We start from the raw sequence: 144,179 nt of genomic DNA on the forward strand, positions 1-144,179 counted from the left end.
ATTTGTACAAATCAATTTGTTTGAAGAAAAATATAATTAGTGTTGGTTAATCTTTAGTAGCTCATGTCAATTATTGTCAGAGAAGTAACAAAATAACGTCGTTTAGCTCTATAATTCTGATATTTCACGAAAGAACAGAAGTGTATACTCTGAGTGCACTAACTAGCAAAATGTAATGTATGACTTAATAATACATAGACGAGTGGCATACGACTGTTTATGCTCGACGATAATTATAACTGTATTTTTTAAACATTCATAAATTTCTGTCGAGATGTCGCTTGACAGAGCGCAGAGCGCATGCGCTGGGTTATTGATTTTCCGTGAGTGGATCAGAGACCTTGACAATGTCTTAAGTTATGTTTCCAAAGCTTTGATAGAAGGTTATCATAACCTAGCTTTATTTCAAATAAAATTGTTTATTTTACACGTTGTGAAGTGAATTTGCAGGAATGTGCCGTGTGGTTGTGGAATATTGGAAGTAGAAGGTGCATTGGTGTTAATATGCGTGTCCGACATGTTTGATTTTGGAAACAAGTGCGAAGCTAGTGCGTTGAGCGCCGGTGCGGTGCTATCCTCACCTAATTGGTCAAACCGTTGTATCATATTGAAAATCTAAACTCTGCTTGGTGGAGAAACTGTATCACACTGAAAATATGAGCTCTGATTGGTGGAGAACCTGTATCATAATCAGCCTCATTAAGGTTCACTTTTCTGGCATATAATATTTATATTTCGTCATCGTCGAGCAAAACATTATTTTATTGAACTAATTTTGAAATACCTTATACAAAATTAGGGTGTGTTATTTTAGATGTACGATTATTATTTGGCTTAGAAAGAATTTCCCTTTGCATGTTTTGATTTTCACTACCCTGTGGCAAATAGCAATTCATAACGTAGCACTTTGAAATGTATTTATTCAAAGTTGAAAAGGTGCCATACTCACGTAACCAACCCCTCCCATGGCACTACAGCCCTTGCAGGGCCTTGGCCTACCAAGCGACCGTTGCTCAACCCGAAGGCCTGCAGATTACGAGGTGTCGTGTGGTCAGCACGACGAATCCCCTCGGCCGTTATCCTTGGTTTTCAATTTTAATGACGTAGGCTGAGTGGACCTCGAACCAGACCACAGGTCCAGGTAAAATCCCTGACCTGGCCGGGAATTGAACCCGGGGCCTCCAGATAAGAGGCACACACGCTACCCCTACACCACAGGGTCGGCATGCTCACGTAACAGTATCCATCAAACCTGTTACGTGTAATAGCTACGTATTAACATTTAAGATGTGTAACACAATCTGAAGTGTATGTAAATAAGCGTATAAAAATATAAATATGTGACTCGGAGGCGTGAACAGTCTTATGGGGAATAGTGGATAGGAAGACCATGGCCACATTCATAGTTTTGGCATAGGAGCGACGTTTTATGACAGAAGTGCCTGGATTGGCTATGCAGAATGATAATTTCGTCTTTAGAAATGTGTGACTAGAACAGTGATGGACATGCAGTCACAGTCAACGTTGTTAATTGAATGTCGGATCATATAAAGCTGCAAAATATGGCCTCCTCACCGCCTGAACTACATATTAAATGAGCAAACATCTGCTGAGTTCTTATTCTCGAACTGTGGACTTCGAATGAATGCTTCTGCTCATCAAAACGGGAGGAACGGGTGGGGTGACGAATGTAGAGGGTTGCCCCAGGCCTCGACTTGACACATTTGCTATTCCACGAGCACTAATACTGCCTGCATTCGGGCCACCTCATCACTCACTGGGAGGACAGGAGGCAGGTGCAGATATGGGCGGCAGCTAATCCCGGTACAAATAGGTGGGCAAACTTGGTCCCCTGTAAGACCAACTCGAGTTCCAGTAGAAACGTGTAATTCATTCATTCATTCATTCATTCATTCATTCTTGAGTGACAATTACGTGGGAACGGGTATACAGTTCAGCTCTCGTGTTGTGACCGGACATATACATTTCGCATGCAGGAGTTGCAATAGTTACTCCCACAGGTAACGCTGAATGACGTACATCACACGAGTCTAAACGTTATTCAAGTTTCTGGCCAGAAATAACACACGACTTCCCAAGCTCATTCCAGAAAATGGCTTTATCTAAATTGTGATAACCTCTTTTCTATAACTTTAATGAGATAAAAATGATTTTCTTTTTTAATATCTAGTTCAAGAACGATTCTTTCTATCAGTAAGGGACTTCGAATCAATGGGCATCGAGTTTGATTTCCGACCGGGCTTGGAATTTTAATCTTATAAATTAAATATCTTTCTGTTTTCGGGGACTGCGTATGTATGTTATTCCTTACAACTCTGAAACTCATACACCGCACACAACACTGTTTTAAACCACAGTAACACGCAGTTTTATACACACGCCAGATACCGCTCACCATTTTTGGGGAGGGCCTGCCTTACAAGGGCTGTAACAAGCTAGCAATAGCCAAAACCAAACCCCACAACGCAACAGTCCCGAAGGGCCATGTCCTACCAAGCGACCACAGTTCAGCCCGAAGCCAAGCAGATTACGAAGTGCCGTGTGTGCGCCGAGACGAATCCTCTTCTCCCGTTATTCTTCACTTTCTAGACTGGAGCCGCTTTCTCACCGTCAGATAATGAAAATTCCTGACCTGGCCGGGAATCTGATCCACGGCCTCCGGATGTATGCTAGCAATAACCACATTGAATTATTATTATTATTATTATTATTATTATTATTATTATTATTATTATTATTATTCCACTGCTTTTCCTCACATCTGTGGGATCACTGGTGCGAACTGCGTCGCACATGTGGATTTGGCCCTGTTTTACGGTCGGACACCCTTTCTAAAGCCAACCCAATGTGGAAGGATGAAATTATTATTGCGAGTTTCTGTGGCGTTTGTTAGTGTGGTGTGTTGTCTGAATTTGACAAGGAGAGTGTTGGGACAAACACAAACAGCCAGTTCCCGAGCCAGAAGAGTTAATCAGATGCGATTAAAATCTCAGATCCGGCCGGGAATCGAACGCGGGACCCTCTGAACCAAAGGACTCAATGCTGACCGTTCACTCAAGGAGTCGGACATTTATTATTATTACTACTATTATTATGATTATTATTATTATTATTATTATTATTATTATTATTATTATTATTATTATTATTATTATTATGGAACAGATTTTGTTGTGCTGTGCGTATGAACAAATTTCGCTCGTGGGATTCTGCGAGGTGTATTAAGAAGTTTGGGTTATCAACGAATAAAGAATATATTCGGCCACAGAGAGTTTAAGATTTAGGGAAAGACCCTGTGAATAGTGTTCCGTGGAAATTGGTGCAACCAAGAATATTCCAACGCTGGTCACAAATATGGCATTATGATGATGCGCAGTCATAGAAGCTCATTATGTATAGTCGCTCCAAAAATAATGAGTGCGTGGTACTGTACTTCATGTTCTTTTCATACCGGGCGAGTTGGCTGTGTGGTTAGGGTCACGCAGCTGTGAGCTTGCATCTGGGAGATGGTGAGTTGGAACACCATTTTCGGCAGCCCTGAATATGGTTTTCCGTGGTTTCCCATTTTCACACCAGGCAAATGCTGGGGCTGTACCTTAATTAAGGCCACGGCTGCTTCCTTCCCACTCCTAGGCCTTTCCTGTCCCATCGTCGCCATAAGACCTATCTGTGTCGGTGCGACGTAAAGCAAATAGTAAACAAAACGTTCTTTTCATTAAATTATTTAACAGGCGTATCTTTACTTATTATCAAAATACTGCATTATTCACCTCCCCTGTAGATACAAACTCTGTGGATACCCACTAAAAACATTATAACTATAGGTACAATTGTTTCCGAGGAAAGTGTACCTGTGAGGAAATTATGTGCTCGCTCATTTGTTGAGGGACTGTACATACATACCGAATATATCGGGGTGAGTGGCTGAGAAAGTAAAAGCCTTAGCCTTTTGAGCCCAAGTTGGACTGGTCGAACACTTCTTAGCCCAGTGGTAATTGAAGGTGCTCAAATAAGCCAACCTCGTATCGGTAAATTTACTGACACGTAAATGAACTTCTGAGGGACAAAATTCCAGTATTTCGGAATCTGAAAAAACCATAATAGTAGTTCATGTGGCGTAAAGGCAGGTAATATAATAACTTCATATATACATACAAAAATACGTAATACATTTTTAGCAAAAACCGTTAACTCTTTCATGCACAAGTGTTTGTGGGTGGACTTAGAGCCTCCGTAATCGTCAAATCGAAATACGTCATTCATCCATTTCTATACCCCTTACCAAAAGCCATTAAACATCATACCTAACGTATGTCCGGTAGGTCTTCTTGTCGTACTCTTACCCTCAGTGTCGAAACGCTTAGGTCTTTGGTAACCTGCTTTATTAATTCCACCTGCTCGTATTAACAGCCATTCTCATTACTTGCATGCCCTTTGTCTTCACGTAATGTGAGAATTAATAGTTAAGAAAGCATATTAGTCTTCTCTTCTTCTTCAGCCCCTTAACCTAGTTCAGCGTTCGGCTGTAGTAATGAGTCTCCTTCATTTCTCCATGTCCCTTACGTTTTCCTCCCGAAATCCTTTCTCCCTTAGATCCTTTCCGATCCTATCCTCTCATCGAAAATTCAGACTTCCTCTTCACCTCTTCCCTCATAGTTATTTTTTGTACGCCACTTAAATGGCATAATGCTCAACACGATCTCAGTTTATAATTTATGAAGAGTGTATAGGTTTTTAATTCTGTACCTTATTTCGTCTTTGAATGTCACATACATACGTACGGTACTGTGCAGTTTACAATAAAAGAATACCAACAACATGCCATAGCTTAATTAAAAAACTACACCACGTATCTAACAATGCTCTTCCTATACACTATTCTCCTTCAGACTGGTCACGACTCTTAGCCACATTTGGATATACCAAAACCAAACCAAACCCCATGGCACTACAGCCCTTGAAGGGCCTTGGCCTACCAAGCGACCGCTGCTCAGCCCGAGGGCCTGCAGATTACGAGGTGTCATGTGGTCAGCACGAGGAATCCTCTCGGCCGTTATTCTTGGCTTTCTAGACCGGGGCCGCTATCTCACCGTCAGATAGCTCCTCAATTCTAATCACGTAGGCTGAGTGGACCTCGAACCAGCCCTCAGGTCCAGGTAAAAATCCCTGACCTGGACGGGAATCGAACCCGGGGCCTCCGGATAAGACACAGGCACGCTACCCCTACGCCACGGGGCCGGCATTTGGATATACAGTCCATCAAAAAACTTTCGTTGTGTTCATTTTCCTATGCGTATGTATAAAAAAGAGATCCTTACCATACCGTACTGTAGGAACGTATGTTTGCATGACGTATTTACGCATTCCTACAGTATAATGTATTTAGAGTTAATTTTCCTTTACGCACACGCAGAGAAAAATGAACACAACTAAAATAGTTCTGAAGACCTGCATATCCATATGTGGCTGGAAGGCGTGGCCAGTTTTAAGGAAAATAGTAGATAGGATGATTATTGTCAGATACGAGGTATTGTTTCTTAAGGGACGATAGGGTAGGGGGCCAATATCCAGTCAGCTCCTATTTTCGGACACTGGTAACGTCCATGTGGTTTACATTTGAAATAAGCGTCAAATATGTTTTCGAAATATGTAAGTAGATGACAGCACCCTCTTGCGGTAGAGTCAAGGTCTATCTAGGGAGGTCTGGTCACGATACCACAATCCTTTGCGGTGGCGGCCATATTGGGTCTCAAATATCGTGTTATCGTAAGTATTATTAAAGTCTTTGGGCATGCCCGATGTAATGATGTGAGTTATTACTTGTATTTTGAAGGAAAATGGGATACTGCGCCGCACTAAATTGTCAAAATAAGGCCTCTGACGGAATTAAAGTGTTTTGTTTCCCGAGAGATAAGCAAAGGAGAGCTCAGTGGGTACAAAACTCTAGGCGTGACAAATGGCAACCTACAGATAATTCCGTCTTGTGCGAGGTTAGTGAAGTTATACATTCGAATTATTCCTGAAGAATAGTATGTTTATATGAACGATGTTTTATATATTTCTTAGGTCTTATGTATTTTACCGGGCGAGTTGGCCGTGCAAGTAGAGGCGCGCGGCTGTGAGCTTGCATCCGGGAGATAATAGGTTCGAATCCCACTATCGGCAGCTCTGAAGATGGTTTTCCGTGGTTTCCCATTTTCACACCAGGCAAATGCTGGGGCTGTACCTTAATTAAGGCCACGGCCGCTTCCTTCCAACTCCTAGGCCTTTCCTATCCCATCGTCGCCATAAGACCTATCTGTGTCGGTGCGACGTAAAGCCCCTAGCAAAAAAATATATATATTATGTATTTTCTTCTAGCATAACTTTGAAGAATCGCAATTTGAACTAAAAAGGACGGATGGACGGAAACTACTCAAGTGGAATATCATCCCAACAATTTTCAACGTCCCTAATCCACCCATGTCTTTGACATATAATAGGAAACCTCCCAAAGAAAGAGAATTGTCTTTCAAAATAGCAAGAAAAGTAACAGGAAGTGCGTAATAGTAACACTGATGTTTATGAACATTTCCTTTTCATGTGTCCGGCTCCACGGCTAAATGGTTAGCGTGCTGGCCTTTGGTCACAGGGGTCCCGGGTTCGATTCCTGGCAGGTTCAGAAATTTTCACCATAGGCCCTAATTGGTCAATTTCGCTGGCACGGGGGCTGGGTTTATGTGTCGTCTTCATCATCATTTCATCCTCATCACGACGCGCAGGTCGCCTACGGGAGTCGAATCAAAAGACCTGCACCTGGTGAGCCGAACTTGTCCTCAGACGCTCCCGGCACTAAAAGCGATACGCCATTTCTTTCCATTCCTTTTCATGTAAAACTACATACAGTAATCTTTCTAACTCTACATGCAACGTAGAAATGTTTCACAGATAAGCTATATGAAATGCTTGTTCCTGTTCATTTACCAATTACAATCACAACAAACAATAGGCCTATCACTTCAATCCAACAATTTATGTCCAGCTTGTCATCATTAGAACAATTTTATTGATAATAGAAGTCTTCTACTGTACTGTAGTTATTAATTACAGCTAAATTTCATTCATCTTAAATACTCTGTAAAGTACATTATATGGCTGGACAAATATTTAAAGATCACAACACTCGCTTCTATCGCACTAACCAACTACTGTAATTTAATATCGTAGCCTAACATAATATCCTAATGTAATCCCTAAAATAGCCTAACCTAGGTTAACTCAACTTAATAGTGACTGAATTACTATTTCTTATGGAATCGTGTCTACCAATGGCTTTAATTTCCTTAAACATTCTTCTTCTTCTTCTTCTTCTTCTTCTTATTATTATTATTATTATTATTATTATTATTATTATTATTATTATTATTATTATTATTATTATATGCGTGAAAATTAGGACTCAGCTAAGAGCCCCGTGCTCGCCAACCCACGTTCCCTAGTTAGGAGCTCCTGACGCCCCTTTCAGTCGCCTCTTATGACAGGAAGGGGATACCGTGGGTGTTGTTCTATTGCCCCCACCCACAGGGGGAAATCTATTTTGGATTGTGACCACGAGGCCCTTAGCTGAGTCTTGACATTGCTTTCACTATTCTAGCCCATCCGAACTCCCCTGGTCAACACTTGTTCTTTTCCGACCGCGACGGCATTAGAGCATTCGAGGCCGAGGAAGTTTTTTATTTCCACACACTTTGTTGTCTCCATCTTTCTTTTGCCGATACCTTCATTTTTCGAAGTGTTGGACCCCTTCCATTTTTTTCCTTCTGATTAGTGTTTATAGAGGGTGGTTGTCCAGTTGTACCTCCTCTTAAAACAATAATCACCACCACCACTTTGTACTATATAGCTGCATGGGTTATCAATAAAACAGTTAAGAGTAGCTAAGAACATCACTCTTGTTGCATATGTGCAGAATATTTTTGCCTTAGAGCCCAAATAAATACCACATAACAAGAGTAGGCCTAACCATACATAATTTAATGCACTCAACTCAAGAGGCATTCAGTGTTTGTCAACGTACTGGGGTAACCTTTTAGAAACGCAGTATCGGTAATTACTTTCTTAATAAGGAAAACGCTGAAGGTAATTTATTACAACTATATTTTAGTACTTTAATTACAGTACTTCAAATTCAGTATTTCATGTACCGGTATCATAATATGACACAGGTACTGCACAGATTTCTATGTTTCTGTCAATAAGATTACGTATTTGACAGATGATATTAATAAGAAACACAGTAAGACAAAGTTGTAAGGAAGTAAAAGAGGAGAACATGACCTTTTCTGTTGATTCTTGTTTCTCAAAAAAAAAAGAAAAAAAATCAGGCTCTGTTAATTATCTTCCTATTCAAATAGCTGTGAATGTATTCATATGATTTAAGTGTTACACAGTTATATATACATGACCAGTAGATGCCCAGTTAATTTCTTTATGAAAAATAGTTGGTATTTTGTTTTTCTTTCAATGTATGGTACCGAAATCCTCTAAATTCGAACACACTTGCCTTTGGTTACGCTCGCTTAAAGACCCAATATGGCGGCTCCATAAGTAGCATTCGTGACTTGACCTCCCTAGACAGACCTTGGTAGTGTGAAACGGTAGTGAATGGTAGGAGTCGCGCGGTTCATGCTCCGGACAATATCAAAGGAAACGCGGTAAAACGCGCCTTCTATACTTTTCCTTGACTGTATACTAGTACTGAAGATTAAAGTTTTAACCAGGCAATGTGTGGGTGGTAATATGCAGGTCACGGCAGGTGTGATCATGGCGCGAAATTTCAATGATGGCCAGGCGTGTTCCTATTTCCGGAGGGCCGATGGCCTTCTATGTTAGGCCTCTTAAAACAGCAAGCGAGCAACCTATTTTCGGACGCTCGATTGTTCCCAATTCCGGACACCAATATATACCGACGTTATATTCAAAGCTGTTAAATTGTACAGATTAAAGAGACCACCGACATGTATAAAGACAATTATTAAATATTATTACTCTTTTACGTTTGATAACTTTCTTTCCCAAACTATCAGCTCAACTTAGAGGGTTTCCCAAGATGAAGGGGTATGACATTTTTTTCTTCACATATTTGTACAGTAGTGCTGTAGATACATTCTGAGATGATGAAATTATTCAGTGAACGCAAGATACTATCTGCGTCTGGCGGGAAGTCGCGGCAGCATGTAAGTACGGAAGGAGTAACAGATACTGTACTCATTAAATAAATCAGATCCATTTACATTATTAAGCTGTTGATTATGCAGTACTTATAGTAAATGTATAACTATGGCACAATTGTACTACCTTATAAAACTTCAAATTCGCAAGAGTCACCTCGGACGGAACAGATGTTTATTGTCAGACCTTGAGACTTGAGATAGACACATGCATGGCTGCGATGCAAACCTCTCGCACTCGCTGCCCCGCAAACATACGACTTCTCTCACTTGATTTTTTATCCGAATGCCAGGTGACAAAAATAAGATACTGTTACAGGGAAAAGGCACCCTCCAAAACTGTTTCTGTAAGCCCATTGTTTATTGAGTTCATGACAACTGAACCCTTATCAGATACTCTTATCGGGCAATTTAGCTATTTTAACAGGACTGGCTTGATAAGACCCTCAGGGCTGACGAGCTTTGATTATAGAGGGGTGTCCAATATAGAGGGAAATGAGGGTCTGCCTCAACCCCGTCCTGAAAAGTTAAGAAATGATAAGGGCAATGCATGTTGATGTGTTTTTGTAGTATTGACTACTTCAGTGACGTTTCTGCACGAATGGGATCATGGATTCAGTGCGGCCTGTGCCAGAAATGGTTTCACGAAGTTTGTGTGGGAACAGCATGAAAGCGTGATTTTTTGTGTGGAAAATGTGTTGCGAAACAATATGAAATATAAATAGTAATGTACCAGTCCGGCTCTTTGGCTAAATGGTTAGCATGCTGGCCTTTGGCCACAGGAGTGCCGGGTTCGATTCCCGGCGTGGTCGAGAATTTTAACCATAGTTGGTTAATTTCGCTGACACGGGGGCTGGGTGTATGTGTCGCTTTCATCATCATTTCATCCTCATCACGACGCGCAGGTTGCCTACGGGAGTCAAATCAATAGACCTGCACCTGGCGAGCCGAACTTGTCCTCTGACACTCCCGGCACTAAAAGCCATACGCCATTTCATTTTTTTTTCAGTAATGTACCGTGCATGTGTTAATTTGAATAGTAGGGAACGAAACCGTCGTAACTGGCAAAAATGTGATGTTCGGAGAATGGCACGCTATATTTCAGTGATGTCCGGATTTAATAATGTTATTTGCTTTACGCCCCACTAACTACTTTTTAGGTTTTCGGGGAATGTCCGGATTTAAGAGCATCAGTTCCTATTATCGGACGTTTTCAATTAATTTTTAAAATATTGATTTTGTGTATGTCATATTATCTAAATATTATTAAACCCACTAATATCATTAAAGCATATTATATGAAAATGTATAGCCTATATTTCAGAGGTAGAAATATTCTCTGCTGTATGCTATATCCAAAAAACATCTGAATCGTCCGGATATAGGGCACCCTAACCTATGTTCTGTCAGCCTTCCTAGGATGTAATTCTAGTTTGCAGTGAGATCAAAGAGAATAAAGGCTTCACGATTTTAGCCTAGAGCAGAAATACACAAGAAGAGCTTGGTTTCTTCTCTCGAGAGCATTGTTATTCCTGTGAGGACAGAATAATGGAGATTTACTCAAGGAAGAAGGTTGAAACGCAAGGTCATAGTCCTACAAAGCACGCAGTACAAGCTTTCACGCCAAGATTCGCTTTATTATCTATGCTACCGTTTAAGGACATTTAGCAGAAATGATTATAGCAAACTCTTTAGTGTATACACATGTAGAGTAGCTGCGCATTCTCCATGTTTGTTAACATGTAACACAATTTTTCACGTCTTCATTTTCAGTAAATATGGAGACATTTTTCTCCCTGTAATACAATACCTCCACGTTAGAATACGCTTGAAATGTGGGTCTATCTTAAGCGTAGCCCATCATTAACTTCGCGTTCATTTGTGTCCTGCAAGTTTGGTTTTCAATAATGGGTAATAAAATCGATGGAATATTAAAGAACGCTTCCCATTCCTCTCTCTTTACTTGAGGGAAGTCTTTGTGTCCCTTACAAGCAGGGCAGACGTGTATTGTCTCCAAACCCTACTTCATCCAGGCCAGTCCTACAATCCACCGAGCAAACTGAAAATGAATGGGGCGTTGTGAAAACTGACAGGGAGCCAATACGCCTGTCTTACACTAGACTTACCGTCGTTTTGTTCGTCATGTTTGAACCCAATAACGAGCAAGTCTAAAAGAAAAACAGCTGGGGTAATCATGGAATATGATCCTCCAATAAGCTCCTACTTGTGGCTCTTAGCATTCATTGCGCTTTCGCTTACAACCCCCACTCCCTTTCCCATTATGAAGCATAAAAAATCTGTCGGCACATTGAATAAGATCTGAAAGGTACTTCGTTCTCCATATTGTTATGGAAAAGAAGTCCGAAATGATTTCCACATGAAGTTTGAATACAGAAGAGAGAGTGAGTTAATTTATGTTCTAAACAGCTACTGTATTGTAAAATGTATCCATTTTACCAGACAAAGAATCTTGAGATGAAATGGATTTTACATCCTATGTCAATGGCTTACTTCTGAAACCTCGTATGTCCCAGTGGTCTTCCTATCCATTATATTCCTTAAGACTGGTCACGCCTTCCAGCCTCATGCTGTTCATCGGAATAACTTTCCTTGTGTTCATTTTCCTGTGCGAAGGTGTGAAGGAGAATAGAATAGGCTTTACCGTACCGTATTGTAGGGATGTTGTTTGAAAGCCAAAATACGCACTCCTACAGTATAATATATGTAAGGTTCATTTTCCGTTACACACCCCCATAGGAAAACAAACCCAACGAAAATTGTGCTGATGGGCTGCATATTCATACTGTATATGCCTGGGAGGCGTGGCCATTCTTAAGGATTTCATACTTCCTGTACTTTCATCACCGATCCCTAATCCATCACGTTCCCCTGAATTTACCTACTACAACTGTTGTAAACAAACCCCAAAACTTATAGGCCCTATGCACCAATTCGGGCCGGGCTGAGTGGCACGGAGCGTTGAGGCGCTGGCCGCCTGACCGTGACCATCGAAAGAGAAGGCCTCAGTATTGCCTGGCGAGCTATAAGTGACGTCATCATAAGTGGTAACACTATCACCGTACGCGAGGAATCTTGGGTTTTCTGTGAGTATGGAATGTAATGGTATTGTCATAGTTGTGCCAAGTTACGTTGCATTTACATGAGTGATATTTGTGCTTTTTGTCAATTCCGTATTACATTCCGTAAAATAAATCAACTCGAACATGGCACACTGCTGCTCGGTGCCCAGATGTTATGAAAATTACAGGAATGTGCGGAAAGTACCGGTAACTGCATTCAGCTTCCCAAAGGTACCACAGTTACTACAGAAGGGGATACGTGCAATTCAACGAAATTTTCTGGTTCGTGGTGTGAGTTACTGTAGTCACGTCCTAGTTCGTGAACCGCGGGCAACATCTGAGTGGGCTAGAAAGCGGTGCTGAGAGTCGGGATACCAGTTGCTACTGAATGGGAGTGAGCATCTCGGACATATTCTGAGTCATGACCCTCCTTGTGCTCAGGAGGCTAGGACTATACAATCCACCGGCGGTCCTTAACTCGTTAGAGGAGAGATCTCCACTTGGTCTATGAGTAAGTAGGGTAGCATCGTGCTTCATGAATTTACCGAGAGCCAGGCTGAGTGGCTCAGACGGTTAAGGCGCTGGCCTTCTAACCCCAACTTGGCAGGTTCGATCCTGGCTCAGTCTGGTGGTATTTGAAGGTGCTCAAATACGACAGCCCCGTGTCGGTAGATTTACTGGGACGTAAAAGAACTCCTGCGGGACTAAATTCCGGCACCTCGGCGTCTCCGAAGACCTTAAAAAAGTAGTTAGTGGGACGTAAAACAAATAACATTATTATTATTAATTTACCGAGCTCAGAACATTTTAAGCAAGAATCAGACCTACGGGAGTAACTAAGTCCCGCTCCCATTTGACGGGCGAGGGACTCCTTGGAAACAACTTGGCGAACGAAATGGAATTCGATGGTGAGCTATCAATATCAATGGAGCTTATGGATGAGTCAACAAAAGGATGCATCTGGATGTACTAGGACTAAGTAATATTCGAGTAGGGTAGATAACGAGGAAAAATATGAGATTATAAAAAGTACTTGACGGTGTTAAGAAGGGAAGGGCAGGGCATGGGGTAGGACTGCTCACAGGAATAGGCTACTATTGCACGCAACATAGTTTCTGCTGGCAAGTAAATGAGCGAATGATGTGGCTAGATTTGGCAGATGGGGGAATAGGGACGAGAATGGTCTCAGTGTATTCACAATGAGAGGGTGCAGATGAGGATGAATTTGACAAGTTTTATGAAGCATTGAGTGACATCGTAGTCAGGGTCAATAGAAAGTATAGGATAGTGCTAATGGTTGATTTCAATGCGAGTGTTAGAAATAGGGCTCAAGGATACGAAAGGGTTATTGGTAAATGTGGGGAAGATATGGAAAATAATGAGAATGGAAAGCGTTTGCTGGACTTCTGTGCTAGTATTGATTTAGCAGTTACGAATACATTCTTCAAGCATAACACTATTCACCGCTACACATCGGAGGCTAGGGATACCAAACCCATAATAGACTATATCTCAACCGAGTTCGAATTCAGGAAGTCTGTTAGGAATGTACGGCCTTTTCGGGGATTTTTTGATAATACAGAACACTATCTGATCTGTTGTGAACTAAGTATCTCTAGGCCTAGGACAGAGAAAGTGAAATCTGTCTGCAAACGAATAAGGGTAGAAAATCTCCAGGACGAGGAAATTAGACAGAAGTACATAGATAAGATTAGTGAAAAGTTTCGAACAGTGGAGAGTAAGCAGGTTCAGGATATAGATATAGAATGGGTGGCATACAGTGATGCTGTAGTAGAAACAGCAAGGGAGTGCCTAGGAACGACTGTGCGTAAAGATGGGAAAAAGCGAACATCTTGGTGGAATGACGAAGTAAGACCTGCTTGTAAACTTAAAAAGAAGACTTATCAGAAATGGCTCCAAATAAACGCCAATGCACACAGGGAATTGTACATAGATGAAAGAAACAGTGCAAGGCAGTTGTTGAATCCAGAAAGAATTCGTGGGAAGATTTTGGTAATAACCTGGAAAGTCTAGGTCAAGCAGCGGGGGAAACTTCTCTGAACAGTAACAAAGAATCTTAGGAATGGAGGGAAAATGGAAATGAACAGTGTTTTGGGCAATTAAGGTGAACTCATAATAGATCCCAGGAAATCACTGGAGAGTTGGAGGGAATATTTTGGAAACTTCTCGACGTAAAAGGAAGTCTTCCGGGTGGTGTCTTGAACAACCAAGCGCATGGGGAGAGGAAGAAAATAATGTTGGCGAAATTACGTTTGAGGAAGTGGAAAGGATGGTAAGTAAACTCCATTTTCATAAAACAGAAGGAATAGATGAAATTAGACCTGAAATTGTGAAGTATAATGGGAAGGCAGGGATGAAATGGCTTCATAAAATAGTAAGATTAGCATGGAGTGTTGGTAAGTTACCTTCAGATTGGACAAAACAGTAAATGCACCTGTCTATAAGCAAGGGAACAGGAAGGATTGCAAGAACTATCGACGTATCTCATTGATTAGTATACCAGGCAAAGTATCCAATGGCATCTTGCAAGGGTGGATGCTTTCAGTGGTTGAGAGGAAGTTCGATGAAAATCAGTGCGGTTTCAGACCACAGAGGGGCTGACAGGATCAGATGTTCAGTGTGTGTGTGTTTAGTCATCAGCCCGAAGGCTGGTTGGATCCTCAATAGCTCCGCCATCAGCTGTCATAGATGGCCTAGGCATCACTAAAGAGGCGTACTAGGGAAATGAGGAGTGAGGTAATCACCCGTTGCTTTCCTCACTGAACCAGAAGTTGCCATTACATATCAGTCTGCCAAGCACACTGAAATGCATGCACGAAAAGACCCTATGAGCAATAGTTTCACATCATTCATAGCAGGGACTGGTTGCATAAGGAATGGCATTACTAGCACCGCTCATACCTCAGTCACTTTCATATAGTCAAAGCCAAGTATAAGACAGAGACAGATCAATGAAAGTAACAAAATTGCTCTAGCCTATACCAGAAGACATAGTGCACTGTAAATACTAGCTCCCGCCAGCAAAGGCACAGATGTTCAGTATGCGCCAGGTAATTGAATAATGTTACGAGAGGAATGGGCAGTTGTGTTTATGTTTCGTATATCTAGAGATAGCATATGACAGGTTCGGAGTGAAAAGGCGTTCGCCATACTGGGGGATTATGGAATTAATGTTAGACTATTACAATCAATTAAAGACATTAGTTTGACAATTGGGCTGCAGTGAGAATTGATGGTAGAATGAGTTGTTGCTTCAAAGTACATACAGGGGTCAGACAAGGCTGTAATCATTCACCTTTGCTGTTCCTAGTTTACATGGATCATCTGCTGAAAGGTTTAAAGTTGCAGGGAGGGATTCAGTTTGGTGGAAATGAAATAAGCACTCTGGTCTATGCTGACGACTTGGTCTTATTGGCAGATTGTGCCGAAAGCCTGCAATTGAAATTAGGAAATTGAAAATAGGTGCAATGACTATGGTGTGAAAGTTAGCCTCTCGAAGGCTAAATTGATATCAGTAGGTAAGAATGCCAACAGAACTGAATGTCAGATTGGTGATACAAAGCTGTAAGAGGTAGATGATTTTAGGTATTTAGATTTGTGTTCTTCCAGGATGGTAATATAGTAAGTGAGATTGAATCAAGGTGTAGTAAAGCTATGCAGTGAGCTCGCAGTTGCGATCAACAGTGTTCTGTAAGAAGGAATTCAACTCCTGCACAAAACTGTTTTATACATCGGTCTGTTTTCAGACCTACTTCGCTTTACGGGAGTGAAAGCTGGGTGGACTCAGGATATCTTATTCATAAGATAGAAGTAACAGACATGAAAGTCGCGAGAATGATAGCTGGTAAAAACAGGTTTTAACAATGGCAGGATGGTACTCGGAAACAGGAGATAAGTGCTAACAAGTGAACGAATTTCGTATTAAAATTCTAGTCTGGTTAAAATTTAGTACAAAGTACTCCTACAAATATGTACAATATCATCAGTTCTTTTATATATAAGTATCCTGATATAATTTTTGCTATTTGTTTTACCTCGCACCGACACAGATAGGTCTTATGGCGACGATGGGATAGGAAAGGCCTAGGAATAGGAGGTAGGAGCTGGTAGCCTTAATAAAGGTACAGCCCCGGCATTTGCCTGGTGTGAAAATGGGAAACCACGGAAAACCATCTTCAGAGCTACCGACAGTGGGGTTCGAATCCACTCTCTCCCGGATTCAAGCTCACACCTGCGTGCACCTAACCGCACGGCCAACTCGCCCGGTATATCCTTATAAAAAGTATTTAACACCTTTATCACCTCTCTCCACCTCCTTAAGAGGATTTTCTGGAAATAAAGAGGTACGTGTTTGTTTATTTTTCAAGGAAATTCCAAATACCAATTTTGACGCCTGTAAAATGTCAGGTTTTTGAGGTATAGATATACTTATTTAAACAATTCACCCCCTTTTTACACCCTTAGCGACGGAATATCCAAAAATCCTCCCTCGATAGCTGCAGTCGCTTAATTGCGGCCAGTATCCAGTAATCGGGAGATAGTGGGTTCGAGCCCCACTGTCGGCAGCCCTGAAAATGGTTTTCCGTGGTTTCCCATTTTCACACCAGGCAAATGCCGGGGCTGTACCTTAATTAAGGCCACGGCCGCTTCCTCCCACTTCCTAGGCCTTTCCTATCCCATCGTCGCCAAAAGACCTATCTGTGTCGGTGCGACTTAAAACAAATAGCGTTCTGGGATATCCCGGCACTAAAAGCCAGCCCTTAGTGAGAACTACACTGTAATATAAATATCAACCAACCCCACGGCACTTAACGCCCTCTGAAGTGCTCTGGCCTGCCCAGCGACTGCTGCTCAGCCTGAAGGCCTGCAGATTACGAGGGGCCGTGTCGTCAGCACGACACATCCTCTCGGTCGTTATTCTGGGCTTTCGGGACCGCGGCCGCGATCTGACCGTCAGATAGCTCCTCAATTGTAATAAGGTAGGCTGAGTTGACCTCGAACCAGCCCTCAGGTCGAGAGAAAAGTCCCTGACCTGGCCGGGAATCGAACCCGGGGCCTCCGGCGAAAGGCAGGCACTCTACCCCACGAGGCCGGCACTGCAATATAAATGTGTTCCCAAAATTTCATTTCGGTCTCTCCAGTAGTTTTAGCTCGGCGATGATGAGTCAGTCAGTCAGTCAGTCAGTCAGTCAGTCAGTCAGTACACAAGAGAAATGGACGGTCACGTTTGAAACTTTCAATAAATTTAGTAAGTACTACAGAAATAACTGCTTCCATCAGAAAAGTGAAAAAACACAAATCATTAATGACGTTTGGATAATTGGAAAAAATAAAAGCAAAGCAGGTTTAATTACTTCTTGTTTGATACTTCCAAAGCCCAAAACACGAGTTGCTGCAGCAAAACTAAATAAGAACCCTTTAACTAGCAATATCAAGTACGCTTTGGTGACCAACTTTATCACGTTTGTAAAAGTATTTGTATACAATTGCTTCAGGTGTCACCTTTAATAATTTCGTGTGGCTTTTTCTAGCCGAGTACAGCCCTTGTAAGGCAGACCCTCCGAGGAGGATGGACGGCATCTTCCATGTGTAGGTAACTGCGTGTTATTGTGGTGGAGGATAGTGTTATGTGTGGTGTGCGAGTTGCAGGGATGTTGGGGACAGCACAAACACCCAGCCCCCGGGCCATTGGAATTAACCAATGAAGGTTAAAAATCCCCGACCCGGCCGGGTATCGAACCCGGAACCCTCTGAACGGAAGGCCAGTACGCTGACCATTCAGCCAACAAGTCGGACATGTGTCACCTAGGAGAGTAAGAATCATTCTGTCGAAAATGGTAGGGAACATAAACTGAGTGGCCAAAAGTCATGGGATGACACTGAATGTGATGTTAATAACGAGTTGTTCCTCTGCGAGCCCTCAAAACGGCAGCAATAAGGCGAGGTCTCGACTCTACAAGGTGTTGGAATTTTTCTGGAGGGATCTGGACCCACAAATCTTACACTGCTACCCGCAACGTTGTCTAGTTGGTGCGAGGTTCATTGAGCGTACACCAGCATCAACAGCATCCCATAACTGCTTGACTGGATTACGATTATGATTGGGAGTATCTAAAGGGTCATCCATGGTCTTAACGTCATTGGAGTATCCTCCAACCAACTCCGTCACACCACAGAGCAGTGATATGGCACATTCTCCTGTTGAAACATGGAATCACCATTAGGGTACTCTAGGGCCAGAAAGGGATGCAGTTGGTCTGAAAGAATTTCCACATAACGTGGACCTGTCAACGCTCCCTAGAGCCGGACAATGGGGCCTAATTGCGACGATGAGAAAGCCGCTTAGACCAGAAGTGAGCAACCGGACCCTGGACACAACCTTGTTGATACAGAGGATCCATAGCTTCATGGGGAATACGCCACACTCTCACACGCCTATCAGCTCGATACGACTGGAATCGGGATTCATCGGAACACACCACACGCCGCCACTATTCCATGGTCCACTGCCGTTGTTCGTGGGCCCATGCACGTCGGTGAGATGTCAGCAAAGGGATACGAGTTGGTCGTTGGTTGGTGAAGCTATGCAGTGCAGTTGCCTACTTACATGCCTGGTAGAAATGGGTTTCTGACTCCCAACATTCAACTGAGCGGTGGTCTGACTTACAGTAGCACATCGAGCGCCCAGTTTGGTTCTTCGGAGGAGATGTGATGTCCGTTCGTTAAACTCCTGTGCTCTTCCCGTGCGTCGGTTTACGCGGGTGGTAACATTCCCTCTGCGATATTAATGATCCACCCTCGATACTGTTGACCTCGGAAACCCAAATTCGCGTGTTATCTCTGCAGTGCTATGACCCATGCGCGTACGATGATGATCATACCACGTTCAAAGTCGGTTAACGCGCAGCGTGTTGCCATCTTCACGACACTGGTGTCTGTCACAGACTAATCAGCTCCGCCGCAGCTACCTGCAGCATTCAGCGGTCGTACACGGCACATGGGACACCTCTTCCCGTGAATTTCGGCCACTCGGTGTATATCATCACAGGACAAATAGAATCAATCATAACTCATGAAGAAAGTTGTTGAATGCCCAACCATTCTCCTTCTGCCTACGGGGTCGTATATGAAGTGAGATGAATCTTCGTAGCGAGTTTTTACGACCGGATGCTTTCCTGACATCAGCCTCATCAGAGGAGCTTATAAGATGAATTGGATGACGTGATATATGGTATTGGGAAGGGAGAGGGTGGGAACACGGTACAAGTAAGTACACAGTACAGCCTTCCCCTGTCAAATAGCACCACGGTTCCTCCTCAATGCTTTAGGTCCCCATCCGACGGATGAATCACCATCAACAGCGTCTCATATCACTCCGTATGAACAATGCAGAGAGGTTTAGAACTCAATCCAGTTTTTTGGCACGCAATCTAGTGATTAGTATTTTTATACTACCAGATCCCCTTCCTGTAGCCGGCCCCATGGTGTAGGGGTAGCGTGCTTGCCTCTTACCCGGAGGGCCCGGGTTCGATTCCCGACCAGGTCAGGGATTTTTACCTGGTCCTCAGGGCTGGTTCGAGGTCCACTCAGCCTACGTGATTAGAATTCAGGAGCTATCTGACGGTGAGATAGCGGCCCCGGTCTAGAAAGCCAAAAATAACGTCCGAGAGGATTCGTCGTGCTGGCCTCATGACACCTCATAATCTGCAGGCCTTTGGGCTGAGCAGCGGTCACTTAGTAGGCCGAGGCGCGGGGCCCTTCAAGGGCTGTAATGCCACGGGGTTTGGTTTGGTTTTACATCCCCTACCCTGCCAGTCAACATTCTGAAGGTGAGCATTTCTTCGACCACCGGGACACGAACCGGGTAACCACGGTGTCAGATCATTCATAGGTTTCGCCCCTTAACTATCATAGCCACCAGGCGGTACGGAGGTCAAAATCGTCCGATCAAAATCCTTGAAAATAGACTGGACTCCCATTAACACTCAGAGGAAATTCATCGTTGTATCAGCTATTATTGTGCGGAGAAAATTAAGCGTCAATAGTTTGATCACCGTTATTGGACTTCAAAAGTCTTGTTTGAAATGTCTGGGTACTTTTTCAAGTATCAGTCTAATAATGAATTGAAAATTAACTACTCACCACTTTTCAAGTGCTACCGAAAAAGCTTGTCAGTCCATATGGCATTAGGCAGCGAAAGGTTGTCGTATAAGTTTTTGTTTGGGATCTACGACTTGGCTAAAAAATAATCCTAACACGTCTAAGATGGTAGCATAAATCACCATGTGACTAGATTAAAGGGACATAGCGAAATAAGAAAAAGTCAGACACTTGTAGGCCTGACAATTCACAGAACTTGTTGATGCAAAGAATGTCTCGAAATGCAGAAGGCCAGGATGACATTCCAAAACCGGGGTACTCTGTACAAAATGTGGTATGTACCTTTGAGTTCTAAAAAACAACATGGTTCTGGCATTATCACACCATGTAATGAGTAGAATTACTTGTGTACTGAATAATTATTAAATGATGTATATATTTAGTTTCTATGTTATGATGAGAGTGTTTTAAAATAAGTTTTGGTTATTTTAAGTTAGTAATACATAGTTCCCATGTTATGATAGTCCGACTCGTTGGCTGAAAGGTCAGCGTACTGGCCTTCGGTTCAGAGGAACCCGGGTTCGATTCCCGGCCGGGTCGGAGATTTTAACCTTAATTGGTTAATTCCAATGGCCCGGGGGCTGGGTGTTTGTGATGTCTCCAACATCCCTGCAACTCACACGCCACACATAACACTATCCTCCACCACAATATCATGCAGTTACCTATACATGGCAGATGCCGCCCACCCTCATCGGAGGGTCTGCCTTACAAGGGCTGCAATCGGCTAGTAATAGCCACACGAAATTATATTATTATGTTATGATAATGCTTTAACCCTTTATAGGGCATAAGGTCCTCTGGCAACTTATAATTTTGTTTGCGTTTTCGCTACTTGATACAATGCATGCTGTTAGTAGACCTCTATTTTACAATTACTTATGACCATTTGATCAGTCAAGGTGGGTGGTACATCATTGTACCAGTGCCTGATAACGATCATGTAAAATTTAAAGTGGACATGGTACAATAATGTACCACCTCATTGTCCTGAAAAATATTACAGTAGATTATGAGTCTTTTATCACTTATATGATAAATGAACTCAAGAAATAAATCATGAATCATTACTATGTCATTTTATTGAAATATATCAAACTATACTTTCAAGCAGAATTCACTTGAATGCATTGATGTTTTACTTTATATGACATACCGTATCCACTTTTGGATCATAATATTGTTGAAACTGGGCATTTTAAAATTCATAAGGCGTTTTGCACAATTCGGTCCAATGATATTGATCCGCTGGCATATGATGATCATCCTTCTCTGATTCAGATCACGACTCAGGTATGGTAGTTCCTGCTGGCTTAGTTGTGTAACAAACAGTTTGCATGAAGTTTGTATCCACAGTAGAATCATCTGATGAAAAATCATTAGAATCCTCCAATACTGCAGACAAGAATTAAAAGTTAGAACATTATTAACTAGTACTGTAAATTAATAAATTAACATTATAAATCTAAGCCTGTTTGCAGACAAAAAAAGGTCAGGAATGAAACAGTGCCTCATCTAGCTCTGAGTTATTGAACTGGGCTGATTGTAGAGGCCTGGATATTCGGTTTCAATTTCAATCAAATTCAGCCCATAATCAGTTACTTCATTCATTCATTTATTCCCTTACTTATAGTCTGGAGAAAAAAAGCCTGACCTTCACTTTTTCAAGAAAAACTTCACATGGACCGATCAAGACTCGAACGCAGAAAAGACAGTGAAAGTCCAACATCTAATCATCCAGGTCACAAGGGGGCTCAATGAACCAAGTAATAATATTCGACAGACTAGGGCAGTGGTACAAATTATTTAGAAAAATTCCATGTTTACCTTCCACATTAAGACCGGTGACCTCGGTGTTTTTCTGCCTCTTATATCATGAATGGGATGGTGTTACTGGAATACCATCTTTAGCAACGTCATCTTCTCCATAATCCGACTCAAAGGTTTGGTTTCTGGAGATAGAGATCAAAAGATCTTCTATTTCATCTTTAGACAACCCTTCATGACCTACCAAAGAAAAACTCCATGACATAACTTGACTGAATTCAATGTATTATCTTATGGCTATCAATTTCAGAAGGTATTTATGAGTAGATCTATCGGTAAAGGTCTGATTTCACTATTATACTATAAATTATGTTACTATCTCTCCCAATTTTTTCGTGAGAATACGTAATATCATAAAGTTAAAATTTGAGGTTAAGTACGTCTCCGTATTTATATTGCAATACTTCAGTTTTCGTAAGTAATATAATATTATATTATATACGTGTGTATATTTATCTATCTTAACAAAAAGATACATACCTTGGAACTGTAATAAATATTTTATTTCTTTCGAAATTCAGTTGTAAAGCGAAGATGAACACAAGCATAAGCTCACAGGTAGACCTCCAAACGGGCGCGGTACAAATGTGTACCACCTCACAATCACGTCACAGGAGAGAGAACAGTGGGTTCCTAGACCTCAAACTAGCAGGAAGCACAATCCACAAATGCTGGTACAACCTCCCATGCATTTAGTACACACTTGTACCACGACACAAGGATGATATCGTTAATATGAAAAAGTGGTACATTATTTTACCAGGCCCTATAAAGGGATATTTTGGTTATATCAAGTAACTAAAGTACATAAGTGGAACGAAAACGCCTATTGTTTAAAAAATAATCTGCTAAATCAAGAGAATTGCAATCCATAATCTGTTAAAGAAGACATAAGGCCCGCATATGAGGACCCTCAGTTATGCCCTTTGACACGTTACGAAACAAAATTTTATTGCAGTGTTTGCTTATAGTGACCCATATCCTCAGAAATGACATATATAAAAATTCTATTTCGAGAGTATTAAGTCCGGGATTGAAGAGGTTAATTTTGAAGTTGACAAATTTGTCCTAATCCGTAGTCATACTTTAAACCAATGTAATCGTAAGTTTTGATTGTATGGCCAACATCTACAAAGGGGAGAAAAAAACCTGAAAATGTCAGTGCCCCCGCGGAAATATTCCAGAGTTGTAGAAAGAATCCCGAACCTTTTAATTTGGTGAATGGTGCGCTATTAGTAAAAATGTGGTTAGTTATTTAAAGAGTGAAAATTCTCCAAAAGTAAACTCCAAAGGAAAATATGTTCAGGTTCTATATACTCTAAATTTGGCAATATCAAGATTTCTGAAACATATACACACAAGCGTAGACAACCAACCACGTGCTGTTAAGTTGAAAATAATCTCGGAGGCTCTGGTTGAAGAAGAGGAGACAAGATTAAACCACGCAAACAGCAGATTTAGCAAGTAAGCAATCATTGGGAAATAATCAGTTAATGACTTTCAGAGCGAATTACGTACGGAAATATTTCGCATTGAACTTTGTAAAATAAAATCATTTGAAACTTTGATTTAAGTCCCTGTTGTGTTAATGAGACATTTCAGCTGGAGTTCTTTGTTTTTAGGACTTAGTTTTCAGTATATTAAAATGTATAACCAAATTTAACTAGTTCACCTGTGTTTTTCTCTGAAATCCATTTAAATTATACTTGACTGTTTAATTATTTGCCTGGATGCTCAGTAATTTTCATTTACGAAAACAAGGCACATTTATGTTTTCTGATTTTTAGTAATGCAATTATATTATAAACATTTCTTGTGATGTACTTACTATAAATATTTAAATATCTTTTCTATACTCCTATTGAATAATAAAGAAATTACAATAGAACTCTGCCCTTTTTCCATCCATGTTTTGAAATGTGGAATCCATGCTAAGTACTCTGTGATCGTATTTAATGAGTATCATTTTAGGGCATGAACCTTGTTGATTTAACCACTGAATTATCCCAATAATTCTTGGAGAAAATTTCAAAATCTATAACAGACAAATTGCATATTTATTATTGCCCCATTTCCTATTTCAGAAGTGATCGTCCATAGTTCCCAAATTTATGTTAGACAATCTGATATAATTATCAGAATTTGTAATATGGTATGTTGATTTAAATCGAAGTAGAATTCGAACGATTAACATAGAGATACGGCTATCCTATATATATATATACCTATGTTAGCTTTTCTCTTCTCTTTATGAATTTCCTACTCAAATTGTACTTCTTTGTTCGTAGCAGCAATCGTTCTCACTATTTTCATATTCGTTAACTCCCGATACTGTAGCTTGAATCTTCCTATTTTTCAAGACGGGTGGGAAGACAGAGTGTTGTGACGATATTTCAAAAATAATGTTATACACGCTGTTTAGATGGCTACTGACCTATCTTATAGAATAGTGACCTAAATCGCCACTGTAGAATGTTGTAAGAAATATGTTCATCGCTGGACGATTTTATTATTCTTTCCGATAATGTAATGAGTGCAATTCGGTATTCACTTCAGGAACGGATGTGGTGAGTGCTTCACGTCTCCCTTAAACATGAAGAATCCATTTTCCATTCTCTTTTGTGTGAGTAATGTAGTATACCACAAAAAGGTCTTCTTCCAAAACGCCCAGTCCTCTTTCGTCTTATTCAATTATAGCTCAAATATTTTGTCACATCTCGTACAGAGTACACTCTAAATATTTCCCTTAAGCATGAACGTTAACATGATAAAACTTAGCTACGAGTTCTTAAGTTATAAGCCAAAAGTTGTTTGAAACCCCTTACGTAAGTATTCTGAGCCAGATTCTTCGTTCCTAATATCAGAGTTGCTTGCAGTGACCGGTGCCTGTCAAGTGTTTTATATTGACAGAAAAATTGTACGAGAGAGATACCACTAGTCTGCTTGTTTCTTTCAGAATAAATTAAGGTGATAGCCTGATGAAAACTTTACACACTCAGTTCCACTCAGTCCCTAACACAGAAAGAGATCTGCTGCAAATTCCTAAGTCTTCCAGTATAAGGACGACCGAAATGGGGGAGAAAAGTTTTAAGGAGGTTTCATTGGCAAATGGTGTAATGTCGTACCAGTTCAGACAGACCTTTTGGCGGCGATGGGATACGAAATGTCTAGAACTGATAAGGTTGCCTTAATTAAGGTGTGAAAACGGGAAACCAAGTAAAATCGTCTTCAGGACTGCCGAAAGTGGGGTTCGAACCGACTATCTTCCTAAAAAAGCTAAACAGCCCGAACTGCCTAGCCATCTCGTTCGGTCACAGAGATCTCGTGATAAGTTAACTCCCGGAGATTTATCTACACTTTGGTAACATGAACACTACTTGTTACTTTCCTAACATAACAGAACTGCGCAATATTATTGACAAAGTGAGTATAGATGAAATTTCCCATGAGGTGGTTAGTGTTTCCAGCTTCTTCATGCAAAAGGTGTCACAAACATACGTGGTGAAACTTCGCTAACTCCTATGCCAAAACCACTAATTTGACAATACTCTTCCTACCCGTTACTCTCATTAAGACTGGTCACGCCCCCCCCCCCAGCCACATATTGATATGCAGTCTATCAGAACAAATTTCGTTGAGTTCATTTTCCTATGCAAACGTCTAAAGGAAAATGAACCTTACTGTACCGTACTGTAGGAATGTATGTTTGCATGACATATTTACCCGCTACTAAAGTATGTTGTATTTAATGTCTACCTTTCTTTACACACTCGCATAGGAAAATGGACTCAACGAAAATTTGTCTGATGAACTGCATATCAATATGTGAATTGGAGACGTGACCACTCTTAAGCGAAATAGTGCACAGGGAAAACATTGTCACATTCGCGGTTTTGGTATAGCAGTGACAATGTGTCTTGAATAGAGAAGATTGATGGGTTACAGCAAAATGCGTCTGAACAGTCGTAATTTATGTGTTTCTTCTTTGTTCATTTGGAAAACGTTCTTGAACTGCGTCCCTTATTTCTGCTACAGCCTGTACAAGCATAAATTTTAACTCCAACTTCAATGAAAAACTGTATGTGTATCACGCAGGACTTTTACCGCTGGGTTCCGTTGTTCAAATCCCGGTCACTCCATGTGAGATTTGTGCTGGACAAAGCGGAGGCTGAACAGACTTTTCTGCGGGTACTCCACTTTTCCCTGTCATCTTTCATTCAATCAGCACTCTCCAATATCACTTCATTTCATCTGTCAGTCATTAATCGTTGCTCCAGAGGAGTGCGACGGGCTTCGGCAGACGGCACAATTCCTATCCTCGCCGCTAGAGAGGGCCTCCTTCCTTCCACTCCCGACGCGGTCGATTGACTGGAAACAGGTTGTGGATTTTTATTTTCATTATAATCTGGAACTAGTTATAACAAATATGTCGAATAGGGATCCTTCATGTAAAGCTTTACCCTCTGTCCTAGTAGCCTATGCATAATTTAAATTGTCGCCCAACTGTATCTTACTCTTCTACCATTTTTCCCAAACCTGTGGGGTAGTGGGTGCGAACTGTTTCGCACATGTTGATTTGGCCATGTTGTACGGCTGGATGCCGTTCCTGGCTCCAACCATATATGGAAGGAAGTAATCAATATTGCGTGTTTCTGCGGTGGTTGGTAGTTTAGTGTGTTTTCTGAATATGAAGAGGGAAGTGTTGGAACAATCACAACCACGAAGTCCCCGGGCTAGAAGAATTATCAAACACGATGAAAATCCCCGAACCGGCCTGACTCGAACCCGGGACCCTTTGAACCGAAGGCCTCAACGCTGATCATTCAGCCAATGAGTCAGACTGTCGCCCAAGTGTATCAAGTATTCTCAATTCAGATAAATCTCTTACGAAAAGGGAGCAGTAGAATAAGACATTCAGATGTGTCTGGAATATCTCTGAACATTTCTTTTTATGTTCTGCTTACAGAAAATTTATTTGGTATAGTTTATATTTGATAGGCAACAAGAATATATATTTTCTATAATGTCAACGTTGAGGTTTCTTAAGATTCTTGTGAGAGAGTTCGTTATCACAGTCGTAATATCCTAGACCTAACTACCCTTATGTAGAAATGCTAGGTACAGTGCAGGTGAGTACATGTCCACAAACGAGTGGATCAACTAACCAACGCAGTACACATTCAACGTGCTTCTGAAGACATAAATAAAAACAAAATGTAGTCTAAAGGCCATCGAGGGAAAACAGGTAACTTGCCGCAAGACACGACCTATACTAAGACACTCACGGTAGGTAAACAGGCTAGTCAATAAGAAGTTTTGGCCACCGCGAACGGACACAAATGCACAAGAAGTATGTCGTAGACTGAGTTTAGGACAGCTCTTGGGGTATGGAGGCTCACTCGTGCACCAGAACCACCTGAAATTCATGGATGGTTGGCGAATGTACCAACGCCTCACAGCAGGCCGCTCGACTGCAATTCAAACATGCTCGGAGGACCAAGCTAATAATATCCACAAAGGCAAAATCATCATTCATTAATCATCCCAGGTGCGTGTGTGAAGAGAGTGGAACCGTTATTGCTCTAGGCCTAATATCGTTGCTGTTCGGGGAAAAGCTCCAAATCTCCCAATGCTCTTCCTATCCATTATTTTCCTTAAGACTGGTCACGACTCCTAGCCACATATGGTTATTTAGTCCATCAGAACAATATTAGTTGTATTCACTTTTCTATGCTTACCGGTACGTGTAAAGGAAAATGAAACTTACCCTACCGCCCTCTACGAATGTGTGTTTGCATGGTATTTACGCACTCCTACAGTATAATGCTTTAAAAGTTCATTTTCCTTTACACCTTCGCACACGAAAATGAACACAACGAAAATTGTTCTGATGGACTGCATATCCATATCTGTCTGGGAGGCGTGACCTACCTTAAGAAAAATAATGGCTAGGAAGAGCATTGTTAGATATCGATGGCTTAATTCTAAAACGTCGTATGTCCCAATGTTCTTATCCATTATATTCCTTAAGACTAGTCATGTCTCATATTTATATGCAATCCATCGGAATAATTTTCGTTGGGTTCGTTTTCCTGTGCTGACGTGTAAAGGAAAATAGACTTTACCGAACAGTATTGTAGGGATATTGTTTGAAAGCGAAATTACTCACTCCTACAGTACAATGCATTTAAGGTTCATTTTCCTTTACTCACTACCATAGGAAAATGAACGCAACGAAAAATGTTATGATGTGCTGCATATTCATATGTGGCTGGGAGGCGTGACCAGTCTTAAGGAATATAATAGATAGGAAGAACAATGTTACATACGAGGTTTTAGAAGTAAGCCGTTGATATGACCTTTTGGCCGAACACCGATGATATATACCAGTATCATTTTGTGTATTGTGATTTGATTTGGTCATGAATATCAGAAATAGATTAGAAAAATATATCGCTGTAATTCAACTGGGGGGTGTGTATCAAAAAATTCTAAAAAATAACTACATGGAATGGATGCTGAAAATCACCGTGGCGTGGGATTGGATTGAACAGTGGCCATTGCACTAAAGTTCTGAAGTGGTAAGTCACGTCCCTGTGGTACGGATTCCACGTGAAATTAGTGGTTTCATGGCTATGATCGTTATATTAACAGTCACTAAAAACTGTAATCTTGCATGCTTGCTTACGTGGGATTGAATCACTGAGTTTCGACTTGCGTGCTCTCAAATGGAAACTTCTCTAACGCACACATTTATGGCAGCTAACCTGGTTATCTGGGTGCATGTGTACAAGTGACACCGGATCTGGACGCTTGATCTATATGTTACTTCTGGCTAATCCTCCAAATTCCGGAGCTCCATTCATTCAGGGAGCGAACAAAGGCCAGAGCCTTCCTAATTGTGATCGTCCGTCAACTTCGGTATACACGTCAATCATATTTTAAAACTCTTTTAACCCACCCTACCCTTCTCCCCTTCCGCTACCCCCGATATCATGTTATTGGTTGCCGCCTCTAATCTCATAACAATATAAAATATAAATGCTACATAATGCGTAAGTCCAAGAACATACGCCTTCTAGATTTGATTGCGCTATGGAAATAAATTCCCTTTTTATATTCTGACTTAGTTAAAATGGAATTAACCGACTAAGCTCCCTGGGGAGACGAGACTGCACCCTACTTCCACTAGTTAGTATTCTTTCATCTCAGTGTAATACGAAAACAAAACTCGACGTTTTGAAATTTTAAGCCCTGTACTGTCCATCATAGGCAGTAGAATGGCATAGCAAACAGGCCTGGCGCGAGGATGGATATTCCTCGTACACTCACTACAACCCTTACTCTCTGTCTCTTTCTATCTATCTCTCTCACTCTCTCTTTATTCGCCTATCTCCATACTTATCCTTTATCTCTTTCCTTTCTAGCAAAATTTCATATCTACGTGAACAATCTAAGCTCTCCCAAGTCCGTACAAACCAGCAAACCGGGCCGGCATGCGGCTTACATAGGCCTAATTATTCAGAGCAAGAGGTCGCGCTGGGGTAATCTCACAACTAAAACCCAGAAGTGTGAGAAGAGCACCACTCAAGGAGAATCCGGAGAATGATCCAAGCAACCTTCGCTTCAGACATCCACTACATTCGTATTTTAGTCTATTTCAAATTATCAGTACAATTTCTATAGCAGCGGTGAAATGACTTATTGTCGATCTTCAAGTTAAGGTAGAGTTTTGCTTAGTGATATTACCTAATATGTTTTATATATCGATGGCTTACTTCTGAAACCTCGTATCTCCTAATGCACATCCTATCCATTTTCTTCCTTAAGACTTGTCACGCTTCCCAGCCACATATAGATGTACAGTCCATCAGAACAATTTTCGTAGTGTTCATTTTCCTATGGTTATGTGTAAAGGAAAATTAATCTTAAATACGTTAAACTATCGGAGTTCTTAAATTCGCGATGAAAACAACAGCCCTACGATACTGTATGTTAAAGTCCATTTTCCTTTAACGCTTGCACAGGTAAATGAACACTACGAAAAAGGTTCTGATGGATTGCACATAAATATGTGGCTGCGAGGCGTAACAAGTGTTAAGGAATATAATGGGTAGGAAGAACATTGTAACATACGAGGTTTTAGAAGTAAGCCGACGATATATTGTTAGTGGTTTAACGTCGCACTAACACATTCAAGAATTTCGGCGACGCAAATTTGGGAAAGGACTAGGGTTGGGAAGCAAGCAGGCATAGCAATAATTAAGGTACGGCCCAAAAATTTGCCGGGTATGAAAATGAGAAACCGCAACATGTTACATGACCGTATTGAAATCATATTTCAATGAGTGATAACCCGGATGGAATTATGAGCACGTTCTCCTTGAGTGTAGTTAGAGATGCAGAGACGCAATGTAACAAGTAGAGAAGGCAATGCTAACAGTGATACGCTACTTTTTGTAGAATTTTCTTTACATCGCACCAATACAGATACGTCTTATGGCACGACGGATAGGGCTCGTAGTGGAAACTCGGTAGATAATACCAAATCATGTTAAAGATTTTATGTCTGAATAACTACTCTTATGGTTTTTGGAGACGCTGATGTGCTGGAAGTTTGCCCCGTAGGAGTTCTTGTACTTGCCAGGAATTACACGAAGGCGGCGTATCGAAGCATCTTCAAATACCACTAGATATTAATAATAATAATAATAATAATAATAATAATAATAATAATAATAATGACGTGTGGCTTCGGAAAAAGGCCTGGTGCCGGTCTTTCGAGCTGACGCCGCATAAACGACCTGCGCGTCTTCACAGTAGTATGGGGCCCCACTTGTGATGAATTCTGATGCTGAAGAGGGCACACGCACCGACCCCCCGAGCCATTGGAATTAACCAACGAAGGTTAAAATCCCCGACCCTGTACCCTCCGGATCAAAAGCCAGCATGCTAGTCACTTAACCATGGAGCCGGACCACCAGAGAATATCGTGATTTGTACAAACGTTGTACAACTTCTGAGTGTGGATGAACAGACCAAAATAAGTGTTATTTTGCCAAATAATCGTGATACTAAACCTAATATTAACATGTGAAAATAACTAAGACGTGGGAGAGGATATCGAATATGATAGAGAATGAAGCGATATTGCATGTTGCATGACATTTATATTCTAATTTACGAAAACTCCTCAAAAGTGCCCTCTCCTACAGCAGTACATGACGTGATATTAACTGAGTTGCACATTCGAAGAAACCAGACATTCCGTAAGCAGCATAGCAGCAGCATGCACAAGGCCGATTAGTTCCTCCAATGAGTTAATTGGTCCGGCCCTGTGGTGTAGGGGGCAACGCGTCCGCCTGTCACCCGGCGGCCCTGGGTTCGATTCCCGGCCGGGTCAGGGGGTTTTAATTGTAAATGATTAATATCCCTGGCCTTGGGACAGGGTGTTTGTGTCGTCCTTAACGTTCCTTTCCTCACATTACAACCTTACACTTCCGCAATTACAATTACACGCAGGTTCAGAATATATGGTGCAAGTAGGGGCAAAAGATCTTTCGAGGTCGACGCCCCGAACAAACAGCATTTTTATGTCTATGTCTATGACTTAATTGGCGGCTCTTCGTTTACCTCCACAAAGAAACGTAAGCTGTTGCAAGTCTGGAGGAACGTGCAGGCCTTGTTATTAGATTTGTGGTACTAAGGCAGAACACGATATGTCCAAGAACTTGTTATTTCAGGAGGCGCCTTTAAAAGTTTCCGAGTTGACGAAATTCAAATTGTATTTCAATGACCTCTAAACTGAAGTGGCGTACGTTAGTGAATGTAGTAAAAAGAAGGAACTAGTTTTATTCTTATTTATTGAGCAAGTTATGAATGAAATTATTGTTATAAGAATAAGGAACAAGTTTTATTCTTATTTATTCAGCAATTTCATGGATAAAATAACTCGGTTGCCTCGAGATCATTGTCATAATCATCTGGTACTCTCCCGTTTGTTTCCAGAAAAAGTTTGCCCCATCGCCGCAAGTCGAGTACCTGGAAGTTCTCATCATCAAATTAATTTTGAATTGTACTATGCCGAAAGTTTACCCGTTCCTACTCCATTTAATTTCACGGCAATTCACTCTCCTACACTCCATGTTGGTAATCCTTTGTATCAGTTGTTTCCGACTAAGTTTTGGAAACTGTCTGAAGACATCTCGACTAATTTCATGAACGTGAAACGGCTTTCTGCCCCCTAGAGTTCGGATGATTTGGAACCAGTCCCGAGGTACCATGCTTGGAATTACGTTTTTGCCCTTTCAGTGCAAGCATTATCACAGTTCACACTCCTGCCTTCCATGTCAGAAGGCAGTGACCAGGATATACCTAATTTTCGGACACGGCCGCTTCCTTACCTCTTTCTTGTCTATCCCTTCCGATTTTCCAAACCCTCACAAGGCCCCTGTTTAGCATAGCAGGTAAGCCCTCCTCGGTGAGGTTCTGGTCATCCTCCCCAGTTGTATACCCCGACTCAAAGTCTCACGATTACTCATCTAATAAATCCTGCATGGTAAGAATAATAACACCGAGCACGATAGCCGTTTTGTACAGACCGTGCAGCTCTAAGAGTAATTTCAAATTCGGGAGATGGCGGTTTCGAACAGCATCGTTAGCCCAGAAGGTAGATGTTAGTGCTTTCTTATTTTCACACCTCAATTAAGGCCCAGGCTGCTTCCTTCCCAAGCCTACACCTTCCCTACTCCATCATCACCGAGAAAGAATCTGACATAGTGCGACGTTAAACTGTTAGCCGAGGGAAATATTATTATTATTATTATTATTATTATTATTATTATTATTATTATTATTATTATTATTATTATTATTATTATTATTATTATTATTATTGGAATCTATGGCTAAATGGTTAGTATGCTGGTGTCTGGCCTAGGACGTTCCGGATTCGATTCCCGGCTGTGTCGGGGATTTTAACATTCATTAAGCGTTTTCAATGGCTCGATAGCAGGGTGTGTGTGCCTTCTTCAGCATTAGAATTCATCATAGGTTAGGGCCCCATCCCCACAGACGCGCAGTCACCAATATGCCATCTACTCGAAAGACCTGCATAAGACCTTTTCGGCGGCCAGGTGCCATTATTGTTATTGTTATTAATAGTAATGTACGGCTCCATGGCTAAATGGTTAGCCTGCTGGTCTTTGGTCACAGGGGTTCTGCGTTCGATTCCCGGCAGGGTCGGCAATTTTAACCATAATTGGTTAATTTCCTTTGCACGGCGACTGGGTGTATATGCCGTCATCATCATTTTTTCGTCCTCATCACGACGCGCAGGTCTCCTACGGGAGTCAAATCAAAATACCTACACCAGGCCTCTCCGGAAGACACACGCCATTTCATTTCAACAACAGTAATAAAAAATAAGGAATAGCAACAACAACAACGCGCTTCCCGACCTAGGAGTTGGATAGTTACCTCGTAATTTGTATTCAAGGACTACTTGAAATTTCATTGCCATTATTATGGTTCATGTTTGTGGGTTACTGTAGTCACGTCCTAGTTCGTGAACCATGGGCAACGGCTGAGTAGCCTAGTAAGTGGTCCTGAGAGACGGGATACCAGTTTCTATGGAATGGGAGTGGGCATCTCGGACATATTCTGAGTCGTGGCCCTCCTTGTGCTCAGGCGGCTAGGACTATACAATTCACCGGTGGTCCATAACCCGATAGAGGAGAGATCCTCACTTGGACTATGTGCAAGTAGCGCAGCATCCTGCTTCATGAATTTACCGAGCTCAGAGCACTTTAAGCAAGCCTTGGACCTATGGGAGTAATGGAGTCCCACTCCAATTTGACAGGCGAGGGACTCCTTGGAAACAACTTGGCGAACGAAATGGAATTCGATGGGGAGCTATCAATATTAATGGGGCTTATGGAAGAAAGAAGGTAGAACTGGCTGAGTCAGCAAAGAGTATGCATCTGGATGTTCTAGGAGTAAGTGATATTCGGGTAAGGGGAGATAAGGAGGAAGAGATAGGAGATTATCAAGTGTACTTGACGGGTGTTAGAAAGGGAAGGACAGAGTCTGGAGTAGGGCTCTTTATCAGGAATACCATTGCACGCAACGTAGTTTCTGTTAGGCACGTAAATGAGCGAATGATGTGGGTAGATTTGTCAGTGGGAGGAATTAGGACAAGAATTGTGTCCGTGTATTCACCATGTGAGGGTGCAGATGAGGATGAAGTTGACAAGTTTTATGAAGCATTGAGTGACATCGTGATCAGGGTCAACAGCAAGGATAGAATAGTGCTAATGGGCGATTTCAATGCGAGAGTTGGGAATAGAACTGAAGGATACGAAAGGGTGATTGGTAAATGTGGGGAAGATATGGAAGCTAATGGGAATGGGAAGCGTTTGCCGGACTTCTGTGCTAGTATGGGATTAGCTGTTACGAATACATTCTTCAAGCATAAGGCTATTCACCGCTACATATGGGAGGCTAGGGGTACCAGATCCATAATAGACTATATCTTAACAGACTTTGAATTCAGGAAATCTTTTAGAAATGTACGAGTTTTTCGATTTTCAATGATAAAGACCACTATCTGATCTGTAGTAAACTAAGTATCTCTAGGCCTAGAATAGAAATAGTTAAACCGGTCTCCAAACGGATAAGGGTAGAAAATCTCCAGGACGAGGAAATTAGACAGAAGTACATGGATATGATTAGTGAGATGTTTCGAACAGTAGACAGTAAGCAGGTTCAGGATATAGAAAGTGAATGGGCGGCAAACAGGGATGCTGTAGTAGAAACAGCAAGGGAATGCCTAGGAACAACTGTCTGTAAAGATGGGAAAAGGCGAACATCTTGGTGGAATGTTGAAGTGAGAGCAGCCTGTAAACGTAAAAAGAAGGCTTATCAGAAATGGCTCCAAACAAGGGCCGAGGCAGACAGGGATTGGTACGTAGATGAAAGAAACAGAGTGAAACAAATAGTTGTTGAATCCAAAAAGAAGTCATGGGAAGATTTTGGTAATAACCTGGAAAGGCTAGGTCAAGCAGCAGGGAAACCTTTCTGGACAGTAATAAAGAATCTTAGGAAGGGAGGGAAAAAGGAAATGAACAGTGTTTTGAGTAATTCAGGTGAACTCATAATAGATCCCAGGGAATCACTGGAGAGGTGGAGGGAATATTTTGAACATCTTCTCAATGTAAAAGGAAATCATCATGGTGGTGTTGCAAACAGCCAAGCTCATGGGGAGGAGGAAAATGATGTTGGTGAAATTATGCTTCAGGAAGTGGAAAGGATAGTAAATAAACTCCATTGTCATAAGGCAGCAGGAATAGATGAAATTAGACCTGAAATGGTGAAGTATAGTGGGAAGGCAGGGATGAAATGGCTTCATATTGTAGTAAAATTAGCGTGGAGTGTTCGTAAGGTACCTTAAGATTGGACAAAAGCAGTAATTGCACCTATCTATAAGCAAGGGAACAGGAAGGATTGCAATAACTATCGAGGTATCTCATTGATTAGTATACCGGGCAAAGTATTCGCTGCCATCTTGGAAGGGAGGGTGCGATCAGTCGTTGAGAGGAAGTTGGATGTAAACCAGTGTGGTTTCAGACCACAGAGAGGCTGTCAGGATCAGATTTTCAGTATGCGCCAGGTAATTGAAAAATGATACGAGAGGAATAGGCAGTTGTGTTTATGTTTCGTAGATCTAGTGAAAGCATATGACAGGGTACCGAGGGAAAAGATGTTCGCCATACTGGGGGACTCTGGAATTAAAGGTAGATTATTAAAATCAATCAAAGGCATTTATGATGACAATTGGGCTTCAGTGAGAATTGATGGTAGAATGAGTTCTTGGTTCAGGATACTTACAGGAGTCAGACAAGGCTGTAATCTTTCACCTTTGCTGTTTGTAGTTTACATGGATCATCTGCTGAAAGGTATAAAATGGCAGGGAGGGATTCAGTTAGGTGGAAATGTAGTAAGCAGTTTGGCCTATGCTGACGACTTGGTCTTAATGGCAGACTGTGCCGAAAGCCTGCAGTCTAACATCTTGGAACTTGAAAATAGGTGCAATGAGTATGGTATGAAAGTTAGCCTCTCGAAGACTAAATTGATGTCAGTAGGTAAGAAATTCAACAGAATTGAATGTCAGATTGGTGATACAAAGCTAGAACAGGTCGATAATTTCAAGTATTTAGGTTGTGTGTTTTCCCAGGATGGTAATATAGTACGTGAGATTGAATCAAGGTGTAGTAAAGCTAATGCAGTGAGCTCGCATTTGCGATCAGCAGTATTCTGTAAGAAGGAAGTCAGCTCCCAGACGAAACTATCTTTACATCGGTCTGTTTTCAGATCAACTTTGCTTTACGGGAGCGAAAGCTGGGTGGACTCAGGGTATCTTATTCTTAAGTTAGAAGTAACAGACATGAAAGTAGCAAGAATGATTGCTGGTACAAACAGGTGGGAACAATGGCAGGAGGAAACGCGGAATGAGGAGATAAAGGCTAATTTAGGAATGAACTCGATGGATGAAGCTGTACTCATAAACCGGCTTCGGTGGTGGGGTCATGTGAGGCGAATGGAGGAGGATAGGTTACCGGTACCTAGGAGAATAATGGACTCTGTTATGGAGGGTAAGAGAAGTAGAGGGAGACCAAGACGACGATGGTTAGACTCTGTTTCTAACGATTTAAAGATAAGAGGTATAGAACTAAATGAAGCCACAACACTAGTTGCAAATCGAAGATTGTGGCGACGTTCAGTAATTTCTCAGAGGCTTGCAGACTGAACGCTGAAAGGCATAACAGTCTACAATGATAATGTATGTATGTATTATTAGTAGTAGTGCCTGAATCAAGGTGTCGAGCCGCGGTGGCTTGGAATGTGAATTTGTGCGGGCTACTGTACTAACGTTATTTGGATATGGGGCATGTGTGGGTGACGTGCGACCCCAATCTCATAGGCACCCTTCTTAATACCGTGAGCGTTCTACTATGTTTACCTTGGTCTCTAACAATACACTGGTGATGTTGTATGAACGCTAGCTAGATATTCCCTCTGGCTCCCTTCTCTCCCTGCTAGCCCTGGATCAATATGGCTGCTGATGCCGGATGGACCAGTGACTGACCCTTGCATGGGAGAGGATTAACACACGATCAGTCGCCAACTGTCTGCTGGGGAATACCAGCAGGCGTCCAAATCGCAATGCCACCAACTTACAACAAGCAACTGGGCAGCGTCTTGCGGGCATTTCACCGCATTACTGCGAAGATCTGCGCGCGATTTCTAGAGATAGCTTGCGGTGAGCGGAAAGAGGGGAAAGGGAATTGCAGGACTGGAGGGGGCTTAGACAATGTGTCTCGAGGGAGCTGCAACGAGAATGAGTCAGCTGGGACTCTCTGAACCTCTCCAGTGAGCCTGCCTCAAAAAATCTGGAAATTATTCAGAGCTATGGATGAAAGTCAGCATTCCTATGAGCACGTACGCATGACGAGAACGTTCATCTTGCTTTCGCCCGTTCCTCGGTAAATTTAGACCGATGACAGTTTCGAGCGAGGTAGGATAATATTAAATCAATTATTTTATTCTGTTAGCAATCACGAATCCGACCCCACGGTGTAGAGGAATTGTTCCTGCCTCTCACCCGGAGGCCCCGGGTTCGATTCCCGGCCAGGTCAGGGACTTTTACCTGATCCTGATTGTTGGTTCGAAGTCCACTCAGCCAATGTGATTACAATTGAGGAGCTACCTGACGGTGAGATGGCGACCCCGGACTAGAAAACCAAAAATTACGGCCGAGAGGATTCCTACCAGTGACCATGCCTCACCTCGTAATCTGCAGGCCTCTGGCTAAGCAGCGATCCTTGGTAGGCCAAGACACGTCTGTGCTGAAGTACCATGGGAAAGAAAAATAAGCAATCATGTGTGCTGCTATCGTGTTGGTTTGTGTTCAGTTTCAATCGTGCTGTAAATTTTCATGTTCACACGTGAGGTAGATTGTGGTAACCTTGTACAAACAAATATGAAATCTTGTTAAGTTTCAGTTCGCTTTTCGTAGATCAGTTATAGTAACAGAGCTCCTGACGTGGATCTAACACGAAAAGTGGCATTTTCTGTTCTACGGATCATTATAGCCATGCTGATGAGCACAATGAATAATGAATGATGTACTAAATCTCGTGTCAACGACGCAGCCATGTTGAAACATTGCATCCCACGATGCCTCCAAAGTTGAGCAACACTGGGCGTGGTAACCACTTGGTTTAGCAAAACATGCGCTGTTGGATAGAATGGGAGCGGTGGGGATTTGAGAATTACCATCCTTTTCCAGATGCCTGATTATTGGTCTCTGGACTACTTGGGGACAATGACAAGGCCATCAGCATCTACGTTTATACATTATGCTCGATTATTATTATTATTATTATTATTATTATTATTATTATTATTATTATTATTATCATATTGTGCCAAAAGGGGTAAAAAATGCGATGAAACGCCTCAAATTTGGGAGTCAATAATGTGACATCAGAGTGTCGGATGGGTACGTTAAGCGCCGGCTATTCCAAACAATGGATACCAATGAATGAGGATGGCGAGTGCCTCAAATAATGTCACACTGATAGTAATCATGTGTAGCCAATATCAACCACACAGCGTCATCCTAGCAAACCTGGTTAGCATCATAACAAAGTCCGGCTCCATGGCTAAATGGTTGGCGTGCTGGCCTTTGGTCACAGGGGTCCCGGGTTCGATTCCCACCAGGGTCGGGAATTTTAAACATAATTGGTTAATTTCTCTGGAACGGGGACTGGGTGTATATCTCGTCTTCATCATCATTTCATCCTCATCATGACGCGCAGGTCGCCTAAGGGAGTCACATCGAAAGACCTGCACCTGGCGAACCGAACATGTCATCGGACACTCTCGGCATTAAAATCCATACACCAATTCATTTAGCATAATAAATATGTATACATATTAAATGTTAATTAGATCTGAGTTATTGTCAATATATATGTAGGATGTCACAAAATAACTCTAATCATACATGTAAGGTTTTCGCATAACCATGTAAATACAGCATAATAACTCCAGCTAGACATGAGATTCTGATCTTGTAAGGGTAGGTTCTCACGACAGATAATCACCACTTAATAACAATACCTGAAACAGACAGGCGTCTCGTGGAATGGCAAAAATATAATATGAAGGGATATGAAAGGATTTCCTATATCTCCAAATAATACTAAATATGGGATAGCTAGTTTATTGACATACTTCTTGGTATTGTTGTGGAGGCGCAACATTACATTGCTGGCGTGATAAGAGAGAAGTTGGCAATAACGGTGGTATACAATGACAATAACATGTCCGTTAAATCATAAATTCAATTCACAAATAATTAATGGTAGTTAGTCCATGTGAATAATTTAAACATGTCTTTACATTCACTTTAAATCAAAGAATGATGACGATATTTAAAATGTAATACATGAAAAGCTTGCAACAAAATGACTTGAAATACCACTTCAAAATCATGGCTTGAAAATTATGATTTGAAATATATAACTTAATATATATATATTTGAAATATATGACTTGAATATGTATAGGAATTTGAAATATATACTTGGTAACTTATGGCTTCCTTCTCCCGGGCTTCAAAAAGCAAAATCCTCACTTCAATATCAGCATTCTCTTTCAGGTTGTTACCAGTTAAACATGTACAAAATTAATATTACATTAATGGCAATAACATCCAGGTATTCATTAAAATATGAAAGAGATTTTCCGTGTACCAAATCACGTAGTTCAATGTAAATGGACATCGTGAAATTGAAATGGCTCGTTTTGAAGATATGACACGCAAATATGACATCATCTCAAAGTAATAAAAGAATTATACATCAACATGCGAGCAGAAATAATAATAAAGTGACTTTGGCTCTTTTCCTATAATGGACAAAAATGAATTCCATATATTCTGGTTCATATCGAAGATCAGTATATTCTGTCGCCTTCATATATTTATTCATTAGTGTAAACGACCTACTCAAAATAATTCCTCTCTATCTCTATAAAACGTACATTCACAATAAACACGTAGCTCTCACAGTCTTCGCACCTCCTGTAATAAAATTCCTGTACTACTCTACCATAAATCTGCTTCACTACACTGAAATAAAATTCCTGCTCTACACTCCAATACAGGTACAAAATGAAATAATTCTATGATGTATAATTATCATCTCGAAGATCCGAATTTAGTCTGACCAATGTAACATCATTGAAACTAATATTGACTGAATGACCTCCAGAGATTAAATTAGGCCTATATGAACTGAGTTACAATTAAATCATTTGAAATCTCGCGTAACTTTTGGTTATTTAATGAAGATTAACATCCCTGAATAATTTGATTTCACTCGAAGAGACGATATCAATTTCATATTTCTAAATATTGTACATGTTCTGCTCATTTATGACACTAAAGGATATGTACAAAAATTCAACATCCTGAAAGAAAATAACTGATTATGAAATAATGTCGCAAGAACTTAGCTTTCGATGAACCGGCAACCACCGGGGTCTGGTGGTCTCGTGTTTTAATCCATCCTGGGCGGTGTCCTTCCGCCTCACATGTTTATTCCATCTTGATGACGCACTCACAGATTAAGAATACTTTCACTCCAATCGCGTACTGAAAATAATATCATTCATTGTTATGCCAAGCACAAGTAAATAAAATATCAGTTACAAACACACAATACGCAGTAAAGAAATCGTCTCAAATGCAATATTAACAGAGAATCTATTTAATAATTCTTACTCCGATGTTAGAATTCTTGTTGTCCGATCGTAAAACAGTTCGCGACCCGTTCTGTTGTCTTCACGGCGATGATACGCATATGTGTAACGCGAGGGTTACGAATGCAGATATATCAATGCTCGGTGTGCTCAAGTGCTTCCAGTCATGTTCAACTCAACAGTAAGGAGTAACAACAATTGGCAGTACAATCTTGTCACGTTTATACAACTTCGGTCATGTCAGATCTTGAATCCTGAGTTTTCATGCGTAGCTTCTTAAATATAAATGTGACAACATTCTATTAAATTACGGTGTGAATTCTAATGAATTATTCCACACACGTAAATTATGTTACCACATATTTCATTTAAATAAAATGGTGATGTTGACAAGTTTTCATTGTGTCGTATTCCAAAAAAACGAATTGTCGTATGGCTTTTAGTGCCGGGATATTCCTGGACGGGTTCGGCTCGCCAGGTGCAGGTCTTTCTATTTGACACCCGTAGGTGACCTGCGCGTCGTGATGAGGATGAAATGATGATGAAGACAACATATACACCCAACCCCCGTTCCATTGGAATTAACCATTTAAGGTTAAAATCCCTGACCCCGCCGGGAATCGAACCCGGAACCCTCTGAACCGAAGGCCAGTACGCTGACCGTTCAGCCAACGAGTCGGACCGTATTCCAAAGATATTATTGCTATGAATGATGTTCTCCTTGAATCAAAGGTTGTTTATTTATTCCAAACCCATTCGAAGAACTTGTCACAATATGCTTTACGTCCCACTGACTACTTTTACGGTTTCCGGAGACGCCGAGGTGCAGGCATTTAGTCCCGAAGGAGTTCATTTACGTACCAGTAATCTACCGACACGAGGCTAACCTATCTGAGCACCTTCAAATACCACGGGACTGAGCCAGGATCGGACCTGCCAAGTTGGTATAAGAGAGCCAGAGCCTCAACCATCTGAGCCACTCAGCCCGGCTTATTATTATTATTATTGTTACCGTGGTTGGTGGATCAGCAGAAGGGAAAGAAGTTGCTGGGGTGAATGGGTCTAACTACTTTGTCAAGAAAGAATTTAAACAGAAATGTAAGGTTATATTCTTTGAACAGCAACAAGTTAACAAATCCTCACTTCGTGAGATAACAATTACATAGCAAATTAAAAACAAGATTGAGTGAAAAAAAATCAGATTTTAAATCTTTAACACCTTTCGGCTTCAAGCCCTTAGTTTTACAATTTTTGAGTGGTAGCTCAAAACCCAAATTTTGTCTGAAGAGCAGAAATACCCTAATACGCGGAGCCCTTGCTCCTTATTACAATATCAGGCCTCCCAGAGGCACGTTTACAATACATAAAAGAGCTGACCCGCTCTCAATTTTTCGAGCCTATTAAAGGTCATACCAGGCTTTACCATTAATTGCCCTCAAGGCACAACTTACAAAATGAAACGGGGGTATCTTGTACCCAACCTACTGGGCCTTAGCAGAAAAAGAACAGGTTAAGTAAATGGCCCGACATACCAAAGGAATGGAGGCGTGAATTTGCACTCCTACATGAAACTTCTTAATACCTAAAAGGCACTAGGCCACTGAAACAGGGGCTATTCCCAAACTATGGAGGTGACCCGTATAAGAAAGAAATCTGAACATTACGGAAGAAAATAAATTCAGTTACCAAAACGTAGTCACCTCAAACCAAAATGAAGGGGAGCTCGAGAGATGAAATCACTCTCTATCCCCGAATTACAGTCACAAATTTACTTAAGGTTTTACATATGCTGGTATAAATTTACATATTTATAGAGATGGGTTACATGGTGAATGTTTCGGACCTTTCCCGCGGGTTAAACTGCTGAGCTAGCAAGAAATAAAGATGTTAAATGGCCATTACCTTATTGAAGACCTGCTCCCAGATGAAGGAGGCGCTTCCAGCCTCCTGCGTCACGTCCACACTCTTAGTTAGATGTTGATGAAGTGGCCGAGAGACAAGAAAATCAGCAGTATATAAACCCTCGGGGAATGTTCGAGACCTCTCATGAATAATCAAGCCACACCCTCTTCACTTTGCACCAGGGTTCATGATCATAACTTTTGAGCAGTGACGTCTGTGAGAGAATGTCCAAACTTCTTGATAAATAGTAAACAAAAACACGTCGAAATTCACACAGTGACATCTTCAGAGGAAAGGTTTAAGTAGGTCCAGTTTTAAGTTCACTGTTTCTCCTGTAGAGGAGTACTTTAAGGCGGAAAATTCAAATGTGCGGCGTGGAGGTGTACCACCCGGTACAATTATTATTATTATTATTATTATTATTATTATTATTATTATTATTATTATTATTATTATTATTATTATTATTATTATTATTATTATTATTATTATTCTGTTTCAGCATGTTCACATAGGGCCTAAAACAGAGGTCATTTGTCACTTAAGATAATTTCATTATCTGAAGTTCAAGCATCTCCATTATAAACAATTTTGCCTTTCAGCGTTCAGTCTAAATATTTCTGTGAAAGTTCTAAGAATGTTCCTAATCCTCAGCATTCAGCTAGCACAGTGACCGCTTCTACTTGTACGCATCTCAAGTTGTCTTATACTTTACTTATCCTCTATAATCATAGTTATTTATATCATCGATAAGGTATCGTTTCCCCATTGTTTCCCAAACTCTATCACCGAGATCAGTTCGTATCAAAACATTCATCAAAGTATGAATTCATAATTCAACCTCCTGACATTGTTTTCATATGTCTTGCACGAGCCACTACTTTCATATGTTTTACCTCTAGCTTATGAATAAGAATTCATGAGTCTCAATTTACACTGCCTTCAAAATCGAGCAAAAGGTAGAATGAAATGCAGATACGATATGCGAACTTAGTCACTTCGTACCAATTTCTGGCGATAGCAATTGCGAATTCACGTGTATCCATTTCCTCTCTTTATTTTTACAAAGGCATTTATATTAAGAGGAGGTACCTATCTTCCCTAGTGCACTGTCACTGCATGCCCTCAAAATGAGGTTTACGGAGGTGCCTCACATGTGCACTAGCCATCAGCGTCTTGGAGGAGTGTGACAATCCAACTGACGAGTGCAATGCCATGTAGGAGCGAAACACTGGTAATTTCACGATCGAAAAGCTAAAGCAAATTGCGTGCTAACACCTACCAAGTTGAACTACCCCTGTACACTCCTGAATTTATATTTCCGTGTAGAATTACTAGAAAGTCAAGTCCAAATCATTCAATACGCACTACGTTGAAATTTTACCTCTCTCAAATTTCAATTCTGGAGCTTCACATGCTGGAAGATATATTTCCCCAGGCTTTCAACACCCCTATAATCTCATATCGGACTGCTCCATGATTTCCCTTGATTAAGCATTGAAAATCGCACTTATACAGTCGTCTACTATTCAGTAGTGCCAGTCTTTACACCGTCACACCTCTTCTGGTAGCACTTAGTGTTCACAAGAAAAATGTTCAGACCGTGCAAGTTGGCTACGAGGTCTGGTCACGTAGCTAGGAGCTTACATTTCGGATATGGTGAGTTCGAACCCCACTGTTGGCAGCCCTGAAGATGGTTTTGCATGGCCTCTCATTATCACACCGGGCTTTACCTTAATGAAGGTCATGTAAGCTTCATTCCATGTCCTATCCCATCATTGAAATTTAGTTACGTTTGTGATCCATTTAGTTCTACAAACATTGGTGTTTATTGCTTATTTGTTGTAATTGAGATTATTGACATGTATTTAGATTTTTCAATGAGTAGTTTCGTAGACGTTCGATAGATTACGCGTTCTAGGTTAGGATTTACTCTGTTTCGATTATGGGTTGAGAGAAAGAAGAAATAATATTATTTTTTAAAGAAATGTAGTATCGGTAAGTTTATTGATATAATATTTACTAAGACAGGTTTTCATTATGGTAAGAAATTGTACTTTCCGCAGCGTATACATTCGTAAATACAAAATACACAGTATCTCCAAGAGTAATTTGACGCTTTCCACCTATCACGAAGGTAAGAACATTTTAAATAACATGATCATCTTTTTCTTGGTGTTCTACCGCATTTCCCACACCTTCGGGGTCGCGGGTGCGAACTGTGTCACACATATATGGATTTGGCACTGTTTTACGGCCGCATGCCCTTCCTCGCGCCAGCCCTATATGGAGGGATTTAATCACTATTGCGTGTTTCTGTGGTGGTTGGTAGTGTGGTGTGCTGTCTGAATATGAATGGGAAAGTGTCGGAACAAACACAAACACCCAGTCCTCGGGCCAGAAGAATTAATCAAAGGCGATTAAAATTCTCTACCCGGACGGGAATCGGACCCGGGACCCTCTGAACCGAAGGCCTCAACGCTTACCATTCAGCCAATGACTCGGACTTTTAAATACCACGATACTCAAGTAAATGTTGTTTGAAGAACGAAATTGATCTGAATATACATTACAAGGAAGCAGAGATTGTTATCAGTGGGATACCTCGTAGGAGAGATACTGGCTGGAGGGTAAAATGGGATATCAATGAGACTATGAAATGTGTATGTGGGAAATGGGAGTGAGGTTTCTAGATCGAAATGGGTGGGTAGGAGATATGGATCTACGTTCAGATGGCTTTCACTTGAACAGCAAAGTTACTTTCTTTTTTTGCTAGTGGCTTTACGTCGCACCGACACAGATAGGTCTTATGGCGACGATACTGTTACTTATTACTTAGGGGTTTTGTTTAGAAGAGTTATAGGGAGGTCCACTCAAGGAAACGGGGTGGACCAGGAAACGATGATGATAGTATAGGAAGCATGATGTCAGGTAAAGGTAACATAAAATTGTTAGCGTTAAACTGCAGAAGTATTGTAAAGGAAGGAATACAATTAATTTGATAGATATATATTTACCAGATGCTTTTGCTGTCAGGACCTAGTGTTTACAGTGCACTATATCTTCTAGAATGGGCTAGAGCAATTTTGTTACTTTCATTGATCTGTCTCTGTCTTATCCTTGGCTTTGACAATATGAAAGTGACTGAGGTATGAGCGATGCTAGTAATGCCATTCCTTCTGCAGCCAGTGCCTACTATGAATGGTGTGAAAATGTTGCTCATAGGGTAGGTTGGTACATGCATTTCAGTGGGCATGGCAGACTGATATGTAATAGCAACTTCTGGCTCGGTGAGGAAAGCAACGGGAAACTATATCACTCCTCATTTCCCTAGTACGCCTCTTCAGTGATGCCTAGGTCATCTATGACACCTGATGGCAGAGCTGTTGAGGATCCAACCTGCCTTAGGGCTGAAGACTGAACATACATACATATTTACAAGATATTGTAATAGGAATTAAATCATTGCTGAGTGACATTATGGAAGCAGAAATATTCTCGCGTAACTGGAGTGTTTATCGTAGGGGCAGGTTAGAGACGATAGGCGGGAGAGAGAGTATTCATACTCTTGAAAGAAGAATTTGTAAGCTTCGAAAAAATTAGGGATGGGGAACATGAAATTCTAAGAATAGGACGTATCTGAAAAGATAATAGGCAACTTGAAATTTATGGGGTCTACAGACCTGGAAATGCTGGCGCTGACACTGGTGCGGAATTATCTGATAAGATAATAAGCTATATAGGAAACAACACAGAAAGGAACGTTACTGCAGTGAGAGATCAGAACTTACCAAATGTTAACTTGGATGTGAATGCGAGAAACAGAAAGCATCACCAACAAATGGTGAATAGGTTAATATGGGAAGGAGAGGTGAATCAGAAAGTGATAGAACTAACTGTAATGAAAAATATTTTAGACGTGTTGCTGACAAAACCAGATAATCTCTATACAGAAAGTGATGTGATAGAGAGTGTAAGTGACCATGAAACTGTTTTTGTCGTAGTAAATGTGAGAGAAAATAATGTCGCAAAAGCAGGATGATTAGGCAATGCCATATGGCTCATAAGAGAGACACGCCGACATTCCTAACAAGCTGTTATGTTAAATAAGACTATACACAGCCTACGGGATGGGTTTAAAGCGATTGTTGAGGAGTGTGACCATAACTACGTACCTTTAAAATTTGTAAGAAATGGTAAGGACCCAGTATATCGATGGCTTACTTCTAAAACCTCGTATCTCCAAATGCACTTCCTATCCATTTTCTTCCTTAAGACTGGTCACGCCTTCCAGTCACATGTTGATGTACAGTCCATCAGAACAATTTTCGTTGTGTTCCTTGTCCTTTGGTAAATGAACCTTAAATAGGTTAAACTGTAGGAGTGCTTAAATTCGCCATGAAAACAACATCCGTACAATATTGTATCGTAAGGTCCACTTTCCTTTACACGTTTGCACAGGAAAATGAACACTACGAAAGAGGATCTGATGGATTTCATATAAATATGTGACTGGGAGGCGTGACCAGTGTTAAGGAATATAATGGGCAGGAAGAACATTGTAACATACGGGGTTTTAGAAGTAAGCCGACGATATTATAACAGGGAAATAAAGAGAATAACAAGGAGTTTCGGATTAGAAAGGAGTAGAGTTAGGAATTAATTAACTAACCTCATGGCACTACTACACCGAAGGGCCTTGGCCTACCAAGCGACTGCTGCTCAGCCCGAAGGCCTGCAGATTGCGAGGTGTCCTGTGGTCAGCACGACGAATCCTCTCGGCCGGTATTCTTGGCTTTCTAGATCGGAGAGTTATGAATTATTGCGAAATAAAAGAGTGACTAAACATACAATCCTGCATTACGGTGCAGTAAGTTCCATTTTCCTTTACACTTTTGCATAGGGAAACGAACTCAAGGAAATTTGCTCTGATGGACTGCATGTCATTATGTGGCTGGGAGGTGTGACCAGTCTTAAGGGAAATAATGGATAGGAAAAGCATTGTCCCATTCGTGGTTTTGGCATAGGAGCCACGATATGATTAAAACAAATATCTTGATTTCTAAAACAGAAATAACTATAAATGATTAAATCGAAATCTTACTTCTAAAACCTCGTATGTCCCAGTGCTCTTCCTATCTATTATATTCCTTAAGACTGGTCACGCCTCCCAGCCACATATGAATATGCTGAGCATCAGAACATTTTTCGTTGCGTTCATTTTCCTATGGCAGTGTGTAAAGGAAAATGAACCTTATAAGCATTGAGAGGTTTCCTGACACTCTTACTAATTTTAAAAATATATAAATCTGCATTTAAATTCAAAAATATGAATTTTAATATTCATTAAATAAAATACACAACCGTCGGACGTTGTACTCACACTTAGTTCTTACCTGCGTACTTACACATACGTTATTAGAAGGGCGCCAGCTACAACTCAGTGCAGCAATAATAGAATGAGATTCTTGAATATCTCTAGGGTGTGGGGTAATAAGCTTACTTGTGACAACATACCATATACGTTCTGGGAAAAGGAGATTGGCGTTCGGTTTCCCCATTAAGTTTGAGGTCAAGAAATTTTACTGTTTAAATAAAACGATAAATTAATTTGATAGAACAAAATATATTCTTGAAATAATTTCAATAAAAATAGTGAGATCTGCTGTGATTAAAACAAATAAGAATATGAAATTATGACATTGCAACTGAAAGAAACTAGGCATGAATTTGAATTCTTCTTGACCGGACATTAAACAGTTATACACGAAATTTATCCCTCACTGTTTCACTTGACTGTACCTTCAACACTTTGAGTGTGCCGTGCGCGTAGAGGCGCGCGGCTGTGAGCTTGCATGCGGGAGATAGTAGGTTCGAATCCCACTATCGGCAGCCCTGAAGATGGTTTTCCGTGGTTTCCCATTTTCACACCAGGCAAATGCTGGGGCTGTACCTTAATTAAGGCCACGGCCACTTCCTTCCACCTCCTAGGCCTTTCCCATCCCATCGTCGCCATAATACCTATATGTGTCGGTGCGACGTAAAGCCCCTAGCAAAAAAACACTTTGAGTGTAATTACGACGAATTCCTTTAATCAGGTGTTTACTGTAGGTATGTCAAGCCTAATTTGGTGATGTATCCATGTGACTGCTTCTTCTCCATCCTGGTGACTTCTTAGTAATTCTGTCCTATATGACTTCATGAGAAGCCTATCCTTCGAACACAACTAACTGACCGCCTGAGGTCTCTCCTTCCTGTTGACTCAATGACCGACTGAGGTCTCTCCATCTCGTTCACTAAATGACTCTCCGACCAACTGTGGCCTCTCCTTCCAATTGAATAATGAATGACTGACGCCTCTCCATCTCGTTCACTCGATGACTGTTCACTAATCCATTTGACTTCTTCACTGTACACCTTCCGTTTAACTAATGACTGACTGAGGCCTCTCCTTCTTGTTGACTCAATGACTGACGCTGCAATATGCAGCCACCTTATATAGGCGTTAGTTGACACACCTACGCAACCTCCAGGAATAACTATCATCTACTCCCACCTCGCGACAATTTTACATCCTATGATGAAACCGCCCGCGTCACCCTGGGTATCTCCAAGAAAGTTAGCACACCGCTAAATGTTCACGTTGACGCAGCATTGATCGACAGTTACTCCAGCAGTATTTCGCAATATAACAATGTCAGAAGTTATTGCACACACTACATCCACATCTGATATACAGCAACTCTTACTGTACATGTTTTTAGTGTTCATCTACACACACATATATACGTAACAATTTGACTACAATCACGCAAGCGACAACCATTGCAGATTTGAATTGAACAATAATATTAGTTACAATAATAGTAATAATATCACAGATGAAATAATAATAATAATAATAATAATAATAATAATAATAATAATAATAATAATAATAATAATAATAATAATCCAGATACAGATATCATCTTGTAACGGAATTTGAACCTTTACAGCATTATACTGTAGGAAAGAGTAATTTCGCTTTCCAAATACTGTACGGTAAAGTATAGTTTCCTTTACTTGTTAGCACAGGAAAATGAACCCAACGAAAATTATTCCGATGAATTGCATACAAATATGAGGCTGGGAGGAGTGACTAGTCTTATGGAATATAATGGATAGGAAGAGCATTGGGACATACGAGGTTTTAGAAGTAAGCCATCGAAATGCACGTAAAGAGTATTACCGAACAAGTAGTCGAATGGATATTGTCACATTAGCCTATCCCATCATCACCATAGGATTTATGTGCATCCATGCAACGTGAAATCTATAGAAAGAAGAATGAAGGTAAATGGTTGGATAAAAAAATGAAATGGCGTATGGCTTTTAGTGCCGGGAGTGTCCGAGGACAAGTTCGGCTCGCCAGATGCAGGTCTTTTGATTTGACATCCGTAGGTGACCTGCGCGTCGTGATGAGGATGAAATGATGATGAATACGACACATACACCCAGCCCCCGTGTCAGTGAAATTAACCAAGTATGGTTAAAATTCCCGACCCTGCCGGGAATCGAACCCGGGACTCTTGTGGCCAAAGGCCAGCAAGCTAACCATTTAGCCATGGAGCCGGACAATGGTTGGATAATGGGGCACGGAACCCTTACAGGGCTGAATTTCTCAGACTATACACTGCTGAATTTCTATGCCCATGATAGCCGGTTCGGACTCGGCTCTGCCTAGTGGTATTCGAAGAAGCATAACTACGCCGGAGTCATGTTGGGAGATTTACTGTCACCTAAATGAACCTCGCCAGCAGCGTAGCCATGTTCAGCTAAATATCTGTTGAACTGCAAAGCGAAATTACAATTAAGTCGATGAAGTAAAATATAAAAATAAAAGAGTATAGGAACTTTTATTCAAACTGGGTTGAGTGTCTCAGACTGCAGTGTGTCTATTTTCTGAACACAAGTTAGCCGGTTCTGGATTTTGGTAATCGGCTACTGTTGTCGTAGTGTCATCCCGGAGAGCTATTCAGATGTTTTTGAGCACGTAGGTAAGTTTATTGATTATTTATGGACACGGTGTGTAAATATTTTCACAGAAAACTTAAGAAATGTGTTCCGAGATTAATTTTAAAAGCAAAGTCATCTCCGTACAGGCCATGAGGGCCCTTGGAGTGGTGGAAGGTAAAGTCTTACACTATCCGTAACCTCGGCACTTGATGGGGTGGAGTGGTTAGCTCTACGTCCGGCCACCTTTGCCCCGGGAATTAACCCGGTACTAATTTTTGGTGTAGGCTGAGTGAACCTCAGGGCCATGTGCACCTCCGGAAGTGGAAATTTCGTTTCTTAAATTTTACGACTTCCTGACGGGGATTCGAGCCCATGTCCTTCAGGGCGAAACGAGCACGCCTTTACCGCCTCGGCCAGGCAGACCTCCCCCCGAGATTAATTTTACTTCTTGGAAACTAGTTTATTCCAGCAGATTTCGAACAAAATTTTGATAGATTATGCCATCATCGATATCGGATTTTAAGATTTTAATTCCTACCTATTTCACACTTACTGATATTATTAATCTTGTTTTTAGGAAGGATTCTTAGTTATTGTGTTGTAATTCCAAGCCATTTCATGTTAAAAGTGTGTATATAATACGAGTAAAATAAATAACTACGTTCGAGGCAAATACCTGGTGAAATCATCATCATCATCATCATCTGTTTACCCTCCAGGTTCGGCTTTTCCCTCGGACTCAGCGAGGGATCCCACCTCTACCGCCTCAAGGGCAGTGTCCTGGAGCTTCAGACTCTTGGTCGGGGGATACAGCTGGGGAGTATGACCAGTACCTCGCCCAGGCGGCCTCACCTGCTATGGTGAACAGGGGCCTTGTAGGGGGATGGGAAGATTGGAAGGGATAGGCAAGGATGAGGGAAGGAAGCGGCCGTGGCCTTAAGTTAGGTACCATCCCGGCATTCGCCTGGAGGTAAAGTGGGAAACCACGGAAAACCACTTCGAGGATGGCTGAGGTGGGAATCGAACCCACCTCTACTCAGTTGACCTCCCGAGGCTGAGTGGACCCCGTTCCAGCCCTCGTACCACTTTTCAAATTTCGTGGCAGAGCCGGGAATCGAACCCGAACCTCCGGGGGTGGCAGCTAATCACGCTAACCACTACACCACAGAGGCGACCTGGTGAAATGCAAAGCGAAAATACAATTTAGTCGAAGAAGTACAAAATAAGAATAGGAGAGAATTGGAACTGTGTATACTGGGTTGAGTGTCTCAGACTGAAGAGTGCTGATTTTCTTTACCCAAGTAAGGTGGTTCGATCCCGGCTCTATCTAGTAGTATTCGAAGATGTTCATACACGCCAGACTCGTGTCGGTAGATTTATCGTCACGTAAATGAACCCCGCCATCCGTGTAGCAATGCTGAAGCATCGGTTCCCTAAGATCACCGAAATTAAACAACGTGGGCCGTAGTTTGCACTTGAAATAGTAGCCATGCACTATTGGCTGGAGTAGGGGCTGGTTAGAAGAAGCCACTTTACCACAAGTAAACTCCGGTTCCGGTCGCCTGATCAGTGGCCACTGGCCTTGCTGATGGCACAGACTATGTTGCCAGCGTCAGGTTTGGATAAGGAACTTGGGTTGATTTTGAAAAAACTCCTGTGGGATACATTTTCCGTAAATTGGTATCTTCGAAAACAGCGTAGCCTTACTTAAGGTACAAACGCAGCACTTACCTGGTGTGAAAATGGTAAACCATGGAAAACTATTTCATAGGTGCCAACGGTGGGTTTTGAGCCCACAATCACCTGAATACAAGCTACTAGCCATGCCACCCTGACCACACGGACAGTTCGCTAGATACAATTATTATTATTATTATTATTATTATTATTATTATTATTATTATTATTATTATTATTATTATTATTATTATTATTATTATTACTATTTTTATTCCGTGTTCTACGTCCCACTAACTACTTTTTAGGCCTGCGGAGAAGCCAAGGTGACAGAATTTTGTCCCACATGAGTTTTTTTGTTTCAATAAATCTACCGGCGCGAAGCTAACATATTTGAGCACCGTAAAATAACACCGGACTGAGCCGGGATTGAACCCCACCAAATTTACCTCAAAGTTCCTTGGTGTGAAAATGGGAAAACTACTGAAAACCATCTTCAAGGTTGCCGACAGTGGGGTTCGAACCAACTATTTACCGACTGCAAGCTCACAGCCGCATGACCCTAAAAGCAAGGCCACTTCACAGTATTAGGTAGGTTACCTAGAGAGCAAATACACATTTCAACTACTACCAGCCGAAGTATGTTTCTATAAATACATACATACATACATACATACATACATACATACATACATACATACATACATTTTCAATATAGACTGTTATGCCTTTCAGCGTTCGGTCTGCAAGCCTCCGTGACTTCAATAAACGTCGCCACAATCCCCTACTTGCAACTAGTGCTGTGGCCTTATTTAGTTCTATACCACATATCTTCAAATCTTTGGAAACTGAATCTAACCATCGTCGTCGTGGTCTCCCTCTACTTCTCTTACCCTCCATAACAGAGTCCATTATAGTCCTAGATAACCCATCCTCCTCAATTCGCCTCACATGACCTCACCACAGAAGCCGGTTTGTACGTACGGCTTTTATCTTCTCATTCCGAGTACCCTACTCCTCTCTCACCTATTTGTACCAGCAATCATTCTCGCCACTTTCATGTCTGTTACTTCTAACTTATGAATAAGATATCGTGAGTCCACCCAGCGTTTTGCTCCCTAAATGAACGTTGGTCTGTAAACAGACCGATATAAAGATAGTTTAGTCCGGGAGCGGACTTCCTTCTTACAGAACACTGTTGATCGGAACTGCAAGCTCACTGCATTAGCTTTACTACACCTTGATTCAATCTCACTTAACTATATTACCAACCTGGGGGAACACAAAAGCTAAATACTTAAAATTATCTACCTGTTCCAGCCTTGTATCACCAATCTGACATTCAATTCTGTTGAATTTCTTACCTACTGACATCAATTTAGTCTTCGAAATGCTAATTCTCATACCATACCCATTGCGCCTATTTTCAAGGTCCAAAATACTAGACTGCAGGTTTTTGGCACAATCTGCCATTAATACCAAGTCGTAAGCATTGGCCAAACTCCTTACATAACTCCACCCAACTGAACCCCTCCCCGCCACTTTATACCTTTCAGGAGATGATACATGAAAACTAGGAAAAGGAAAGGTGAAAGATTATAGCCTTGTCTACCCTCTGTAAGTACCCTGAACCAAGAACTCATTCTACCATCAATTTTCACTGCAGCCCAATTGTCAACATAAATGCCTATGATTGATTTCAATAATCTACCCTTACTCCCATAGTCCCCCACTCTGGCGAAGACCTTTTCTCCCGGTAACCTGTCGTTTGCTCTCTCCAGATCTACGAAACATAAACATAACTGTCTATTCCGCTCGAAACCTTTTTCAATTACCTGGCGCATACTGAAAACCGGATCCTGACAGCCCCTCTGTGGTCTGAAATCACATTGGGTTTCATCCCACTTCCTATCAACCACTGATCGCACCCTCCCTTCCAAGATGCCAGTGAATACTTTGCCTGGTGTACTAATCAATGAGATAGATCGATAGTTGTTGCAGTCCTTCATGTTCCCTTGCTTGTAGGTAGGTGCAATTACTGCCTATGTCCAATCTGAAGGTACCTTACCTAAACTCCATGCTAATCTTACTACTCCATGAAGCAATTTCATCCATGCCTTCCCACTATACTTCACCATTTCAGGTCTAATTTCATCTATTCCTGCTGCTTTATGACAATGGAGTTTATTTGTCATCCTTTCCACTTCCTTAAGCGTAATTTCACCAACATCATTTTCCTCCTCCCCATGAGCTTGGTTGTTCTCGACACCGCAAGGAAGATTTCCTTTTACGTTGAGTAGGTTTTCAAAATATTCCCTCCACCTGTCCAGTGATTTCTTGGGATCTATTATGAGTTCACCTGAATTCCCTAAAACACTGTTCATTTCCTTATTCCCTCCCTTCCTAAGATTCTTTACTACTGTCCAGAAAGGTTTCCCTGTTGCTTGACCTAGCCTATCCAGGTTATTACCATAATCTTCCCCCGACTTCTTTTTGGATTCAACAACTATTTGTTTCGCTCTGTTTCTTTCATCTGCATCGGCCCATGTTTGGAGCTATTTCTGACAAGCCTTCTTTTTACGTTTACAAGCTGCTCTCACTCCGTCATCCCACCAAGATGTTCGCTTTTTCCCATCTTCACACACAGTCGCTCCTAGGTACTTCCTTGCTGTTTCTACTACATCATCCTAGTATGCCACCCATTCTCTTTCTATATCCTGAACCTGCTCACTGTCCACTCTTCGAAACTTCTCATTAATCATGTCCATGTACTTCTGTCTAATTTCCTCATCCTGGAGATTTTCCACCCCTATTCGTTTTCAGAGAGATTTCACTTTCTCTATCCTAGGCCAAGGGAGACTTAGTACACTACAGATCAGATAGTGGTCTGCATCATCGAAAAATTCCCGAATTCCCCGTACATTCCTAACAGACTTCCTAAATTCGAAGTTGGTTATGATATAATCTATTATGGATCTGGTACCCCTAGCCTCCAATGTGTAGTGGTGAATAGCCTTATGCTTGAAGAATGTATTCATAACTGACAAACCTATACAAGCTCAGACGTCCAGAAAGCGTTTCCCATTTCCATTATCTTTCACATCTTCCCCACAATTAAAATCACCCTTTCGTATCCTTCAGTTCCATTTCCAACTCTCGCATTGAAATCGCCCATTGTCACTATCCTATCCTTGTTGTTGACCCTGACTATGATGTCACTCAATGCTTCATAAAACTTGTCAATTTCATCCTCATTTGCACCCTCTCATGGCTAATACACTGAGACAATTATCATCCTAATTTTGCCAGCTGCCAAATCTGTCCACTTCATTCGCTCGTTTACATGCTTAACAGAAAGTATGTTGCGTGTAATAGCATTCCTGATGAACATCCCTACCCCGGATTCTGCCCTTCCCTTTTTAACACCCGTCAAGTAAACTTTATAATCTCCTCGTTATCTCCCCTTACCCGAATATCACCTACTCCCATCACATCCAGATGCATCCTCTTTGCTGACCCAGCCAGTTAATGTTGATAACACCCCATCGAATTCCATTTCGTGGGACTCCGTTACTCCCTTATATACGAGGTTTGCTTAAAATTTTCTGAGCTTTTTATAAATGTGTGATCTAATTCTACCAAGTACAATAGTAGAGTGAAATTGGTGATTGAATTGTGGAACAGTAGCAAAAAAGAATATAGATTTTTCTGTAAGGTGTGTTATCATAATTTCATCGTAGGCCTATATTATTTCATTTCGAGCAGGTAACCAAATTTCCTAATAATCTGTACTGAATTTCCTCTCTAATTACTGAAAACGAGCAGTGATTTATTTCATCTGGCCTGACTTCTGCTACTGAAACAACTTTCCATCAAATTATGATGCCAAATCCTTGTCCACCCTCGCCTGCAAGTAATCGTATTTCTCCTCATATGGCAAACATTTTGTTGAGTCATAAAGCTGGAACTTCATATATGTGGCCATTAGCGAGCTAAAATATTGCTCCATTTCTCTCAGAGGTCACGAGACATGTTCAACATGCCTTATAATAAGAAAAGGACGGAAAACACAACTCCATTTTACTAAACGCGTGAGAGCACTTCTCGAAATTGTCATGCACTACATAATTGATAATACTTTTGTGAGAATGACCAAAAATATTTTAATTTTGCATAAGGCATCCCTTACTCTAGAATGACGAAGAGTAGGTTAACCATGCACTAAAATGGTACGAGAACCAAATCGTCAGGAGAAATAATTACGAAACGTGCTCAGAAGGTCCTATAACTTCTATTCCCATAGCTCCTGGTGGGGCTTTGCATCCATACATTTTATCTCAATTTCAAATTATAGCTCCATCCCTTTCCTTTTGCAAAGAATATCGTTGCTGCCCGAGCAAAACCTCGTATCCCATAATGCTATTCCTCTCCGTCATTTCCCTTAAGACTGATCAATCCTTCCAGTCACCTATCGATGGCTTAGTTCTAACATCTCGTATGTCCCAATGCTCTTCCTATCCACTATATTCCTTAAGAAAGGTCACGCCTCCCAGCCTCATATTTATATGTCGTCCATCGGATACATTTTCGTTATGCTCATTTTCCTGTACTGGTGTGTGAAGGAAAATAGACTTCGCCATGTCGTATTGTAGGGACATTGCCTGAAAGGGAAATTACTCACTCCTACAGTATAATGTACTTAAGGGTCATTTTCCTTTACACATGCCCATAGGAAAATGAACCCAACGAAAATTGTTCTAATAGGCTGCATATCCATATATGGCTGAGAAGCGTGACCAGTCTTAAGAAAAGTAATGAATAGGAAGAGCACTGGGACATACGAGGTTTTAGAAGTAAACCATTGGTATGGATATGCAGTCCATGAGAACAATTTTCGTTGTGTTCATTTACATTTATGTCGACATGTAAAGGAAAATGAACCTTACCGGGTCGGGCTGTGTGGCTCATGTGGTTGAGGCGCTGGCCTTTGGATCCCAACAAGGCAGGTTCGATCCTGGCTCAGTTCGGTGGTATTTGAATGTGCTGAAATACGTCAGGCTCGTGACGGTAGATTTACTGGCACGTAAAAGAACTCCAGCGGGATAAAATTCGGGCACCTCGGCGTCTCCGTAACTAAAATTAGTTAGTGGGACGTAAAGCAAATACCATTATTATTATTATTATTATTATTATTATTAGTCTTTCCGTATCGTACTGTAGGAACGTATGTGTGCAAGACTTATTTACGCACACCCATAGGTTCATTTTCCCTTACACATCAGCATAGGACAATGAATACAACGAAAATTATTCTGATGGTCTGCGTATCCGTATGTGGCTGGGAGGTGTGACAAGTCTTAAGGAAAGTAATGGATAGGCAGAGCATTGCGAGAGAGGACCTTTTGCCCGAACAACGACGAATTACCGGTCACGTACGAAAGCAACCGCCGAAGTCGCGGATGACAAGCTCCATCTCGGCTGCGTGATATTGACGAGAAGTTTCAACGGGAAGGGAGGAAAGGTTAACAGTAACAAAATGAGACAAACGTCTTTTTTCCAAAGGTGTACCGAGGTATGTTTCTTGTTTCACTACTGTATGTACTGTATCCTATCTTCTATCAAGTTACTTACCGGGCGAGTTGGCCGTGCGCGTAGAGGCGCGCGGCTGTGAGCTTGCATCCGGGAGATAGTAGGTTCGAATCCCACTATCGGCAGCCCTGAAGATGGTTTTCCGTGGTTTCCCATTTACACACCAGGCAAATGCTGGGGCTGTACCTTAATTAAGGCCACGGCCGCTTCCTTTCAACTCCTAGGCCTTTCCTATCCCATCGTCGCCATAAGACCTATCTGTGTCGGTGCGACGTAAAGCCCCTAGCAAAAAAAACAAAACAAAACACAAAAACAAGTTACTATAATAAGGGTCATAATTAAAGTGATGCCGCAAAATAGCGATTGTATGTACATTTTTAAATACCGTTAAAATAATATATTCATATAAGACCGTAGATACGTATGATTCAATTATGGGCTATACATGCACAAAAACGGTATTATCTATATCTCGAAATTTCGATAACTCTAAGCGGCCGTGGCCTTAATTAAGGTACAGCCCCGGCATTCGCCTGGTGTGAAAATGGGATACCACGGAAAACCATTTTCAGGGCTGCCGATAGTGGGGTTCGAGCCTACTATCTCCCGAATACTGGATACTGGCCGCATTTAAGCGACTGCAGCTATCGAGCTCGGTCGAGATATTGAGGTTCCACTGTATTTGCAACGTTACATCATGTAGTGAATTGTTAAAAATATGTTTTTTTTGTTTGTATAATAATAAACAGTTACTATTCGTAAAACTAAATAATAAGCATTCGTAAAGCCTTTAAATAAAAACGGAATCTCTTTGCCCTGAAAAGATCTTCTAGGATCAACTCGTGAGCAGCATGGGAATAGCGCGCGTGTATATGTGAATTATTTTAAAATTTTCAAAATATAATCTTAAAATATGCGGAAACTTTTTACGGAAAGACAGTAATAATTATTGGTTTTATTTTGTATTCATGAAATGCAATAACTATTTGATTTCAATTAAGAAGTAAATACATTGATTTTACAGTAAAATATTATTTCTTAATTGAAGAACAATAATGAATTGTTACGTTTTGGCTATCATTGCGAACCATAAAGTTTCTCGCTCTGGGCTCAGACCAATGGGTTTGTTTTTAAACCGGACACTTAAGTTACCAGGAAATACCCCTAGGATGGTGACGAGTAAGAATTTATCCTACTTCAACTGTCCGTTTTCCTCACAAGGTTGAGTTCAACCTATTCAAAATTGAAACTAGAATTCACACTGCCAAAATTCGAACCTCTGCCAACCAGGTGACAGATTGAAGTTAATATTTTAATCCCCAGATGATGTTGTGAACTTTATTTCTTGAGAAGTCAATATTCTAGTAATTGTGAACACTGTAACATGGAGTGGTAATGAGAAAAGTCAATAAACTGAGGGAAAATTAACGAAGAAGATGGGAGGGTGCGGAAATAACTCCTCTAAGCTTCGGTAATAGTCTCAAGTGAGGTGGGGCCCAGCTATACACGTGCAATCTTGTAAAGAGGCTACTAGGAGCGGAACAAGTATATGATGTTTGTAGGGGAGTAAGACGTTATATATGTGTGGGTGTTTGTGAAATGTTGGAAAGGGGTCTCATCACTTCGCAGTAGGAATATTTCACAGGGAAAAGAGACTCTGGCGGAATGAATTCCCCTCTGATTTATGCCCATTGTTAATCCACTTCACAGCAGCATTGTCACAAACTGAGGTTCAGATGCAGTGTATGAACTCAGGCACATTATGAAACACACATTAATAAATTCTTCTCGTAATTATTATTACTATTATTATTATTATCATCATCATCTGTTTACCCTCCAGGTTCGGTTTTTCCCTCAGACTCAGCGAGGAATCCCACCTCTACCGCCTCAAGGGCAGTGTCCTGGAGCATCAGACGCTTGGTCGGGGGATACAACTGGGGAGAATGACCAGTACCTCGCCCAGGCGTCCTCACCTGCTATGCTGAACAGGGGCCTTGCGGGGGATGGGGAAGATTGGAAGGGATAGACAAGGAAGAGGGAAGGAAGCGGCCGTGGCCTTATGTTAGGTACCATCCCGGCATTTGCCTGGAGGAGAAGTGGGAAACCACGGAAAACCACTTCCAGGATGGCTGAGGTGGGAATCGAACCCACCTCTACTCAGTTGACCTCCCGAGGCTGAGTGGACCCCGTTCCAGCCCTCGTACCACTTTTCAAATTTCGTGGCAGAGCCGGGAATCGAACCCGGACCTCCGGGGGTGGCAGCTAATCACGCTAACCACTACACCACAAAGGCGGACATTATTATTATTATTATTATTATTATTATTTTTATTATTATTATTATTATTATTATTATTATTATTATTATTCAATAATTTAAGTGTTTTCATTACTGCATACAAATCTAATGTCAAAGTTTCACGATTCTATGTGGTACTACGTAATTTTACCGTACATATCGACACCTAAGAATCCTTTCATTCCATCACTACCTCCACAATATTTACAGAACATTTAAATTGGTATATCTCTTACAAAACATTGCAAACTGAAAATTATATAAATCATTACTCCGTACTCACTAAATAATATAATGCTCGAAACCCCACGAAAACTATAATGTGCACCGAGTGACCTGGTTTCACGGTTTGATCGCATGGCTGTAATCTTGCATTCTGATGGTGGTGGGTTTGACCCCTACTGTTGGCGGCCTTGAAAATTGTTTTCTGTGGTTTCCTATTTTCACACAAGGAAAATGCTGGGCTGTATTTTCATAAATGCCGCGGTAGTTTCGTTCCCTGTAGTATCCCATCGTTGCCGTAAGACCTGTCAGTATTGGTGTGACATTGAGCAAATAGAAAATACACCACCCTGTACACTGTATTCACCGAATTTGATCGTAGAGAAATTAATGACAGCACTGTCCTCCTCAAGAAACTAAAAAGTGAAGGGATTTCAATAGAGGCTATGGAGGCCACCGGAGGTCTTGTACTATTCACAATCTCGGTGCTAATTGGGATAGAGGGGTTGGCTCTGTGAACGGCCATCCTTGTTCTAGAAATTAACCCGGCTCTCAGTTTACCACTCCAGAAGTGGAAGTGTTGTTTCCAAATTATTTCTAATTTTTTGAAGTTCAGAGCAGGGAAACAAATCCCCGCTCGCACGAGTGAACTAAGCACGCCTTCACAGCCTCGGCTAGGCAGCCTCCCTCAGTACGCTCGTAACAGGGAACAGATGTGTTGTAAGGAGTCGACTTGACTAAACTAAGGTGTCTTCATCATTAATTTGAACAACATTCAGGTCATGTGAATATTTAATATTCAAGACTGCATAGTACTTGGAACAGGCTTTCAGCTTATTCGGAGATACTGAGTTCATATTGTACGGGATGAAAAGATGTTATGTTCATAATAAAATGGCCAACCAAACTCCAGTGCAACCCGCAATCATGACATACTGAAAGCTCTGCCGATTGAGCTGTGGTGATCTAGGTCTGATTTGTTCTATGGAAAAAATCTAAGCTACAGATCCGGTATTACCATAAATACTACATGTAACCCGAATTTCACAAATGGTGTTTTAAATATTTTAGTTAAAAATAAATTTTCCATAGATCAGTTACAAAATAATCTTGGATGGACTTGCTTACAAATCTATATATATAAAAGAACATGTCCTGACTGACTGACTAACTGACTGACTGACTGACTGACTGACTGACTGACTGACTGACTGACACTGACTGACTGATTCATCATCGCCGAGCCACTGGACATACAGAAACGAAATTTTGGAGATGCATTTATATTGACATGCAGGTGCTCGCTGAGAGAATTTTTGGATATTCCGTCGCTAAAGGGGTGAGAAAGGGGGTGACATTTTAAAATGAGTATATCTATATCTCAAAACTTTAAAAATTTACAGATATAAAAATTTGTATTTAGAATCTCCTTTAAAAATAAAGAAACATGTATTTATTTGTTTTCGGAAAATCCTAATAGGAGGGGTGGAAAAGGGTGAAAAGTGGATTGAACGTCTTTAATGAGGAGACTTATCTCTCAGAAACGGAAAGTATTACAGACCTGAAAATTGGTATTTGGGATCTCCAATAAAAATAAAGGAACACGTATTTTTTGTTTCTGGAAAATCCAATTAATGGGATGGTGAAAAGAGGGGTGAATTTTTAAAATGAGTGTATCCGTATCTCAAAACTTTAAACGTTTACAGATGTAAAAATTGGAATGTATAATCTCCTTTAAAAATAAAGAAACACGTAATTTTTCGGAAAATCCTAATAGGATGGGTGAAAAAGGTGTTGAATGCCTTTAATGAGGATACCTATATCCCAGAAACTGAAGATACTACAGACCTGAAAATTGATATTTGGGACCTCTTTTAAAAATAAAGACACACGTATTAATTGTTTTTGTATAATCCAACTAATGGGGGGGGGGGGTGAAATTTTAAAATGAGTGTATCTATATCTCAAAACTTTTAAAGTTTACAGACGTAATAACTGGTAGTTAGAAACCCCTTTAAAAATAAAAAAAACATAATTTTTTGTTTCAGAAAACCCCAATAGGAGGGGTGAAAAGCGGTTGAATATCTTAAATGATAGTACTTATATCTCAGAAACAGAAGATATTACAGACCTGAAAATTGGTATTTTGGATCTCCTTTGAATATAAAGAAAAACGTATTTTTTGTTTTTGAAAAATCCAAATAATGAGGGTTAAACAGGAGTGACAATTTGGGGAGAATCTCAGAAACGTAAAATGCTACATACGTAAAAATTGGTATTTGGAATCTTCTGTAAAAGTAAAGGAACATAGGTGATTTGTTTTTGGAAACACCACTTAATGGGGTGAAATTTTAAAATGAGCATTTCTACAGTATTTTTCAAAACTTAACATGTTACCGAAGTGAAAAGTAGTATTTTTTACCTCTACTAAAAATAAAGAAACATGTACTTTTTTGTTTTCTGAAAAAACACCTGGGTGGAGGGGTAAAAGTGACTGAAAATGGGGTTGAATTCTTCTAATTAGGATACTGATATCTCAACAGTTGAATACGTTACAGACGTGAAATTTGGTATATGGAATCTCCTTTAAAAATAAAGAAGTACGTATTATTGTTTTCGGAAATCCACCTAGTGGGGGGGGGGGTGAAGAAAAATTATTTGAATTATTTGTATGAGGATACTATCATCTAAAAAAAGAAAGAGTTTGCAGACGTGAAAATTAGTGTTTGGAATCCGCTTTATAATTAAACAAACACGTATTCTCGGAAATTCCAGTGAAATGGGGGAGGTGAAAGAATTGCAAAATTAATTGAATTAATTGCATGAGGATACGTACATCTAATAAAAAGTCAAGTTGTTACAGACGTGAAAACTGGTTTTAGGATCTCCTTAAAAAAAAAAAAAAAAAAAAAAAAAAAAGCGTTTTGTGAGGGGCGGGGGGAAATCACCATTGGGGACGAGGGGGAAAATGAGTTGAATTCCTTTTATGAGGACACATATCTCAAAAACTGAAATGTTAGAGTCGTGATAATTGGTATTTAGAAGATCCTTTAATATTAAAGAAACAAGTATTTTTTACCGGAAAATTCACGTAGGGGGGGGGGGAGGGAGTATGAAAGGAAATGAAAATGTGAATTCGTTTTATGGGAAAACTTATATCTCAGAACGAGAAGGTAAGAGACGTGAACACTGGTATTTGGAATCTCCTTTAAACGTAAAGAAGCACGCCATCTTATTTTGAAGGGGGGGGGGGGTAAATCAACTTAATGACGGTGGGGTGAAAAAGAAGTTGAGACCAATTCATTTTACTGTTCATAATATACTTATTCTGATCATAAACTGACCATTTTCATCTTTCCGGAGTTCATTTTCAAGAGCCATCTTTTCTTTGGAGAACATAAATTTAGATTATAGTAGACTCCCCTGGCATAAAAATAAAAATTTAAACACATTAAACCATTGCCATTGTTCTCCTCTATAATAAGGTCAATAATGCACGGAAGTATATCATTCGTGTCGACAGAAATCTCGTGCACTTGCCTACGCGCGACGATAGTGCTGGTCACATTGTCAGCAATGACAATGGCAGAGGATGTAATTTACCGCCAAGTAGCGGTCTTGCATCTTGCTGTGCGGTCCAGAACATCAATAATAATAATAATAATAATAATAATAATAATAATAATAATAATAATAATAATAATAATAATAATAATAATAACCTAAATTCGACTAATATCACCCACCCTAACAATTCTTCTTCTTCTTCTTCTTCTTCTTCTTCTTCTTCTTATTATTATTATTATTATTATTATTATTATTATTATTATTATTATTATTATTATTATTATTATTATTATTATGTTCTGGACCGCCGTCAAAATGTGAGGACCGCGCTGGAAACGTGTCCTGGCCGGGTAATGACTACCATTGCAGTCCGGCCCGAGTTCAGTGCCGCCAAGGCACCCAAGACGGCACCATGCTGGATCTCCTCAAGGATTTGATCCATATTAAAAATGCTTATAGGAAAAGATGGCAAATATTTAGGCACCCAACTGACCGGTTGGAATACCTGGACCTAGCCCAGGAAGTACGAAATCGTTTGCTGCAAAGAAAGATTGGAAAATGGGAGGAACTTTGTCGTAATCTCTCAGAAAACGAGTCAGATCACGAATTTTGGAGGATTCTTTCAGAAAACGAGTCAGATCGCAAATTTCGGCGGATTATATATCGTCCCTGTTCTGGCAAAACGGCGAATGTAACAATGCTCTTACTATCCATTATTTCCCTTAAGACTGGCCACGCCTTCCAGCTATATGTTGATATGCGGTCCATCAGAACAGTTTTCGTTGAGTTCATTTTCCTATGCGCGTGTGTAAAGGAAAATGAACCTTAAATACATCACACTCTAGGAGTGGGTAAATGTCATCCAAACCTACATTCCTTCAGTATGGTAACAGTAAAGTTCATTTTCCTTTACACATGCACATAGGAAAACGAACTCAAGGAGAATTGTTCTGATGGACCGAATATCAATATGTGGCTGGAAGGCGTGACCAGTCTTAAGGGAAATAATGGATAGTAAGAGCATTGTTACATTCGCCGTTTTGGCAGAACAGGGACGATATAAAACGTTAAGCATTCAATTATAAATTTCAATATAATACCGTAGCGAAGCACGGGTATCTTGCTAGTATATAAAATAACTTGTGCTGACTGACTGACTGATTCATCATCGCTGAGCCAAAACTACTGGACATAAAGAAATGAACTTTTGTGGATACATTCAAATTAACATGTACTGTAGGTGCTCGCTATGGGAGGATTTTTCGATATCCCTTCGCTAAGAGGGTGAAAAGGGGGGTGATTTTTAAAATGGAGGTATTTATATCTCAAAAACTTAAAAGTTTACAGACGAAAAAATTGTTATTTGGAATCTCCTTTAAAAATAAAGAAACACGTATTTTTTGTTTTAGGAAAATCCCATTAAGGGGGAAGAAAAAAAGGTGGAAAATTGATTGAACTCCTTTTATCAGGAGGCTTAGATCTTAAAAACTGCAGATGTTACAGACATGAAAATTGAAATTTGCTATTTCCTTTGATAATAAAGAAACACGTATTTTTGTGTTTTTGGATAATGCGAAGAATAGGGGGTGAACGGGAGTGACAAAAGGGGTGAATTTTAAAAAAGGTCTATATCTGAAAATTATCTCAGACACGTATCAAATTACAGATTAGAAAACTGGTATTTGGAATTTCCTGTAAAAGTAAAAAAAAAAATATTTTTTGGAAAATGCACTAAAGGGGAAATGGAAAAGGGGTGAATGTTTTTAAATTAGTCTATTTACAGTATATCTCAAAAACATAACTTGTTGCAGACGTAAAAATTGGTACTTGGAAACTTCTTTAAAAATAAGAAAACATGTATTCTTTGGTTTTCGGAACAAGACCTTAACGGGGGGGGGGGGGTGACTTAAATAATTGAAAAATAAGTGGAATTTTTTGCATGAGATTTTATATATATATACATACAACAATCTAAAGATGTTACAAACCTGAAAACTGGTATTTGGAACCTCCTTTCAACATAGAGGAACACGCATTTGGTGGGGGAATCAACTTGGTAGGGGGGGATTAAAACGGAGATGAATTCCATTTACTAGGATACATATATCTCAAAAACTGAAGATGTTACAGTCGTGATAACTGGTATTTAGAAGCTCGTTTAATGAGAGGCGTACTGTTTGTTTTTGGAAAATTCACTTGAGTGGGAAGTGTGAAAGGAAGTAAACAAATTGACTTCTTTCTCTGGAGAAGCTTATATCTCAAAACTGAAGGTACAGACGTGGACATTGGTATTTGGAATTTCCTTTAAAAATAAAGAAACACGCATTTTTGTGGGGGGAAACCAACTTAACGGGCGGGTGTGGAGTGGAAAAGGAGTTGAATTCTTGTTATGAGGATACGTATATGTCAAAAACTGAAGATGTTACAGACATGAAAATTTATATCTGGAATTTTCTTTCAAAGCAAAGAAACACGTAATCTTTTGTCTTTGAAAAATCCACTTAAAGGGGGTGAATTAATAGAAAAATTAGTTGAATACTTTGTATGAGGATACTTATATCTCAAAACCTACTGTAAAGATGTCACAGACGTGAAAAGTAGTATTTGGAGTCTCCTTTAGAAATGAAGAAATAAGCATGTGTTTATTTTTCGAAAAGTCGACGTAAAGGATGTGGGGTTGAAATATGTTTATGAGGATACTTTATCTTGAAAAACTGAAGCTGTTACAGACGTAAAAGTTGGTATTTTGAATTTCCTTTCAAAATAGACAAACACCTATTTTTTGTTTTCGGAAAGTCAACTTAAGTCGGGAGAGGGGATAGAAGAAAAAGTTGAATTATTCTTATGAGTATACATGTATCTCAGAAACTGAACGTGTTACAGACGTACAGACATGAAAACTGGAAACTGAAAACTGGTATCTGGAATCTCCTTTAAAAATATTGAAACACGTATTTTAGTTTTCGGAAAATCCAGTTAAGGGGCTGAAAAGAATTGGAAAAGCGGTTGAATGTTTAAAATGAGTACCGGTATATCTACATTATATGTCAAAAACTTAACATGTCAGAGACAAGAAACTTGGTATTTGGAAAGAACTTTGCAAATACAGGAATCTGCACCTTTTTGTTTTCGGAGAAGGCACTTAAACAGGGGGGGAAAAGACGTGAAAAATAGTTGAATTAGTTTTTATGAGGATATATCTTAAAAGCTGATGATGTTATAGATGTGGGAATAGGTATTTGGAATCTCCCTGTAAATATAACGGAACCTGTATTTATTTTTTCGCCTTGAGAGAGGGCTGTTTCTCAGATGTACAGTTCTGTAGCATGGTCGTCTTAGCCCCAAAAGGTTATACCACAAACATTATTTATAAAACATTTCTGGGGTAAATGAAACTCTATTTTTGGGCGAGTTTTTATGATTTAGGGATTTTCAGGTAATGTCTTATACAATGCTGAGGAACGTTTACTTTGATCAAATTACGAAATCCTCGCGAGCGTAGCCGCAGGTAATTGCTAGTCGTTATATATTTTCTTAATTCAAGTTCAGTTTATTAAGCTCTTATCAAGTTACTTATTATTATACATGACGAGATCAATTAGTGGACTCTAAGTTACAAGTAAGATACTTAATTCCTCTTACAGGGATACGGAATAAAATATTATCGAAAGATGAATGAAGTTAATTTAATTGTGGAGCATTCCTTCAAAAGCCAACAACTGCATGAAAAGCAGTTTCGAGATATGTACGTTTTTGTCTATACCACAGAGGTTTAATATATTTAAATTGTGACACTCAACTTCAGATGCTAAACTGAACATTTGAAATTCAGAAAACCCATGTCCTTTGGGTGTAGATAAAATCTTAATATCTCGGTAGAAACCAAACCAAACCTCATGGCACTACAGCACTTGAAGGGCCTTGACCTACCAAGCGACCGCTGCTCAGCCCGAAGGCCTGCAGATTACGAAGTGTCGTGCGGTGAGCACGACGAACCCTCTCGGCCGTTATTCATGGCTTTTTAGACCGTGGCAGCTATCTCACCGTCAGATAACTCCTCAATTTTAAACACGTAGGCTGAGTGGACCTCGAATCAGCCCTCAGGTCCACGTACAAATCCCTGACCTGACCGGGAATCGAACCCGAGGCCTCCGGGTAAGAGGCAGGCACTCTATCCCTACACCACGGTACCGGCTAACTATATCAAAACTACGATTAATAAAGTTATTGCTTGTTGGAGAAACGTTCCTGTATTGCGGAAAGAATATCGATATCGGACGAAAGTTATAGAAGATCTGGCTATTGAATGCATGATTCGAAGCAGTGTATCGATTCATTCAAGTGTCCGAGTGAATCCATTCACAGGAAGGGCGAGCTCACGGCATACGATTCAGCTTGCTCCCAGCGGACAGTGCTGAGTGGCGCACTCACTGGACGTTGACGGGGAGCCGAGCTTCCTCTGCAGCTAGACAGTGAATTATGGCACATCGAAAGAATCGTGAACGAGTACGGCTCAGTGAGACACAAGGTACACACGGCTCCTTATCGGCACACTGGACACTGGCGAGGAGCCGAGCTTCCGCTGCAGCGAGACATACAGTGTGCCATGGCGCACCGAAAGAATCATGAACGAGCACGGCTCAGTGAGACACGAGATACACACGGCTCCTTATCGGCACACTGGACACTGGCGAAGAGCCGAGCTTCCGCTGCAGCGAGACATACAGTGAGCCATGGCACACCGAAAGAATCGTACGCAGTCGCGGATCAGTGAGACACACACACGGTTCATTATCGGTACTCTGGACATTGGCGGGGAGCCGAACTTCCTCTGAAGCAATACATACCGAGCCATGGTACACTGAAAGGATCGTATGCTATAATGGACTCTCGAGCTCAGCTCATTTGGAAATAATACCCACTTGCATTTACTGTCCTCTTCTTACAGACGGATTTATTTGCAGTGTTAAAAAGGTAGTCAAAACATAATTCTGAAATAGCTAGTAAGTAGGTAGGCTATTAACTTATACTATTTATTAGTTTAATGAATCTTAGTATTATAACTTAGTTGACATTTAACAATTAAACTCGACTCTAGCGTGCCCTATGACTATGAATTATAGTCATGACCACTCAAAAGTACCTGTTTTATATTGGGAAGAACGGTGCAGTATGCTCTCGGTTCATATGTCACATCGTTGCACAAGAATTCAATCATGTGGACAGTAAGTGAGCCGACTGACGCAATAACTTAACCAACAGTATTTTGAATCAGAAAACCAGCGGGCTACTGTACATCTCGGGTAGCCTATACAAAATACGACGTTTTAAAAACATCCTGAGCTGATAGAAAAATATATATTTTCAAAAATGACTGAGCGAGTTGGACGTGCGGTTAGTATCGCGTAGCTATGCGCTTGCATTCGGGGGATGGTGGGTTCGAATCCCACCGTCGGCAGCCGTTAAGATGGTTTTCCGTAGTTTCCCCATATTCACACCAGGAAATGCTGGGACTGTACCTTAATTAAGGCCATGGCTGCTACCTTCCCAATCCTAGATCTTTCCCATCCTGCGTCGCCGGAAACCTTCAATGTATTAGAGTGACTAGCATTTTTTTGTCTAAGAAAGGAGTTCATAGTATGAAGACCAGATGGCAGCTGCGAGCACTGAATGCCGTTGCTGCTGTTTTACCAGTACATACTGCACAGATGCAGTAGGAGGGGTGACTCTAATGTGCCGTGAATCGGACCACTGTATCGATTCAGTAACGTGAACGGAATCAAATGAATCGAATGTCCCATCTCTATATTCAACACAGAACTCACAGTCGTCGTCGAAAGCAGATTCATCTGGGTGTTTATAATCTTCTTAATGCACATCTTCAAATGCGAACAACACAGATCACAGGACAAACCACTACAGAAACACGCAATAGTGAATGCATGCCTTCACATAGGGTTGGCGTAAAAAAAAGGCATCCGGCTCTAAAACTAAGCTAAATTAATTTAATGTGCTAGCCCCAGGTAAGTGAGTAAAGGCCGTAGAAAGGAAGAACAAGTATGAAGTGAAGCCTCGGATAAGGTTTTATTGGTTCAAAAAATTTTGTTTTCTTAGTATTCCGTCAGTTTCTGTAGATTTGAAGAGACGAAACCTCAATCTTGTGAAAGGAAGAACGGCTAACCAATTGCGTCTCTGAGGTCGGCTAGGAATTGATACACTTACCTCACCCTTTGTCTTGGTGAATGCTATAACTCTGCTAGGGAGACTTTCTACCTTGCGTGTGAATGTCTCTGGAGAAACGACAGACCACTTTTCTGTTTTTAGTTTTAACCAGAGTAGTTCTTGGTATGGGTTGTAGGGGTTTGGAGCGAAGGCGGCATTCTAATTCATACTAAAGGTATTCTGTCGGATTGAGGTCAGCTCTGGACAGAGCCATCTATTTCTGAACCTTACGTCCACAGACCATATACGCACAGGCCTGACTTAATGTCATACAGTACAGCATTGTTATAATGATACATCATCGCTAACGGTGGATTATAGGCAAAGCCTGTTCAAACATAATGGAAGCTGAATCAGCATTTTCCCACGGATGTCAGGTTACATCTGGAATGAATGAACTCTAACGTTAACATGGTCATGACGAAAGGGCATCCGGCCGTAAAACAGGACCAAGTCTACATATCCGACACAGTTTGTAGTCGCAACCACTACAAGGTATGCAAAAACTGTCATAATAATAATAATAATAATAATAATAATAATAATAATAATAATAATAATAATAATAATAATAATAATAATAATAATAATAATAATAATAATAATAATAATAATAATAATATTTGTTACTTACTTCGATGAGGGAAGGAAGCGTGAGGGGATGAATGGCTAGACAAGGCATAAATCAAAGTATGAGAAGACAAAGTCCGCCTCTGTGGTGTAGTGGTTAGCGTGATTAGCTGCCACCCCCGGAGGTCCGGGTTCGATTCCCGGCTCTGTCACGAAAATTTGAAAAGTGTACGAGGACTGGAACGGGGTCCACTCAGCCTCGGGAGGTCAAACTGAGTAGAGGTGGGTTCGATTCCCACCCCTGCCATCCTCGAAGTGGTATTCCGTGGTTTCCCTCTTCTCCTCCAGGCGAATGCCGGGATGGTACCTAACTTAAGGTCACGGCCGCTTCCTTCCCTCTTCATTGTCTATCCCTCCACAAGGCCCCTGTTCAGCATAGCAGCTGAGGCCGCCTGGGCGTGGTACTGGTCATTCTCCCCAGTTGTATCACCCGACCAAGAGTCTAAAGCTCCAGGACACTGCCCTTGAGGCGGTAGAGGTGGGATCCCTCGCTGACTCCGAGGGAAAAGCCGAACCTGGAGGGTAAACAGATGATGATGATGATGATGATGATGATGAGAAGACAAAGTAAAATATGAAATATTTCTTTTACTTTATTTTCAACAGAATTAATTCTTTAACACCAACATAACAAACACAAACTATACATAGAAAGAGAGCAGGAAGCTCAGACAACAATAACTTGAGCATAAATAAGGTAACTTAGGGAGATCCCGACATGAGGGAGAACTCGACACTTTTAAGCTTAGCGCCCCTGGTAACCACAGTACTCTACAGGTCGAACTAGTAACTACATGTATTGGAGCCGTAGGGTGTTGTGCTCATGGTGATCCTGGTAGCAGACGATTATCACTATAAATACAAGACATCTGAATAGTTGAAGGTGAGTATGTAAGTGATATATGATGTAAAAGTAACGTACTATAAGATAATGAGTAGGTTGTAGAACGAAATACGTAGATATGCGATATTTTTAAGGCAATGTTTGAGGTTAGGCGCACAAAGCACGTTTTGGAGAAGCGGCCATGTCATTACCAAATCGCCAATCATTCATCGTGGTAAGTGCCGCCACCTCTTGCCTGCCAATGTAACGCGGGGAGATGTCGACATGACAAGCGTGGGAGATCTCGACACTGTCATTTATCCGTACAATCCCGATATCCTCCAAGAAGACATTTTTGAATACGACCTTGTGCAAGACGAAAATGGTTCAAATCACGTACATGTTGGAGAAGATATTGCTGTCGAAACTAAGGCCAGTAGTCCTACATTATCACAGGAACATGAAGCCTCACCTGCATTTACACTTCCGAGTTGCTCAGTCCAGGAGTTATCTCCTGTTCCGATATTAAGACTCCTATCTGGAAAAGGAAGAGGAAGAAGAGTGCAAGAATCCGCCATGGTGACTTCTCAGGATTACCGACAAAGTTAAGGAAGAGGAAACGCGTAAATGAACAGAATCCCTCAAATCTAAACAAAACAACGAGAACTCGGCGTGTTGGTAGTGGAGAAGCTAGTTCCTCAAGCAGTCTTAATTGCTCTGAGAATTACTGCGCAGTATGTGATGGCTATTTCTATGACGACAACCGAAATGAGGCATGGGTTCAGTGTAGTGGGGAATGCAGGAAATGATTCCACGAGATGTGTGTAGAAAATGGAAACGACGAACAGTTTATATGTGCCCACTGTGTACAATAGCTGTGTAACTCTTCCGAGGTCCTACCTAGTGTCAGGTTCTCCCTAAGTGCGGGAGAAGTGGACATTTTTGCATCGTTTATTTATTTTCTAATTTACAATGATATGAAGTTTTATTTTTGGCCATAAATAATAGAAAACATACACTAACTGTCTACAAATTCACCAGGTAAAAATTGAACTATTTTGCAAATAAAGCATTATCAAAATTACAGGTTTTTGCTTAGCGTGTCGAGATATCCCTAAATTACTATATATATATCAGGTGTCCAACTCTTGAGTTCAGTAACGAAAGTTTACAAGATGTACTCAAATGGGCCAATAGTTTATGTTAACACAGGGAAGGAAAAGCCCATTGCTTGAAAAGCAGTTTGTACCTTCCTTATTCACAACGATAGAGGAATAAAATAGAAAGAGGATCTACAGATCCATAGTTAACAGTAGCAGAAGGTCCAGCTTCATGGCTAAGTGGTTAGCGTGCTGGTCTTTGGTCACAGGGATCCCGGGTTCGATTCCCGGCAGGACAGGGAATTTTAACTATAACTGGTTCATTCCCCTTGCACGAGGACTGGGTCTGTGTGCCGTCTTCATCATGATTTTATCCCCCATCACGACGCGCAGGTCGCCTACGGGAGTCAAATCAGAAGACCTACACCAGGCCTCTCCGGAGGCCACACGCCATTATTTAGGAACAGAAGGCCCACGCTACATTGCCAAAAAAGTTAAGAAAGAGTTTAGAAAGATTATATTAACAAGGCCGACAATCAAAATGAAATTGAGGCACAATACAAGTACTCCAACGATACATTTACATAATATCTAATTAGAAATAAGGCTCACATAAAGTAAGGAATGCCGATCAGAATTGATTGATTGATTGATTGATTGATTAATTGATTGATTGATTGATTGATTGATTGATTGATTGATTGATTGATTGATTGATTGATTGATTGATTGATTGATTGATTGATTGATTGATTGATTGATTGATTGAATACTACGCGGTGACTAAGTTAAGAAGGAATTAAAAGGCCGAACATGTGAAATAAAATTTAATATTTAGAAAAGTTCACCAGGAAACGAAGTTGGGAGGAAAATTAACGGGGGTGCTTCCTAATATTTTACAAGTCCTCATTAGGGAAAAAAAGTATGTCCGAAGACGGGTAGCAAAGGCCACAGTAGATTTAAGTTTAGAGAGTCCAAAAACTGACAGTTACATTCTAAAAGGGGTCACAGAAATCTTCCCTAACTACACACGCAGATAGTTCACATAATGCTATTCTGCCCTACCACATAATCGCCACGTTACGCCGGCCGCTCCCCCACCTCCACTATTTCCTACTTCAGAGAAACTCATCTTCCCGTAGTGAAATCAAATCTTCACTGCCCCAAGACATACGTTTCAGAAAAGGCCACCCCTTAAATAGTAGAACACCACTTATTTCCAGAATGAATAAGATAGAGAAGATGTGACTGGAGGATAGGATAGACACACAAATGAAGTCAGGTTACATTATCAACTTGCAAACAACTTTCTCAATAATAGTTAAAGTCTTTACACAATAGACGATGCTAGCAAGTAGTTTCTGGAGACCTCTGGTCCCTACCGATGAAACTTCTTCAATCTGATAGTTCATAAGGATGATACAGATTACATCACCGTAGAGCTGGAGGAATGGTTGAATAGCCGGAGAGGCCTAATAATAATAATAATAATAATAATAATAATAATAATAATAATAATAATAATAATTAGAGGAAGGAGAGGAAGGATATGATGCAATATTTTATATTTGTGTTTATATTAAGAAAATTTACTTCAAAATATTCTAATACCGTTATTTGCGAGTTTGGAAGTTCAGTAAACATTAAATCATATTCATATACTACTAAGGCATAAATTGTAACATTCACAACACCAAATCGGCAGCATTTTAATCACATCACTGGAGTTGTGTATAGCCAGTTAAATTGTTGAATCTCCTCTTCCACGCTACTTGTTCTTGATGAGGATTGTCTCTGTGGTGTGGTGTGAATAATGGAAGGAGGAACTCGTAGAGAAACATCAGAGCATATTTATGAGGTGTGAAAGTCTTCCCGATTCAGAAAAACCCACAGTTATAAGAGATCATTGAGAATTATTTTTGTGTGGATCCGTAAATATCACTGAGCAGCACTTGAAAATCTTTTGATATTATTATAGGGAACAGTACAATCGCCGCATATAAACCTATAAAATTTCACCTACTTCATGTAAATATTATTTTCCTTCTACTTTCTGATATTTCTCCTAATTTTCATGGGACGGCGCTTATGTGGATTTGGCCCAGCTTTACAGCCGGATGGCTTTCTTGATGCCAAATCCACATGAACGGATGTATTCATTACTGCATGTTACTGTGATTGTTTTATACAGAGGGTATTGAGGCAAACACCAACGCCCAGTCACCAGCATAAGGAGTTAATCGGAAGCCGTTAATAGATTCAGACCGAGTGGAAATCGAACCCGTGATCCTCTGAACCGAAAGCCAATACGCCGACCTTTCAGTCAAGGAGCTGGATTATTATTATTATTATTATTATTATTATTATTATTATTATTATTATTATTATTATTATTAAATGCCAGCTTCTTGACTGAACGGTCAGCGTCAAAGCTTTCGTCTCAACAGGTTACGGATTCAATTTACGACCTGGCAAGGCATTTCAATCTCATCTGGCGAATTACACGGAATAGAAAACTGGATGTTTGTGTTTGTCCCAATACACTCCCCTTCATACCGAGCTAGTTGGCCATGCGGTTAGGGTCACGTACCTGTGAGCTTGCACTCGGGGGATGGTGGGTTCGATTCCTATCGTCGGCAGTCCTGAAGATGATTGTTTGTAGTTCGCCATTTGTACATAAGTCCAAACGCGGGACTGTACCTCAATTAAGGCCACGGCCACTACCTTTCTAATCCTCGCACTTTCCTATCCTTTCTTCGTCGAAAACCTTTGATATGTTAGTTCGGCGTTAAAACCACTAAAAAAATCTCCTGTTCACATACAACACATCACACCGCCGACTTCAACAGAGACACGCAATAGAGCACATATCCCTCAACCAACAGTTTAAATCAGAAAAGGTATCCGGCTGTAAAGCAAGGCCAAGACCACATGTGCGAAAAAATCCGTATCTGCGATCTCACTAGGTATGGAAAAATCGGCGAGGAATTATTATTATTATTATTATTATTATTATTATTATTATTATTATTATTATTATTATTATTTTATTACTGGAGCCTTTTCAATTCCAGTGAACGTACTGCAGCGATAATTCGTCGCTGTTCGGGCAAAAGGTAATATCTAACAATGCTCTTCCAGTCCATTTTTTCCTTAAGACTCGTCACGCCTCCCAGCCGTATGTGCATATGTAGTCAATCATAACAATTTTCATTGTGTTCATTTTCGTATGCTAATGTGTAAAGGAAAATGAACCTTAAGTAGAAGTGCGTAAACAAGTCATGTAATTATACATTCCTAGAATGCGGTACGGTAAGTTTAATTTTGCTGTACACGTAACCATAAGAAAATGAATCAAGCAAATACGTTTTGATGGACTAAATATAGTATTGGGACTGGGAGGCGTGACCGGTTTTAAGGAATATATTTTATAGGAAGAGTATTGGGAGATATAACCTTTTGCCAGATATAGCGACGAATAACATTACGAAGATGGTGTTAACTTACCTGGAGATGCAATAAAACTAACTTTTATGTAGATTTACTTGTTGATAAATATTAGTAGCAATGACTTCCTTGAAAGGAATGTGATCATGCTATTAAGATATAACATACAAGTTGTAAATTTATCGTGACACTGACGTGCAAATGTACGAGTAAGTGATAGTGTTTGGACTTTGACGAATTGTTTTCCATAGTTTGGAACTTTGTCGTGTGTTCTCGATGTTCCATTCAGTTGTAAAAGTCTGCAGTACAATACGTGAACTAGTCTCATTGGGAACTAGGTTACGCAGTGGAAACATACAGCTATAAGTATAGATCATAGCATCATTTCTAGACGAACAATCTGAAACTTCTTTAACGACAAAATTATCTCCGAAATAAGAATGATGATCAATATATGTACATATCATATATAAGTTATACATACTTCCATTCGATTAAGGAAACGATAAAATAGTCACTGAAGTGACGAACTAACTGATTAATTGATCGGCCGTATGGTTAATATATATTCTCGCTTCATAATTATATTGAATTTGTATAATGAATTATATTATTAAGAAGATAAGATTTCGAGTAAAGCAGAAGGTTTAGATACACGGTATGGCTCTTGTGGCTTGAAGTTTTCATCCGGACAACACCTAAAGATGATTTCTCATGCACACATCTTCATTAGAGACCGTTATACCTATCAACGTTCAGTCAGCTTTTCTCTCAGAATTTATTTTATGCCGCCACAATCCTCGATTTGTAACTAGTTTTGTGGCCACGTTTATTTTTATAACTCTTATCTTTAAATTGTTAGAGACTGAGTCTAATCATCGTCGTCTTGGTCTCCCTCTATGTCTCTTACCCTCCATAAAAGAGTTCATTATTATCCTAGGTAATCTATTCTCCTCCTTTCGCCTCACATGACCACTAAACTGAAGTCGGCCTATGCGTACAGCTTCAAGTATGGAGTTCAATCGTAACTTATCCTTTATCTCATCATTCCTAGTACCCTCCAGCCACTGGTCCCGCCTGTTTTTACCAGAATTCATTCTCGCTACCTTCATGTAGGGTAATTGTACCTTATGAATAAAATATATTATACCACCTAGCCTTTACTCCGATAAAGCAAAGGTGGTCTGAAAACCGACCGATGTAAAAATAGCTCACTTCCTTCTTACAGAATACTGTTGATCGCAACTGCGAGCTCACTGTATTCTTTCTTACACCTTGATTTAATATCATTACTATATTTCCATCTTGGGAGAACACACATCCTAAATACTTGAAATGATCTACCTGTTTCAGCATTGTAACCCAAACTGTCATTCAATTCCCTTGGATTTCTTACCTACCGACATCAATTTAGACTTCGAAAGGCTAATTTTCATACCATACTCATTGCACCTAATCTCAAGTTCCAGGATATTAGACTGCAGGCTTCCAGCAAAATCTGTCATTAAGACCAAGTCACCAGCATAGGCCGGACTGCTAACTGCATTTCCACCTAAAAGTGTCCCTCCCTGACCCCTTATACCTTTAAGCACATGATCCATGTAAACTATGAACAAGGAAAGTGAAAGATTGCAGTCGTATCTGACCCATGTAAGTACCATGAACCACGAACTCATTCTGCCATTAATTCTCACATATGCCTATTTGTCAACATAAATGCCTTTGATTGATTTTATTAATCGACACTTAATCTCATAGTCTCCCAGCACGGCGAGCAACGCTTTCTTCCCTACTCTATTATATGATTTCTCTAGATCTAAGATATATAAACAAAACTGGTTATTCTTCATACATCATTTTCTGATCGGACCCTTTTTTTCATGATGCCAGTGAACACTTTGCCTTGTATACTGATCAACGAGACATCTCAATAGTTGTTGCAATCCTTCCTGTTCACTTGCTTAATCACTGAGTGTCGAAACGTCATGGGAAGGCACTGAATGTGATGTTAATAACGAGTTGCTCCTCCGTGAGCCCTCAGAACAGCAGCAACACGGCGAGACATCGACTCTGCAAGGTGTTGGAATCATTCTGGATGGGTCTGGATCCACGCATGTTGCACTGCTAACCACAATTGGTCCTGTGTAGTTGGTGCCGGGTTCATGGAGCGTGCACGATCATCTACAGCATCCCATGAATGCTCGATTGGAATATGATCAGGAGATCTGGAGGGCCAATCCATGCTCCTAACCTCACTGGAATGCTCCTACAACCACCTGCGTGCCACACAGAGCAGCGACGTGGCGCAATGTCCTATTGAAACATGGAATCTCCATCATGGTTCTCTAAGGTCAGAAAGCGATGAAGATAATCTGAAAGAATGCCCATATTACGTGCACCTGACAGCGCTCCCTGCAGCCGGAAAATGGGGCTTAATTGGGAGGAGGAAACGCTGCCCAGTCCAGAATTGAGCCACCTCCCGACTGGGCACAACCTCGCTGACACGCAGGATCCATAGCTTCATGGGGCATACGACAAAATATTACGCGTCGGTCAGCTCGATACAACTGGAACCGGGATTCATCGGACCATACCACACGCCGCCACTGTTCTATGGTCCATTGCCGATGTTCGCGAGTCCATGCACGTCGTTGAGCTCTGTGTCGAGGTGTCAGCAAAGGGAGACGATTTGGTCGTTGGCTGGTGCAGTTGCTTCCTCACAGTCCTTGTAGAAATGGATTCCTGAATCCCAAAACTCAACTGGGCGTTGATCTGCCTAGCAGCAGCCGTCGAGGGCCCAGTATGGTTCTGCGGAGGCGACATGAGGTCCGCTCGTTCAACACGCATGGTCTCCCCGTGCTGCAATTTACGCGGGTGGTAAAATTTTCCTAACTTCACTGGAATGCTCCTACAACCACCTGCGTGCCACACAGAGCAGTGACATGGCACATTGTCCTGTTGAAACATGGCATCTCCATCATGGTTCTCTAAGGTTAGAAAGCGATGAAGATGATCTGAAAGAATGCCCATATAACGTGCACCTGACAGCGCTCCCTGCAGCCGGAAAATGGGGTTTAATTGGGATGAGGAAACGCCGCCCATTCCAGAACTGGGCCACCTCCCGCCTGGGCACAACCTTTTTGACACGCAGGATCCATACCTTCATGGGGCATACGACAAAATCTCAAGCGTCGGTCAGCTCGATACAACTGGAACTGGGATTCATCGGACCATACCACACGCCGTCACTGTTCCATGGTCCATTGCCGATGTTCGCGAGCCCATGCACGTCGTTGAGCTCTGTGTCGAGGTGTCAGCAAAGGAACACAATTTGGTCGTTGGCTGGTGCAGTTGCCTCCTCACAGTCCCGGTAGAAATGGGTGCGCCGATGATCATCACACGTTTATAGTCGGGTTACTCGCGACGTGTTGCCATCTTCAGGACGCTGGTGTCGGTGACAGACGGCTCAGGTAAGCCGCAGATGGCCGCAAAGCTCTGGGGTCATACACAGCACATTTTCTAATCGGGCACCCCTTCCCGTTACCGTTGGCGACTCAGTGTAGATAGGCGCAGTTACTGATTTTCTTCATTCATAAGGTATCTTACTGGTACTCCATGCTAATTTTATTAATCTATGAAGCCATTTCATGCCTGCCTTCCACACTAGATTTCACCATTTCAAGTCAAAAATCATCTATTCCTGCTACTTAATGAAAATGGAGTTTATTTATCACGTTTTCCACTTCATCAAGCGTAATTTCACCAAAATCATTGTTTTCCTTCCCATGAGCTCGGATGTTCGCAACGTCACCAAAGATGATTTCTTTTACACGTTGAGAAGACTTTCGAAGTATTCCTTCCACCTGTCTAGTGATTCCTCATATCTATTATGAGTTCACGTGAATTACCCAAAACGCTATTTATTTACTATTTCCCCTCCCTTCCTAAAATTCCTTATTAGTATCCAGAAATGTTTCCGCGCTCCTTGAGCTAGCCTTTCCAGTTTATCACGAAATTTTTTACACGATTTCTTTTGGGATTTAACAACCATTTTTTCGCTTTGTTTCTTTTTTCTACGTTCAATTCCCTGTCTGCGTCAGTCCTTATTTGGATCTGTTTCTCTTACGCCTTCTGTTTACGTTTACGAGCTTCTCTGACTTCATCATTCCACTAAGATGTTCGCTTTTTCCATTCTTTGCACAGAGTTGTTCCTAGGTTTGTCATTCTTGTTCCTACTACAGCATCCCTGTATACCACCCATTCCCTTTATATATCCTGAATCTGCTTACTCTCCATTGCTTGGACGTTTTACTAATTATATCCTTGAACTGCAGCCTAATTTGCTCGTCCTGGAGTTTTTCTACCCGTATGTGTCTGCATAGAGATTTCGTTTTCACTCTACTAGCCCTAGATATACTTAGTTCACTACAGATCTGATAGTGGTCTGTATAATTCGAATTATCCTCGGAAAATCCGCACATTTCTAACAAAGTTCCTGAATTTGAAGTTGGTTAAGATACAGTCTATTATGGATCTCGTACTACTACGCCCCCATGTGCAGTGGTGAATAGCCTTAAGCTTGGAAAATGTATTAGTAATTGCTAAATTCACACCAGCACAGAAGTTCAGCAAACGTTTCGTATTCTTATACGCTTCCATATCTTCCCTTCATTCACCAGTCACCCTTTCGTATCCTTCAGTTCTACTTCAAACTCACGCACTGAAATCGCCCACCAGCAGTATCCTATCATTGCTGTTGGCCCTAACTACGATATCACTCAATGTTTCAACTTGTCAACTCCATCCTCATCTGCATTCTTACGTGCTGAATACACTATAAAGTGTGTTACTGTAGAGAGAACGTTCTTGCAACGTTTTAAATGCTTTGTTCACTTGTGACTTTATTTTTATTGATAACCGGATACTAGACGTTCCTTAATACCGGAAGCAAGAGATAAAATCAAGACCATAATTTATTGCAAAGTAATGTGAAACTCTAAATTGCCTCAGAAAACAAGGACACGAGTACGTCACGACATGCCACTGACAGGTAGTGGCATGTCTAATTATGCACCTCAGAACCTGGGTAGTAGTGTGAGGGGTGAAACAAAATTTCACCATGAACATGTTGAGCGATTGGCCCGTCCCGACGCGTAGTACAATCAGTTGAAAATGAGAGAACCTTTTTAATACCAAGCCTGGAAATTATTTTAGTTGTGCACCATTTGATTTGCAGCAGGTGCTATTTCTACCAATATTGACTCATTCTTAAATGTTTTAAAAACGACAGCTTAGTCGTATGTAGCTCGGGGTCATTGTACGGAGAATAGGAAAGAAAACTGCATCGTGCCCCTTAGATGTAGTAGAAATGAACTTCTTTCATAAAATGCATATGACCGTCTGGAATGACAACGGCGTTGGCTTGAATAAAAACAGAATTCTGATTTTCTTGTATGAATTTCTAGTTGCTAACAACATGCTTGATCAAGTCGATCATAAATTTCTTATGAGTTGACATTGTTTCATGCAGTGTGATAGGGGTTTTGCACTAATCGATAAACGAAAGAGACTTGCGAAAAGATTCATCCCCAAAGATTTGCACAATGTTGTAAAGTATGCCAAGCTCAGGAATCCTTCCACCGTCCTCTAAAGGAAGAATGTGACGATATTCATTTACAGGTGGTAGCTGATAAGTTAATTACCACTAAGGAACCGAATACGCTAGGGTTGTAAATAATGTACTGGAACTATTGATAGAATACAATATTTCATTAAGTAACACGTACAAATGCATTACATTCATTCAATGTAGTCTCCCGAAAAGTCTATTACCTTTTGCCAAATTTCGGGAAGCCGGTGGGGACTGTTATCAATGGGTTCTCCGTTGATATCAGCCATGGAGCGCCCTACAGCACTGACTACAGATGCCACGTCAGGAAGTCGTCGGCCTCGGAGGGGTTTTTCACTTCGGAAACAGGTCTAAGTCACAAGGACGCATGTCTGGTGAGTACGGAGGGTGTTTAAACACCTCACAACGCCACCGTTGCAATAAGAACTTGACAATGTTCGCGACATGACAACGTACGTTTTCATGCAACACGTTAGGGCGATCATCTCGCAATAAACGTAGACGTTTGCACCGCACAACCGGACGCAGATGTCCCTCCAGAAATCAGCAATAATAGTCACTGTTGACGGTTTGCCCCTCAGGCACAGCATTCGTAAGAATAACACACAGGTTGTCGTATACCGCAATCAACATAAGCTCCACCCGACTGGGTTCCTGCCGAAATATCTGTGGACGGTTGTTGAACCTGGGTGACGCTATTCATTCGATTGGCCCTTTAATTCAGGCTCGAAGACTCTTGCATCTCATTAATAGCGACAATAAGCTGCAGAAATGCGTCTCTTTCGTTGCGGCACCTGTCCGGGTGGATGGCAGGCAGTGCACACCGGTGTCATTTCTCTACGTCGATAAGTTGATGTGGAACCAAATGGGACGCAATTTTCCTCGCGTTAACACATTTAGTCAGTATATGCCACACCCTTTGATGACTCATAAAAACCTCTACGAATAATTCCCGAATCTTCCATCGACGGTCTACGGAAACGAGACCACACACGATGTCAATCTGATCCTGAGAAATGGACGCCGGACCTGTGTTGTGCAAATCAGCAGCCTCATTCCGACCCTCACGAAGGGACTTGACTATCGCGCAACCGACAATGCATTCACGCCGGAGGCTTCACGTAATCCTCAATAACACTATATGTAGTTTTGCCACGGGAAATCTCTATTGTAATCCACAAACGCTGATCACCTCTTGAAAACAAGCTTTATTGCGGAGAAATCGACAATCTTCAGTACAACGCCACACAGCAAGAACACTCCCAATTTGATGCCCGTCTGTGGCAATCTACAAATCGAATACAGCGCTATCTGATCGCTCCCATATCTTATTTGCTCATGCCCTATCTTCTGCGAGTGTCTGGACTACGTTGGCACTATTTTATTTACAGCCCTCGTAGCTTCTGCAGTGTGGATACATGGAACATTCAAGTCTCCCGGCACGATTTTTATCAGAGATGCATTCAATGAGATTAGGTAATGGAAACAGATCTCAATTCTCAAAAAAGGGGTTTACTGTAGACTGCTTAAGAAAGGTGGAGCTTCACGTAAGTGGTTTGTCTGACAGAATAACAACTGGAAAGAAAAGTGATCTAATGTCCATGATAGAAGATTTCCTGAAGAAGAGCATCGATCATTCTACAGTAATTTACGTTCTGATATACAGTAATATACAGACATCTTTACTAAAGTGAGTGATATTTCTAACCAGTAAAATTATATCAGACCTACGGAAACCACCCCACCAACACCTTTGACCCATGGAACCATACGGCATCAACAGTGTCCCAAACTGGGTTAGAACCATATGTGACCATACGCCACGGCGCTTGATGGTATGGGACCTTTTCTGTCTAGATTAAAATGCCACTTCATCTGGAAAGAAATAAATTAATTCATACTGATAAGCGAACAAATGCTCTTTCGACCATGCAAGGATCGACCGCACTTCCCTCCGTTCCAAGAATACAACATCCGGCCTCCCAGGGCCATAGTTCGTTCGCGGCATACTATCAACTAAAATGCTACATCTAACTTATAGGCATAAGAGAACGGAGGAAAACTAGGATGGTTATAACTACGGCAAATGATAAGCAGGAAACCTTTAAACACAATTTAATCTCTCTTGTTAAAACACACAATTTATCCAGTGTTACCCTGAATAGCAATAAAATGAAATCAAAACCGTAAAATATCAGGTGGACTGAATACATAATCTTAGAGATATCACTCCATTCACTTAAAAATTACACTGATTTCATTGTTCTCTTATTTTATGACACGACGATAAATACACCGAGATCATTTAAAATACACTAATTTGAAATATACATTAATTCAGAACTTTCTTTGTAAATGCGATTGTTTTTCATCAAACTCATTCTTCACTATCGGAAGAAATACAATAGTTCCGCAAAATGGAAGACAACTTTGAGTGGTCGCCTAATTAATTAATTAACTACACTTCTAATTGACCAAAAAAGTAAAACTAGCACTCGTAGACATGACACAACAAACAGCAAAATGAAGCAGATGTCGGGTCCGGAATCGAGCCCATATTGCTATCAACACGAGTATCACAATCACGGGGCAGAACCCGCACTCGAATCCGGACATACAACATAAAATAAACCACAAAGAGCAGCATTCAATAAATATGAACATGCTACAAAACTCCATTAGGAAAAACAAAGTATAAACAATAAACATATATGATTGGCTGTATTTCATGGAAATATAAACTTGTGTGTGACGGAAAATCCAGAGTTTGCCTTGGACCTCGAACCGGCGATCTCCGGCACGCCACCGAAATTGGGTCTCTGAAAATCCCTACCTAATTATTCATAAAAGTCAACAAACATACTAATCTGGCGTTCCTGTTACTCATATTCTTTACAGAAATAAACATGAAAGAATTAAAAAGAAATCCTCCAATGCGAGCTTGTATTCGAGAGCCACAATGTTTCTCCATATTTGAGTGCAGGCTCGAAATATATCTTGGCAGAATTGTCTCTTACAAAAGAGTCGGGCGCACCCTCTCACAATATGATTAATCAGTCATCGCATGGTCGTGCCTCTAAATGCTGGACTGGTCACCCTTTATTTAAACACTCAAAAGGCGAGGCATTCAGTCTCCTCGAGAAACATCGTGGTAAATATCATTTCAACCGTAATCATCATATCACATTCGAAAGCTTCATTTGCTTGTACATCTTCTGAACACTTAAGTCTCTTTGAATCATCTTATCACTGTCACATCCTATACTCATGGAGGACCCAGGTTCGCGACTGGTCGATCGCACAAGAAAATCAGCCTAAGTTTTTCTTAAAATTTGAACTCAAACAAAAATCTCAAAAGGCTTTGAACGTAGTTGTTAACTTTATTCTAAATAAAGAAAATATACACTTGTTGACAGGAAAGGAAAACTCTATCCAAAATGGGCGGACGTATGTTCGAGTCCAGGCATGTCACACATCACACAAATTGATGCAGCACTCTTATCTTATTATCATGAATATTTACTTTAAAATTAGAGAGCATTGTTACCCCACGGTTAATACACCATTACAGGCATCTTAGATGACCCTACCATCATGCAATTACAAATATAAAGTTAATATTCCAATATAAAGGAAAATATAAATTATAGCATTTGAAATATTAAAAACAAATCCACACTTTACCCACTTGATGTAAAGCACTCTGAACCTACGGATTTCGAATCTTGGACTAATGCACATCCTTTGCTCTCGATTAAAAATTCTATATGCTTGAAATTTAACTCCTATTCCATAATTTCCATTCCTCTTTAGATTAATTTTCTTAATAAAACGGGCCGATGACCTTCGATGTTAGGCGCCTTAAAACAACAAGAAAGCATCTTAATAAAACACGGAGACCACTATAAAGCTGCTCCCTAGATAAAAACAAATGCATTTCACCCTTACAATCCTGCCCTACATAATTTGCATATTTGGAGAAAATTAACCCAGCATTTATAAGACTACGTAATATTTCAAATCAGTGTACTCATCGTCATGTTGGGATATCCACGGTTCGAGCCTCGGATAGGACCCTGGTGGATATTTAAACCATCATGTCGCTGGCGCGGATCACTGTTTCAAATCCTCTTGCGGTCATCTTGTGCACCTTCATTGTCATTGCGTCGTATCCACTGGAAAAGGGCTAATGTAAATGGCGTTCAATTAAATCCCGTCTTTCAACAACACAGCTTATGACATTACAATTTTAGTGGATTCTACTTATAATTACACCGTCACAGTTTATCACACTCCAGTTACAGTGGATTCTATTTATAATTTCACTATCACATGTTATGAAACTCCAGTTACGGTGGATTCTACTTAAAATTTCGCCGTCATAGCTTATGAATATGACATGAAATAAAAATCTATTAACTAATCACCCACTGAGTTTATAAAGGCGATACGTAATGAAATCTATATCACTTATCACTCACAGAGTTTAGAAAGGCGATTCAACCACGCGGTCATCTTTACATCGAAACGATCGTCTGTTAGTCGAATTTTCACATATTTTCAGTAATCTCGCTTTAACTTTAAACTGGAAAATAGTCTTTACTACCGCGTACCGACCTAATACACACTTGAACTTCTGCTCAAAGGAAAGGCTGAGACACCACCGGACCGTGTGTCTGCCTCCAATACTTTATGACAAGTCCTCCTTTCCCCAACAGGGTAGTCTCTAATATAATTTCAACCCGACACGAAGAATGGATGGCGGACGGTCCCCACCACATTTTGTATATCATCCGTTCTACGCCTCCTCTGACATCGGCGATGCGGTCGAACGTGTAGCTCAGAATTCTATCTCATTTGGTTATGCTCAGAAAACGAACCGATCGGCGATTTATCTGATATTTACAATCTAAATTACACAGGTGAAGTTCTATAATCAATTGTCAATTCGGCAGAGGTCTACTATGTGAACATTTGACATGCCCAGGGTTGCCTTAATACTCAGTGCAAAAAAAGCAAAGTCACCTCTGTACACGCCATGAAGGCCCTTGCAGGAGTGGAAGGTAAAGGCTTCCACCATTGTTAACCTCGGCACGTGATGGGGTAGAGTGGTTAGCTCTACGCCAGGCCGCCTTTGCCCCCAGGAATTAACCTGGTACTCATTTTTGGTGTAGACTGAGTGAACCTCAGGGGCATATGCACCTCCGGAAGTGGAAATTTCGTTTCTTAAATTTTACGACTTCCTGAGGGGGATTAGAACCCACGTCCTTCCGGGCGGACCGAGCACGACTTTACCGCCTCGGCCAGGTAGCTCCTAATAATTAATGCGCTTATCTAAAAATATTAGGACTCTAATGAAGCTCGCACGTTGGCATTACCGTGTTTCGGCCATTAATAGTGGGCGGAGTTATCAAAATATGTTTTCCTTCCTTGCCCTTTTCATAGCTAATATTCTCTCTCTAGGGATTCTTTCCTTTCTTTTTGCTATTTGCTTTACGTCGCACCGACACAGATATGTGTTATGGCGACGATGGGATAGGAAAGGCCTAGGAAGTGGAAGGAAGCGGCCGTGGCCTTAATTAAGGTACAGCCCCGGCATTTGCCTGGTGTGAAAGTGGGAAACGGTAGGTGATTCTTTCAGCCATGACAAACTTGTGTCGGTAGCACCAAGTCTGAAGTGTTGCGCAATCTGATGCAACTTGACTTCGACATGGAAAAAGAAGCTCGATAAAGGTCTCCATTCACTCAACCAATTGTCAATTAATCGTATGTATGATTGATACAGTTACACTATATACACTATCACTTTTATATTTTTATATAAATTGTTGTATTATGTGAAAGTATGGGACGTAATTTGAGTTTGAATTTATCACTTTTGTAAGGAAAAGACATTAGACACTTAACTCTTTCTTAAATTTCTCATATTATTTCTCATTTTAACATATGATGATCTTTATGAAAAGTAGGGGCTATTTAGAACGCAGTTGTGATGCTTATAACAACAGTCGCTACAACAACCACTACTATCACCTGTTACTTCCTCAACATGAGGGATGAGGAATGTTGTTTTTTTAAATTTTTTTTTGCTAGGGGCTTTACGTTGCACCGACACAGATAGGTCTTATGGCGACGATGGGATAGGAAAGTCCTAGGAGTTGGAAGGAAGCGGCCGCGGCCTTAATTAAGGTACAGCCCCAGCATTTGCCTGGTGTGAAAATGGAAAACCACGGAAAACCATTTTTGGGCTGCCGATAGTGGGATTCGTACCTACTATCTCCTGGATGCAAGCTCACAGCCGCGCGCCTCTACGCGCACGGCCAACTCGCCCGGTAAGAATGTTGTTGTTATTATTATTATTATTATTATTATTATTATTATTATTATTATTATTATTATTATTATTATTATTATTATTATGATTATTATGGTATGTTACATCCGGAGACCCGGTATGGGTCTTACGATTTGACACCGTACAGGCGACCTGCGTGTCTATGGGGATGGGGCCTTACCTGAGATGAACTATAATACTGAAGACGGTAAAAATAAGAAGCCGCGAAAGAGAGCAATTAACTAATGTAAGTAAAAAACCCCAACCTGGCCAGGAATCAAACCCGTGGACTCGTTGATTCGAAGGCCAGCATGCTAAGCATTTTGTATGGAGCCTGATCACGTTAATGATGATCACCTTTGATGGACATAGTATTAAAAATTTTAATTAGTGAATACCTCCATTCCAATATCTCCAAGGGTAAAATAAAAATACCGAGCTCGATAGCTGCAGTCGCTTAAGTGCGGCCAGTATCCAGTATTCGGGAGATAGTAGGTTCGAACCCCACTGTCGGCAGCCCTGAAAATGGTTTTCCGCGGTTTCACATTTTCACACCAGGCAAATGCTGGGGCTGTACCTTAATTAAGGGCACGGCCGCTTTCTTCCCACTCCCAGCCCTTCCCTGTCCCATCGTCGCCGTAAGACCTATCTGTGTCGGCGCGACGCAAAACAACTAGCAAAAAAAAAGAAATACCGGGCGAGTTGGCCATGCGGTTAGGGTCGCGCAGTTGTGAGTTCGTATCCGAGAGATAGTCGATTCATATCAAACGGTCGGCAGCCCTGAAGATTGTTTTCCGTGGTTTCCCAGCCGCTTCCTTCCGATTGTTAGGCCTTTCCTGTCCTATCGTCGCCATAAAACCTATCTTTGTCGGTGCGACGTAAAGCAACTAGCACTAACCAGCACTAGATTTAATTTTGGGGGGTCAGGAGAGGTTCACTCGTCGTCATGCGGCAGGTGCCGTTTCGCAAGACTAGCAGAGATAGGCCAGAGAAGGAAGGAAAATCTATTTAAACTTTCGAATTTTGGTGAGGATCGCTAAACGAGAGAAGGGGGCGGCAATGTTGCCAAAATCTGAAACGACATTTGAGAGTAAATATTTATCATCTTTGCATACACACATTAGAAACTTAATTAAAAGTCCCAATTGACTACTCACGAATTATCGAACCCAATGATGAGGCAACTTTCTCTAACTTAAGAGCATTATACTGCGTGATTCAGCCGCCCCTTCCAATGTAGTTTTAGGCAACCAAGAATATTTTTCCGTCCTGAAAGCATCTGCCTTGCTGGTATGTTCAGGCAACACAACCGCATATATTTGTATTTACCGCCTCACCATGATAGGACGCCGTAATGTTATGCTCGTATTAAACAATGAAAGACATGCGTGTGTCTTCTGGATCATATGAACCTGATAGGCCGGCAAAACGCTAAATTATGTATTGTGACCGCAGTAATCTTAATACTTGCTATAGGCTGCACCGTGTACCGTGCGGAAAAGTAGTGTAGTTGGTAAAGGCCTCGAGGAATGGGCTTGCAAGCTAGCTGGAAAGTTCGAGTCCGGGATGATGATTGCAAACTATGAAATATTTCTTTAATACGCACCGCACGAAATGTAAGTTCACTGCCCACTTTCATGAAAATTGTGTGTGAATGAATGTGTTTGTGGCCCTAAGAAGGGCCGATTAGTTAGCAGGCCGGATACATACAGACCGGAAATAATAGGAACACAACTGCCCTGAAAATGTTTTATTGCAGTAAATGCTCGATGTCATGACCATGTTGGTTTATGCACATTCGACCCAGGTGTCCACTAGATCGTCTTGCGCTGAATCATTCCAGGTGTATGTAATTGCTCTGTAGGCGTTCGTGATGAGTCGCCGGGGCTGGTCGGAGTTTTTCGGGGCTTCAGTTTAAACGACGTTCTTTAAATGTCCCCACTAGAAGTCTAACGGCGTTATGTCCGGTGATCTGGCGGTCCAAGAAACAAGGCCTTCTCGTCCTATCCATTTCCCTGGCGGTTCCTCGTTCAGATGGTTACGAACGGGCGAAGTCGAATGTGGTGGAGCGGCATCCTGTTGCAAGCACATCGTCATACGATCGTGTAAGGGCACATCCTCCAGCAGCAGTGGGAGTTCCTGACACAAAAAGTGCAGGTAGCGTGGGCCCGTTGAATGGCCATCAAAGAAATAAGGTACAATTAGGCGATCCCCAAAAATTCCACACCAAAAATTCACTCTCCATCGTACTTGATGGGCCGCCTGTCCCAGCCAGTGAGGCTTGTCCGGACTCGAATAGTGCATGTTGTGGCGATTGACGTTCCCAATATTCTGGAAATGCGATTGGTTCGAGAACAAGGTATGCGATACGAATGCTGCATCATTGTCCAGCCTGCCCAATTGCCACCGACAGAATTCCTTTAGAGCTTCGAAATCTCGCCCATGGATCTCTTGGTGCTGCTCAAGATGGTCTGGGTGAAATTTATGTTCATGCAGAATTTGCCAGACGGACGGCTGGCTGGTGCTCGCCTGTCGTGCAATCGCCTTTGTACTGATGTGTGGATTATTACGAGCTGCCTCCCGAACGGTCTCTTCTGTTTCACCCGATGTATGGGGCCTATTGCGGACTGGTGCCTGGTTGGAAATCACGCCTGTTGTCCTTAGGCGTCTTTCAACACGGCGGAATATTGTAGCAGCCGTGCATCGCCTGTCGAGATATCGTTCCCGGTACAGACGTGCGCCTCGCACGCGTTTTTGCCTAGATTCCTCATACACGATGAGCATGTCAACGTATTCCTCTGTGGAAAACATGCCGAATGACAGCAGGTCACTCAGTCCTTAATCAGAGGAGTATGCGCAGGACACGAGATCAATAACAGCGTTGTTCTACTGTTTGAATGTGGCAAAAGTGGGCCTGTGTTTACGTACTCAAACATCATACCGATGCAAAAATATTCGAAAGTTGCAGGATTCGAACCGCCGCTGGCACGTCCCACCGACTACTAACCGCATGCCTAAACACATCCGCTACGCTACACTGCTGGAAACATGCTGGTAGTACGACGACAGCGCGTACGTACGCCTTTCGGCTCGGTGATTAAGGTACTAATTACTGCACTGTTGCCTACTTTTATACATTGATACCCCTCTTCGTTACACCCGGTCACGAGGCATGGCTCATTAACATAGTTACATGGTAAAAGGACGTTGCTACATGATTTCAAGGCGTCATGCTTAGCGAACGGTAGATACAAAATTTCGCGAGTGTTCATAATCGTGCAAATTGTGCTCAATGAACATTGGTACCACACAGTGCGCCTGCAGGGGAATAGCATCCCTATAACCATGTGCACGATAGTTCGGCTGCAGCAAACTATATTGGAAAGAGCTACTGAATCACACTGTATAAATAGGTCACCTCAACGGCTACTCCCGGTGATATTTGACTGACGTCGAGGGCAGGACTGTGGGGAAGGTCGGTGACACCAATAGAGGGTTGGGGTGGCGTTCTATAGCGTATTATATAAAGGAAACAATTGTGAAGAATTGTGCTATTGAGTATCCGATCTTTGTCATCCAAGTGTTATGATTTGAGACCCACTGCGTGATTTTCTGACCATGGAGAGAGGAGCGACCCTTCCTAATCAGCGCCATCCGAAATCATCTGGGGACGCGGCCTCAGTAATGAATAAATTGTTAGACGATGATGCCTTCAACTCCATTCTTGTGTTATTTTCCAGTCATACAGTCATAGAGATGTATTCGAGATTACTGCGCGTGAGCCAGTATGTGAGTGAATATTCACTTCGGTTTTTGAAAGAATTCTGGAGAGAGATAAACTTAGTTTCAGTCAGCATCACAATGTTTGTAGAGATGTGGAATTCATCAATATTATTTTCTATGCTGCCATAAAACGTGATTTTACGGATACATAAAGTGTCGAACGTTTTGAGCCATAAACTGGTTTCAATTAGCCTAATTCATGTGCGGGAATGTGTGTCGGACAGGATTTGAATCTTATTAAACCGGGCGAGTTGGCCGTGCGCGTAGAGGCGCGCGGCTGTGAGCTTACATCAGGGAGATAGTAGATTCGAATCCCACTATCGGCAGCCCTGAAAATGGTTTTCCGTGGTTTCCCATTTTCACACCAGGAAAATGCTGGGGCTGAAAATTAATTAAGGCCACGGCCGCTTCCTTCCAACTCCTAGGCCTTTCCTATCCCATCGTCGCCATAAGACCTATCTGTGTCGGTGCGACGTGAAGCCCCTAGCAAAAAAAATTTAAAAAATGAAGAATCTTATTAAATGTTGATTCTCATATTCGCACCTAGTCATCCAGTTACTTTCGGACTCACCGTACCGTGAACTTGAATTATAAGAGCGGGTACCTGGCATTTCTCACTAGAAAGGGAAATCCTGTGCGTAGTGTCCGCGAGTCTATAAACGTAAACGCCAAACGGCTGTGTTAATTAAAGTCGACATACACTGACTGTAATGTATTTATCGAAGATGTCTTTAAATGAAACTGAAGTTACAAGAAAGTTTTGACAATGAAAATAAAAAAATTACAGTTACATGGATTTAATATCACTTATAAATAGCTGAAAGCAACCACATTGTTTGTTCATTACTTTATTTCCATTTGCAATTACGATTTATGAGGTGTAGAACCATTCTGAAAATATGAAAACCTGAAAGTCACAAACTCGGCTTCCAAATAAAACCTTGGGTTAATCCTCTCCATCCTTGGAAAATTTGGTTTTCGTAATCGAACTCCGAAATATCATTTAACTAAGGTTATTCACCGAATTAGGTGCAAACGCAGGGTATCATACAAGCAACGAATGGACCCTTAATCGAATTGAAACAAGCTCCAAATACTTTGGACCGGTTATAAATCATTATATCAAATCATGGTGCTCTAAATGTTAAATAATAATAATTAAAGGAATAAAAAATACACCATTGTATGCTACAACAGGACATCATGGAGTTATCAGTTAACGAATGCTTAAATGGGCATTAGAAACCAAAGCATGGTTTGAATGAACCAAACTGATCAATAAATTTACTTTGATTTGTTCTTGAATATATTAAGCAATTAACCTTCGGGTTATGATGAAGATTTTGAACACCTGAATAATTATTTAAATAAGCATTCTGTGTTATAATAACAAACAAAATAAATGTGGATCTCTTTCTCTCTCTCCTACCATAATATCACATGGTTTATAAATAAATATGCGTAAGATTTAGTCTATATTACCTTAATGTTTCCTAAAAGAAGAAAAATGAAACTTTCTTAACATAAAATACACTCCCGTGTGTGGAACTTATAAGCTATTCAGCCACTGCTGACGATTCTAAACTGCATTCGAATAATAAACAACCAGAAATAATCCACGACATGCAATTGCATGAAAGAAACAAAAAACTTTTCGAACATTCGTAGCTTAGTAGTTGTGACCAGCCATCGTTAGCTGGTCTTTCGTGCTGAATGACATCTACGTTATACCCGCTCGTCCAACACTAATTGGAAATACACTTTACAGTTAACTAGCATTTGTGCCCGTTCTTTACACGGGAATTTACAGTGGATTACATGTTTCCTTCAGGAATTTATGCGAAGTACCATGGCTCCATTCACACGTTTAATGCGACATGTTAAAGTGATATTTTCCTATGGCAGCCCGGGGCAGTAACGAAAATATGATGAAGCTGAACATATTCGAGAGAGAATGAGGACGACTACCGAATTTATTGTACGGTACACTTCCTGGTCGAAGTTGTTCGCAATTCTAACTGGTTTTCAGGTTGCATATTGTATCTCTGACCACTTGCGGGGTGCTCTGACGTTGATGATACCTCTCTTAATATCTGCCCTGCCGAAAAGAGTAAAATGGCTCTTTAGTTTTTCCCGTTACCCACCTTGAAGTGACATGCTCGCCATGCTCCACTGGCCTTGGAATAAAAATTATAATTTTTCGTAAACATCTGCGTTATTCTCTGCCATACGTAAAATACGTACATGGCATAAAGGAACGGAAATACCGTATTCTTAAACGTTTGTTATACACAGTCTTTTGATGGACCTAATGTCAACAAAAATATTTGAGAATAATCTATATAATTAAAATTAAATGTCCTGACAGTATGGCTGACTGACTCATTCACTCACTCACTCACTCACTCATCATTGCCGAACCAAAATTACTGGACAAAAAGGAATTAAATTTTGGGGATATATTTATATTAGAGTGTAGGTGCTCACTTTTTGGATATTCAATCGCTAAGTGGGTGATAAGGGAGGTTAATTGTTAAAATCAGTATATCCATATCTCAAAAACTGAAAAGTTTAAAGACGTAAAAATTGGCATTTGATATCTCCTTTAAAAATAAAGGAACACATACTTTGTTTTCGGAAAATCCTCTTAAAGTGGTTGGAAAAAGATCTAAAAGTGGTTTAATACTTTTTATGAGGATAGTTATATATCATAAACTGAAGATGTTACACACATGAAAATTGGTTATTGGAATCTCCCTTAAAAATAAAGGAACAAATATATTTCTTTTTGAAAAATCCAACAAATGGGGTTGAACGTGAGCGACGAATGAAGCTATTTTTTAAATTACTACCTGTATATCTGCAGGATATCTCTGAAACGTAACATGTTACAGAGGCGAAAACTGGTATTTGGAATCTCCTTTAAAAATAAACAAACACAGATAATTTGTTCTTGGGAAGTCCACTTAAGGGGAAATGAAAAACGGGGTGAATTTTTAAAATGAGCATATCTACAGTACATCTCAGAAACCTAACATGTTACAGACGTGATTGGTACTTTCCATCTGTTTTAAGAATAAAGGAAGAATAAAGGAACAAGTATATTTTGTTTTCGGAAAAAACACTTCAGGAGGAGGTAAAAAGGACTGAAAAAAGGGTTGAATTATTTTTATTAGGATACTGAAATGTAAAAAACTAAAGGTGTTACAGGCGTGAAAATTGGTATTTGGAGTTTTCTTAAAAAAAGAAATACATATTTGATTGTTTTCGGAAAATTCACTTAAGGGGCTGAAAGAATTGAAGAATTATTTGAAATCTTTGCATGAGGACACTTATATCTAAAAAACTAAAGAAGTTACAGACGTGAAAATCGGTATTTGGAATCACATTTTAAAACAAAGAGACATGTATATTTTTGTTTTGGAAAATCCACTTAGGTGAGCGTGGGGTGGGAGAAGGACTGATAAAGGTGTTAATTTATTTTTATGGGCAGACTTATATAAAAAAACTGAAAATGTTACAGATGTGCAAATATGTATTTGAAATCTCGTTTAAAATTAAGAAAAATATATTTTCTTTTGTTTTGGACTTGAGAGAAGACTTTTCCTCACAAATACAGTTCTATATCGCATGGTCAACTTAGCCCCAAAAGTCAAGACCACAAACGTGGTTTACAAAGAGTTTCTGGGGTAAATTGAGCTCAGTTTTTCGGTAAGTTGTTATACTATAGGGATTTTCAGGTAATGACTTGGTACAGTACCGAGGAACAATTACTTTTACTAAATCTGCGCTAGTGATGCCGCAGGTATCTGATAGTCATCCTATAAATACCAACGCTATGTGGTTACCATGACATCATATGCACCTGATAACACAATCGGGAGTGTGTAGACTCAAACTAATAAAAATTGGCTGAAATAAGTCCATCGGTTTTCCACTTTTAGGATATACAGGCAGACAAACAGACAGAGACACCAAAGGAAAGTTTCTACCTCACGTTTCCCAGTGTTCAGATACATTAGGTGGGGTTCATTTTCACGCCGAGAGATATATTATGCATCCACGGAGTTCCTCCTGTTATGGATCCTTCAAATGACTGTAGGTGTGCGAGAGTGTCCATCACTGGCTTCAGAGCATCAAGCCCGTAGGAAATAGCATTATTCTCCGACATTTGAAGAGTAAACGAAATTATGTACATAAGAAAAAATACTTAAAATGAAGGGGCGTTCCACATATAGTCCACAGATTTCACATATAATCAATAGCGTAAGAGGAAATTGAAAAGAAACCTCTTCCTGTCTTCCGATAAACCCCCAGTCTCTTTGGTGATTTTTAAATGATATGCATATCAAAACGTGCTCCTGGATGATTAGACTAAGTAATATGAATAGCGTACAAAATTGAAAAATTCTTATTTTATTCTTACAGACCCCAGTCTATTCTGTGAATTTTAAATGATCTTCATATCTAAACCTGCTCCTGGATGATTATATCCTAAATATGAAGTTTGGTAGGGACATAGTCAATAGTGTAAGAGGAATGAAAACTATTCTGGTCTTCCTATAAATCCTAATCTTTGAGTGGTTTGTAAATAATATGCATATCGGAACCTCCTTCTGGATGAATAGACTCTCAATATGAAATTTGGTAGAAATATGATCAATAATGGAACAGAAAATTGTAGAACGCCTTCTGGTCTTCCTATAAATCCCAAGTCTGTTCGGTGATTCTTAAATGATATGCATATTAATTCCTGATCATGAATGAGTAGACTCTAAATATGAAGTTTATTCGAGATATAATCAATAGTATCAAAGATAATTGAAAAACATCTCTTCTGGTCTTCCTATAAAATCCCAGTCTGTTCAGTGATGTTTTAAAGGGGCGAATATCGGAACATGATCCTGAATGAGTAGTTTGGTCGACATATAATCAATAGTGTAAGAGAAAACTGAATACACCCCTTCTATTCCTCCTATAAACCCCCAGTTCATTCAGTGATTTTTAAATGATATGCATGTCTGAATCTAATTCTGGGTGAGGAGACTCTAGATATGGAGTTTGGTTGAGGCCTATTCAGCAGTTTACCCGTGATGGTGGAACAAACAGACAAACACGAAAGCTAGATACTACTGATTTGCTCTTGGGTTGGCCTAAAACGGATAAATACATCAAAATTTGGCGGAATAAATAACATTACAGACAGCGGAGCACTAGAATTTTATTTAAAGATTCGGGAAGCCACGCCTGCCTTGACCTATAATGAATCCCAGTAACACTGTCTTCTTGACCTTATCCAGCAACGGGAACAATAGCACTATTGACAAAAATAAAACGTAAATGATTAAAGCTCAAAGTTATCTAAAACGCAAGTGTCGACTCAGTACCTTCAGTTATCGTACCATAACTGAACACGTGAATATTAATCTATGGCAATCTCAATGAATGAACAGCAAAACTATTTACATCAAAAGTGCCTGCTCACTCGTATCGTGAGCCTTACTAACGTCTTCAGCCTAACTATAAGTGAATACACAAACATGAATCTATGAAAATCTCAACAAATGAACAGAAAAACTATTTACAACCAAAGTGACTGCTTGGACTCATTGTAAACTTTACTACCGTCGTCAGCATTAACCATAACCGGGTACACGAACAGTAATGTTTGCCAATCTCAAAGAAATGAAAAGTAAATCTATTTACAGTAAAAATTACTGCTCAGATTGTTCACGTGTGTGTTTAAAGGGAACAAAAGTGAAATTCAAAAGAAAATTTAACACATGAACTGTCAACATGGTCCATGATAAACTGGGTTTATTCATAAACACAAGTAACTTAACTGCCAATGAACAATACCGAAGATACAAAATAACTCCAAAGTAGTGGTTTGCTTAGTAAAGACTCAAGGTATCCAACGAAATTCTAATGTATTCATTTCAATGGCAGACCTATTATACCATCGGCCTGCGTAAATCTCTCGAGCACTCGGAATGACATGCAATGTTCAGAGACGAAAATTGAAATCAACGTGAAGTTGTAATACAATAGAAATTCTCTCATTTGAACCAAAATACATCTTCATTACTGCACGGATACAAATATCGCATTACTTGGACATACTGTGCAGTTCAACGTGGAGTAAGAACCAATGAATCAAAGTCACTCACTAGCAAAAATAGCACCTCAGGCAAGTATCAATATATAGGGGCATTGCGCACATCCTAAAGTAGGTTCCACATTACACAAACATTTTCAGTCGCAGGGAAAGTCTCTAATACAGCCTGCCTCAAAAATCAATGCATCAGTACATCTCATCCGATTCAAGGTACACCGGGTATTCGGCCCCGTCTTAACACATCAGAACACGTTTGGCTTTGCCTAAAAAAGTGATCACATAATACAACAAAATTACAATCCAATATGAATACGATGACAACATAACTATCCACACATTTAAATATAATTGAATTCCTCACTTGCTAATAACGGGAGGGATAATTCCCAAATACCAGGTAAAGAATATGTCAAGTCTCTTTCCTAGTACGACCAAGTTAACAGTCCCTGATTCCAAAAGAAGTTCACCAGCTAACCTAATGTGATATTAGTTCTTTAGTAAAACGTAATTATTTACTTGAAAATTATTTGAATTATCGTACTATCATTTGAAATGTATACAATTATTAACAGCCTGACACTGAAGATCTAACAAAGTTCACCTAAGTTTACTCGCTCTGAGTTAGTTTTCTGATTCTCTCTCTTTGAATTTTTCTAACTGTTGATAGTTTACACCCCAGAATCCATCTTAAGTACTTTTTACTTTGTGTAAAATACCAAATTCTTCCAAAACAACATTTTCCAACATATTTTCGCAGATTCATCCGCACCCCACTGACCAGTAATGTAGCCTTAGGACAGTGGCTTGCAAGACATGAGCATATTGTGCCACGTTATCCAATTTTCTCTCCACTGAGTTTCACAAACAGAATTCTGCTTCACGAAATTTACAAAATTTCTACTATATCAAAATTCCTAATCCGAAAAAACATAACGAAAAAAATGTCACACGTAAGTTTTCCCGCTATTCCAAGATCTTAGGTCATCGCAGGTAAACAAACCTGGACATATGTAGCTTGCCACCAATACATTTCTCATATCGTCTTGTAAAATTTACATTTTACATTTCTCCTCCTTAATTATGGCTTTATCATTTCGTCGGCTTACTTCTAAAACCTAGTATGTTACAATGTTCATCCTACCCATTATACTCCTTAACACTGGTCACGTCTCCCAGCCATATATTTGTATGAAATCCATCAGAACCTTTTTCGTAGTGCTCATTTTCCAGTGTAGACGTGTAAAGGAAAATGGACCTTACCATACAGTATTGTAGGGATGTTGTTTTCGTGGCGAATTTAAGCACTCCTACAGTTTAAAGTATTTAAGGTTCATTTTACTTTACACACGACCGTAGGAAAATAAACACAACGAAAATCCATATGTGGCTGAGAGGCGTGACCAGTCTTAGGGAAGGAAATAGATAGGAAGTGCATTGGGAGATACGAGGTTTTAGAAATAAGCCATCGATTTGCCGAATTGTCTTGATTTTCATAACTGTAATAAAACCGAACCAGCCCGAATAACTAAGGACATCTTCCTGTCTTTTCAAACTTGGAGATCGGTGACCTGAAGTGATCCAGCCATCCTTGGAGGTTACAAAATCACGGCACTCACGTCTGAGAAAATAAAACGTAAATGAAGCCCAGGATTTGCATCGCCTGCTCACATTATTTGAAAATGGCATTCAAGCTGTGGCGCGTGTTCGTAAATGATATAATATGATGCGCTGGCTGTTAAGGAACATTCTGTTCATGTCACCAGCCAGTAGCACATGGAGAGATGTCCAATGATGCGCTAGAGTACTGTATTTGAACAAGCAATTCTTTTCGTACTTTTACTTGGACGAGCAATAAACATTTATTATACCCATGTCATTCAAGGTTGCAGATACGTTTGCCCTAATGGGTAGATCACGACATATATTAGCGACGTACATTTTCTTTAAACTATCACCATTCTGAGTATCGTATATCTGAAGTGATATTTGCGACGAAATAAGAAACGTCCCGTTACTTTCATGCACTTCTTGAGTATGTGCGAGTCAGCATATCTCCTAAAATATTGTCACAAATGAGGTTTCGACTCCGGCGAGGAAAAATAACTCGCATGGTACTTTTCAAGCTCTAGCACTCTTTGCACCCAGTTAACTATACATGCATTATATCAGAGGAAACGTCTTCCGTTAACATTCAGAATTAACCATCGGAGTATATATGGAAGACAGTTATCTACGTTGTCCAAAACTCCTACAAAGAAACAAATAAACATTTAGAACACCGTAATACAATCATCTGGTGAGCTGTAAGATTTTCAGCACTGGCAAGTGCACCCACATGATTTGATTAAGCATAAAGATGGAGGAGAATTGGCTGCACTGCTCTCCTGCGAAGGCAGATGTTTATAACAAATTTAATAATAATGTTATTGATCTTACGTCCCACTAAGTACTTTTGTCGGTTTTCGGAGACACAGTGGTTCCTGATTTTTTTCCCGCAGGATTCTTTTATGTTCCAGGAAATATACCGACACGAGGCTGACGTATTTGAGGACTTTCAAATACCACCGGACTGAGCCAGGATCGAACCTGCCAAGTTGGGATCAGAAGGCCAGCGCCTCAACCGTTTGAGCCACGCAGTCCGGCTGTCCGGCAAATGATTCTTAAGATGTATCTACAATTTGAACAATATTAATTAATTCGAGTCAACGGTAAGGAAAGAAGATCGAAAAGTTTGAAGTAGGTGTTGAGTACTTTGCATATGGCTCAGTACTTTCCGGGAAATGTAAGTTAAACTTACGAAGGAACATCGGCAATGATTAAGTCTTCGATCGCAATGAAACCTGTAACACATTGAGGTACACGTAAAAATATGTTAGCATCAATTTCGGGTCCCGACATTCATTAGGGCGTTAATTAGGGGTCCAAAAGTTGCGACATTTCAAGTTCCGCACGAACAGCGATGAATACCTGCTGGCCAATGCTAAGCCGGCACACTGCCTGCCTCGTGCCACACCTCTGCACCTCCTCCCCTACCTCCTCTTTCTGGTTCACCGCCGCACTCTTCCCTTCTCCCCGCGCCTCCTCGTCTACCTCTAATGAATGTCGGCACCCAAAATTGATGCTGACTTACTTTTTATATGTACCTCATTGTGTTTTTCGGTTTTCATCGCGATCGGTGACTTAACCATTGCCCATGTTCCCTCGTTAGAATTGACACGGGCATTTTTTTTAAATTCGAATCTCGTATATCTGAACTGTTCAGCCCTCTAACCATTCATTTTATCTGAGTTACGAAAGCATGTATACACAGAAAAGTATTTATACTTCGGTAATGAAGAGTCTTAGTAGGAGAATTTTAACTTGAATTATCAATCCGAAAAGTCTTGATGTGAAAAATAGAGATGGAAGTAAATTTTGTGAAAAGCACCATTGATCATAAAAATCGGTTCGAGTTAGCCAGTTTGAACCACTAAGTTGTGGACTACACAAGAAATGTAACCTACTACACGGCTTGGGTATGGTATAGAATTTAGACATGAACTAAGGAATATCAGGGCAACCTTCTTAGCTAAGACTAAAACTTATGTGGAGGAGAGAAAAGAGAATAATTATGGTAATAAGAAGTGTCACATAGAATGTTTTCGGGTATAGGTTGGGTGGGAAATAAATTGTTAGTCAATGTATTCATGTATTTACATGGAAAACTATACGATTTTGTTGGTTGCGGAAATATTATATCCAAGATATTGCGGCAAACGTCAGAATTAGGAGATGATCATAAGTTTATTTGGAACAGAGTATAGGTAACTGTATATATTCAGTGGCTTGAACAAACATGCTTGGGATGTTACCTATCGGATTAGAAAAAGAAGTGAAAGCTTGTTGATAACTGTTTGGTCAAAGGATTACTTCCACGTGACCTGAACTTCTCCACGAGTTGTGCGGCGCTTTTCATACATACAGAATAGAGGAGTAGCTGCGATCGCTTTATCTCCCCATCCCATCTTTCAAGCATTCTGCACTGGCTTATACAAAATGCAAACATGGAAAACAATCCTCCCGTTATTGGTGTAACAGTAATACTTCATTCCTTATCTAGCTCCCCTTCAATTCAGATCGAATCTCATGTTCATTCACGATCTCGCTTGTGCTACGAAGTTGATGAAGCGGTGCGATTCGTATGTCTGTCACTGTTAAACATTACGGTGGTAGAATTACTCTAATGGAAGGAATATCTTGCTATGTACACAAGCAGAACCAAGAACGGGAACATCAATACAGTATTTTAAAATCAAATAGATCAGATTTATTTGAAAGTAATTGCATAAAATATAAATTCAAACCAAATTTGGCACACGCCTCTTCATTTATCACCCCTATTTTCGAGATGGACTTGAATTTTAGTTCCTATTTTAAAAATTACGCTTCAATGATTACTCATATATGGGCCAAAGCTTAAAAATTCAACTTAGATGATTTACGTATTTTATTTAGCGTACGGCTAATATCACAGCGCAGCAATTAAACCAGAAAATATAATAATAATCAGTGAAACCATCAGGGGAAAAGGAAAATAAATAAGTTCCTTATCTAATACTTTAGACTGTTTCAATATTAGACTAATACAGGGTAGGGGGAAAACCGTTGCTCACGCTGTCAGGTTTTACCACTTCATTGCCCTGCGCGTGTCACCCTTGTGGTACTAAGCGAGCAAAAATATTACAACCCGTGAGATCTCCTGCTACTCATCACATCACAAATTAAAAGAAAAGTAAGCTGAATTTTCGTATTAGTGAATATACGTTTTCATTATACCAATCGGAGTGGCCGCCCAAATTAACGTTATTCGGCTATGGAGCCAAGCATTCTGCATTCAAGAGATGAGTGTGATCAGATCCCACATTCAAGTCTCCTGTCGTTTCCCACTTACACTTCCAGGCATGTGCGAGGACAGTTTCTATTCATAGCCAGCAGCTGATTACTTCCACATTCTTTACCCAATTTAATTCACTACCATTCATTTCATTTCCATTAGCTCTTCAAGTGGCAACAGGACGGGCACCACCCGGCCTTAAAACATGCCGCATTATTTCATCTCAGTTCACTCCCGATCCATCATCACTAAACGGGACTGACACGCACGCATACATACATACATACATACATACATACATACATACATACATACATACATACATACATACATACATACACATGCATACATACATACTTACTGTGTCTATTCATATTTGTGCCATATATGTACTTTGATAATCGGAGCGTGTTATCTGAGAGTGGGAGATGTTTGAGCTGACCCACCTAGCAAGGAACTCGAAGAAGAGATATTTATAAGCCTCGTGTCACCAGCAGTGTTGTGTGAACATTGATCCCTCGGTTTTAGAATGCTAATAACACAATCTCCAATAAATAAATGCAATCTATAAGTAATATACATGACGCGATACCGGATGAACATGGGATACGCATGTGAATTATTAGATGAATGAAGTGTATGATCTAAATTAATATTTTTATCCAACGAATAATAATTCAATTTATTTAAATAATTAAATACATTTGGAATAATTTCAAATTTTTGAAGTGTCAACGGGTCGTCAAATATTTTAATAACTTGGTTGGAGCTGATAGAAATAACTTGACTTCTGGTAAACTATATACGTGAGGAATTTTTACTGCTCGCTCTCAGGCTGGTATTGTGCGTCATTCACTTACTAGTCTCCAAAGTAGACATATGTCAGAGCATTCAACAGATTTTCAGCAGTTACGTAGAGTTCGATGCTATCATATGTGACGTGGGCTACTGGACACATTTTAACATGTTTTTCTAAGTTCCAGATATTGTCGGAAATGTTGTTACCGTCCAAGATATCGACGTTTATGAAGAGAACCACACAATTTTATCATTATCGGCGAGGAATTTCCACATAAGACAATAACATGTCTGCTTGAAGTGAAGAGCTAACCCCGATACCAGCAAAATGTGAAGGACACCATCATCACAACCAGCCACCAAACTAACCGAATAAATGAATCTGTAGGTTTCAGTTTCAGTGAAAGGTAAGTCGACTCATTAAGTTTTAACATGGTAAAACATGTCTAGATTTAAATTCGCGTTCGATTTTTATTAACATGAAATACCTCACGTTCATGGCTGAGACTATTGCCATTCAATTTTGTTAGCAAGCTTCTACATTTTCTTGTCAGACTGCGAATCAAGTTATTATATTGTTCAACTTGGGCCGATGACCTTCGATGTTAAGCCCCTTAAAACAACAAGCATCATATTCTTCAAGTGAATCTTGACAGTGGCATGTACAGTTTTGTGGCTGATAGTGGAATTCTTCCAGACTTTATCTCTAGATTGCCAAAATAATGCTTACTCAGACTTTAAAATGTATACCACAAAATTTGACATGTCTAATTCGTTTGACTACTAGCAAACCAATCATGAGGTGCGTAGTTAATTTAATTTGAATTACTAAATTAATTATGGATCAGAAAAAACTCCAAATTCAATCAATCAATACTGATCTGCATTTAGGGCAGTCGCCCAGGTGGCAGATTCCCTATCTGTAGCTTTCCTAGCCTTTTCCGAAATGATTTCAAAGAAATTGGAAATTTATTGAACATCTCCCTTGGTAAGTTATTCCAATCCCTAACTCCCCTTCCTATAAATGAATATTTGCCCCAGTTTGTCCTCTTGAATTCCAACTTTATCTTCATATTGTGACCTTTCCTACTTTTATAGACGCCATTCAAACCTATTCGTCTACCAATGTCAATCCACGCCATCTCTCCGCTGACAGCTCGGAACATACCACTTAGTCGAGCAGCTCTTCTTCTTTCTCTCAATTCTTCCCAACCCAAACATTGCAACATTTTAGTAACGCTACTCTTTTGTCGGAAATCACCCAGAACAAATCGAGCTGCTTTTCTTTGGATTTTTTCCAGTTCTTGAATCAGGTAATCCTGGTGAGGGTCCCATACACTGGAACCATACTCTAGTTGGGGTCTTACCAGAGACTTATATGCACTCTCCTTTACATCGTTACTACAACCCTTAAATTTCTAGAATAATCTGAACCTCGTGGTTTTACGTGATTTTAAGTTATCACAAATGAACTCTATCTCCAGTTACTGGATGGTAGGACATAATAATAATAATAATAATAATAATAATAATAATAATAATAATAATAATAATAATAATAATAATAATAATAATAATAAATGTAAATAGGGCAAAACATAAAGGTAATGTGAATAAATGGTTGAGGCTTGTGTCGTATGTCCTATGGAGACGTGCGAGAGTGTTCAATTGCATGTAATATACAACGTTGCTTCTTAACATTTCCAATGTATGAGTTAAATGACGTTGTCGAAACATACCGATGGCTTACTTCTAAAACTCGTATCTCCCAATGCGCTTTCTATCAATTATTTCCTTAACACTGGTCACGCCTCCCAGCCACAATTGGATGTACAGTCCAACAGAACAATTTTCTTTGTGTTCATTTCCTATAGTTATGTGTAAAGAAAAATGAACCTTAAATACTTTAAAATGTAGGAGTGCTTAAATTCGCCATGAAAACAACATCCCTACAATACTGTATGGTAAGGCCCATTTTTCTTTACACGTCTGCACAGGAAAATGAACACTGCGAAAAAGGTCCTGATGGATTGCATATAAATATGTAGCTGGAAGGCGTGACCAGTGTTAAGGAATATAATGGGTAGGAAGTCCGACTCGTTGGTTGAACGGTCAGCGTCCTGGTCTGCAGTTCAGAGGGTCCCGGGTTCGATTCCCGGCCGGGTCGGGGATTTTAACCTTAATTGGTTAATTCCAATGGCACGGGGGTTGGGTGTATGTGTTGTCCTCACCATCATTTCAAACTCATCACGACACGCAGGTCGCCTAAGGGAGTCAAATAGAAAGATCTGCACCTGGCGAGCCGAACCCGTCCTGGGATATCCCGGCACTAAAAGCCATACGACATTTCATTCACATTTCATGGGTAAGAAGAACATTGTGACATACGAGGCTTTATAAGTAAACGGACGATATACTGTTACTGCATTGCAATTATAATACTTTTGGAATTATATTAGAGAAATTTTATGCTACTTAGTAAGTATTCTGTCTTCGTGTGATATTACCATGAGAATTGTTGGCATATATTGAACTTAAGGCAATTTGTTGATATTAATTGCCCTTGGATGGATAGTCAAGTATTTTCGTAATCAAGATCTTCTCAATAGAGACTATATGGTATAATTTTTTAAGTGTTGTTAATTTATCATAGAGTTTTTATTCACCACGCGTTAAGTGAGTCTTCATAGGCACTGAATAATTCATAGTTGAATGTTATATTCAAAGAGTGACCTCCTACTAATATCGGTCATGACTCATTAATGCCATAAGGGGTGGAAAAAGAGTTAAGGGTGGTTTACTCTTCTTTTGTACAGCGAGTTACAAGCGTGTCGGTCATAAAATGTCTACAAATAACGATAATGGAATTAAACTTAAAGAAAACAATTTTGTGTACTTAAAAGAAAAGTAAACAGGCAGATGTCGTGTATTCGTAGATTTATATTGGGAGTATTTGGCATATCCTGCAATGAGATGGTGGAGTGGTAGTCAGTCGAGATAGTTGTTATGTTATTGTCATTCCTTTCAACATTCAACATTCCGTTACAATATGAGGAAAACATACAGAATTCAATGCCGTTAGTATATAGTTACATTTTCCTTCAATGGTGTCATAAAACATCTCTTTAAGTAATTACGATACGTAGAATACATTTGTTAAACTGACACGACAGTGCTGCTGTTAGATTCCAAAGTGCAGATTTGGGATTCCAATGAAGTGGTTAAAGCAAAGTGGAAGAGAACAATATGCATATTACACTAAATCCACATTTTTTACATTCAACATCGCTTTTACATTCATGCATTCCATTACCAAAAGCCACACTTATTACATTTTCAAATGGTGATCTGGATATGTCACAGTCATGACCTGTCATTTGCTAAGCTTATTGCAACATAGACTACTTTGGTGCAGAAAACCGATTGTATATCATAGAGTGAAATTTAATTATTAAATGCCCATCATTTAATTCACGTGTGGTTTACACACTGTAGTCTTACAAAAGAACAGACTTCTCAAGCCTTTCTCGTGAAAAGTCGAAATTTTCTTCTGAAGACACAGAGCTAAGTTCTCTGCGAAACGTAGAGAATTTTACCGTATTTTCTTGACACGGCATAAGCCCAAAAGCCTATGTTATGTCTATGGAAACGAATAGTTAGAAATTAATGTACCATTAGAAAGATTGCTCAGAATACTCGTCAGAGTGATTGACGATTAGGCTTGTAAGATGATGAAATATAGAGATGCATGTTGCCGCCTTCTCGGCAAAAGATAACAGGATACCCGGTATTAAACAAAAGCAACCTCATTTATAAAACGTTTCCAATTAAGTTTATTGCCCGTATTAGTCCGCACTGAATCCACGAGCTATGACATTCATCTCCATGAAATTCATTTCTGCATATTTCCTTTTTAATGAGGAGATCTACCTCTCGTTTTAACGATACCATAAAGATACCCAAAAGTAGAAATATGAGAAGCAATTTCTTTATGCTGGCGTTTGTGAAAAGCAGCTCGTATTTCACACCACCGGTGATTTATAGAACGAATATTTGTGCATAGTATGAAGTCGCTCGTTAATATGTGCACAGTTTAAGATGCTACTATTCCTTCTATCATTTTAATAGCTGTGTTTCACGATTACGCACGAGTGTGCAAATGTCTGTCATACTTCATTGCTCATTTCGCACCAGGAATTTACGGCGTTTATGCAACAAGTCAGTGTAAATTATTTGGAAACTTGCTATAAACCATTTTCATGGGTGATATCGTCACTTTTTTCTGCACGTTTTGTTTTATTGTAGGGTTATAACAGTTATAAAACTTGCTCCACCACAACGGCGAGAAAACATTAGATAGCATCAATTGTGAGCCATGTATTGCTGAATACAGTAACCTGCTCACAGTGTTGCCGGTCTTCGACATTGGAAATTATATCTCTTATAACATTTTTGAGATACAGATCCGTTTCAGAAGTCACAGGTCGTTTTCATTACAGAATATTTTAAGTTGTCTACCTCCAGTGTTTGATTATTCTCAGACAATGAGTTTGAAGATGTCGTCTGTATATTCAAACAGGGGTGGTGGAATATTTTCAAGTGCCTGAAGGAATATAGTCCCTCAATAAGTATGGAAAACATCTCGTATAATCTTACAATTAGTTTGGCTGTCGGAAGTCACGAAAGGCATGCATTAAAATACGGAACTCAGTTTCCCTGTCCTCTTCAGAGTCGTAGAGGGACAGTATTCGTTCCAGGGACTTGAAATACCCTGATCTACACCCCATACTATTTCCTGGAGTTAATCCTTCCCAAAGCAAAAACAATCTCAGCTACAGGCGATGAAGGCCCTTGGAGGAGGGCGAGGCAATAGCTCTCGCTATACGTAACCATGGCGCTGACAAAGGATCTCTTTGGGTTTGACCAGACAGATTTCAATCAAACTTGCGTGGATGACCTATAGCAGGGGTGCAGAAATCGCGAGCGCCAGGTCGCAGCGGCGACTGTATTTTTTCTACTGGCGGCTAAGCTTTTTAGCCCACTGAAAAAGTCTGTTTTCCGTTTTTAATACTTTTTTCTTCTACTCCCAATCATTATGCAACAAAAGCCCCGTGACATACGACATGATGTCACTGAACAAGATTAAAACGACGCCATAATCTTCTGATGATGATGAAGATGGCGTTTGTCCTCGGGAGAGGCCTGATGCAGGTCTTGTGATTTGACACCCGTAGGCGACCTGCACGTCGTGATGAGGACGAAATGATTATGATGACGACACGTATACCCAGTCTCCGTTCCAAGGGAATTAAACAATTGTGGTTAAAATTCCCGACCCTGCTGGGAATCGAACCCGGGACCCCTGTAGCCAAAGGCCAGCACGCTAACCATTTAGCCGTGGAGTCGGACGCCATGATCTTCTGAAAATAAATAACTGTGAGACCAAAGAAAATGTACTTATTTTACTGTACACATGACCATCGACGTGCAGTATGTCCAAGTACGAGAGACTGCGCTATCAATAGTGGATAGTCCACGTGCATAACGCATTTGGCCATTATCTGTTACAACAGCAGAGCCCTTGGTGAAAGAATAGAGAACGAATTACTTCATAGTCACATATAGTCAAAAGTGCAATGAAGCTGTGGTACTGTGCTTACATATTAGTGGCTGTACGCGTGTCCGTTGTTATTATTCAGGTTTTAATAAATGCTGGGCTTCGGCCTGTAAATCATTAATCATGTGTTTGTGCGGGTGTTTAATATTGTGCTAGCCTTCGAACATGAGGCGCGATAAGGAACCCGAGTGCGATGACCAGTCAAACCAGACTAACCAGACACAATTTGACAACTCCTGTACATATATACCGAGGTCGACGCTAAGTAGCGCAACTCGATTATTTACAGGTGCCAGATTGATGGGATTCATGCTGACCCCTAAACGCTTGGGCTGGCTTCTCAATTCAGAGAAAATTTCTGCACCCTGATCTATAGAGATAACCTAAACCTAATAGTAATCATTATTTCGCAGCAAATTCACCGGTAGTGTTATAACAACTGGGTTGCTCGGAGCAGTTAGCTAAGACGTAGAATAACCTCGTGCATGCACTATAGGTATATACCGATAGTTCTATTTTAAGCTAATGTACATAAAATATTTCATGCAGAAAATCAGATTATGACAACACGAAAAGACTGTCACGCTATGTAAACCTATTTTACTGAAATGTACCGTGTATGAATATATTGTCCCCTTCAAAAGTGGTAATAATTTAGTAAAGGAGAATGATTTATTTCATCAGCGAGTTGGAACATTATTTAATCGCCAGGAGGGTGAGATTTTGTATTTCCGTGCTAGTGCGAGCCAGCCACTTGCGAACCGGTTTTCCCGACCTACCAAGAGAACGAGGAAGCAGGGTGAAATTCCTGTTATGTGGCCTTCAAACAGATGTGTGTGTACCACGTGACCCGGCGAGCAGCGTGATCCCAATCGATCAATAAATGGAAAGTCAAGTGACGTGAAACTGGAGCAGCCAATAAAAATGACAACCTTCACAGGAATGCAACTGATCCACCAATTAGATGTAATTAAGAGGCACGCCTACGTCTTAAGACGGGGAATTAATGGTAATTCCAGAGGAAATTTTATAGAGGGTTCTTACTTCTGAACACTTGATTTGAGCGTCACTCTAATTGCAGCTACGGAAGAGACTGGACGTCGTTTGCTTCACTGGGAGACTTTACATTAGAGAAGGCATCGAGGACTGTATAAACCGCAATTCAGACACTTGGAAAAATTAGCTACGATTTGTTTAGGATTGTCATAAGATAAGTGTCCACATCTCCAAATTATAAAACATCGCGTGTGTATCCTGGACTATTGCTAAGACTTTTATTAGTTTCAGCTTTCTACGAGAACTTGGAAGAAGGAAGGTCGTTGGTTCGAGCTCACTTCAAGATGGCTATCCAGTTCCGTGAGGAATACTACAGTTTCCTGTGTACCTTCAGCTCCTCCATGAGTCACTAATCATGTAAGGCGTCGGACATGGGCAAGACTTTGTTCGATGGAAGGTGATGTGACCACGCACTAGGTCATCAGCCAGAATCCAGTTCACACCAGCCACATGAGTATTCTTTAAGAATTCATTTTTTTCCTATTTCTGTAAAATGTTTGCAAAACGTAGCCTTACCTTATTCATTTAGATTTCTATTAGTTTTTGCAGTAGTTTGACTTTTCATTCTTCTTTCTTTGGTGGGAGGTAGTTTGTGCTCTGGAATGAATGTGTATTGGTTTCTATTAGTTAGAGATGAGTGTATGTCATCGAGAGAGACCTCAACTGTCCTAAGAATTTAGAAGGCAGGAGAGATAAAAATAAATGAACCCCGCGTTAATTTTGAAGGATTTTGAAATAATTTGAGAATTAATAGAAACAAATTAGGACAGTGTTCTAGTGTTTTTCTAAGTGTAAAATTTCATTCTACGATTGTACGACATGTTTGTGGGTTTGAGTTCGCTAGAGTCATCCGAATAATTTCGTATGATAGCTTTGCGAGTGAGATTATGCACGGTCAAAAATATAATAATAATAATGATTAAAAATAATTAAACCTAATTACGGGCTAAAATTATTTAATAAGGTCATGGGTTTAATGTTAGTTTATTTTGGAAAGTATTATCGTGTGCTCACTTTATGTAAAGTAAGCCTGGAACATGGCAATCCTCCGGACGGAGTAATGACGAATTATATGTATATTTTCTGCGCTATTAATTTGAGTATGACTTGCAGATGGGCATTATATTTTGAGTAATAATTTATGCATCCTTTAGAGTCATTTTGGAAGAGATGTGTCACTGGACATGATTTCTTCGAGCTTCAGTGCAGATTAATCGAGAGCCACGACATTATACGTGAATAAAAATAAATGCCGCAACTCATGGACCGTAAGCGCGTATTCTAATATTTTGACCTGTGTTGTAGTTATTCTACTCGCTTATTTTGGATGATATCTGTTTAAAATATTCCTTGAACATCGTTGTATAATTAATTTCTACACTCAAGTGATAACCTCAATTCTATCACATTCTAAATTGATACCTGGGATATACGTGATATTGTCATCTAGAGAATGATTTCCCTAATTTGCAATAAATCCTAAATTTAATAATAATGGGTTAGTGTTCGTGTAAATAATATTATAATATTGTCGTGTACCTATGTGTGAATGTGGGATGTGTGATATATTCTGTGTTTTATGAATATTTCTTGTATGATTTCGTGATGATATTCTCCACTATGTGCGTCAAATTTTTGACCGATTTGTATTATTTTGCGTGTCCGTAATTGGATGAATTATGAACCTTTAGAAGATTTTATTGTAATTTAAGATAGATTAGGGCCTAATTCACTAAGTTAAAGTGAATAAGAGAAGGCAACGTCCGTGGACTGATGTCACGAGATTAAATTATCAGTTATTGTACAGTCACTTTCAGCATAAAACCGAGTAAAATTTAGGTTGATATGAGTTCAAGTAAAAATTTATTACAGGAAGTTTAGTCAATTAATAATTATAAAAATGAAGTAATTGTTCAAGGAAAAGTCTAAGGAAGACTTGTTAACCATAATTTTTGAATTAAATAATTTTCAATAATTTGAATAGGGAAGAGAAAATGATCATTTTCTTGTGAAATAAAAGCGAGATCCGGATGGAATATTTTAATTTAAACAATTTAATTATCATTAGAGGAGAGAGATATCAGATATTATTTTGATTTTCGAGTCATTTTCAGCAAATTAATGATTCCTATATTTATTATTACAGACACGAACAGTCGTTGAACTTTAATTTGAGCAAGATCCCTCATAAATGATAGCACGAGGAGAAGATATTTCCAAGAATCAAACCCAGATTTTGTGAATTTAATTGTTTTATTTGAAAGAGTGTCAGTTTTAATAAATGTATAAACCTATTTTAGTCTCCTTTCATTTGTCGCTAGTCCTTCATCTATCCCTGCCTTTAAAAATTTCTGCACAGCCGATAGCGAACGGTCCACCTCTGAGACCCCCGCTCTCCGGCGAGCTGAGCCCGGCATGATGGGGGCAATATCAAAATGTTAGGGTTTTATTACTATTGTATCGATTATGAAACCTTGGTCATCTATATGTCGTTGTTGCGCCTGCTAAAACCGGTACGTGAAATACTTCTGCTTAGAACTTCGGCCGCTAAAGTTATGCTAACTAACGTTCAATATAGGGGCAAACGATCTCTATAGGTCGACGCCCCGAACAAATAGCATTTAAAAAAATGTTCAATATTGTGCGAATATTGTCAAGGAATTCCCGCTCTTAATAATATATGTGCTTTGGGTCAGTATTACTCCTAGAATATTATCAATAATAATAATAATAATAATATTATTTGTATTACGTCCGACTAACTACTTTTACGGTCTTCGCAGACGCCGGGGTGTCAGAATTTAGTCCTGCAGTAGTTCCCTTACGTATCAATAAATCTACCGACACGAGGCTGACTTATTTGAGCACTTTCAATTTCCGTCGGCCTGAGTCAGGAATGAACCTGCCAAGTCGGGTTCAGAAGGCCAGCGCCTCAAACATCTGAGCTACTCAGCCAGGCAGAATGCTTTTACATAGCGGTTTTCTCAGGCTCAACGACGGTATAAAAATATGCACGCAGCTATTAATACATTTCATTAGCGCAAATGAGGAAACTGCCCGATACCTTTTCTGAATCGCTCATTCCTGTCGTGTTGTGGAAGCCTATGTAACAACGGCAGGTTGGCCGTGAAATTTAGATCACCCTGCCATGTTTCATTACAACCAACACAGTTCCCTTCTTCTCAATGCTGGGCCACATTTACTCTCAAGAATTAACTTTAAACTAATTTTCAATCAATCAATCAATCAATCAATCAATCAATCAATCAATCAATCAATCAATCAATCAATCAATCAATCAATCAATCAATCAATCAATCAATCAATCAATCAATCAATCAATCAATCAATCGTGATCTGCATTTAAGGCAGTCGCCCAGGTGGCAGATTCAATATCTGTTGTTTTCCTGGCCTTTTCTTAAGGGGACACTATAGTGAAATTTCATGAATTTTGAGGAAAATATCAAAATTGGGTTTAGAACTCTAAAAAATATCCTGATGTGTTTTCTTTCGAAAAATGCCTTTATTTTTTAAATGCCGCCATTTTTAAAGCCCACAGCTCCTCTTTTAAATGGCGCTGCGCTATTATTTAACTGTCCTATGCTCTACTGGACACGCCCCTCCATTTGCTGCTAAGAAATCATCCCTTTCATACATCTCTCTCATTTGGATTTCAAATTTAATTTAGGAATTGAGTAGCGGATGTGGTTTTCTGTATGATGTAGTTTTAGGAATAATGCCAACATATCAGAAACTTGCATCAGATGCACTTACACAAAGGTGCACAAAGGGGAAGACACAAAATCCAAATAAGAGCCTTCACAGTGTTCTTAGGAGTAAATGTCCAAAAGAAGTATTTGTTACTAGGAATAAACTTCAGCTTTGTATTGTGAGTGCTGTAAGTAAGTTCAATATGGGGGGTGTTAGAACACTTGAAGTCCTTCGAGTCCATCAGAGGGAAGCCAGTATCAACTTGTGCTGTGGACATCAGTCACCAGCGAGACCAAAGGCACATACAGCGAAGCAGGAAAAAGAGCTATAGTGAAAGCAAAGAGTTAAGAAAAAAGAATAAGGTGATGAAAATATCACTGAAGGAGAGAAGTTCTAAAGTGAGTGAAGTTGAACAGATTTTTATTTTGCATTTTATGGCTTAGCAAAACATTCATGATTTCTTTCAGCAAAATGATCCCTTATCATGCAATTTTTGTCTGATGTAGGTGAAATTTTACACATTAGTAGTTAGATAGTCGGTGCATAAATGTCAGTGTGCTTCTTGATGTTTAAGGTGATTCAATTTTTTTGACCTACCAAATGTGTGCACACATAATTTTTTTAAAAAAATAAACATTACGTCAAACAATTCTACAGGCCAATATATTTCTCAAACAACATACTATGATACTGATATTTGTTGGCTTAACTATACATAATATTTGTGCAAGATTTGGTGCCAAATGGAAAATATTGTGATGCAAGGGACTTTTTTAACGTTGCTGGTAAACGGAAAGTAAAAACATTCCCACTCAGAAAGTTGTATAGGTACAATATTGAAAGCTGGTTGCATTAATATATTTGAGGAGTTATACGTCAGGAAAAAATTGGTAAAAATTCATTGAAAAATATAGAAGTTAGAAATTTCACTATAATATCCCTTAAATGATTTCATAGAAACTGGAAATTTATTGAATATCTCCCTTGGTAAATTATTCAAATCCATAAGTCCCCTTCCTATAAACGAATATTAGACCAAATTTGTCCTCTTGAATTCCAACTTTATCTTCATATTGTGATCTTTCCTTCATTTAAAGACGCCACTCAAACTTATTCCTCTACTAACGTCATTCCACGCCATATCTCCGCTGACAGCTCGGAACATACCACTCAGTCGAGCAGCTCGTCTTCTTTCTCCCAATTCTTCCCAGCCAAAACTTTGCAACATTTGTAACGCTACTCTTTTGTCGGAAATCACCCAGAACAAATCGAGCTGATTTTCTTTGGATTTTTCCAGTTCTTGAATCAAGTAACCCTGGTCAGGGTCCCATACAGTGGAACCATACTCTAGTTGAGGTCTTTGAAAAAATAGTGATTAAATAACGAGAAAAGAAGACACAAGACGTGGTGTCATACAGGATTTCTTCTCGTAATGGGGTAAGTCCGAAGATGTACAGCGTGGAGATAAGGTGTTGCATCCTGCAGCAGCAGTCAGAGAGTCGGTATTCATCGCGTGAGAAATGGAGCAATAGGTAGGACCATCGCGTGTAGTGAAGCACAGAAGAGGAAAACCACTCGGAAGTGAATGTGTTTAGTAAACTAAGTGAACAGAATCCATTTTAATATTTCAATCAGCTGTCCTAAGGTAAACATTACTACGTGTGTAATTTTGTGCTCTAGCCTAAGAGAGCCTTCTTTAATATTTAGAAATGAATAAATAAATAACTTAGGCCCTAATCTTCAGCAGTACACCTCCCTTCAAACACTTCTGTTTAGTTTCAGAGAGCGCAAAATCTGTTCCTAGTCTATTTTAGGTAGTGTGCACAAACATGTTTATTCAGAAGTTCAGATCTTCGCACTGTTGTCGTATGCGATGCGCAGCCCTGTAGTCCGAACACGAGATGTTGATGGGGTGGAGGCTGGTACTGCACACTCAGCGAATCACAACTCTCTCTTTGGCGGAGGCGTGGACATACCATGTTTACATCAGGATTAAACTCCCGTGAACAGGCATATCGACAGAGCGACATTATGCTCACCCGTATTCCCGCGGCGTTGGCATTTTTGTCCGCTCTGATGCCTATAGCGAAGAGGTTTCACTAAAAACCCCACTGGAGGCTGCGGCAGTTCGCGTTCCGCTACCTGTCATGGCAACAGTGTGTAATGAGTATTTTCCAGGCCAGCCTCTTAATATAAATGATGTAACTGACCTTATAGATCAGCTTCCACCTCCATTCCTCATATTCGACAATTTTAACGACCATCACCGTCTACTGAATAGCAAAGGGCTAGAGCAGTAGATCTCAACACTTGGTTGTTTGCGCCCCAAGAGGTACCGGCTAATTTTTGAAGGATATTATTCCGACTTTTAATCTTGGCGGCTGTGTTGTTAATATGATGTTTATATGTTAGGGATCTGTCTAATGTGACTCCTAAATATTTTGGGAAGGGACAATGCTGTAAGGATTGATTTCTGATTGTTATTGAAGGCTTGTAGTTGGCAAATTTATTTCTGAGATGGAACACAGATACAACAGTCTTTTGGAGGTTTGGACGAAGACACCATTTTTGGAAATATGTGTCTAGCTTTTTTAGATCTGCTGTAAGTATTTGTTCAGCTTCTGGAAAACTTGGTGTTTGACTAACCAGTAGTATATCATCTGCGTAAATAAATTTCCTGGACTTAGTTGCTGGTAAGTCAGCAGTATAGAGGTTGAAAAGTAAGGGTGCCAGAACAGATCCTTGTGGAAGTCCATCATTCAGTTTGTAGATTTTGCTTACTGCATCATCCGAGAAGATCTTAAAGTTTCTCTTGCTAATCATATTGCCAATGAGATTTGTAAGCTTGACACAGGGGATGGCAGAGATAAGTTTTAGCAGAAGCCCTTCTCGCCAAACAGTATCATAGGCTGCTGATAAGTCTAAGAAGACAGCCATACTAATCTTCCGATTCTCAAATCCATTTTCAATATGAGAAGTCAAAGCAAAAATTTGGTCATCGCAATTTCTTCCAGGTCTGAAGCCAGCTTGTTCAGTGGGAAGGAGATTATTGATGGTTTCTGAAATCCTATTGTATATTAGTCTTTCCAGGAGCTTTAGAGTAACACTTAGCAGTGCAATGGGTCTGTACCTTTCCACTCTCAGAGGGTCCTTGTTGGGTTTCAACTAAATCAAGCAATGCGCATTATAACTGGTTGCATTCGCTGTACAAACGTGGCCTGGCTGCCTACACTCAGCAATATTCCACCGCCTTGCTTAAGAAGGTCTGAAGCTCTTCTAAAATTGTGGAAGAAGATCAGCCAGGACTCCAACCTCCCCGTTCATCAAGATATTAATCAATTTGCCCCTCCACGACTTAAGTCTAGATCTCCATCCTGGCGCGCTGCACTTACACTGGAAGAATCTGGGTTCTCCATCACGAACGCCTGGTTACATCAATGGCAACAGTCTTCTGTTCCCAATCAACATCTTGTGACCCTACCTCATGTTCAACCTCCCGGATTCCATCTACCCAGACGTCAATGGAGGACTCTAAACAGGATTAGAGTCAATCAAGGAAGATGCGGCTATACTCTTTATAAATGGGGCTGGCAGAAGTCTCCTGGGTGTGATTGTGGAGCTACCTCACAGACCATCCACCATGTAATTGTCGAGTGTCCACAGAGAGCATTTCAAGGTCCTTTGGAGGACATTCATAACGCAACTGAGGAGGCCTTAAAATGGATCAATGGACTTGATTTGGAACTATAGGCTTCTGTTTGTATATATTGCATACTTATTTATATAATCTTTCTGTGTACATCATACGATAAATAAATAACCGTCTACTGGGCTCTGAAACGCCTTGCCCCAAGGGAAGAAAGTTGGAGACATTAGTAACAGAACTGGATTTATGTACTTTGAAGTTTCGCCACATACTCTCGCATAGACGTCAGTCTATCCAGGCGAACGCTGCTTCCCCCGTTTCGGTGGAATACACACGATAATCTCTGTGACAATGACCATTTTCCCATTATTCTTACTTTGTTGAAACAGAAATCCGTCGAGGCGCCTCCTCGATGGATTCTTAAACATGCTGATTGGCCAAAGTTCACATCACTAGCTGCCTCTAACGACGTGACCAGGCGGAGTGTAGACGGCGGAATCAACTATATAATACAAGTTACTCTTGCTGCTGCTGAGGCGTCCATTCCATCGCCTTCATGACTCCTTGCGGAAAACTTGTTCCTTGGTGGAACGAAGAAACTCTAGCAGCTATCAAAGAACGCCTTCGCGCTCATAAATGGTATTGTAAGAGAGCCTTCTGTGGCCAATTTGGTAACATTTAAGAAACTCCGTGCTAAGGCACGAGTTCTTGTTCGACAGAGTAAGAAAACTTCGTGGGAGAGATATGTGTCGTCTATGACGTCAAATACTCCGCCATCTCAAGTATGGACTAAACTTCGACGTATTTTGGATATCCAAGGGTCATCATTTGTACCGGGAATTTCCATTGTAGGCAGTATCGTCACTGAACCACTCTCGATTGCTAACCATGTAGCCATTCATTTAGTTGATGTACCTGACTCCGGGAATTACCATCGTGATTTCCTCGCTCTGAAGCGGGAGGCAGAACGTCATCACCTTAGTTTTGCACTCAAGCTTCAGAGGACTATAAAGTGCCCTTTACGGAGTGGTAACCCCGCGGCGCCTTGGCGCTTTGATGGGATACGTTTCCTGGACCAGACAATGTTCATAACCAGATGTTGGAACACCTTAGTGAGGATTGTCTATTATATCTCCTTCATATCTTCAACCGAATGTGGATAGAGGATGAGTTTCCATCTCAGTGACGAGAGGGCATAGTCATTCCTGTCCTCAAGCCTGACAAAAATTCTAAGTATACAGGAAGTTACATACCTATGTGTCCAAAAGAATTGCTCGTGTACGCCATTTGATAGGATGGTAAATCGCAGACTTGTGTGGTGTCCGGAGAAACATGGACTTTTCTCCGAGTACCAATGTGGTTTTCGAGCCGCTCGCTCGACCACTGACCACTTGGTACGCCTGGAGAGTTGTATCGAGGATGAATTTCTCCGCAGACAGCATTTGGTGGCTCTTTTCTTCGACTTAGAAAAGGCCTATTACACCACATGGCGATATGGTATCCTTTCAGTCCTGCATCAGTGGAGATTCCGAGGTAACTTGCCGGTATTTATTGCTAATTTTTGTCCCCCCGTCTATTCCGTGTCTGAGTAGGGAGGGCATATTTCCCAATATCATATTCAAAAAACTGAGTCCCACAGGGATTGGTTCTTAGTGTCACTCTGTTCGCAATTTCCATAAACAGTATTGTCGCTGCTGCTGGTTCAGCAGTAATACCGTCGCTATATGTGGACGATTTTGCTCTGCATTATACCTCGAATAATATGACAGTCGCAGAGCGACAATTACAGCAAGCTATTAGGAGAGTGGGACAGTAGACATTAGATCATGACTTTCGGTTCTCAACCGCAAAGACCTCTGTTATGCACTTTTGAGGAAATTGCACTCTTCACTCGCACCCTCAACTTTATTTAGGAAATGACGCTCTTCCCGTACTTGACACTTACCGATTCCTTGACTTCCTTTTCGATAGCAAATTATCGTGGGAGCCACATGTGCGGCAGTTAAAAGTGCAATGCACTCATACGTTCAATATTTTGAAGTTCGTTTGCAGTACAAATCAGGAGGCTGAGCGCACGGTGCTCCTACGATTTTACAGGGCACATATCTTATCCAGGTTAGACTACGGCAGTACAGCACATGGATCAGCAAGGCAAAAGCGTCCTTTCGAAACTGAATAGCATCCACCACAGCGGTGTTAGGTTGGCAACAAGAGCTTTTCGGTCAAGCCCCATTTGCTAGCTTGCTCGCTGAATCTGGTGTGCCGCCTTTACACCTGAGGCGCCAGAAAATGCTTCTGTCCTATGCTGCAAATTTACGACAGATGCCACATCACCCAAGCTATCCTTGCGTATTCCACAATGGAAACCGTCGGCTGTACGCTGCTCAACCTCGAGCAACGCGGCCGGTGGGAATACGCTTGGATTGCATTCACAGATTGTTTGACGTACCTTCTGCTCCCTGCCTTGTCAGACAACCAAGTGAGGTACCTCCGGGGATACTACAACGACCTGAAATAGTCTTGGATATGCACACTGGCCCGAAAGAAAACACGGACCCTTCGATTTATCGGAGGCTCTTCTTGTCTGTTGTTGGCCGGTATCCAGGTTCAGTCGTCGTTTACACGGATGGTTCGAGGGCATAAACGAAAGTGGTCTGTGCGTTCGTCGTCGATAAGGATAGGTTTCTTTTTGCTCTCCCGGAAACCGGTAGTGTGTGTACAGCAGAGCTCTATTCTATCTGTGAAGCTGAGCGGTATGCACTGTCCGACGAGCGCCGAAACTTTCTGGTGTGTACTGACTTCTTGAGATCGCTATAGTCTATTGATACCTGTTTTCCTCGGCACCCTCTGGTGCAGCGGATCAAGGACCTACTGGCCGGGTGTTCGGATGCCGGCACCAGAATCACGTTTATGTAGCTCCCAACCCAGATGGGTATAGAGGGAAAAGAGTTAACAGATAAGGCTACCGAGGAGGCAGTTACATTGCCCCTGTTGCCTTACAAGGTTCTAGCTAGTGATATTCGCTCTCAGCTGAGGAATTTGGTTGTGTCCCATTGGGAGATTGAGTGGCAGGCCTCTCCACTTCCAAATAAGCTGAGAGGCATAAAAGGTTATGAAGAACTTCCCTTCTGGATTCTCTGAGGGAAGAAGTGGTATTATGTCGCCTTCGGAACGGCCACGGTATGATAACGCACCCCTTTCTACTGAAAGGAGAACCCCCTCCTGTGTGTACTTGGGGCGATCATCTTACCGTGGTACACATCCTTACGGCGTTCGTGACCCTAAAGCTCCCGAGTACCATCTCCCTCATCCTGCGAGATGATGAGCTTTTATCCCATTGGCTCTATTTTAGTTCGTGTATTTTAATGTGTTATTTTAACTTCTAACTGGAATTATATATATTTCTGTACTTCCAGGCAATTACTTATTCCATTGTCACCTGTATATTTCTACAATTTTATTAGTGAATAAGGCATTGCGAATTAGATCCACTGATTGTTTTAATCTCATAATCATTTTCATCACCATTCTTTTAAACTCTAACCAGTGGATATATTTTAAATTTTAATTATCATCTCATGTCGTCCATCTCGTACCATTAGATGTTAGGTCCCTTTAAACAACAAGCATCATCATCTCAATATTTTCTCTCTGCATTTTTAGGATAGTACTGTACAAGACTTTTGTTTTGAAGTGTTTATTAAGAGTCCTTTAACATTGCACCATTCTTGAAAATAGTTGTACTAGATTTGTAAATGCTTCCCTGCCACTTTTGGGTTTTTATGTACTGATACAATTAGTTTATCATCTGCATACATGAAATATTTACAGTGTTTAAAACATGAGCTTATATCATTGACAAAATTATTATACAAAATTGGTCCTAGGATACTTCCTTGTAGAACAACTCTTTTAAGAGAAATTATTTCTCCATATATATTATCAATTTTTACCTTATACGTTCGGTCAGGCAAATAACTTTCAAAAACTTCCAGTGGTGGTCCTCTTACCCCAATTTTTCTTAAGGCTGCTATTATTTTATCACGAGAAATTGAATCACAAGCCTTTGAGAAATCAATAAACGTACCTAAAACTTGATAACTTGATTTAGCTTCTCATTGATCAGATTTGAGATTTCCTCGAGAAGATTACTCGTACACGAGAATCGTGTTTTTGATAAGTCAATTGCTGTCCATCAATAATTTTAAATTTTGCTAGATACTAGATTAGGTGATCAGCAGTATACCTTTCGATTACCTTTCCTATAGTTTAAAGAACAGATATCTGTCTATAGTTTTCATACTGCAAATGTGAACCTTGCCTGTAAATAGGTCTCACCATGGCAGTCTTCAGATCCTTTGGGAAAATACCAGTCTGTGTTATTTTGTTAATTAGCTCCTGTATTATTGATGTTATTATGTCTATATTATCTTTCAGATGTTTCACTTGCTAGTGGTAGGTAAAATGATGAAAGTATCTCTATATTAGGTAATGGTGTCCATTGTACCCCACATTCATGTGCTACCTTTTCTAGCTGTTCTAAAAATGTTTCTGGAAAGTTATCAACTATGTTTTAAAGTGAGTCTTACCTTACCTTCCCAAATAATGCCTTACCGTTTCTTCTATCATCAATTTATTTTTAGTCTCTAGCACATCATTTAATACTTCCCAAGTTTTCGTCATGTCCCCTCTATCAGCTTTCAAATTGTAATTTGTAATACTTCCAGTTTTCTTTATTAATGCCAGGTATTATGTCACTCCCCATTCTTTTATGTAAACTTGTAGTTGTTTATAAACGAGTGTGTAAAAGACTGTTGAGCAGAAGTGACTGAAAACACAGTATTTAAGTTTATAAGGCATAATTTTGTAAGAAGCTTGTGCCTCTTACAGTACAGGCTGGACTACAGGAACCTTTTGGATCTCAGTCTCCTGGAATGTAAATGAGTGGAGCAAGCATGGTTTTGTAAAAGTGTACCTGTTAAGAGCTTTATTGCTCATGACTTGTAGATTATCTTGTCAGTAATTTTCTCCAGTTTCTACCTGATATTTGGACTTATAGCCTGCTTTTGTTATCAGAGCTGACAAGCTCATTGGTCGTTGTTTTCCCAAATCTCAAAGTTCAATATTTAAAAAAAGAAGAATGAAAGAAATAAAATTTCAAAATTTAGTGCTTTAATTTATGCTCTCGTCATTCCGTTGCCCGGCCATTCACCCCGGTCCTTCTTACACCTCTCTGCTCCACGATATTCCCGTAATAATAATAATAATAATAATAATAATAAACAAACCACCATTGTTACTACGTACAATTGTTTAATATTTCTTAAGGAAAAGACAAGCTACGGATGAGCTAGGAGTTTCCCCACGTATCGGATTCCATGGCTAAATGGCTAAGATGCTGGCCTATTGTTCAGCGGGTCCCGGGTTGGATTCCCGGTAGGATCGGGTTTTAACCTTAAGTGGTTAATTCCGATGGCCTCATTCTCACAGACGCGAAGGTCGCCTGTATGGCGTTAAGACGAAAGACCAGCACCAGGCCTCTCCGGAGGTCACACGCTATTATTAAATCCCGAATGTCATTGCAAAGGATCCTGAATGGGAGAAAATGATACCCACTTAAGGCGCCCCTACATCAGCAACACTATGGAGACGATTCTGATCGCAGGGTAACATATTGCTGAAGAAAGACCTCGGCATTGCAGCAAGATCCAAATTGTATTCGGAATTTCCTGTTGAGCGATGAATGCTACTTTTCTAATTATTCCATCGTCAACACTCACAATCTTCATTATTGGGCTGCAGTAAAACTCAATTGGTTCAAACTTACCATATGCTACTCCAGTGTGGGTTAATATCTGGTGCGGTATTCTGAGAAACTACATCATTGGACCTGTTTTTATAGCACCTAGCCTCACCGTTACGTGTTATGTGAAAATTTTTGGAGACCGGCGTGTCTCTAAAAAGCCGTCTAGAAGATATTCCATTACAGTAAGTACTGCAACATTGGCTCCAGCTTGGTGGTACTCCACCTTACTAATTTCGAGTCTTTAGGGAACACCTTGATGAACGATATTTTGAAAGATGAATAGATCGTTGTGGTGAACTCTGGCAGTGGCCACCGCGATCACCTGATCTCACCTCTCTGGACTTCTTTCTGTGGGAATATACCAAATGAAAGTGTACGAAACCGAAACAAAAAGTGCTGAATGATTAAAACAACGAATTCGTGATGCCTTTGCAGCAGTGACAGCTGAAATGTTAAGACTTGCCCATGCAGACACTGCGAGACGTGTTCAGCACTGCCTCAACCATCAGGGATATCATTTTGAGTATATCTGCTATGAGTAGCTGTAGAAGGAAATGTTCCCATGGATCCAAGTACGACATTAACATTTTCTGTGTTTTGCAGTTATATTAATATGCATTAGTTTTGTTTCACACAAATAACTCTTTTATAGAGTGGAATGAATGCACGAGTCTAATGTTATTATATTTTCTTTTCTGCGTCTTTGGCGTATTTACAAAAGCACCTTGTTATAGAATCTGTGCAGTAAAATGACTGCTATTTATTTCACAACATCTGAAATAGAGCATGTTCTTGCTCCTTCGAAAGGAAGTGATTAGCCATCACATGCATCCCTAGTGCATGCGGGACAATTGTATGTAGAAAGTACGGCGTTCGTGGGCCGCCTGGTATATTCGTACTAGTACTTTTCCAATCACTCCATGTCCTACGCTGTTACCCATCAGCTCTTCGCTCTTATAATAATTGTTATTAAATTTTACATCGATGCATGTGGAGTTTTGTCTTATAAGACGATGATAATAATGCTGTCTTAAAGAACTAAACATCAATATCATTGTCCTCCCTGTGTGGGCCAGCTTTCATTAGTTTGCTCCTCGTACCCTGTGCTTATTTTTCAACTTCTGCCTTATTAACATCAAATTTAATTAAGTATTCTTTACTCTTTTTGAAGTGACCACGAAATGTGCATTATCTCTGCTTGGCTTACAATTTCCATTGGTTATCTAAATGTGTAAGTTTCATCTTTTCCACATCTCTGTCAGATTTTGGACTAATCATGAAAATAAAAATTAATTCTTCAGAAAGTAGTAATTAAAACCTAATGATTTATTTACAGTTTAAATCAGTAACAGTTTCAAATTTCATAAAACAATTATGCCCATAAAAATAGGCCACTCGAGCACAAAAGTAATTAACAATCGTTAACAATGCCTCCAACGATTGGTGATACTTTTAATCATATTTTGTAAACAACTCCTTTGAAACTGGGGAACATACTGTACATTATCAAATTTCGGAGATTCTAAATATAGTTTTGTAGCGCTCATCAATTGGAATTATCCTGTATGTGCTCAAAGTCTTACTTCAATTGTCCAACATGAAATAGCCTCAAAATATTCAGTACGAGGTTAGTTGCGGATATCCGTGCCCTACGAAGTCGTTCGGTATTTTGAATGTTTAAGGTCTTAAATTTTAACGGGACGATGACTTTTAAATTTGGCCTCTTAAGACAATAAATATTATCATAATTATCCTAATCAGACATCAATGAAAATATAGAAGCATTGGGTTATTTTATCAGTACTTTCTATTCTCCAGCTGTCGAAATGCTTTCAATATGTTAGAAATAACCCTAAACGACTTCATATTTGTAAATCTGTGCTAATACTGCAGTTTTTATGTGTGACATTTGCGTAAGTTGAGCTCTGAACTGCGAAATACGAATATAGAGTGACAAAGGCAGTCTCCCGTTGAAGGTTTCCTTTTCTCCAATAAAGTCAATAACTCTGTTGATATATGACGTGTTGCAGGCTTTGAAGCAACTCAAACCATTCAGCTCCCATTTCTGTCACACTTATCGAAGTACATCCCGTCAGAAAATCCCAACAAAGGTTATACTATAGATATGATTGTACAGAATACCTGTACAATTTCCCTTTATTCATTATCTTCCTTCCTGTGGATACACATACACTTACAGTAACTTGTACAAATAAATATTCTATAAAAGGTACGAGAAACTATTGTTAAGAAGCTCGATACCAAGAAACAAGTTGATTCTCGGCAACTAATTTGAGTGAAGTTGTAACGTGGATTTATCCCAGTCATCCGAGGCAATAAGTGACACAGCTCCCCACATTAAGCACTGGGGAATCTTTCCTAATCCTAACATGAATATAGAACACGAATTAACAGAAATAACAAACTGGAATTTTTCACGAGAGTGATTTCAAAAATAGAGTACGTAAACAATGTTGAAGACTACATGGGCTTTTATCACTGAAAGTAGAGAGTAAAAGGTATTGTTCCGTTTGATTCGTGCACTACTTTGTCTTTGATTTCCGGTCTTCTTCCTAATTATCTGGGGTCAGCACATATGTAGATTAAGCCATGTTTTAGACCGGATGTTCTCCTGACACCAACCCTAAGTGGAGTGATGTATTCACTTTGCATGTTTCTGTGTTTATTTGTAGTGTGATCTTGTGTATGTAGATATGAATTTAAATTATCGTAAACATTCAGCCCCCAGCTACAGGAATTAAGCAAACACGGTTAAAATCCTCGCCTCAGAGAGGAATCTACCACGCGGCCTACTAATCGAAAGCCACTACGCTGACCATTTAGCCAAGGTGCTGGATTTTCACGAATTCTTCATCTCTACTATATTTTTGAGTCCTCTTATTAATGAGATCACTGCTTCGCAGAATGGCGGACGCAATTCAATATCCTAGTCAACACGTGTGGGATTTTGAAATGCTCACTGCCGGGTTGAGTGGCTCAGACGGTTAAGGCGCTGGCCTTCTGACCCCAACGTGGCAGGTTCGATCCTGGCTCAGTCCGGTGGTATTCGAAGGTGCTCAAATACGTCAGTCTCGTGTCGGTAGATTTACTGGCACGTAAAAGAACTCCCGCGGGACTAAATTCCGGCACCTCGGCGTCTCCGAAGACCAAAAAGTAGTTAGTGGGACGTAAAACAAATAGCATTATTATTATTATTATGAAATGCTCACTTCCCTGTTGTTCACATAGGAGGTCCTGTGGCTACGATCACAGCATGCGTAAGCAGTCACATAAAACTAAAAACTTGGTTTGAAATAGAGTTTCAGCTTACAGATATATTAAACTGATTATGGAAGTTTTGGCAGAGTCTGTTTATGGTTGATCTTTAAGTCCTTGTCACATCTGTCCTTTCAGGTAATTCCTTTGTTTACTCAGAGTAGTACCGCCACCACTACCACAAAGAACAATATTGTAATGGGGCATGGTGTAATTTTTCTCATTTAATTTCCATTAAGAGTGAGATAAGGGCGAAAAATTATTAGAACTATGCGGTACAGAAGCATTCTACGTGTTTAACGGGTGGTGGGTAGGAGCTGAAAGGGCTAATTTAATGGCCATAACATTAACGTGAGGTAGAACTATTGATTTAGAATATGTTCAAAGCAGGACTTATCAATCAACAAGTGGATAACTGTTAAAGGATGGGGAGAATTTGATCTAATTATAAATCTGAAAATTAAGGAGGAGAATCGTTTGGCTCCTTATCACAGGAATATTCGAAAAAGATTAGTGCCAAAGTTCATATGGAGAGAAGACCTTTTCATAGAATTCAAGGAATATTCTGAAAGGAGGTCATTTGTAATTATTAAGACAGGAATAATGTTAGGTATTGAAAATAACCAAGTAGATGAGGCAATAAAGCAAAAAGATAATAATACCATATTGATAGTAGCTCATAAGGTGCGTATGCAAGAGATAAGAACATAAAGAAGTAGTTGGTGGTGCAACGAAGAATGCAGAAACAAAAATGTCTGAAGTAATGAATGCACTAGAAACATTTAGGAATGTAGGAGGGCATGAATCAAGAATGATATTCTCCAGTAAAAGAAAAAGGTACATTAATTATTAGTAATAAGAAAGGCGTATGGCAGAGGAAACAAAGTGATGACTAAATAGAGAGGATAAGAATAAGGATATTAATAAAGTGTGATAACGAATAAATCGACTCTGTAGGGACAGAAAAGTACAATACAGATATTAGTTACGGAGAGTGGAACGAATACTTTAAAAACTGTTAAGTGGTGAGGATTGTTCAGAACTTGATGTAGAAACTATGAGGGTTTCGAGGAGTCCGGAGTGCAACCTGGCTAATTTAGATAATGAAATTTCAGTTGACGAAGTAATTCTGGAAGGAAATAGGCAAAAATAGCTTTATCCCAGGAATCATAGTCAAAGTATTTAACGATATTTTCTATGAGGGAAGATTCCTAAAACCATGGCAAAAAGGAATCATCTTCCCTACACATAAAAAAGTGGTGATAAGTCTAACCCAAGTAAGTACAGAAGGATAACGTTGTTAGATTAATTAAGCAAGAGCAATGCAGTGGCACTGGCGAAAAGGTTATGAATTGGGTAGAGTGGAACTCGTTCTGCCGAACTCCAGTCAGGATTCAGAGAGGGGAATGAGGCCCAGTGATAATATAATGTTAGTGAAAACCGTAATGGACAAATGAAGAATAAAAGAGGCAAATGTAGGCCCTACATTACTGTAATCGATTTAGAAAAGGCTTCGGGAAAGGAGTGTCTCTATGTCTCGAGAATCAAGATATTTCAGTCCTAATCTTTGGTGACAAACATTTAATCGCATTAGCACCTGTCAAGGTGAAAAATAGTATTAATTAGATAGAGAACAATTGTAAAGAGTGGAATCTAAAAGTTTATCTGCCGAAAACGAGAGTAATGGTTCGTAAAAACGGTGACAAGTTTATAAAGAGTGAACAATGATGGATGAGTAAGACAAATCTAGAAGTTGTTACGGAATATAATTCTTAGGACAGATTATTAGCAACAATGGTAAATGGTTAGAACAGACAAAGAGATCAAATATGTTGGGAGTAATTGCATTGGCTAGTATAAAAATATTGGATGAAAAGTACGCCTAACGTATAATATAAAGTACATAAAACCTTACTTAATTCAGGCAAAGGTATTTTATGCAGCTGAAATTTGGGGAATAGATAATGGAACTGTAGCTTTAAATATAGTAGTTATTAAAATTTTCAAAAATTTTATGGGAATGCCATGCTGTACTGTAAATAGTCGAGTGATAATGAAGTGCGAAGTGACCAATATACGGCCAGATATTGAGAAGCGGATAGTTTAATATTGGTTCGGTATTAAAAAAGGGGGAAGGAGGTGAAATGCTAGGCATAGCATATCAGCACCTAAAGAAACACCAAATGAGGGCTACTGGGTGGATGGGGATGAATAACATACTAGAATACATAGGAATGGTGTTCTACTGGGAAAGAAATTCATAAATGAATGACAGAAGATTGTGTAAGAAGGTAGACCAAAGAGGGTAATAATTACGAAGACCAATCAGAAGAATATAACATAATAGAATTTTACAAAGTAAGTGAAAATATGGCAATAAAATTGCAAATGTTGATAAAATGGAAATGGGAGGAATAATTTGGTAGTTGATGGGACTATGTATTAATAATGCCTTAAGAAAAAATTAACGAAAATAAAGGTATTTTATGTAATATTATTTAATTTATTTATTCGTGTCATTGGCACAATATAGACTACAGATGCAAATTTGATAAAATATATGAAATTAGAATATTTACATAAAATTAAACAGTTATTAACAAAATATCGGCCCAGTATTTGGCCACGTTAACAGCACTGATACTGGCCTGTGCCAGATCAAGTTCTGTGCATTTAACAGGGCATAGAGGGCATTTAATAAGGTGCCTTGTCGTTTGTACCACGCCGTATTCACACAGGGTCTGATCCCCATTCAGGAGGCCCCATTTCTTCATATTATCCTTTGATCTTCTAACTTCTGCTCTTAGCCTGTTCAGTGCCTTCCATGTAGTCCAGGTCTCATCATGACCAGGGGGAATCTTTTCCTCCAATTTTATGCGTTGTGGATGAAAAGAGATCTTCTGATTCCAGAGTAGAAGTCTGTTTTTCCTTCCAACTGCACTAGCGGGGGTGAAGAATGCATGAAACTGTTCCTGGACCTCAAATGATTTGGTGGTATTTTGTGTCCATGTAGGGGGTGGGCTGAGCTAGTAGAAACCCTCAACATTTCCACATTTGCTGCTACTTCGCCTCTGATTCCAGGAGGGGCTATTCCTACAAGAGAGTACAGTTTGTCTGTTGGTGTTAGTTTCAGACATCCTGTAATATGTTTCTCATTTGTTTTCGTGGATTCGTTATATTCGCTGTAAGATTTGATTTATGTAATTTTGCTACTGTTCTTATAATTACGTGTGACAGTGAGTGTGGCTATGTCTCACATATTTATGGGCCGATCACCTTAGACGTTAGACGTTAGGCCCCTTTAAACAACAAGCATCATCATCATCACCACATGTATTTATATGAATGTGATTAGGTGATAGCTGATCACACGGGATAATTTGTTGTAAATAATATTAGAGTAATGTAGAGTTAAGAGACATAACGACGCAGGAATTATTTATCATGTCATTATTCAATGTTTTATTAATAGCAATGAATTAACATCCCGCACTTGAGAGGTCAATAGTTTACGAAGTTTGATTACTTTTGATGACAGTTAAAAAATTCAGACAACCCAGACTGCAACGATCAGTTATTAGTTTATTTTCAGTGTTAATCATTATCTAAGTCTTACAGTCACTCAGTCTGAAACGATCCGTACTTTATTTTCATGGATGTGTCCAAACATTCAGGATTTCCCCCGGATCTTCTAAAGGCACATAGTTTTGATTTCTCCAAATTCATCTTTGATTTCCATTATCACCCCTTCTATGTAAACATTGAATAGGAGGGGGAAGAATCGCAGCCCTGCCTCACTCCATTCTGGTTTGATCACGATTATCTTCACCATCTCAAATAACTTGGTCCAATAACTTTTATTCAATCCCTTTTCTAAGTAAACGATTGCCATTTGCGTAGGCTTGTCTTTCTTAATTATATCCTCCAGTACCAGACGTATTGTCAGGATTGCTTCACGTGTTCTTACATTTCTTCTGAAGTCAAGGTGATCCTCTCCCTACTCAGTTTCAAATTGTCTTTTCCTCCTTCTGTAAATAATGTGTGCTAAAATGTTGCAAGCGTGAGATATTAAAGTAATGGTGCTGAGTTCTTCACGCTTGTCGGCACCTGATTTCTTGGGAATGGGTATGATAATGTTCTGTATTCAATCGGATGGCACTTCACCTGTATCATACATCTCAACACACTAAATGAAATATCCACCATGTGATGATTTTTTCGAAGGCTGTCAGTAATTCTGAGGGTATGTAATCTATTCCAGGTGCCTTGTCCCTCTTTAGGTCTCTCAAAGCTCTGTTGAATTCTGACCTCAAATTTGGGTCTCCCATTTCATCAGCATCAACAGCTTCTTCTTGTTCCAGAACCCTATCAACTACTTCCATCCCTTCATACAATTGTTAAATATGTTCCCTCCACCATTCTGTCTTGTCTTTTTAACCTAGAAGTTGTTTTCCAGCTAAGCTCTTTCATACACTTAGCTTTCTTTCACCAAATGCTTCCCGGACTTTCGTGTATGCAGCAAATACGTTTCCTACAGCCATACAACCTTCAACATCCTTGCACTTCTCTTTGATCCATTCTTCCTTAGCTGACTTGCATTTCCTATTTACTTAATTCTTTAATCGCCAGTTTTCTTTCCTGTCCTCCTCAGTTTTTAAATTCTTGTATTTTCACCGTTCATTTATCAGGTATTGTATCTTCCGAGTTATGGAGTGATTCTTACTTGATCTCACCTTTCTTCCTATTTTGTCTTCAGCAACCATACTGATCTCATTCTTCACTACAGTCCAATCATCACCTATTGAATTTTCTTCCGTCTTTTCATTTTCTCCTTCTAAAACATGTTCCTTAAACAATCCGTGATGTTTTCTTTCAACTTATCTAGATCCCAACTTCTTGCATTCCTTCCTTTCTTCAATTCTTCAACTTCAAATGATATTTCATAACCACCACGTTGTGTTCAGATTCCACGTCCGCTCCTGGGAACGCCTTGTAGTCCAAAACATGGTTTCTCAATCTATGCTTAATCATAATTAAGTACATTTGCTACCCTCCTGTGTCTCCAGGTCTTGCTCACGTGTACAGCAGTCATTTGTGGTGTTTGAACAAGGTATTAGCAATGACTAAATTATAATCTATGCAGAATTCAACTACACTCATGCTCAGAAATTAAGGATAATGCTGATACATGGTGAAACAACGCTATGGTGGGCGGCTTGCGGTTTTAAATCACCTCGGGGTATGACCATGTGGTGCATTTGACCTGCGGTCGTCGCACGGTGGCTCTGGCAGCAGTTCAAATACGCAGAGGTGTGTTGGTGCATGTCAGAGTACGGTGCAGCGAGTAAGTATGCGATGTTTTCGAACGTGCTAATGATGACTGTGTGGTGAAAATGGCTCAACGAACACAAATTGATGACGTTATGAGGGGTAGAATAATAGGGCGACTGGAGGCTGGTCAACACAGCAGGTCGTAGCACGGGCCCTCCGTGTTCCACAAAATGTGATCTTAAGATTATGGCAACGATTCCAGCAGACAGGAAACGTATCCAGGCGCTACAGTACGAGACGTCCGCAGTGTACAACACCACAAGAAGACCGATATCTGACCATCAGTGCCCGCAGACGGCCACGGAGTACTGCAGGTAGCCTTTCTCGGGACCTTGCCACAGCCACTGGAACATTTGTCTCCCGACAAAAAGTCTACAGAAGACTGAACAGACATGGTTTATTCGCCCGGAGACCTGCAAGGTGCATTCCACTGACCCCTGTTCACAGGAAAGCCCGTAAAGCCTGGTGTCAAGAACACAGTACATGGTCATTGGAACAGTGGTCCCAGGTTATGTTCACGGACGAGTCCAGGTATAATCTGAACAGTGATTCTCGTAGGGTTCTCATCTGCCATGAACCAGGAACCAGATACCAACCCCGGAATGTCCTTGAAAGGGACCTGTATGGAGGTAGTGGTTTGATGGTGTGGGGTGGGATTATGATTGGTGCACGTACACCCCTGCATGTCTTTGACAGAGGAACTGTAACAGGTCAGGTGTATCGGGACGTCATTTTGCACCAGTATGTCCGCCTTTTCAGGGGTGCAGTGAGTCCCACCTTCCTCCTGGTGGATGATAACGCACGGCCCCACCGAGCTGCCATCGTGGAGGAGTACCGTGAAAGAGAAGATATCCGGCGAATGGAGTGGCCTGCCTGTTCTCCAGACCTAAATCCCATCGAGCACGTCTGGGATGCTCTCGGTCAACGTATCGCTGCACGTCTTCAAACCCCTAGGACACTTCAGGAGCTCCGACAGGCAGTGGTGCAAGAATGGAAGGCTATACCCCAACAGCTGCTCGACCACCTGATCCAAAGTATGCCAACCCATTGTGCGGCCTGTGTACGTGTGCATGGTGATCATATCCCATACTGATGTCGGAGTACCTGCACAGGAAACAGTGGCGTTTTGTAACACATGTGTTTTGGGTCGGTTTTCTCAACTTATCACCAATACCTTGGACTTACAGCTATGTTTCGTTTGTGTTCACTATGTGCCTATGCTATTAGTGCCAGTTTTGTGTAGTGCCACGTTGTGTGGCACCTCAATATGCAATTATCCTTAATTTATGAGCATGAGTGTAGGTGACTTCATCTTTCATTTCTTCGTCCCAGTCCGAATTCTCCTATCTTCTCTTCCTTGCCTACCAATCTGTTACATAAATGTAAAAAATACATTATTCTACAGTACATGATTAATGGGATGAAATGTGGCGGGCGATCAATTATGAAATTAGATTATTGAATGGAACTTGAAAATATATGATTTTAATTAATAATATCATTTCCTGTAGCCCCTGTTCAGCATAGCAGGTAAGGCCGCCTGGGCGAGGTACTGGTCATCCTCCCCAGTTTTATCCCCCGACCCAGAGTCTGAAGCTCCAGGACAGTACCATTGAGACGGTAGAGGAGGGATCACTCGCAGAGCACGAGGGAAAAACCGACCCTGGAGGGTAAACAGATTACGATACGATACGGTAAGTAAACAGTTCAGAGAATATAATTGCAATGTTGTGTAAAGTACTTCAATGTCACGTCAACTAACAAGCTACAAATCGCAGGCACAACAACTGTTCCGTTTGCCATAATTTGAGTCTTTATTGAAATTCTGGTTCCTTGTAAGTCACACTCATATTCACTAGCTGTGTGTTCTCTATCACAAATATTTTTCATGTGCTTCATGCACATATATCCTAAGCACTTGTAACAGAATGACCTAGAATTACGTACACGAAAAGTTCCACAAATTACAACGTGGGATCTACCGGCACCCCAGTCACATTAACCGGCCATTTTCTTTGTGTAAGGTCGAGCGAGTTGGTCGTGCGGAAAGTATCGCGCTGCTCTGATCTTGCATTAGGGTAGGCTCGAACCCTACCCTTGGCGGCCCTGAAGGTCGTTTTACGTTTTTCCAATTTCGACACCTTAAATAAGGCTACGGTCACTACCCTCCCAAACCCAGCCCTTTCAGAAACATCCCTCACTGAAAAAATTCGGTGTGTCAGTGCGACGTTAAACAACTAGCAAAAAAATCTGTAAGAGATAGGGCATTGGATATGCATGTAGTAACCTATTAGGAGAACGCGTGAATGAAGGTAGACAAGATTTTAGCACTACATGTTTCACGGTAGGGGTCTGAGAGCATCCCGTGTTACCACTCCTGCGTTAGTAATGACTGTTCTGTATACCTCCTGGAAATTGGTCTTGTAGTTTGGACAACACTCTGGCAAATGTGCTTTCTTCTAAACAGACAACTAAATAAGTTGCATTTAACATTTTAACATGAAGTATGTTAAAATACACTCCCAACGGGCGAGTTGCCCATGCGGTTAGTGGCGCGTGGCTGTGAGCTTGCATCCGGGAGATGGTGGGTTCGAATTCCACTGTCGGCAGCCCTGAAGATTGTAACTTAATCAAGGCCACGGCTGATTCCTTCCCATTCCTAGGCCTTTCCTGCCCCATCGTCGCCATAAGACCTATCTGTGTCGGTGCGACTTAAAGCAACTAGCAAAAAAATATACACTCCCCGTCTAGTGTCACTAACTTAACTTTTGTACATCTAACCAAACTCTAGTACGATATAAACGTCAAGTTTACTTTTACCGACCCTTCAGTTGTTTTAGGCTTTGAGAGGCACTAAGGGTGTTGGAATCTTGTTCTTTAGGAATTCTAGGACGTACCGGAAGTCAACGACACGGGCATTAACCGGGATGGAGCCTTCTATTTTGGGAACAGCAGAACAACTAACCAACTACAGTACATAATTTAGGTTGGTATACTGCGATGTGACATGTGCATCTTGACAAGGAAAGGAATCTGAGTGGTTGATCATCGAGCCAGTACGACTGGCTACGTTATGAATGTTTCTCCAAGTGTTTTCCATATTCACATCACGCAGATCCAGCTGTGCCAATCCTGGTCTTCGTTTCAGGATTTTATAGGTAAGCACTTGCATACAGAATGGATCGTACTGTTCGCATCTTACCATACGTACTTGATTATCAGATTGAAGAATGAACTTTTGTCAAGTCATAGGAACTTCGATCACCAGTTTCACAAATTTCTTGGTTTTCACTTCCTATCCTGAAGGTGGCGAGATCGAATATCGATGCAATCAATTGGTATTGATACTGGTATTGCTGCGACACGTGGATACGACCACGTGTATTTCAACAGTGTTTTTAAGTCGATGTGGTCGAACGCATTACCAAGGATTGGTGGGGTTCGTATTACTAATATCAACTTTGAACGAAATCATTATCCTTCGTCTATTCGCTTTCCTTTCTTTAATACTGATTGGCTGATTAAACTGAAACCCAAATATGATGCTGAAGTCTACAGAAAATACAGCTTTCATAACCAAAAACGAAAAGTCAGAAAGGGGATGAGACATCATCTGAGATATTATACCTCACTTCAGGGTAAACAATGATGTATAATAATAACAATAATAATAAAATAATTATAATAATCTCTTTTTACAATTTGTTTTATGTCGCACAGACACAGATAGGTCTTATGGCGACGATGGTATAGGAAAAGCTAGGAAAGGGAAGAAAATGACCGTGGCCTCTATTAAGGTACAGCCCCAGCCTTTGCCACGTGTGAAAATGGAGAACCACGGAAAACCATCTTCAGGGCTGCCGACAGTGGAGTTCGAAACCACTATCTCCCGGATGCAAGTTCGTAGCTGCACGCCACAAACCGCATGGCACAATCGCCGAGTGATAATAATCTAGGGTTTACGTCCCACTAACTAAATTTACTGTTTTCGGAGGCGCTGAGGTGCCGGAATTTTGTCTCGCGGGAGTTAATTCTCGTTCCAGTAAACCTGCGACACGGGACTAACGTATTTGAGCCTGTTCGAAGGCGAAACGCTATTATTATTATTATTATTATTATTATTATTATTATTATTATTATTATTATTATTATTATTATTATTATTATTATTATTATTATTAGTCGATTTCTAAGAAATCACAGACAATTTAAAATCTAAAATGTTGACACACGTAAGTTTCACTAACTATTAAATCTCAATATAACTCGTATTATCTATAACTGTTCTAGATACTATATTTTTGTTTGATTTCACATTTACTGTATCTCAGTCGCTCTAAATTCTTTAGCCGTAGTGGGAACTACCGCGTTTCGCACAGTTTGCTATGTATAGACTGAGGTTTTATCTCTATCATTCAAAATCAAACAGACTTGGTTAAATTAATTAATGTTGTTCAAAAAAGATTGTTAAAGAGTGCGTAGGATGGTGGGATCAGTTGCATTAAGCGGACGTTCGCTCCATAATCTCCTTACTTTCATGTAATCCTCCAGATATGATCTCACCCCTATTTCCCCTCCATCTACACAGACACACCATACGGCCACAAAGCACGGGATTACGCAGACTTTGGATGTTCTGTAACATTTGCCAAGCTATACTGAGCAGCGATAACTATTTAAAATAGGCTTTTTCATCGGTACGTAGGGTATAACAAACATCCAGCAAACAAATAAAAATCGAAGTACGGGTGATGAACTCGATATTTGGCCCCTTAAAACAACAATTAGCATCAAAATCGAAGTATTGTTTCGGAACAGGTACAATGTTGTTCAACCCGGGAGAGGTCGAGCTCACTCTTTGGACGTGAGAGGTCGCGCTGGGCCTCTTAGACCGGCGGTTGCACTGTATTGTCTTCTACTAAGTTTCTGTTATCTATATATAAAATAACATGGCCTGACTGACTGACTGACTGACTGACTGACTGACTGACTGACTGACTGACTGACTGACTGACTGACTGACTGACTGACTGACTGACTGACTGACTGACTGACTGACTGACTGACTCATCATCGCCGAGCCAAAACTACTGGACATAATGTAATGAAATTTTGGAGATGCATTTATATTAGAGTGTAGGTGCTCATTAAGGGAGTGTTTTTGGATATTCCGTCCAAAAGGGGGTGATTTTTTAAAATGAGTATATCTATACTTCAAAAAGGTAAAAGCTTACAGACATAAAAATTGGTGTTTGCAATCAACTTTAAAAATAAAGAAAGTCGTATTTAGTGTTTTCGAAAAATCAAATTAAGGGGGTGAAAAAACGTGAAAAGTGGATTGAATACCTTTTATGAGGATGCTTATATCTCTAAAACTGAGGATGTTATAGACATGAAAATAGGTATTTGGAATCTCCTTTTAAAATAAAGTTATTTTTGTTTTTGGAAAATCCACTTAATGGCGGGTAGACAGGAGAAACAAAAAGGGTGATTTCTTAGAAGGACTATATCTACAGTATATCTCAGAAACGTAACGTATTTCAGACGTAAAAAATGGAATTTGGAATCTCCTGTAAAAGTAAAAAGACGTAGATTTTTTTTGGAAAATCCACTTAAGAAGAACTAAAAAAATTGGTGAATTTTTAGAATGAGCATATCTACAGTATGTCAAAAACTTAACATATTACAGAAGTGGAAATTGGTGTTCTTAACCACTTTCACAAGTAGATAACGCGTATTATTTTGTTTTCAGAAAAACTACCTGGAGGGGGAAGGGGTGAGTGGAAAGGACTGGAAAGTGCGTTGAATTATCTTTATTAGGATACTGATATCTCAAAACCTGAAGATGTTACTGACGTGAAAATTGGTGATTGGAATCTCCTTTAAACATAAAGAAATGCATATTCTTTGTTTTCATAAAATCCAGTTAGGCGGGGGGGGTTCGAATTGAAAAGGTAATTAAATTATTTATATGAGTCTACTTGTATCTCAAATCCTAAAGGTGTTTCAGACATGAAAATTGGTATTTGGAATCCCTTTTAAATGTGAAATAGCACATATTCCTTTGATTTCGGAAAATCCAATTAAGGGGGTGAAAGACAATGTGAAAAATTGATTGAATTATTTGTATGAGGATACTTATATCTTATGAAAACTAAAGCTGATACAGACGTGAAAACTGGTATTTGGAATCTCCTTTATAAATGAAGAAACACGTCTTCCTTTGTTTTCACAATCCACTTATATGGGGAAAGAATTGAAGAATTCGTTTAATTATTTGTATAGGGATACTTATATCGCTAAAAGCTAATGATATTACAGACGTTAAACGTGGTATTTGGAATCTCCTTTAAAAATAAACACGTACTCTTTTGTTTTTGGAAAATCGACTTAAAGCGGTGGGGGAGGGATGAAAATAAGTAAAAAAAAAAAAAAGTTTAATTCTGTTTAAGAGGGTACTTATATCTCAGAAAATGCAGATGTTACAGACGTGAAAGCTGGCATTTTAAATCTCCTTTAAAAATAAAGAAACACGAAATTTTCGTTTTCGGAAAGTCCACTTCAAGGGAGAGGGTGTGGAAAAAGGAGAAGAAGAGGTTTAATTATTTTTATGAGGAAACATGTATCTCAAACAATGAAAATGACAGACGTGAAAGTTGTTGCTGTTAATCTCCGTTGAAAATAAGGAAACACGTTTTTTTCAAAAAATCCTCTTAAAGGGCTGAAAAGAATTGCAAAAATGGATTAATTTTGAAAATGAGTAGCGGTATATCTACAGTACATATCAAAATCTGAATATGTTACAGACATGAAACTTGGTATTTGGAAAGTCCTCTAACCCACAAGTGGTTGCTAGGATGAAAGTAACGCTCACGCTATTATATTATATGACATGTTGACATAATAAATATTAACCAATTCCAAGCGTAAATTTAAATGAACATAAGAATAAATCTTAAATGGTTATAAAGAACACCAAAAATTACAAATAGTCATAAATCTCAAAGGGTTATAACAGTATCTGGAAGAAAAACTCCCAACTATATAAAATAGTGTGTGCGTCTTTCGCAATGCCATTTATACAAGAAGGATGAGTCAATATATTTTCAGCACAAGTAAGTGAGCGTGAAATTCTTATTGGTGGATGTCTGCTCCACTTTGTCACCTTATTTTTCACTATATAAACATTGTCACTGAACATGAAATTCTCATTTACCTCCAACATACGTTGTTCGCCAGCTATATATTTTTCTCCAGGTACGGTACCATCAGCACGTTCTTCTTTGGTCGGACTGTTCAGTATCCGTAGTATGTTCACTGTGTTCACTTTCACAGTCCGAGTGACTGTTTTCACCCTCGAGTTGATCACTAGGAATTTCATCAATCCAAGCTAAAATGTCACGACTTGAAGCCATTGTTACGCACTAATTACACAACACATGAATATAATAAGTTGCAAAGAACTGTTTCAACTATGAAACAACATACAACAATAGTGAAACTATTACAGACACAGAAATTAGCGCAAACGTGACTGGTCGCGCGTGAAGCAAAATGCTCACCCTTGACGGCTGCTGATAATTCCGCCCTCCCTATCCCTTCTCAAGGTCACAGATGTACATCTCAATACATCCGTCCATCTCTTAAAACTGCAGTGCGGAGGTACACCAGGGCTCAAGTTCGAAACTACACGCTGTTTAAAAGAGCAGATGATTTTAAATGACCGTGAGCATTTTGCTCACATAGCGACCACTGGCGAGTTAAAAATACAGGAACACGGATTTTCTTGTTTTCGGAATAGGCTCTTAACGGGGGGTGAAACGAAGTGAAAAAAGAAGTGAATATTTTTTATGAGGATGCTTATATCTCAAAAACTGAGGATATTACAGGCGCGAAAATTAGCATTTGGAATCTTCTTTAAAAGTAAAGGAACATGTATTTCTTTTTGTTTTTTGGAAAATGGGAAGGACTGATGAAAGGGTCGCATTCTTTTTATGGCGATTCTTATATCCTACTGTATCTCAAAAATATTTGGAATCTCCTTTATAAATAAACATTTTTTATTTCAAATTGAGAGAAGACTGTTTCTCACATGTACAGTTCTATATTGCGTGGTCATCTTAGCCCCTAAAGGCAATAACACAAAGGTGGTTTACAAAGAGTTTCCGGAGTAAATGAAACTCAATATGTCAGTGATTGTTTATACTATATAGGGCTTTTCAGGTAATGTCTTAGTACAGTACCGAGAAACGATTACTTTTAACATTTTACGAAATCCACTCGAGCGAATCTGCAGGTAACTGCTAGTTTGCAACATATTGAACCCAAATTGTCATATAATATTAAAAATGGTATAAAGTTTATAGAATATGAAGTAGAGTTACTTGAGAATATATGTTGTAATCCTGCTTGCTTAAGTTATTAGTCCGATAGTACACGTGTCAGTGTCATTGGATATTGCACAAAAGAGAAGGAATGGAATATCCCACTCTAGAGAGAGTAAGTGGGCGACAGAGCTACCCAGAAATTATGTTGCCAGGACTTCTGAACAACGAATAACAGTACAGCGCGTGAGAAGCTGAGTAAGACAGAAGTATGGACACCACCATGAAAGCAACACGATATTAGTATAAATCCGCAGGAACATATTGTATAAGACAAATCTGGCCTCTACATAGTTGGAAAAATTAAGACGAAATATCCAGGTAAATTATTGTGATTTAAAAATGTATATACTAAAGGCAGGATATTATGAAATTGATCAGGGGATTTCCCAAACGCAATGCCACGAGTTAAGTGTACAGACGACGCCACGAAGTCAGCGAAACACTCACTCTGCTATTTGATTCGGAACGGTTCGGACGTGTACGTATGGTCGCCGTCGCGGAACGTGGATTTGAGCATTTCTCAACCTAATAAATACTAACTTACAAACGCATGACTGAATCCGCGGGATTTATTATCATCTGAGAATCTGGAGTATAAATTGCTAAAATTTCGAGACATCATGTATCACGTGTATATAAACCTGTTCGTCGAGCAGTAATAACTGAAATTGTGTGAAGTCGCGGGGCGCTTTGGAAGTGCCACGTGTCGGGAAATAGTGGAGTTTGCGGAGACATAGTACACTGACTTAGCAAATGTCATGGGATAGTCACCTAATAGCGTCTGGGGCTTCCTCTGGCCCTGCGAACTGCAGTGAGACGCCGTGGAAGTGAGTCGACAAGTCCCTGGTAGTTTTTTGGACGCAGGTGACACCAAATCGTTTGCAGAGCGCCCGCCAATGCGGGTCTGTTCGTGAGTGGAGGATCCATGGCACTGAGCCTGCGTTCCAGGACATCCCAGATATGTTCGATAGGATTCATATCGGGGCTCCTGGGTGGCCATAGCAGTCATTGGACCAACGTTGCATATTCCTGGAACCATACCCGGGCGACTTGGGAGCGATGTGGCGACGTGTTATCTTCTTGAAACACCGCAGAACCGTCTGGGCGCTGGAAGGCCAAGAATGGGTGGAGATGATCTCCGAGCAGCTCACCATACTGCGTACCATTCAAATTCTCTTCCAGAACAACTAAGGGGCCCATTCCATACCAGGAAAATGCACCCAGACCATAACAGATACACCAGCGCCCTGGACCACACCTTCGAGGCAGGCGGGATCCATCACTTCATGTGGTATGCGCCATACACGGTGCCTTCCATCGGCATGACGCAGTAGAAATAGTGATTTGTCCGACCATATCACGTTACGCCATTGTTCCAGTGTCCATCCCTGGTGACCGGCGACAAATGCGCGTCGTTGTGCCCGATGACGTTGGGTTAACAGTGGCACCCGTGTGCGGCGCCGGCTCCCATACCCCATAGAACCCATGCTCCTACGGATTGTCCACTGGGAGACGTGTCTAGCACGGCCTGTGTTGAATTGAGCCGTGATTTGTTGCACGGTTGCCCGTCTGTCACTATTGACAATACGTCTCAGATGTCGCCGGTCACGGTCATCGAGAGTGGCTGGACGGCCGGTCGTTAGTCTGTTGTGGACCGTGACACCCGCATTCAACCATTCACGATACACCCTGGACACGGTTGATCGCAAGAAGCCGAATTCCCGCACCACTTCCGAAATCGCACTTCCCATCCTTCGAGCACCGACCACCATACTCCGTTCGAACGGTGTCAACTCACGATGACGTTCCATGTTATACCTGTCACATGCACAGCCACTGCTCACAAGGTTTCCTATACAACTGCCATTGGCACAAGGGGCGCGTGGTGCGCAGACAACACACCTGCGCATCAGTGCTCCGGTATCCCATGACATTTGCTCAGTCAGTGTAGTTATCAAGCTGTTACTGGGATTATACGCGAGTGACAGGATTGTAAATGTGTAATTGTGTATAATTTATGTATATTTTCTTTGTGTATTTTAGTGTTAAACGTGTGCGGATAACGTGTGCGATGCCGTACATAAAACGTGTCAAGACAATGGACTTCATGAAAAGCATTTATGTACACGGTAATGCTAACGTTATGATGGAGTGAACGAAATGGCCTGAATGCTGTTTGGCTGACCATAGATTTCGATAAGTTGTTTCTGATTTCTATTATTTCATATATGCATGTCAGCAGTAGTTAAATTTGTAAATAATTTTCTTGCATGAAATGTTAAGTTCAATTTTATATTTCAAAGTAGCGAGGGTTAGCTAGCAATAGCTAGTTCATATCAGTACTAATGCCTTGGGGGAGTGAGTATTTATAATAATAAGAAACGTGTGTTGAGTTATAATCTCCTATAATATTAATAAACGTGTGTTCAGTAATGATCTTCGATAAAATATGAACGTGTGCCGTTTTCTGCGCTATTCTATGTTAATTAGCGCCCACATTAGCACAGGTTTTCTCTTCCCGAGTTGCGAGTCGTGCGCCCCTACTCAAGTGGGCTTGCGCACTTACAATAAACGAGTCATACTTTCGCCTGCAAGTGAAAACGCGCTCTCAGTTGTGCGACAGAGGAGATGATACCCACGCCAAGCTGAAAGAGCGATGTAGATCACAGACACTGCTTTAAACCCTGGAAAACATTATTTCTTCGTTCTTTTTAAACAAAAGCAACACTACCAATCCACAGACTTCAACTGTTTCAAGAAAGATTAATTACTGAATCACCAGAAGTTCCCAGAGCTTGAACCCCTCCCAAACGGAGCTACCAAAGGACGCTTCTGAGATTACTTCAAGACGTACGACGCGATGTTAATGAGAATCGATCAGTGGAAACTGAAGTGAAGGAGCTTCGATTTGAGACCTCAGCCAATATTGCGAGCTGCCGATCAGCGGAGCGGATTTTCATAAAGTGGCGGAATAAGCCCTCTCCACCAGGTCTAACACGGTTACCATATTTAAGCAGAAAGATTCAGAACAAGCCACGGTACTTCGATATTTTCAGTTGCAGTGTGATGTTGTATTCATTGTGAGTGACTCTTTAACAGTAGTATTTATTATAATGTTGTGAAGTGATTGATAATTCAGTAACTATTCGTCAGTGTCTACGAATCTCATAATAATAATAATAATAATAA

The sequence above is a fragment of the Anabrus simplex genome, chromosome 2, assembly GCF_040414725.1.
Source record: "Anabrus simplex isolate iqAnaSimp1 chromosome 2, ASM4041472v1, whole genome shotgun sequence".
NCBI lineage: Eukaryota > Metazoa > Arthropoda > Insecta > Orthoptera > Tettigoniidae > Anabrus > Anabrus simplex.